Genomic DNA, 144179 nt, shown 5'->3' on the forward strand with positions numbered 1-144179 from the left:
CTGAAACGGCACAGTTGCTGACGATGCTTTTCGGCTATATGTCAGAGAGCCGTGAACTTCTACAATCAGCTGTATGCCGGCGAATATGAGGATGCTGCAACCTCTCTAAACTCCCCAGAAGAGGTAATGCGGAAGCTGAAGGTCCTCTGTGTCTAGCTGAGGTGTGTGCAGCTTTGCAGAGTATGGATGGGGGGAAGATCAGATCGATGGACTTCCAGTGGACTTCTACAAAGCCTTTTGGACAGAGCTGTGTGAGGACATTTTAAGTGTGTTAAATGACAGATTTAAGGACGTGTCATTACCACAGAGAGAAGAGCGATTCCTACTCTACTACCAAAACAAAAAGTGACCTTCAGGACATCAAACACTGGCGTCCTGTATCTCTCATCTGTGCCGATTTACAATTGTGGTCTAAAATCCTGGCCAAGGCTGATGACATATATCCTCCAACAAGAATAGACTTTGTGTGCCTGGTAGGTCGATTTGTGATAATATTTCAGTAATTAGAGATATTTTGGAAGTCTGGTTCTTTGGGAATAGAAACTGGTCTTTTGGCGTTGGACCAGCAAAAGGCATTTGAACAAGTTGAGCACCAATATGGAAGCTAATGGAAAGGTTTAGCCTGAACCCTGGTTTTATTGTCATGATCAAAGTATTGTACGAGGACATTGAAGGTCTTATAAAAATGCAAAGGGGAAGTGCGCAGAGGTATATTGTTTTCATTAATACATTTTTTTATTTGTCCTTTATGATCTTCATTGAAAAATGTCTTCCATCTTCAAACAGCTGACAGTCAACCTTAGCTACGAGGAGCCAGTGATCACAGTGGAGTATTTAGCAGCTAAACACACAGATGTGTTGTGGGTGGAGCCCGAAACAAAGCCAAAAGGAAAGTGAATAATGGTCTCTAAGAAAGTGAATACTAAAGCTGTATCTGCTGGATGCCTTTCAACTCTTTCACATTAGAGGAAGTCATTTACTTCTGTTAGATACAACAGTTTCCTTAATGGAGTTTTACATGTGTCAATCCATTTAGATTGTATAGCTACAAGTATTAGCATGCAATCACTGCCTTAAACAGCGTGACATGAAGGGAAGATATGATTCCCAGCTATGTAACCCAGACAGGACCAGATAGGGGCTGAGCTGAATACAACAACACAAAAGCCATCTATCAAAACCTGGAATTGCTGTCACAAAGCCTATAATGAAGTGCTCCATGACCAATGGATCAAGAGAAATCCATATAATATAGTCCCTGATGAGCCAGCAGGCTATTTGCACCTCGTGTTGGGACTGTTTCATTCATCACACAGACTCATACACACATACTTCCTTTGTGCCGTGGAGCTACTGGGAGCTCTTCATTTCACAACAGTGAGAAACGTTCATGCTCTAGAAAGACTGCGTGTTTGTGTTACCTTGATGGGAATCCATTATATTATGCATATAGGTGCAGATAAGGGTTGCTCCATCCATGCTGAGCACAGTCACTCACATTAAAGTGGAGAGGTTAATCTGTGTGTACCTGACATGTGCGCCTGTTTGACATCGACATTCACAGTTCACAAAGATGCATCAATTCTCTCTGCAAGTAACTTGGTTTGATTTGACCCCAAGTTTGATACATAAAATCTACACTGGTCAATGAGAAAGGCATCCCTCACATGACTAACCCACAGAGCATTTTCACAATATCTGCATTTCCCCTTCAGCTCTACGAAATCTTTAGTATTCAGCAGCTAAACGGCCAGATATTTTTTCTGGGTGGAGCCCAAAACAAAGCAAAATCAAGGGAGAATTTAGGACTCTCAGAAACACCATCCATGTTAGATGTTCAACATTACAAGGGGTGTTTCACAATTTCAAGAAAGGATCCTTCAACAGCTCAATTTTCAAGGACGTGACATTATTCGGATCCCACGGATGGAATGTCCAAATCCTTTAAATTCCAATGAGGAGTGATTCCAGAAGGTTTTCAAGGATGTATGTGTGTATCCTCCACAAAACATCCATGATGTGCATGATGTTTTTCCTGTACAGCCCCCGCTGCTAAAAAAATGAGAGGAAACACTGCACTAGCATTGAAAGTTGGTTCGTTTGAGCTGCATTACGTGTGCTTGCTTTCCATATTTAACTCGGAAACAATGACGCAGATTTGGGACGGTGAAGCAAATCGGCAAATAAATAAGTCAACAGACAGACAAGCTGCTTGAGCGAAGTCTGAACAGGCTTTTGAAGACGATGCGCTGTTGAGAGTGAGCGAGGGTGAAAAGGGGGAAGAGAAGAGAAAAGTGTAGTGGCGGCATGGCTGACGCTACAGAGGGACATACCTCAACAATAGCTGATGTGCCACCATGGAGGGAGAAGAGGGGAGCAGTGACCTCTAGATGGAGGGATGATGGAGAGAGTAGGACAGAGGAGGGAGGTATGGATGGATAGAGAAAGGAGAGGGGTTGTCTGTTTCACATTGTGGGGAGTGTGGCTCTCTGTTCACACCGGCTGACCCAGATGCAGCTGAATTAGACACAGTCTAAGTGTGTGGGAATGCGTGTGCATGAGTCGATGTGTGTTTGTGGATGACGATGGAGGTATGACAGCTACGCAGCTTGAGAAAGACGAGGAGTGACGGTGTGTTCCAAGCAGAGTTTCTGTTTGAGCGCCACAAACTCAAAAAGCTTTGAGAATCTCAAAATGAAAGGTGTGTATACACAATGACTTTCAGACTTTAATCAAGCTGTATATGGAAGCTGGACACTGTATGGGACTAGTGTTGTGTGGTATTCAGATAATAGAAAGTTATGCTTGGTAAACTGTATTTTAAGAACCGTATTTATGAGTCTGTCAATGTGACAGCACAGCAATGTGTCTGTCTGCAGACATACCTGTCTTTCCCTCCGACTCATATGCAAGCTCTCTCTCTCTCTCTCTCTCTCTGGATTTTATTATGTTTATCTATCACATAACTTAACGCTGAATGGACAGAACAGTTTCAAGGGAAAATAAGGGAGAAAAAATAAATCAACATCTACAGCTTTAGACTGACGATGTTAACATGTACACAAATACAGAGTAATCCCATAAATAGTTGGATTGACAGTGTGACGACAGCAGTGCATCAAGCTTCACTCCTTCCGTTCATACCTTTCACAATAAAAGCCCTAGACATGTACACTGCATCACGGCTTACCAGCGGGAACTTAAATTAACTAAACACAATTGCTTCCAGTACTGCTCACACTTATCCCTGTAAGGATTGAACCTTTGTGATGTGTCCCTCCCATATATATTATATAATTCTATAATATAAAATGGCCTTGGAAGAAGGCTAAAAGACAATAAAATGCTTCCTAAAGCAGAGGGGAAGTGCAGCATAGAATCATAATTCCCAGGGGTCGACCATATTTAATGGGAAACATAGTTGTTTGACCCCCTTGCTCATGTCAAAATTATAGTTTGTGCAGCTTTAACATTTGAGAAGTTTTGCTTCATTTACTAGAAAGAAGTTTGAAGAAAAATATGTAATATTGGTTCCTCAAAATAAGGTATGACTCTTTATGATGGTTTATGGGAAAGAAAGGGGGAAATATAAACTTCTCTAAACATAAACAGCTGGGGTCAATTAACCATTAAACACAATTTACACATTTAAAAAGATGCTGATTTCACATATCAACCAAATTCACTTCCTGTTAACATCCTCGAATGTTACACACACACACACACACACACACATACATATTCATGCAAAGATGCATGCTGTGTATTCTATAAATATGTTTTTTCACTATTATTAAAGGCTTCAAATTGGGTTTGGCTGAAAATTCAACCACTGTTTACAATCAGCCATCACAATGTGTGTGTGTGTGTGTGTGTGTGTGTGTGTGTGTGTGTGTGTGTGTGTGTGTGTGTGTGTGTGTGTGTGTGCCTTCACAGCTCTGTCAGCGTTATGTCGTTGAACTCGTTAATTAATGAACCTGTCAATCACACATTAAAAGGTTCCAACCAGGGAGGAGCGACAGTCCATTTGTCTGCTTCAAACTTACAATTAAAGGAGAAGACTAGGAACCTCTTAGGAGTCTGCCTACTCAAATACTATGTAGAATATTGTAGATTGAAGATATTGAGTTCCCTGTAAAATAGCAGCTCTGGATATCTGATGGCTGCCTGGTTATTCAGTTGAGCTGATATTGCTTTTACTTTGTTTCTTTTCATACAGACATCAGACCCTGACGGAGTTCTGCAGTAACCACACAAAACGTTGTGACATTTCTACGGCTATGAAAATGTTCGAGTGTAGAATTCATTTAATTCTCCTACAACAAAGAACATGTGTACATTAGCAAGATTAATTTATTCATTGGGCATTTTGGAGCTATATTTTGTTCCTTTTCAGCCACAGATGTGCTAAATGTAAGAGTGCAGAATTTGAGTAGAGACAATGCTGCCTAGCGGGGGGTTCAGAGCTTTTACATAACAGACCTCTGAACGTCTGTTTGCAGGTATGCCACTTTATGCAAAGGCAGTTTTTTTTCTCTACTACTGCAGTCATGTCATGCTGAAGCCGAAGGTTGGCAGTTAGACCCACACCGTACCAGTGTCAGAGATGCCTCCTGACAAACTAGAACAACTTGCTCACCTCATCAATGAACCCGTGATTTTGGTTTCTTCTATTTCATGTTGATTCAAGAAAAAGGGTTTTCTCTGCTGCTGCACTCATGAGACGTTGTTCTGCATAAAAGCTAAACGCCTCAAAGGTCAATTCATTATTCGTTTTGGACTTTTTGAGAAAACGTCTTAGACAGCTGATATTTAGAGGAGAGAGTAATACGATGCGAGTGATCACATAACTTGACATCTCTCAATCCTCCCTCAGCCAGCTCCCTTTACTCCCCATCCTCTCCTTCTGCCCCCCCCCCTCATCATCTCACTCTCCCCCTCTGTCCGGTCTACTCCAGCTGCATCTCCCTCCACCTCCTTCCATAACTGCCACTGTTGTCCTTGTTTGCTCCCACTTTTCTTCCTCACCTCCCTCCTCCTCCTCCTCCTTTCCCTCCACTCATGTCTCTTTTACTTTTAGTCTAATTTGAGTCTCGGGGCGTTCTCGGCACAAAGTGCTCCTTCCTCGCTCCTCCGCCCGCTCGTCCTCCCGTTCTCCACTCGCGTGCAAAGAGAGGAGGAGCCACCTACGAGAGCTTTAGATTATGTAATGAGATCATCTGGAGACTAATGCTCCATACCAGCTATACCAAGCAGCCATTAGTGGCTTCTCTATAGCATGACCATTTGTCTGGCTGGTACACACATCTATTAGGTTTGTCACAGTTGGATGATGGAGGGACTTTGGCTTGAGAATTAAGGCTCAATGCTATTAAAACCTTGGGATACACGTGTTTGCTCATATGGGTAATCCTTCTTCCTATAATGCTTCTGCCCTGCTTCTGGCTTTTTTCCTTGTATTTTCAGAAGGTGAGATGTGGATGGATAGATGGATGGATGGATGGATGGATGGATGAGCTTTGAGGGATGGTGGTGGAAATAAGGGCAGATGGAGGAGAAGAGGATATGAGGTGAGTGCGTGTGCACATCCACGTGTCGGTCTGCAGGGCTGGGGGGGGGCAAAGACGCGAGGGAACCGACACACACCCTAACACGTGTGTGTGTGTGTGTGTGTGTGTGTGTGTGTGTGTGTGTGTGTGTGTGTGTGTGTGTGTGTGCGTGTGTGTCTGGCCAAGACCTTGAAAACCTGAAAAAGAGGTCCAGGTCCCCCATGTTCTAGTCCATGTGAAAAAGACTGTCAGTAAGTTGGAACACATACTCTCCATAAGGCCAGGTCACTCTTGATGGTATGGATGATTTTTTTGATTATCAAACTGAAGAAACTCCCATCGCGCCTCCCTACAAAACCCCAAACACGCAGCATGACTACTCCTGGAGGAGGTTGTGAGGTCCACAAGAAAGCTCCACGTCGCTGTCATCGCTAACCATCCAACAACCTTGATGAGGGCAGAACGCATGCAGGTAGGTAAGTAGGTCAAAACACACGTGAAGATGGAAGACATGACAACCAGGGCTGCAAGATAATGGAAATAACTGAGATTGCAATATTTTTTTCTGCCATATATTACAAATTTTTTTATTTAAATGTGTCAACCCGATGCAAAGACTAGATGTAAAAACAATGATGTTTTCTAGTAAAGAAATTATTCAGAACCTCACAGGTTGTATCGACATAAAAGGATTAAGTCACACCCATAACGCAGGTTAACGTGCGTCTGGATGGGTCAGGTGGCTTCAGGCCCCTCCCACTCTGGTCTTTACGGTCAGTCAACCTAAGACCAAGACCACCTTACATAACCGGCCTGTGGGTAAATGACCTGCAGGGGAGAGGCTCCTCCCACAAAGTCAAACTCTATCGAGGTCATTGATCACTAATGTGCTGGTGAACATGAGCTCCATGGGAGTTACTTCTGTATCAACCTGAACATATCACCTTGTTCACTTAAGGAACCCAAAACCAAGAGGAGCTCCACAACGGGGACATGAAAATACTACACGGCTGATGTGTTGACTTCCTGTGGAGTAAATATTCACTAACATGAACTTGACCATTTATAGGACCTACTTGGCAGAAAAACACTGAGACATTGGCTGAGCTCAGAGGTGGTGATGGCATCACGCTGTGGAGGTCTGCAAACTAGACTGTCTAAATGTTCCACCTGACACCCAGAACCATCGATCAGGACTAGATGGCGGACCAAGTCCAGATTCAAATCCTAGTCCTGTTTACATGATACGTCAAGTCAAAGAATGCTGCCGTTCAGCTCGTCATTGAGTCAATGTTACACACCTCATATGCAGCTCACCGCTTCCATCGGGGAGATTAGTACCAGATGTGGATGTCATCGTTTCATCGCTACACTGATACACAACACCTTCACTGCTTCATCAACATAGCATGTGTTTACATCGAGGTCTTTCCATGTGAGTGTTCGCGTCGGTCACTCCGCGTACTTACGCTAACATGCTGTTTTATTATTTCACATATCGTTACATTTCTCCGTTCCTCTGTCTGAAATCACTCACACAGACACGTCGGGACTTGTTCTGCTGTTTTATCATGTAAAAGAAAGCACATGAAGATGATACATACGACCGTGACGCCGTGTTTCTCGTCTAAAACCAGCTGTTGTTCCTGCTCGCCACAAACTTGCACGGACGCTGTTTGATGAAACGTTGTGTCGGCTGACAGCGGAGCATTGGAGCCGCCTTACCTGCTTTCTGTGCCGCAGACTTGAGCCCCACGACGAGAGCCAGCAGGACCCCCGCAAAGTAAACCTGGATGGCGAATAACTCCTTTCGCTTTCTCCGCCTCGCTTTGCTCCTCCGTCGGTTCAGCATCACTCCTCCGGCGGCCGTCTCCGGCATCCCTTCAACCACCACGCGGGCCATGGCGCTCTTCTCTCGGCGAGCGTTCCGGCAGAACCCCGGTGGTGGTGCAGCGGTGGAGATGTTGGAGCGAGGAGGAGAAGACGGAGAGGTGCGCTGGATGGACACTTGTGTTACTCGACGAGAGCACATATGACTGGCTAGTCGATGGATGTGTGAAGTTAACCGGAGTGAAAAACGTAAACGTCCGCTCTCAAATTTCAAAATAAAATGCATGAAATGTTATCTGACAAGCATTTGGCTAGCTTACACACTTATTTTAAGATGGCATTATTTATGTCGAAGGTGTTTTTATATTTTTACATTTACCCAACACTTATTTTAAGATCGCATTATTTATGTTGAAGGTATTTTTTTATTGTATTTACCCAGTAGTCCACAGTAGTAAAGGGAAATGTCTGGGTATTCTTAAATAGAATGCTGCACCAGATATTACACATTTTACTTTTGACAGACAGTAAAAAACACACCAACCGGCCTAATAAACAGAGTGGGCCTACAAATAATTAAAGTCAAAACGAATCATCTAATCAATTTAACCAGTTATTATTATAATAGTCTACATTGATTTTTACAGTTTTGATGCAAAAAAAAATATGAAAAACAATAAATGAAACTAATTTCATCAAACTCAAACTGATAGAATCAGAATAATGCAGTCATAGTATTATACCATCATCAATATTTCCTGGAGGCCTGAAGTCCTGAAATACAAAGATATAAGATATATATTTGATAGACATGTATGTTTTAAAAACGTAAAGAAACCTTGTGTCACTCACGCAGGTTGACCAAAGGATCATTTGTGTTTATTCGTGGCAATCAGGCTTGATGTACCAGAGGAGGCGGGGCTTACCTCCATGTAGACACCAACATTTCATCCATCGTGGCTGAAATCACCACTGTTGCTGCTTTGTACATGTAGAAGTCTTAGATCCACCAGGAAACTAAACACCAACCTGTCTGAGTTCATGACATCATCCAGAGGTGCTCGGTGGATTTCACCAAGCTGGATTCACTGCGAATTGATTGCAATAAATAGATAAACGGATGTCGAAGTAACGACATAATGCCAACTATTTGTAAGAAGTCTGAAGTCATGGTTCGATCGGCCTTCAAGACGATACGCAAATGCTTGAATCCTGAATGCTCCATAAACACTTACAATAAGGTTGTCTTGGCATAGATATGACCTTGTTGTTTGTACCATAAATATATCTCTGGTTTATACTTATAATTTCCTTTGGTCTCTGTACTTATGTGAGGTTCTATATTAGAGCTCTGGGTGAACTGAGACTGCTACGACAGGTTTGGTCTCCATTTCTCATCACAGAAAATTTGCTTCGCGTATGGTATGAACATACCGAAATAGCATACCAGTATGCTTTTATTTTGAAGTTCCCATTTCCTGATATAGGCTAACTCTGACGCATTGACGGTGAAGTGGTTGGCGAGAACTGTCCTCCTCCTCCGTGCTTCCTGCTGGACCAGTCCGGGACAGCAGTGTGGTTTCTCTGTGGAGAAGCTCCGTGTTCACTTCAGGCTGGTCCGTGGAGAGAGAGAGCGAGGTAGAGAGAGCAATACGTATCATTGAACTGAATTGCCTATTGAAAATGTGTGTATCGTATGATATTATCTCTATTTAAAATCCGTGTAACATTTCAATATTTCGATTTAATTTCAAACTGTTGACACAAAACTGTTGACATAATTGCTTGAGAAGTGTTTTTATTGTTTCCTAATGCATCACAATCATATAATGTCAATTTGACTTGAATGTATTTCTTTCCTGGGGCTTTACAAATGTATCTAACATGCAGAGTAATTATGAAGGGTTGTCGATTTTCTTTCAGTAAAACTAAAAAAGTCTGACTTTATGTACTAGAAAATGAGTCTCTTGGGAAATAATAATGCAACTATAAGTAGAAATGATGGATCGGTCACAGTTGGTCTGAAGGGGGCATCACTATTATAAATAATGATCTTTCACCCTCGAAACATGCCGGCCCCCAGAGGCCAAAGTTAACGCCCTCTGACCTCTCTATAATTGAACAGTACATGCTTTTATTTTGGAAGCAGAGCAGAGAAATATCATCTAGAATTAAAGGGAAGGAGAAAGTAAATAAACAGTATTCGTGAGTGTTACATTACATCATCGTCATGTGTCACATGTTTCAGTGCTGTTCACTTCTCGCCATCCCATCAAGGTGTGTAATGATGTCATGGCGGGGAGGACGGACCCTGGAGAGCCATAATGCCATGTGTGGCACAGCTCCCAGATTACATCCCACAGCACACACTTCCTTCATGATGGATTTGGCATAATCCTCATCCTGAGCAATAACGTCTGACAGCCGTGATTCGAGACAATGACATGGAGGGTGCCGGATTAGGAGGCAGCGAGGGATTTTTACCCTTCATCCTTTGAGTCAAATCTCTAAACAGAGTTCATGCTGTGTTTTACATCTATTCTTTAAAAAAAAAAGACTAATTTGTTTTGTTTCAGTGCAGAATTAAACCACTGATCTCATGGATCCTTCTGTACGACATCAACATGCTGCATGTCATATTGTATTTGTTGCTAGAACGGGGAATTAAACGTGTGCATGAGATGATCTCACGATGACAAAATGACCAGAAATATCAGGATTAAAACAACCCATGTATGAATCTTGTGTGCTTTTGTTATCTCTCTCTTTCAAGGAATGAATACAGAGGCCTGCAGGTGTCACTCACACGGATATCGTGTCTTGGTACGTTTTCTGGTTGATTGTGGACAGCTACTAAGAGAACACAATGTGATACAATCGTTGACCTTTTAGTGCAGTTGCCTGATGGATGGACCCGGGAAGTGCTGCTTGAGGCGTTGTTGAGGACCGCTCGTCGTGGTTGAAGCAGGATTGAACTGCGGTCAATAAAGACGACACGCTTTCTTTTTTCTGGTTCAACAGCTGAGAAACATCTGATCAAAAGTCAGGAACAAATGCACTGAAGGCCATCTGATGATCCAACCCGCTGCCTGACACCAACGCTTATTCAGAGAGTCATTTGTAAGTTTGCATGTGATCAACCCTGACATGGAAACTCTTGAGTTTTCAGTTCCAGAAGAGCTGTTCTCAATTTGTTCAAACAACTGTGATTTTCTGTCAATTCTGAGTCTGTAAACTCTTTAGTATGTAAACTCTCAGCGTCCCATCCTGACCTGAGACATCCAGACCTGAGACATCCAGACCTGAGCATCACCTAAACCTGCATCATCCACATCTGTGACCACTCCAGTCTCGGAAAAAAAAAAAACCTGAGCAGTTGCAGATAAACCATTCACAAAAGAACACAAAAACAGAATTGTTCCAGTCTGATTATTTCTTTTCTCCATTTTATTTTCAATCAATTTCAACAATGTTTTATTGCATGGCTGCTTAATCTGTAACGCTGGATGATTTCTGGTTTGCATATTTTAAAAAGTATGATTTGTGTGGTATAAATCCAGTCTGCTCGTCGCCTGTGTCTTCGGCTTGTTCTGATGTCTGCTGCCGTTGAACAAAGTCGATTTTCACACACAAGGAAATACGCTTCCTGGTTTAGACCTGCTTTTAAGAGGCAGAACAGAGGCGCGCTCTCACTGGCAGTTTTTAAATACCAGGAACATATAGAGTGGTGAAGTCCCACCCCTTCCGCTAGACTCCCATGGGACCTCTGAGATCGTAAAAAATGTATGGGTCTCAATGCAGATGATATGTTGTTTGTGGATTTAAATTATAATTTTTCATGTCAAGAGTTTGACCGTTTATTGTGCGATTGTTGTTTAAGGCTGTAGAGAAAACACAATGAGAAAGACTACATGTCGTGTATGTGACGTCACGTCATCACCCTTTCTCACAGCGATTTAGTGCCATCAAACGAAGATGCCGGTGTGTTTTGTTCCTGAATGTTCCACGGCTGTTCATGCTTTCGGTTCCCGTCCGATGAGAAGACGAGGAATCGCTGGCTCAAACTGACGGATATCATTCACGTCGAGAGCAGCGAAGAGCTGTACTTCACAAAGCAGCCTCACACAAAACCTGCCTTTATCAAACTTTTTTGAGTTTTTTTTGCATCATTAATTATCTTTAAAAACCACAAACAACATGTGAAATTCATGGCAATATTCAAACGGGACCAGAAAATAATTTTGATCTCGCCATAGGAATACATGCATCAGAAATTCATATTGAGGTCCCATGTACCGGAAATAGAAAGGCGGGACTCCACCACTCTTCACAATCTTATTCATGCAGAAAATGATGAAGTTTACACAATCTTATCAATGCATATGATGTCAGAGAATCCACACTATTATCAATACCACATGGAACTATTCAGGTCTTCAACTTTGAAAATGATCTTTATTAAATAATGGAACTTTAATGAGCAAAACTGCCTTCTGAAGCTTTCAACATGCTTTTTAAATAATAAAATGCTGCTGTTTGAAACACCAGCTGAGAACGGCTGAGTGTCAAAAGTACAAAAGTTCAAACTGTCCAAATGTCAGACATCTCAGCACTCGATCTCAGCTTGTGCGATTTCATAATTGACCAACTGAAAATATATGCTGTCAAAATTTGATTTCTGATTTCATTCAGTAAATGACAACATGTATCCTTAGAGGTTTTACAACATTAAAGAACATTGGATAACAAGTGTGATTTCTCACTCTCACTCTCCTTCCTGCCTCAAACACTTACATCATACCTGTCCTCTCGCTGTGAACTCTCCACACACACACACACACACACACACACACACACACACACACACACACACACACACACACACAGCGTGGAGTGTGATGTTCCTCCTGCCTCTGATGTGTTAGTCCTGGCATTGTCCTGTAAATCATTCCAGGATTCCATGTTTGTTCCTTTCTGTGTGGACCCTTGAAGCTGCTCCCCGTCTCTTTTGATCAGCAGGGATTTGGTTGGAAGTAACTGTTAAAAGGATTTTTTTCTTCTCTTACATTGATTAGGTGTGTTTGCAATTCATTATGCGAGACACTGACCGAGACGCCGTTGGTTCGGTCTGTCCATAATCAACACAAATATTCAGGGACTATAAAACATGCCTTCCTCCCCAACTCCCCACAGAACATCTGCTGCTTCAACAGTAAAAAGTAACAATGGCTGAACTGTCGAGTACCAAACGTAGTGAAAAGACTATTTCCCTCAGGTAGATCAGCTCAGGTGTACAAAATACAGTAATTACATTCTTTTAAAAGAAGGTATTATAACACTTCATTCAAGAGAATTCATTAACACATTTGAGATCAAACTGGTCATTACAGCAGTTCCCAAGGTGGATTGTGGGAATTTGTGAAGGGTCAGATTATTGAGAATAACATTTAGCTCAATTTAGTTAACTAAAGGATATAAACTAAACAGTCATTATTAGTATTTTATAGAATACAAGATAGCTGACAATTATTAGGTAACATCTTTTATAATTTTAAACTTTCTAAATATATATATTACAAATAGCATAATCTCCTCTACTGAAAATATCCCTCCCAACAGAGAAAATGGCAGAATCATCACATTTACTCATTTTTGAAGACGTGTTATGTGGGTGACCCGCGACCGGGGGCTTTAACAAGCTCAGAACATTGATCCGAAGAACAGAGAAAGCCGGTAGATGCTCGTGCAAGGCCGCCATTGTATCATGTTGCATATGATGCACATGTACTCCGCTTGTGCTTGAAGAGTCGTGTAAATATGCCCGACAAGCAAAAGACACTCAACACTCAGTTCCCCTTCCATCGTTGTTCTGGTGAGCCAGGGGGAATCGTATTTTAACATGTCACTATACCGCCAACGCCGTTGTGTTACACGTCACGCCCACTCTGGTTCCACAAAGCCGGGATGCTCCTGTTAAAGGAGCTAAATTATGCAAATTCAAATCTTTTTCATGGTTTTCAAACCTAAATTTGGTCCCTAAGGTGTCAATAGGCCCATACAGTATTAGAAAAGACCATCGTCTTCTTTTTCTCTTTCTCCATTTAAAGAAATTGAAAAACACAACGGTTTGCCAAAATTACTACATATTGATGCTACATATGAACCTGCGGTCAGAAATGTGACAGCCTCAACTCACATTTCAAATATTTATATATTTATAAGCCACATTCATTCTCCCAAGGGGATAGTTTCTTATGGACTTAATGAGCTCATGACCTTTAATCTAAATTAGTGTGGAACAAATGAAAGATCCAGGAGGATTTATCAGCTGCTCTGTTGAATACTTGAAAGTGGTGATGTCATTCCAACATGTGGAACTATGTGAGTGTGAAACTGTTTATAACCGCAGCCTGACCGGACAGGAAAGGTTGCATTAAAGAAATCCTTGCTGCCCTCTGGAGGAATAATCCCGTCCTCTAAGAAGATTATAGAGGGTTTTGTTCATGTTTCTTGTTTATAGTCACACAGATGTTCACACACATTACATACAGATGTGCCGCTCAGAGCGCTTACACACAGATGCATGGATGAAGGTACACCTGAGTGTACTGAATGATGTACTTGGATGATTTTCTCATGTGAACAAGCATCCACAGAGATGCTCACACACACACGCACAGACACACACACACACAGTGCCACAACAGGCTCCCCACAATGATGACACTCAATCCGGTGTCCTCCATTTAAATACTAAACAAATAAACAACTACACTTCTTTTAATTGAGTTAGTGGTTTATGAAAGAGCTTGAAACCAGATCGTAGGACTGAAACCGATGTGATCAGAGAGGTAAAGAATCAGTCATAGACTGTATCTAAAAGCAGCAACCTTACCGGATCTGGATCCATCTGGATTCTGGTGTGAAGCTGCCAACACTCTTAGCTTCATACTAATAAGGTCAACTTTACAGCTGAGTGTTAAAGTAATTTTCACCAGGTAGCCCCGCCCCTAAATCATCCCCTGCTTTCTGGTCTGTTGGAACATCATGCTGAATTGAAGAAGAATTTAAACTAGAGATTGAGACCATAAACTCATGTTTACAATGTTTACTGAGATAATAAATCAAGAGAAAAGTAGGACTATTTCTCCTAGACTTCTATACAACCAGAGAGTAGTCGCCGCAGTTTTAGGCACTTTAAAATTGGCTTCACTTTAAAATTGGCTTCACTTCTCAGGCGGTTGCTGCCTGATTACTGTAAAAGTTACTACCAGGATCTTTTAACTGGTCTCGTGTTATACTGAAGCCTCTGTATGACCTACGTATAAGCAAAGAATAACATTGACAAGAAGATTGGCAGGAGGAATGTCATGATATTATTGGTTGAAATTGGTTGGTACCAACTGAGCATGCGTCAAAGGTTCCATTCTAGGAAAAAGAAGATCTTGGATTTTATATAAAACAAAAGAAAAAAGAGATGTATTTCTTTGTAATTATTTCGGCTTATACAGTTAAATAGGTGAACAATATGATGGGATGGGATCTAAAAGGGTTGAAAAGACATTTTTAATTTCAGCTCAACAAAATCCAACACTTAAAAATCGGATCTACCAACAATGACTTAAAGGGGGTCAATGCTTTTTGCAGTTTTATTTTTAATACATTTCATAACCTCTCACAGTTATCAGTTGTTATGATACTGTTATAGCGGCAGGAAAATATTTTACATGATATAAAATAAAAACTAAACTGCCGTCCATCACTTTCCCCCTTGTTTACTTCATTTTCTTTACCTCTTCATTTCATCTCCTTATATTTCATTTGCTTTCTTACTTTCCTTTTTCCTGTCATGTTTCCTTAACGTTAGCGGCTACTGATGCGGGTCAGGGTTTTCAATACCCAGTCAACCTGTTATGGGAGCTGACCTGAAACTGCCAGCGGTATGCATTATAGTAACACAGTTGTCAGGACGACAGATAACTGAGTCTACTGATTCAAGCAATGTTGTTGTTGCATAGTGACATGATGCCATTCAGTCACGTGTCCACCACAAAAAAAGGATCCCAATTCATGTTCCTGTACACAAAACCAATAGATTACATTGCATTTTATTTCACAACCTGTGGGCATGTGTGTGTGTGTGTGTGTGTGTGTGTGCATGTGTGTACATGTTTGCATGTGTGAGTGTTTGCATGTGTGTGTGTGTGTGTGTGTGTGTTTGCATGTACGGGAGAAACACGTAGAAGTTCATTGATTTCCATTAATAAGCCAGCAGAATGGATTTGATAATGAAGCGGTGGATTGACACGGTGAAACTCCCACCCTCATATAATACTTATAATTGAATGTTCTTGACTTCCCTGGTGCCTCGCCTGTCAGGATCCGAAGGTAGTGGGTGTATTCCTATCATGGGTTCCTGGATGGGTTTGGTTCCCAGGACCAGGATTCAAAACCAACACAAAGACATATAAACTATTAATAATGTTACCGTTCTAGTCATCTATCGAATGTGCTCTGCTTCTTTAAAACTGTGTCTGTGGTTAACCACCCCCATCCAGCTGGTCCTGGAGCTGTCTGTGGTCTGTTCTGCTCCCATTGACCAATAGTTGCCTTATTGTTTCTGTAGTTCCTACCTCTACTGTACGTACTGTCTTCTGTTCTCCTGTCTGCTGCTTTCCTGATAAAGGTTTCCCTTCAGTGGTCACTCACACTTTTTTTTTCACACACTGACTGCCCTATCTTGTTGTGTGTTGTGCTTTGCTGCTGAGTATATACTCAGAGTATACTGTATATACGTTGTTACAACATTTATGTGATTGTACTTGATAATAGAAGATGAGAGAACCTGTTCACCAGAAGGGCCAGGTTACCCCAAATACAAGATAGCTCATTTTGTCAGGTACTTTTAGTGCTACAGTATGCAGCAGTGTTGTGGTTTTATTTGTCCAGGTTTGTCTGCCCCCAGGAGATGGATTACATTTGTGGGAACGAACATTTTTTCATTAAAAAAATGGACACAGCAACATCTCTGTCCTGCGACCTTATCGACGGAGCTGTGATCACATTTCACTGGAACGGCGTTTCACTGCAGAAATAGTTAACGCTGTTGACAGTGTGATACCACTGGGGGTAAGTGAGAAAATGTATTTTCTTTTCTTTGTGTGTGTGTGTGTGTGTGTGTGTGTATGTGTGTGTGTGGCTTCCAAAAGCTCTACAACAAATAAGTAAGCTGCCTGGACAATATGTTGTCCACTGTCGACCTCCAGACTTGTCTAGACTTGAGGTGAATTTGTAGGTCGATGCTTCTTCTTTATGATTTGTCTGCATCAGAAGCACACTTGCAAGTGTGAGATTGTTTTTGCAGTTTGTATGTGAGCTACAACTGGATACATGAAACTTGAATTATAGGGCACAAGTTGTGTTGTGTGTGATTGTAAAAGGATGTTTTAATACAGTTTGCACTTGTTAAACCTGGCTTCCATTTACTTAATCAAGACTGTGACCGTTTGTGATTCTTCGTTCCCAGTGGAGGCATGAGAGAAAAACAATGTTTTCTTGAAGAATTCAAGATAACAAAGGGTGAGTAATTGATATACAAATTGCCATTTTGGGGGTGAAGTGCTGTAAAAGTAGAAAGCTGCTCGCTGTTTCAACATTTAACCGTTCTGGACTGTCAGTGTATACGGTAGTAAGTGAGGTGTACTTTTCATAGGTTAAGCAACAGACAATGTACAGACAACACTCTTCTCATGCTGCACAGCACATATGAGAGTACTGTATTGCACATGATGTCATGATCTGTGTTTTTGTCATGTTCTGTGTTTCCCTGGTTTTGATTTCCTGTTTTATTTTGTAATTTTGTCCTCAGTGTGATTTCCTGTCTTGTACTTCCTGGTCCTTGTTGTTTCCGCTGTCTTGACTCCCCCACCCTCTCGTGTTGATTACCATGCCTACCCTAATGTGTTTCACCTGTTCCGCGTCAGCTCCCTGCCTCCCTGTGTTCTGTGTGTTTCCCCTGTCTCGTTGTCGGTTCATTGTCGCTGTTTTGTCACTCCTTGCATGCTGCACCACGTCTTGTCTCTGGATTTTTGTACCACGTCTTGTCTCTGGATATTTTTGTGCCTCGTCCTGCCTCCCATGTCCCTTCGTGTTTTGGTTCCTTTTTTGTAAGTGTTTCTTTGATGGTCGTTTTTGCCCTTGTGGTTTTTTTGGTTGATACTTTGTTCTTGTCTTGGTTCTTGTTTTGTATTTAGTTTATTATTTAAATAAATCTTTCTTTTTTAACTGCATTTTGGTCCTCACCTCCCCTTTTTTCGAGTCCACGTCTTGCCCGGAACGTGACACATGAAGCAGACATGTGCTATCTGTCCCTGTGTGCATGTGATCACATCGATCGTGTCAGCCTCTCCCAGCTCGGTTCAGCAGCAAGGCTTCTCCTGTGGGGGTTCTCCACAGCACTTATATGTCTCTACTCTCTGGGCTCCTCCAGTAGTGATGCTGAGATGCCTTTCTCTATATGTGGGGGAGCTGTTTGCAAAGTCACTTCAGGGACAAAGAGCAGGAGGGGATGGAAAAAGGGGGTGTGGTCGAGGAAGATATGGGGGAGAGATAAAGTACAGAGAATAGAAAGAAAAGAACGTTTTTTTTCCAGTTTGACCTAAATTAAATTCCAGCTTTTATAAAATAATAAGAAGCCATGGTGCATTCTTGGTGAAAAAAAAAACAAAAGCAGGAATTTATTCAGCTCATATTGTATCTTACTAACGTGGATCATAACATATCAGACGTGGAATTAATCTGCAGATGCTGCAGTTGAAAACAAGACCAGACTTTTCCATGAAAGTCCATTTTTGAGACGATGCAAAAGCCAAAATGTGGCCTGCTCAGACTAGACTCGTTTTTACTCAACTCAACGCAACGCAACGCAACTCAACTTTATTTATATAGCACTTTACAACAACCGTAGTTGAAACAAAGTGCTGTACAGAGACATAAAACAATTTAAAAACACTAAAATGAATAAAACAGACAGGAAAACAGGTGTTACATTGTTTTAAAAGCAATTAGAAACGATAAAACAATAAATCAAAGCAGGGCAATAAAAAAAACAACAACAAAAAAAAACACTAAAACAGGAGTAAAGTCTCATGTGGAGTTGAAAGCCAGGGAGTAAAGATGGGTTTTAAGACTGGTTTTAAAAATGGACAATGAGGAGGCTTGTCTAATGTAAAATGGTAGTTCGTTCCAAAGTTTTGGGGCAGCAGTGGAGAAAGCTCTGTCCACTCTGAGCTTCCTCAGCTCAGAGGAAGCCTTAGCAGATGTCGATCACTTGCGTCCCCTACTGGCTGGTTAAGAGTCAATGGCGGTATCAAACACTTACACAATGAAACCACCCCTGCTGGTTCCAGGCCAACACTGCGCCCAGCGTCCACGTTGTGTAAGTAACAAATCAACTGGTGCTCATCTATTGCACCACTGGTCTTAAAATGAGGTGTGGTTAGTGGCATTGTTGGCACATCTGTTTTGACACAGCAGAAAAGATTATGCCATTGATCAACAAAAAACAAATTGAAGATCAATGTGCCATATTTTCCTAGTAGTTAAAGAGCAAATTATTCAGAATGTAAAGATGCAATGCAATGACACAACGAGAATGAGGTGAATGAAACACTTGTTTTATTTGTGGAAGTTGAAATATTTCACTGCTGTAACGTGAAAGCCTGTCAGCATTGAGATTCTCCTCCTGTCATTACTGAATCAGAAATGGAGATAAAAACATGTTATAATGGTCTGTGTTCACCCAGAGATTTATAACAAGGTCTCTGCTCTCTGGGAAGTAGTGTGCCATCCTTTTAGCACTACAAAAACTCTGAGGAGGAGAATCCACTACTACTTGTATCTTGTGTCCTGACATCAGTCTACCTTGGTTTCTCTCAACCATTCACATATGTTATGCACATTTTAAAGTATTGCATTAGAAAAGCAGTATGGAAATGGAAACCTTCAATGTCTGCAGGAAGTAAGTTATGTTGAATTGACTTATTAGGCTTCAATGTCTATTCCAAACCACAATGGTGGAAAGGCTGTCCGTAAATCTAGAATCCATGAAAGTCCTTTCATAGGTTTGAATGAAGGCTTCTAGTCTGCTCATTAAAATACTAATAAAATGCTATATATTACATTGTGCAAAAATGTTGATGAAAAAGGCAAGTCAAACCTACAGGTGCTTAGTTTTTCGCACATTCACAAAGACTCAAGTCAATGTTCTTGTGCTCAAGTTCAGTCTTGGACTCGGCCTTGTCTGGTCTCAGTCAAAGAGGACTCTGGATTTTATATCAAAACTGGTCAAGTCAAATCCTCATATGCATTATCTGATTCATTTGCTAACATCATTAATGTGGAATCATGGAAACAGAGGAAAATCCCCACATATAATATTCACCTCTGTGTGGCACACCTACATTGATTTGAGTTATTTAATAAAGATTCGGCATGGAATTCAAATATAAATCATTTGAATTGTTAAATGTATTTTTTTGTATTTTCATTTAAATTTAATGAGGGGACAGGTAACAGGATGATCAGAGCAGAGCATAATGTGTGACAGTGGGGCGGAACGTTTGTGTCACTCCCCCCCGTCTCGTCAGACGCAATCTGGAGACGAACGAGACGCACCGTGTCCTCATTTGCTGTCGCACCTGCTTTCCTTAACAGGACATATATCTGCCTTACGGTGCCCTATCCTGGGACCCGTAACATCTGCAATGGCTTTTGATTGCTTTATCAACACATTCCTCATAGTACACTTATACATACACATATGTACAGTATATATGGCCATGACAAATGTGGATCTTTCACATCAATCGGAGGAGTGCCTCTAAGTTTCTCATCTTATCAATCAATCAATCAATCAAATTTTATTTGTATAGCACTTTACAATAGCCAGACGGTACCCAAAGTGCTTTACATCAAAGCAAAAATAATACATTAAAACAATACATAAGCATACATAAGTGCCACAGTGCTGCAAGAAGACACAGGAAAAGTGCTACTAGTGCTGCAGGGTGTTTGAGGCCCTCTAAAGTGCATTTAAGTAAAAACAGGCAAAATACGTATGCCTAAGAGCAGGACTACCCTAGTCACAGTTAAATGCCAATCTAAAAAAGTGTGTCTTCAGCTTTGATTTAAAAAGGCTGAGGTCAGTAATGGTGCGAATGTCAGGGGGCAATCTGTTCCACAGCCTGGGAGCTGTGACAGCAAAAGAACGATCGCCCCACTGTTTGAGTCTTGACCTTGGGACTTCTAACAGGAGCTGGCCGGAAGAACGGAGGGCCCTGCCATGGTCACGGACAGTTAAAATCTCAGACAGGTAGGAGGGAGCCAGGCCATTAATGGCGTAAAAAACAAACAATAACAGTTTAAAATCAATTCTAAAACGAACTGGAAGCCAGTGGAGTGACGACAGTACAGGGGTAATGTGTTCACGCCTGGACGTGCCTGTTAAAAAGCGAGCAGCAGCGTTCTGAACAAGTTGAAGACGGGAGATTAAAGACTGGCTGATGCCGACATAAAGTGCATTACAATAGTCCAGTCTTGAACTAATAAAAGCGTGGATCGTCTTCTCGAGGTCCTGCCGACTTAAAAAAGGCTTCACTTTGGCCAGGAGACGCAGCTGAAAAAAGCTTGTGCTAACTACAGACCGAATCTGTTTATCGAATCTGAGCCCACTGTCGAATGTTACCCCAAGATTCTTTACATGAGGTTTAAAAAAGGGTGCCAGAGTCCCAGAGTTTGTGGTTAAAACAATTGACATAGATGGTGTGCCAAACAGAATACATTCAGTTTTGCTGTCGTTCAGGTGCAAAAAGTTCAGAGCCAGCCACTGTTTTATATCAGAGATACAGTCCAGTAACTGAGTAAGTGCAGTGTTTTCATTGGGTCTCATGGGCAAATATAACTGTTAATCATCAGCATAAAAATGAAAAGACAGATTGTGTTTTCTTATAATTGATCCCAGCGGTAGCATATACAAAGAAAACAGAATAGGGCCAAGAATAGAGCCCTGTGGCACCCCACAAGAGAGAGATGTCTGTGAGGAGCAGAGGTTACCAATTATTACAGAAAAGCTCCTATTTGCCAGGTACGACCTAAACCATTGCCACGGATGCCTACATAGTGCTCTAGGCGAGATACAAGGATTGCATGGTCAACTGTATCAAAAGCCGCAGTGAGGTCCAGCAGAACCAGCACAGCGGGGTTCCCAGCATCCACAGACAAGGCAATATCATTATGCACCTTCAAAAGTGCTGACTCGGTGCTATGTCTGGATCTGAAACCAGACTGAAATTTATCAAGAATGGAATGAATTTCTAAAAATGTTTGTAATTGAATAAAAACAACTTTTTCCAATACCTTAGAAAGAAAAGGCAAGTGGGAGACAGGCCTAAAATTGGACAGTACAGAGGGGTCAAGATGTGTTTTTTTGAGGAGGGGCCTAACCACAGCGTGCTTGAAGGCAGCCGGGACAGACCCTGAGCTAAGACAGGTGTTTATAAAAACCAGCAAACTTGATCCAATAGAACTAAAAACCTCCTTCAGAAACTTGGCTGGAATAATTTCTAGGGGACAGTTAGTGGGTTTTAAGCCACTAACCACCTTAATGAGAGATGGCAAGGAAATATTTTCAAATTTCTCGAAAAAGGCAGATTGTGCAGGAGGAGCACACACATCATCAGGGGACATAAACATACTATTCTGCCTGACTGATGCCACTTTGTTTATAAAAAAAGAGAGAAACTCTTCGCAGGTTGTGGTGGAGGCATCAGACAGGACAGTAGAGGGTGGATTAATAACAGAGTCAATAGTTTTAAATAGCACTCTTGGATGATTGGAGCTGTTAGCTATCACAGAGGACAAGTATTTGGACTTGGCCTCCTTCACAGCTCTCTGATAAGCGGCCAAACTGTCCCTTAACCAGCCCAGTGATACATGCAGTTTGTCCTTTTTCCACCGCTGCTCCGCCTGTCTGCATTGTTGTCTGAGCAGACGGGTGTGGTCATTCAACCAGGGATCGGCTTTGGTTTTAGTGCTTTTTTGTCGAAAAGGGGCAACAGCATCCAGAATCGCAGAACATGTAGTGTGGAAAGTGGAGAGTAAGGTGTCTGGACAAAGGGGGGGAACCAGTCCACTGTCAGCATGCAGCTGAGAGTCCCCAAAGGCGACAGCAAACTCTCTGGCCGTTGATGGAGTGAAGATACAACGTCTGCGGGCTGGGGAAACAGGCTTATTGGCAGGAGGGGGGGCAACAAAATCAAAAACAATGGGGAGGTGATCCGAGATAGCAGTGTCCACTATTTCTATAACGGAAACTAAAAGTCCATGAGAAATGACAAGATCAAGAGTGTGCCCATGTTCGTGTGTTGGTGCATTAACAGATTGAGTGAGGCCAAACGAATCCAAAAGGCCCTTAAACTCATTTGCCAGTTGATTTGCTGCACAACAAACATGAATATTAAAGTCCCCACAAATCAATAGTTTATCAAACTTTGGAATAAAATCAGACAAAAACTCAGAGAACTCTTGGAGAAAGTTCTTGTTAAAATTGGGTGGGCGATAAACTGTGGCACACAGCACAGGACAAGAGAGGTTGATCACAAATAACTGTAGCTCAAAGCTTGAATAATTATTAGCAGTTATTATTTTGCATCTGAAGCTGTCTTTAAATATAGCAGCCAGACCGCCGCCACGACCGGCAGCTCGGGGGGTGCTGAAGAAGGAACAGCTGGGTGGGAGGAGCTCCGAGAAGGCGCTGATCTCACCTGGTTTCAACCAGGTCTCTGTCAACAGGAGGAAATGCAGATCACGTGTTGTGAAAAAGTCATTCAAAATAAACGTCTTATTTGTGAGAGATCTAGTGTTTAACAGCGCCATATGAACTGAGAAACGACCAGACAGGTTAGAAAAGCAGCTGAGCGGGCGGAGATTCCCCGGCACACAGTCCCGCTGGGAGATCCGTACCGGCCGACAACACGGGAGCAGCACCCCGGTGTCCCGGAGAACTGGCCGGAGCCATCGATATCTGTACTCCGTGGAACTCCGCAGATCATAGCCGCTGTAGTCTGCGGGGGATCCGGCAGGCAAACGACAGGGATCGTTGAAGGAAGCCAGATAAGTTTTCACTTTGATTAAGATCCCTCCTCGCTTTCCGCGTCTTCTGCGGCGACTTTTGCGAGGTAACCAGCAGGAGAGACGCCGTAGATGTGGCGGTATGGACGCCAGGAGAGGCGGCGGCGTCTTTGAGTGTCCATCAAAGCCACAAATTGGTAACTTTTCGAAAGAGTCACGAATATTAAGAAGTGTCAGGCGATCATACACCCGCAGCGGTGACACAATCCTCGCAACAAACAGCAGGCACAAGAAAAACAGCAACACACTCAGCAGAGGGAGACGGCCAGCCAAACACAGGGGCGCCATCTTTTTCCTAAAACATCAGCTGTGTCATTGTCACGGTTTGCAGGTAGTAGGCGAAGGACCCAAATGCAAATGACAGGAACAGCCAGAAATCAGGGAACTCCAAAAGACTGGTAGCAGGGAATGAACTAGAAATGCAAAGCACTGGAAAACTGGGAAATCCCGGCTGGAACACTACTTGCAGATCAATGGTGACGACCTGACACTTAGAGAAGGAAAACACTCGGAGGGAAGGAGCGTGAAAACAAGGGACACTGAAACGTTATCAGGACTGACGGTCAAAAAGGCAGGAGGTTATTATATTAAACTATTAAAAAACCCAAGATTATGATGTCATGGAGTGTGGAGCTCTGGTCTGGGCTTGGTCTTGACTCTATCTCATCCTGCCTTGGTCATGGACTGAGTTTCAACCTCTTGCAGTCTCGTTCCAGATTCTGCAGTAATAAACCTCAGATGGATATGAGAGGACCGTTATGAGCTACACACACACATGCACACACACACCCCCATGCACACACACGTGCACACACACACACACACACACAACTAGCACACATGCAAATACACGCACACACACATATGCACAGACACACACACAAATATGCACACACACTTGCACACACACACAAACACGCACAAATACACAAATACGCACAAACACACGAATGACACATGAACACACACGCAGACCACGTACCCACACAAACATGTACATAAACACACACCCGCACACACATACACACACACACACACACACACACACACACACACACACACACAGCTGAATACATAAACATTACATTCTTAGAGCACTATCCTCCACAGAGCAAACTCTATTAGCTGGCATCTTCCCTCAGGGCTGACACTGACTTCTATCAGACTCCACTTTCCTCAAGAGGACGCACACACACACACACACACACACACACACACACACACACACACACACACACACACACCTATGGGCATAACAAACACATGGTTCAAGCAGGACTGTGTATGTACGTCAGAGAGAGAGAGAAAAGAAAAGGGATTTTTTTCAAGGTAAAATGTCTTTAGAATTATTATACTCCACTACACACTTACGTAATAAGGTAATGCAGAATTACAACCATATTATACACTAGAAGGTCTCTAACAGGTTTGTGCAACTAGAGTTTCTCAAATTTCTCAAATCCAGGGGAAGGTAACATGTTCGACACAAACACGTCACAATCGGTTGACGAGGATATAAACTCTAACCATCATTTGAGCTAAAGAAGTACTAATTGAACTACTTTACTAGTCAGCACTCCTGACAACTTTGGAGACATTCTTCTTAAGTACATATATATACAAACTTCTCATACCAATATTACAGAGGCGTTTTCCCAGTTGAGCAATATATGAGATGACCCATATATCTCATATATAGGTCATCCTCCAGGATATGGCTCCCCTGACCATCACTGGCCCACCACCAAACCGGTCATGCTGGATGATTACAGGCAGCATTACGTTCACCACAGCGTTTCCAGACCCTTTCAGCCTGTCACATGGTCTCAGTGTGAACCTGCTCTCATCTGGGAAGAGAGCGGTGCGGTGTGAGTGCAGACTAGCGGGGGACTGGGGAGGCGGGACAGTCGTGCCGAGGTACGGTATGGATCAACTGGGCCTAGTGTGAATGAACCCTTAGATACTTTTACAATACATTTATTGGGAAATCAGCCAGAGAAGGTAACAGTACAAATATCCGGCAGTCGAAAACACAAAGGAGGTCAAGGCAAGAGCAACCTCACTGAGAACACAAGGCAAAGCTGATCTGGAAGAGGAGGAAGGAAACACACATCTCAAATACACAAGAGGGGAGGAGACAATAGGACACAGGTGAGACCCATTAGGGCAGGACAGGCAATCACACGGGAAACTTGACACGACGCGAGGCTCTAGAACGAGATGAGACCAAAGTTAACAAAATAAAACAGGAAGTAAACTACTCGCCCTCCTGTCACCTGCAATAGTTCTCTGACGACGCATTTGTCGGCCACATCTAAGATGAGAACACAGAGAATACAGAGAACTGACCGAGGACTTTGTGGACTGGTGCCTGCAGAACCACGTCCTGATCAACACGGGGAAACCAAGACGGCCACACCTCCCCCAACACCGGTGAACATCCAGGGAACGGACATAGAGATGGAGACATCTCATAAGTACCTGGGTGTTCACCTAAACTATTTACTGGACTGGACTCACCACACAGATGCTCTTTGCAGGAAGGGTCAGAGCAGGATTTGCTCAAGAGACTGAGGTCTTTTTGAGTGCAGGGGCCGCTCCTTCAGACCATATGACATTGTGGTGGCATCAGCCATCTCTTTAGGAGTGGTCTGCTGGGGTAGCAGAATCTGGACTGCTGGACAGGAAGAGGCTGGACAGACTGATGAGGAAGACCAGCTCAGTCCTGGGTCCTTGACTCAGTGGAGGTGGGAAGAGAGGAGTAGGATGGCCAAACTGTTGTCTCTGATGGAGGCCCCGGCCCCTGAAGGACCCCATCAGAGCCCTGGGAGGCATCGCAGGTCTTTCCTTCCTGCTGCAGTGAGACTCTCAGTAGACCACATACTGCACTCTATTGGGCACCTTATCTGTACATGATTGACACTCTTTATATTGTTTGTTTAGTGTATATATTTCTTGCATGTTTATATTGTTTCTACTGCTTGCATGTTTATTTAGTTATTATTTTCTCTTTCCCTGCTGCTGTAAAACATCACTAATACCCCGGCTGTGGGACTCAAACAGGTTTATCTTATCTTTTAAAACAACAAACAAAAATATCATCTTGACAAAACGGGGCTTCGGAACAAAGCAAGGCATGGCACCATGCCATATAGTATATGTTGTACTCAGCACAGCATAATTGTGGTGGCACTAATGAGTAAAATACGTGCTGTAATCAGATTATAATCCTTTCCACTGTTTTCTTGTTCAGTGTTGTTTGTGTTGTGAGAATGAACCAAGAAATGCTGTCATATTTCATGAAATTCAACAATATAACCGTCCATGTTAACGGCCACAATGCTTAGTGCATAATGGCACTGTAGGTGGCAACTTTTAAGACTATGAGTTCAAAAATGAGTTGAAGTCATGTTAGTTCTGAATGATCTGAAGACATAATATAAGATATCAGATTCCAAAATACTTCCTTACATCCAATTAGAGGCTGGAGAGGTATGTGACAGAGCAGATGGGTGAGTAAGTCATGATTAAGTATGAGTCATACAGTCACACTCTCCAACCTTTACTGAAGCTTTCCATCAAAGTGTGATTACATACCTTGGAATGGCTTCCCACTATAGAAACGGTTGCTGTGGTGACTGAGTTAGTGGGACCACATGTGCATGAACATGTGCTTATATGTACTTATGAACACACCATAGATGTTTTCATCAGCACATCGCACACCTACTGAATGCATATTTCAACACAACACCTCAGTGGACAAAATATGTTGTTTTTTTTCAAAATCACAAAAATGTGTGGCCATTTTAATGTCTGGTGGAGAGACGGGGAGAAGCAAGAGGGAGATGATTTGGTAGGATTTCATTCAACTCATCTCAGGATTCACAAACAGCATGCGCTTAAACGGATGTGCAATATTAATTGAAATATTATCTTCAGTAAAATACTTTTCAACATAGTAAAGAAATACATGGATGGATGGATGGATGGATGGATGGATGGAAAATCAAATCCATCCTTTTTGGGCTTCACCAGGTTAACTATGGAAGCGAATCTGTTCCATAATTCAAATTAAAATGGATTAACAGAAATGCTTTTTCATTTTCAGAATATAGCTGCATTTTTTGACTCATAAATAAAATGAGTAATAAATAATCCAAACTGGATTTTCATTTTCTTCTTCAAGACTGCTCATTGTGTAACTTAATCGAAATGAAAAAGAAAAGGACATTTAAGATTTCATTTTTAAAAGATGCCCCAGCAAATAGGTACCAAAATTAAATTTTAAATGTCAAATTTGAAAATTAAAATGCATTAGCAGAAAGGCTTTTGCATTTCAAGGTCATAGCTGCGTTATTTGACTCAGAAATAAAATTAGTAATAAATAATCCAAACTGCATTTTCATTTTCTTCTTCAAGACTGCTCATTGTGTAACATAATTAAAATGAAAAAGAAAAGGACATTTAAGATTTAATTTTCAAAAGATGCCCCAGCAAATAGGTACCAAAATTCAATTTGAAATGTCAAATTTGAAAATTAAAATGCATTAGCAGAAAGGCTTTTGCATTTCAAGGTCATAGCTGCGTTATTTGACTCATAAATAAAATTAGTAATAAATAATCCAAACTGCATTTTCATTTTCTTATCAAGACTGCTCATTCTGTGACACAACTTAAAGGAAAACAAAGAGGACATTGCTTTTTCGTTTTCATGCCCGCCCCCCGCAAAAAAGGTAACATAATTCAATTTGGATTCGCAATCCCAAGCGGCGCAGGAGAGTGACGTCAGTGGCAGTTCTTCTCCTTCAGCCCCCAGTCTGACACCGCTGTTCAACCAACAATGGCGGCCAAAGACGGCAGCAGCAGCGGCACCGGCAGCAGTGCCGAATACACATTTAAATGTAAGTAACAGGTTTTTGCTTAACGTCGGACGTTCAAGGGGCCTTAAAACACATTTGAGTGTTAAAATGCGTGAAGTTAAAAATGCTAATACGTGTAGCCACCGGAGTGTAGGGCCAGCTACGTGATGTAGCTTTAGGCTGTTGATACGAGGAGCTCAGTTAACGTTAGCCTTTAAACGTAACGTAAGCCTAAAACCCTTCACTTTCAAATGTTACAAGCTCTGATGGTAACTTATGTCTTATTGTAACCGTGGAGCTGTTCAGTTAATTTGTTCTCGTCGTAAGTTGTGTAGGCTACAGTTCGCTCCTCTCGCAGCTGAATATATGACGTTAACGCTGGGTTGTGAGCCCCGCTGTATTTCTAGGTTGTAAAACTGTAAACGTTTGGATTGAATACAGAGCTAACCTTAGGATCATTATTACTGTTGATATCGTTATTATATCGTACAATCATTTTGCATGTTGACATAACAGGAAATGTGCTTTACATGTCGTTTTGTTGTAGAGAGCAAGGAGCAGACTGAAGCCCTGATTATGCCTCGACGCGCGTCTAGGATTTTTGGGAGGCACACGTCAGGCCCTTGCGTTGGACGTAAAGGCTGAATTATGCTTCCGCTTCGACACAACGCAAGGGGGCTTGCGGACCCCTTACGTCCTTGCGGACCCCTTACGTCCTTGCGGACCCCCTTACGTCCAACGCAAGGGCCTGACGTGTACCTCCCAAAAATCCCAGACGCGCGTCGAGGCGACGCAACACCAACGCAGCGGCTTTGGCTGTGATTGGTCCGCTAACTACATCCGCTGGAGACCGCTATCCGGTTTCCACTCATAAACACCGCCATTTAAACTTTTAAAAGGCTACTTTTATTGTTTTCACCTCGTTTTATTGTTTGCACCTTCTCGCTTTTGCACAAAGAAATAAAACACCAAGTTCTGAAAAATTGTGGACGTTTAAAGCCGGAAAGTAAACAAATAGGCTATAACGAAGCTTACGATGATATACGCCAAGAGTCTCGGTCGGTCGGTCAGTCTTTACAAAAACCATAGCGCCCTTTACCGGTGTGGCTTTGAATTGCATTTCAACACGTAAACCCAACGCAGAACCATCACGGTCTCCAAGCAACTGCGTGGCCGTTGCCGTTGCGTTATCACTACGCGGAAGCATAATCAGCCCTTGACTCAGCTTTGAGGATTTGATCAAACTCCGGGTCCGGGATGAAAACGACCACCTGTTGAGGCCAAGAACACAGGGCCACCGACAGCAGCAAGAACGAGGAAAACGGATGACTTGCAGGATTTGATCAGGGAGGACATGAAGTTACAGAGGGAGAGCGAGGAAACGAGAGAAAAAGAGAGCAGAGAGAGGATGGAGAGACTTTTTAGTTTATTGGAGAGAATGGTTGGGAGGCGTTGAATTTTTTGGGGGTGGTGGATGTGTTGATTTGTAATTTAAATTGTTAATTAAAAATATTGTATTGTTCCATTTTCTTTTCCAAATATTGTATATAGTTAAATTAAAATCTTATAACCTTGTAACATTATCTGTTCCATTTCTTATTTACAACTAAAGTCAACTTTTGAACTGCTTTTCAGTGACAAGAAAATAATTTATTTTTTGTGTAATTAACAAATATTTACAAAGTTACAATAACTATTGACAAGTGGGTGTTCTTAACATGTAGAACTATTTACAAAAGATCAGCAGAAATAACTATTTACAGAGACCATATATACAGTATTGACTGAGCAGGAGTCCCTGGTGGTGCTGCTGGACTGGATGGGATGCCACAATAAGGACCCTGGACTCTTCTGGCTCTGAGTGGGACATCATCTGGAAGGTGGGGGTTGTGGGATGCATGTCTCCACTGTCCACCACATCGTCCATCATCGGGGTTTGCAGGGCTGATGCAATCGACGGATGCCATGTCACTAAAATGTTTAAAAGAGAGGCAAGAATAAAATATTGAATTAAGTCAGGGTTATTTACAGGGTTCGTACACATTTTACTATTCAATTCAATCACTTTATAAGCCAAGCATTTAAACTAAAATTCAAGCACTTTTCGGACCTTGAAAAACAGCATTAAAATTACAGCATTTTCAAAGATTTTACATTTTAAGCACCGGTACGAACCCTGTATTAAGTCTTATGGTTAAATGACATTATCCATGTCAATCTATACTTAATATGGGTCGTCACTTAGCGGTATCATTTATTAACGGGTATATTAATTACCACGTACTACGCTAGCTATGTATGAACATTAATATGGGTTAAAAAAAAACAGCTTTAACGTTTCCTCCCCACGGCTCTCCCAGCCGGAGATAAACAAGCCGCCGGTGTCGCCGCAGCCGCCTCTCCTTTTGCGAGGAAGGTGTTGCCTCCGTAGACCGCGAAGGCTGGGTCCTCCAAAGGCTGCAGACCCTGTGCAGGTGAGCCCAACCAACACGGAAGGAGAAGAACTGCCACTGACGTCACTCTCCTGCGCCGCTTGGGATTGCAAATCCACATTGAATTATGTTACCTTTTTTGCGGGGGGCGGGCATGAAAACGAAAAAGCAATGTTCTTTTTAGTTGTGTCACAGAATGAGCAGCCTTGATAAGAAAATGAAAATGCAGTTTGGATTATTTATTACTAATTTTATTTATGAGTCAAATAACGCAGCTATGACCTTGAAATGCAAAAGCCTTTCTGCTAATGCATTTTAATTTTCAAATTTGACATTTCAAATTGAATTTTGGTACCTATTTGCTGGGGCATCTTTTGGAAAATGAAATCTTAAATGTCCTTTTCTTTTTCATTTTAATTAAGTTACACAATGAGCAGTCTTGAAGAAGAAAATGAAAATGCAGTTTGGATTATTTATTACTCATTTTATTTATGAGTCAAAAAATGCAGCTATATTCTGAAAATGAAAAAGCATTTCTGTTAATCCATTTTAATTTGAATTATGGAACAGATTTGCTTCCATAGATAACCACACGTAGATCACCATCTAGTGTTTAATATGAGGTATCGCACTCTGAGCCTCATCTTCCATAGTAAAGATCATTAGGTTGATGTGTGGGGACAGGGGACCTTTAGGGGGACATAGCAGGTCAACTGTATACAGAATCACATCATTGTGGAAAATATTTTGTTGCATAATATTTGTGTTCTGTGTTTAAGTACTCATGAAAAATCATATCCAGAACCCTGGTCCTCAGTGGTGGAACAAACTCCCGACCAATGTCAGGACAGCAGAGTCCATCTTCCGAAAAAGGCTCAAGACTCACCTGTTCAGACTTCACCTCGACTCTACATAGCATGACCCACTAATATTCCACTTCTATGTCCTTACCTATACTAGCACTTTGATCATAGCACTGTTGCTCTTAAGGTATGTTTTGCTGAACAGCTACTACTTTACTCAGATGAGGACCTAACACTTGTTTATATTTTTTAGCTCTTACTTTATCGGCAATGATATGTTGTGGTTTCTTTCTTTCGACAAATGTACTTATTGTAAGTCACTTTGGACAAAAAAACGTCTGCTAAATACCCTCAAGGAGTTGAGCTGCAAACCAAAGTTCTTTAGAAACAGTCCATCACAGCCGTGATTACGACGGAAAAATTACATTGTGGGTTGAATGTTGCTCAGGTAAGTGGAGTGTTGCATTCAAGATCTGTACTACTGTAGGAATTTCTGAAAGCTTGCAAAACATTTTTCAATTGCTCTGTGTTTCTTGCGGGCTGCACTACCGTGGTGGTCTGGAGAATAATCCTATACTTTGCCTATTTACTTTTGAGATCATATTAACAATCCCCTTCCACAAACAATAGATAACAGACTGCTTTAAACTGCAGGAAATAGGACGTCGATACCTTATGACATTATCAACACGTGCACACAAATGTCTGCCAGCTGTTTATTGTTTGTCTATGCGTGGAAGAATGATCAGATATATCAAATATCTCATAAGCAAAAGCAAATCCCACAACATTCCTGAAACCAGTTTTCAGCGTGCAAGAGAAACTTCGAGAGTCTGTCTGCTTCATTTAACAGGTTACAGAATATGTTGCTAACTTAAACGTGTAACATTGAAGATCTGGATTTAGAGGATTACATGATGTACGGTTTACTGGGTTTTCCTGATCCAGATCTCATTGTTGAAAGGCAGATCAAGGTAGGAGTTATAGCCAGCCCAAGTGAAGGCGTGTGCATCTGCATCAGTTTTCTCAGCTTCAGGCAAAGCATCACGGAGTAACTGTGCGTTCCGTTGAGCCCGCTCGATGCTTGGAGTGCCTTTGTAGCTCCTTTCATGGAAACAATGACATTTTAATCATGATGTTTCAGATATAAAATACTTTGACAACAGTATCATTCACTGAGCTTTAGGCTGGTGTGTTTTTTCTGCATCAACCTTCTCTTCCAGCTTTTTAAAAAAAATGTATACATTGCTGATATCACTTAGCCCAGGCATAATAGCATGAAGCGTGTGGATTCTTAGTTGCAGTAAATCAAATCAAATCGAATTTCAATCTTTAAATCTGTTTTGATTCATTATTATTTGGAAGCTTGTGAACTGTTTATGTGCTACCTCATTAAAGTGTTGTATAATTGATAAGATAAGGTGCACAGTTGGCGGAGTGGTTAGAGTGCATGCCATGTACAAACGTACATATGCAGCCGAACCCGGTTTGAATCTCAGATGGAGGTCCTTTACTGCATGTCACCCCCCCCCCCCCCCCCCCCCCCCCCTCTCTCCTACGTTTCCTATCTGTCCACTGCAAATAAAGGCGTCTATGCCTAAAAAAAAAATCTTAATCTTATTTAAAAAATAATACCAGATAACTATGAAGTGAGAGATAAAAGTAGGTATTGTTCACCTGACATAGACAGTGACTCCAGGTGTTTCTTCCAGTGTGACTGATGCATCCTGGATTTTACATGCTGTGCCCTCAGGGACATACCAGGATAGGAAGAATTCATTGCCATTTATGACGTTGATCAGCACTGGCCAGGCGTCGAGCTTGGGCTTGCAAGTGCCTGTGTTACAAACCACACAGTGCTTTGTCATATTGTTGGCAATTATAAAACACGGAACAATCCTGGAGGCAAAACTGATTTAAAAAAAACAAAACACTTTTGTATGATCCTGTAAACCACGGACATGTTGAATGTTGATGTTTCTGAACCAAATATACATTTCATATAGATTTCCTGTCAGCCTCGTATTACTCAAATGGACTTTCTCACAACAACAAGATGCGTTTATTTTTGGTTTCACACAGGAAAAATCTAGTGTTTGTTTGAACTGTGGTTAACAAGAAAGAGCATCAAAGAGTAATTTATTCTTTTTATTTTATATTATGGTGGAGGATTTACTTCATGATATATTCAGCCTGAGAGAGTGTATTCTGTGACATGTTTATTAAAATCCAATTGTCAGCGGTGTGCAATGCACTTCTTGTCTGAGCCGTTGTGACGTATTTGATCTTCAAATGCAGCCTCCAAAGGACGGATGCTGACTTGCAACACAGCTAATAAATCCGTGGTTTGCAGAAACATATACAACGTACATTATTTATGTGTTGATTCAAGACAAAACTACACATTTCACATTTGCTGAAAGCAAAACAGCTACAAATACAAACATGTCTTGGAGACAATTCTATTTTCAAAATTTCTGAGAGGTCAAAGTTCATTGACTTTGTTGTGCTGTACATCGATCCATCACGATGACTTCATTTCACTGCCCAGCAATTCTCAGCCATTTTGTTCTTCCCTGCTGATTAAATCTCACCCTTGGCAGGTACAAGTGAAAGCAAACATAATAGTTTGGTTCAGACGGTAATCCAGTAGTTAGTCAATCACTATGCTGGGAAATGTCTCACCTGATACTTTGATCTTCAGTAAAATAAACTTCTTTATTAACGACCATTAAAAAACTGCTATTCTCTGCTATATCAAATGAGATAGTCACATAGCAAAACCAAACTGTATTGTTGTAAGTTGTGGTTTCACCCTGACGTACCTGCTTCTTTCTTCAGCCTTGAATTGCCACTTATTAATTCACTGGACACCGGGCTCTTCATCTGGGTAGTCAGCCATTTAGCGTCTCCGTATTCACGCACTTCATAGTCCTGCAGACAACAGAAACTGTTTTTCTATATACTCTTAAAATGCATCCCAATGCTGTGTGCATATCTACCTCATGCTTCTCGACCAGTTTGTATCGAAGGCATTGTTTGTCATGGCAAAAGTCAGGACTTTGCTCAGGCTGTCCCCCACAGAGCAGCACCGGGACCAGAACCAGACGCAGCAGTAGCAGCTCCATCGTCCAGACTCTTCTCAAAGTAACTCCTGCAGACGCTCTCCTGCTCATTTCACCTGAATGACGCGTCTCACGACTCACCTGACCGGTTCATCAGGTCACACAGGCATTCCCATGTTGTTCACCTCATCGTGTCGCGGTCACACATGCTTTCAGAGACTGCATTTCTTTTCAGGACAGATACTTGATGTCCTTGATAAACAGAGCCTTACGTGACACAAATGACGAAGGGCTGAATTTTTCATCAACTTAAATAGCTACAACTTATGAACACACAAAGAAGAGTTACATTAGAGTCCTTCCATGGTTTGAGACTAAGCCAGCCATGCCTCTTTTATATGTCACAGAGATATAGCAGTAATGCCTCATAGCACAGCAAGCGAGACTGCTTCTAAATAGAGCGTTGAGATCTCGGGGTCACAAGCCGGAGAGTAGCGAGGCGATGACGAGGATCGGAATGGAGAAATGAGGAGAGCAGTATGTTTCTGCAACTTACAGATCACTGATGGGACTAAAACAAACAATTAACGTATTGTGGTGACATGGTGATAATAAGGACAAATGTTGTCTGCAACCTTTTCACATTAATAAGCAGAAATGTAGCGCTAAAAATAAATTGCAGTTCATTTCGTCTCATTTCGACACATTCACTTCAGCTGGACTGTACAAGACATTTATGAGACTGTGGATTTTGTTCACCATCACTAACATTGTAATTGTTGTGGAAAGTAATTTAGGCATAGATAGGTGTGAACCTATCTAATCTAACAAATGATTAATAATGTGTTTTTTGGTTACTATTATACCATTATTATGTCTATTTGCCCGTGTGTCCACCATGTGTATTGATAGGACAATTGATGATGATTAATTGGTGACTTTAAACAAAAAAAAGATTCATTTGTGGAATTGTCGCATACATTTTGTTTTATCACATTAACGCTGTTGGCTCTCTGGATGGGACGTCCGAGTTTGAAAAAACAAAGATGGAACCATCAATAATCACACAGCCTCATAAACCTACTAAGATACAATGGCACCGACACCACTGCAGCAGTGCAACGTTAACTTCTCACCATGGAGCCAAATTCAGTCAGGACCACTTTGTCAAAAATAATCTTTATTTATTTGCACAAGTTTCATTTGGCGGTATGGTACTGTTCTGGGACTCCCTGCTCTTCCACGCGCTTGCGTGGAAAGCCTGAGGCAGGAAGAGCACCTTCCTGCCCTTCATGAGCCATCATTAACGGCATAAGCAGGGAGCATAGCAGCAAAGAAAAACCCCAGACAGAGCAGAGCAACCAACAAGAACAATGGTAAGGTACATAACAGATGACGGGAGGAGCTGGGGTGGAGGTGGGTTGGAAACGCCGGCAGAGGAAGCAACGAGGGAGGTCAGGCTAGAGCAGTTTAAATAGCGCGCTCTGAATGCAATTTCCCAATAGGAAGCGAGCACGGGGAGTCAGCTGAGCCGTCAGCTGATCTCCTCGGTTTTGACAGCTACGCTGTTGCTGCTGATTTAGAGCTTGACGTCGTGGCCTGCCAGAACTAACGCTACACTTGATTAATCCACCCAGCTGCAACAATAACCTGATGAACAAACATGTTAAATCATCATTTATCAGCAGCTGCAGTATGAAGCTGAACAGACGAGTTAGTCTCCATCACATCACTTCATTTAGCTGGGAAGTCGTCAGCTGTGTGTGCTGATAGAACCTGTCAGGCTCGTCTGGGGCTTGATAGGCAAAGTGTTTTTTGTGCTTCTTAGTTTCTTCACTTTCAGCACAGCCTCCACGTTCGTTTCCTCACACATGTCTTCTTAAGCAGTATCCTGAGCTGCAGCAAAGTAAGTGTCTCTATAACTTGTAAGTGATGTGTTGCCTTTGTGAGGAGGTCAACTGCCAAGCAGCATTGTGGCAGACTGCAGGAGCTTGCTAACATGTTTAACTTGGTGTAGGACGTCATACTATACCACTGTGCAAATGAGGACACGCTATGACCCAATCTCTTCTACCGCTATACCACTATCATGACATCATGTGCATCTATCAGTCTTCCCGTCATACCTGTTGGCAGAAGGATGCAGCTTGGGGGACCCCTAGTGGCTGCAGGGGCCCTATGCACCCACATAGTCCGCTTCGAGCAAGAAACGGCTCTGTGTAACAGTGATCCTACACTGTAACGAATTGCTGTATATTTACGGTGGATTTACAACAGTATCCTACTGTATTTTATAATAATTATAAAATATTGTTAAATATCCATCCCTCAGGGCTGCATGGTGGTGTAGTGGGTAGCACTGTTGCCTCACAGCGAGAGGGTCCCGGGTTCGATTCCCGGGTCGGCCCGGGTTCCTTCTGTGTGGAGTTTGCATGTTCTCCCCGTGTAAGCGTGGGTTCTCTCCGGGTTCTCCGGCTTCCTCCCACAGTCCAAAGACATGCAGGATGGAGATAGGTTAATTGATGGCTCTAAATGTCCCGTAGGTGTGAATGTGAGAGTGAATGGTTGTCTGTCTCTACATGTCAGCCCTGTGATAGACTGGTTACCTGTCCAGAGTGTACCCTGCCTTCACCCAATGACAGCTGGGATCAGCTCCAGCCCCCCCCCCCCCCCCCCGCGACCCTGAATACAGGATAAGCGGTAGATGATGGATGGATCGATTCATCATCCCTCACATGTATATTAACAGTTAAATCAGTCATTTAACAATAACAGTAGATAACTGAAATTTAACAGCATAAAACAGTATTCATAATGAATTGCTGCAAATTTACGGTGGATTACAACAGTATCAGAGAATGTTTCTATGAGTTTAGTAGAAAAGGTAAAAGGTCATCGGCATAAAGACTAATTTTGTGGTGAACGTTACGTGTCCGTGTTACAAGTCCACATTAAACCTTATGACAACAAACAACATAAGAAGTCACGGGAAATCGGTTTTCGGGAAAAAAAGTAATTGTTTATTTCTCTTTTACGTTTCTGAGATGGCGACTACAATCAGTCAAAAAGGTGACAGGAAAGGAAAACAAAAAGGAACAGCTCAAACTTTCTAACTAATATTAAACTAAAGTGTGCCAGCCAGCGTCTACCAAAGTGAGGGCGAGAGAGAGAAGGGCCATCTTGGAAATGGCCAGCCCCAGTCAATCAGTCACTCCCAGTCAGGACCATTGTAACGTCCAGTCTCCACCTACTGGGAACATGCAGAGACAGAGCAGGCAAAACAGAGCATAGAAAAAATACCCAAAATTCATAACCCGGAAAAGTCATTGGATGAGTGTGTGCCTTTGATGAAGGTGGTTTGATCAGGATGGATTATGGATGAGATGACTTTTTCCAATCTGTGAGCGGGAGTTTTAGTCAGGATTTTAACATCCACATTAAGGAGAGAAACGGTAGCTTGATGGGTCTAACGGATCTTTGTTGGGTTTAAAGAGCCGTGAAATTGTGGCTGCGTTCACGTATTTTGAAAACCTTGCTTTCTGTTTTATTTCAGTTATGAGTCTGTTGCATGGACCAGACATGTGTATAGAACTCAGCAGGAAAGCCATCAGGTCCTGGTGATTTGTTAGTGGGCATGAGTTTGAGGGCAGTGGATAGGTCATTCCCTGTTATTGATGTATTAAGTGTGGCTATTTGGTCAGGAGTGAGCTGCGTCAGGAGTGAGCTGCAATATTATTGAGTAGTTAATATTGTGATGGTTTGGATTTATTTTGGCGAGTACAATTTGGTAGCAGGTAACAGTTGGCTTCCTAATAGATAGATAGATAGATAGATAGATAGATAGATAGATAGATAGATAGATAGATAGATAGATAGATAGATAGATAGATAGATAGATAGATAGAGCTGTTACCTTACAGATACAGCAGATGGCGCAACAAGACAAAGAGGCGCGAGGAGAGAGAGAGCACGGGTGAAGCAGTGAGAGAAATGAGATTGTGCTCCACACTAACGCACTTTATCATCCCGGCTCTCCGGCTATGCACCTGCAACCTCCCCTTGTGGTGCTCCTCCTCCTCCCCCTCCTGCCCTCCTCCCCGGCAGTCGGACAGTGATAGTGCACACTGGGCAGCGGGAGTGCGCAAAGGCGGCCGGCATGCACCTGGAGAGGAACCGCCCCGCCGCAAAGGGCTCAGCCGTAGCCGCAGCAGCATGCGGACTGATGCTCTAACAGCAGGGTATAGCCGCAGCAAAGCACCGGCTGATCTCGGAGCTGCAGCATGAGCGTGGGAGAGAGGAACAGGCACAACCATCGCGATGTAATTCCACGGACATAAGAAGGATGGGTGGGGGGAAACCGAAGTAGGGTGTGGATCGAGGTGTATTTGGGGTTTTGGTTTGGTGTTCTGAAATTCACCAAACACGGTAGGCTACTTTTTTTTTTTTTTACCGCCAGCCTCCACTGTAGTTTGAAAAGGATGGAGAAAGGTGCGCAGCAGCCGCCCACAAGCGCGGAGAGTCCGGCGGAGGACATCTCCCAAATAACCGACGAGGAACTGTTGAAGCGGGGCAGAGAGGAGCTGGTGCGCCAGCTCCGGAGGGCAGAGGCGGGGAAGAGGAGCGCCATCCTGGAGCACGGCAATCTGATGCGGGAGGTGAACCGGCGACTCCAGCAGCACCTCAACGAGATACGGAGTTTAAAGGTGAGAGGGGATACAGGTTTTAACCGGCTCTCTGGTGTTTTAATGGTGGCTCCTTTAAAAGTAAGAATAAGTCAGTGAGAGAGGAAACCTGGTAGGATATGGCACATTTACAGCTTGTCCGCTAGAAAATTATCACTAAATATTTAAGGTTATAAAATCCATAAAACCTGTTGCATATGCGACATGGATGCGAATTGATTTCCAATATATTCATTTTAAAATTTAACATTGGTCAATGCATTTGTCTTAGCATATACAAAATGAAGACATTTTCCCCATGTTGGTAAAAAAAAAATAGGGAAATATGTTTGCTGGAGTAGCAAAGATCATGTTAGGAATGTTCCCAGTTTTATAGTCAAGAAAAAAGCAACAATAATCATTTAATTCAGAGCTGAAATCATTCATCAACTACTACAATTGAATTAAGGAAAAATCTATTGGCAAATACTTCACAGATTAACCATCTCAGTCATATTTTATGCAAACATGGCAACTATTCTCTGCTTCTCTAATGGGAGGGGTTTCTGTTTTATATCATAGTCAACTGAATATTTTTTCAGTTTTTGACCGTTTTTATACAAGAATAAATTGATTGTTGATTAATTTTCTGTCGATGGACTTCATTATTTTAGCTGAAGGAACACCTCACACAGACAATTGCATGATGGTGAGGTGACAATGTTCTAACTCATCAAATGCTCAATCCCAGCAGGAATGTGCATGTAATCCCTCACTGTGCTTCTGTGTGTGTGTGTGTGTGTGTGTGTGTGTGTGTGTGTGTGTGTAAACCAGGACGTGAACCAGAAACTGCAGGAGGACAATCAGGAGCTGCGGGACCTGTGCTGTTTCCTGGATGACGACCGGCAGAAGGGGAAGCGGGTATCGCGGGAGTGGCAGCGTCTGGGCCGCTATAGCGCAGGCCTCATGAGGAAGGAGGTGGCAATCTACCTGCAGAAGCTGAAGGAGCTGGAGCAGCGGCAGGCGGAGGTCATCCTGGAAAACCTGGAGCTCAAGGAGGTGTGCCTCATGCTGGAGGAGGAGAGGGCTGCAGCTGTTGCTGGAGGGGGAGGAGGTGGAGGTGTGGGTGGGCATGGAGGCCCTGGCCGAAGGAGCTCCACTGACAGTCAGAGCAGCATGTCTCAGCTGGGTGGAGGTGTCCCAGCGCCTGGCCTGCTGCGGGACGTCGGTGATGGCAGCAGCACCTCCAGCACGGGGAGTACAGATAGTCCAGATAACCCCCACCTTAAACCCCCTCCCCTTGGTTCCAACGCCAACCCTGGATCCAGATGTGTCTCCTCAGAGCACAAACCGAGAGATGTATGTGAATCCACAGGCAGGAGACACAGCTCCACCCCAGAATACCACACCTTCCCCCAGTCCTGCCGCCCCCGCGGGGGGTCCCTTACCAATGTGGACCCTTGTGGTCTTCAGGGACACAGCACAGTGAAACACGGCAAGTCTCCCACCAGGCTGCCATGTGACCCCCATCCCAAACCCTGCAGTTCTGACCTACTAGCCCACAAACAACTAGTGATGACAGGGCAGGCATCACCAGGCTCTGGGAAGGGCACTGCTAAGTCCAGTCCAGAGCTGAGTCAGAGACTCCGGTCAGTTAATATGGCGGGGGCAGGCTGCGGGAGTCCTGAGGCCAAGCTGGCATCAATGGGGACGCCTGAGCACCTGAGGCAAGGGCGGGTGATTGTAGGTAGTCCAGAGTCTATACGGCACCACTATCACTATCAGCACAGTCCCGGGGTGGAGCATGTCAAGGTGAAGTATAGCAGTGGCTCCCCCGGCAGGGACAGGAGTCAGAGGAGGACAGCTGGAGATGAGATGGCCCCCCACCACCAGAGTCTCTACAACGGTAGGCAGAGGGTAACTCTTTTCTTCTATTTCAATTCACAACTCATTCATGACCCATGAAGAAGTACATCATTACACTTACAGGAAGTTATACCAGAATGTAATCTGGCTTTAAAATGATGGAAAAGAGAATGATAATTACAGTGTTTTTTATAGTTACACATCTCTAGCTTCTAGCAAACTACATCATTTGAGACCCATAACATACAGTTCTGCCCTGGCCTAAAACCAAGACCTGAACCTGGATAAAATCAGCACCTAACTGACCCAACAGAACTCTCTGGTACTGTTGAATTAGAGACCCAAACCATTTCAGAGTTATATTTTTGTTATTTCTTCTTTACAGATAAAGTTATATGTTGCTTTTGCAAAGCTTTGGAAAGGAGGCAAGCCAACTCTGAAGTGCCTTAAAGCTGCATTCTTTCTGCTGGCCATCAGGGGGTGAATCTGGTTGCAAAAAGAAGATTGCGAGATAATCTATGAGAAAATCTATAGTTTCATGTCTTCTTCAATACAGCATGATGTTAATTTAGTAAATTATGGTCCATTTAGAGTCGAATAGACCATAAAGCACGGTATGCTTTACGGCGGGGCTACCTTGTGATTGACAGGTCTCTACCATGGCATTGTCCAGTCTGGGAGTTGTCTGTTTTTTCTTATTAGAATTTAAACCCTTTCATAATGTGTTTTCAGTTCAAGAATTCTAACATTGTGGTCACCTATTTATTTATTTGTTTATTTCGGGCATGTACATTTAGTCATCATCACACATCTTGCTCACACAGTAAACATGAATACACATGGCCGAAAGGGAAAGCGGGAGAAGCCGAGGCTTATCTAGTCCCGCCCCCACTACCCACAGGGGGGAAAAGAAAGAAAATAAAAAAATAATAATAATAAAATTCAAAAATATAAAAATAAAATAAAAAATAGAAAGTAAAAAGAACAAAGAATAATAATTAAAAAAAATATATATAATAAAATAAAAAATAAAAGAATGAACATCATAGTCTTTTCTTGTCAATTGCATTTTAACATTTTCTTACACTTGTGACATTTGACATACTATGTTGCAGCAGTAGGTGGTACAGAGAGCTGAAGTCCATACAAGTTTCTCAGGTCCAGCTTATTGTTTGGGTACAGAATGTTCATTTGTTATGCTCCCATCCCGTCACAGCACCCTGCCTGCTGATTTGTGCTCCAGACCCTTATCAACTCACATGCAATAATCTGTACCGGTCAAGTGTTGAATATACATACTTTTTCTTAAAGCCCCTCAGTGTTGGTGTTTTTTTTACTTTGTCTTCTAACACATTCCATTGTCTAACACCTGTGACCGATAAGGAAAAGGATTTTAACGTAGTTCGTACCTTCCTTTGCCTGAAAATCAAGTCCTAAAATGTCTTCTGGAATTTGGATGTTCTTAGCTCCACCTACCCATGTCACTTCTGGTTCCAAAAAAAAACAAGAAAAGATGGCAAGGCTTTTAAGAAATGTGTAAAGATGAAGAGACAGCTCAGGGCTCCAGACTAACTTTTTGCATTGGTTGCACTAGTGCGCCTAACTTTTTTTTTTAGGTGCACCAACACAAAATTTAGGTGCACCCACATTTTTCATTGCGTCGCCTTTAACGCCAAAAAGTCACCTTTTTATCGCTCTCCTTTTACATAATGACACCCCCTTATGGCCTAGGTTAACTGCAGCACCATCAGCACCCAGAGCACCCGTTTTCTCCAGCCAATCTGCACACTGATGCCCAAACGCAGCAAATGCTTGCTTTGTGGCACAATAAAAAGATCATACAGGTCACTAGCCTATAGATTGCAAATGGAAAACTGTTTATGTGATCTTAGCCTAGCCTAATTATATTTTTACTTAGGCTATTCATTTTTAATAATAATATTAGGAATAGGCTACTATACAATTTCCTATTCATGATCTCTCATGCTGTAATGTGGGCCTTCAAACACTGTGCGTGTCCATGCTCCGCCTCGACATGTTCAATTAACATGTTGACCGGACTCCCTTTATGCAAAACGCGACAGTAGACAATAACGCACTCCTTCGTAGAGACGTCTGTGTCGCCGTCAGTCATGAATGACGTGTACGTGGCGTTTCCAACCTCAGCTGTCTTGTTCTTTAGTGTCTGCATTTTTTTTCATCAGAATAATTTCTGACTTAAATTTGGTGAACGGCAACTCCTCCTTTGCAATATTGTATGCGACGTTGAATTTTATAATAATTTCAGATTCCTCAGCGGACGTGATTAATACAGCCTGCCGCTGAAATGCAGCTGGATGAGGGGCCACTTTATTAACACACTTATCACGGCATGTAGTATGCTTTTTGGACAACAACAACAACGGCGGCCTCCGTGCTCGTAGCAGATATTCTGCTCGTCTGTACGTCGGCGTATCAGGGCCGCTGTATGAAAAAAAAAAACGGAGCCGAGAGAGGGCGGCGATATTCCGGGGAAAAAGCTACTTTATTATGATGCTAACAAACAACCGCTAGCTAACTTTCCATGAATGTAAGCATTTATTTGTCTAATTAATCCATCCCAACGTGTGACAACGCCTCGTCAAGGTCCTTAGGGTGACGGCTGTTGGTGCTTATTGTTGGTTTTATTTATACGGGCCAAATTGTCATCTTATCGGTGTTTATTGATCGGGTGGTCGGGCGGAGATTAGCCGTAACTCTCACGTGTTGCCATAGCAACGGCAAACATCCGGTCACGCTCCGTCTCTTCTTCTGCATTTTTGTAGCAGAAACAGCGCCGCATAAGGGCCTGGAATATGTACTACAGCGCGCTGAGTCGTTTTCAGTGGATTCATGTGGACGCAGATTTTCTTGAAACGACGCCAAGGCAAAACGCAGAAAAAAAGTTTGTCCCCGTGTGTACGGGGCCTTAGTCTCGGGCGAGGCTTTCTGCCTCTCTTCATTTTCAAAGAAAATCGAAGCGCGCAAGAGTACCTGCTCAGCTCGCTCGCATTTTTCGAACTGACACAATTTACAGCAGTGAAAAGGACCACAGCCAATCAGAGGCAAGGACCCGCCCGAGCTCTGTCTCTTATTGGTTTAGACCACGATGCCATCAGGAGAACACAAAGAGATGCTGCGCTTATGATTATCATATGCGACCAAAATGGTCGCACTCTGGAGCCCTGCAGCTAGTGTAGTTAGCTAACTCAGGAAGTGGCTCAGGAAGTAGCTTTGTAGTTGGGCTACAATAGCTTATCTTAAATTTCCGTCTTAATTTTAGGTGTGTGAAAATTAATTTAGTTAAATTGATGTGAGGCTTTCACGGCTTTCACTTTGTTGTTGGCTGGGTGGCGTTTTAGGCCATATTGCATGGTGGCCACAAGTATTCTCTTCTCACACTCTTTTCTCAGTTGCACAGATGGCTTAAGAAAATCCAATAATCATCAAAATATGCATACAACTTTTCAAATGGTAGTTGAACATACTGGAATCATTTGTTTTTTCACAACATTTTGTTAAACATATACATTCAAATAATCTTCGATAAAATTATCATGAATCATAAGGTCTCTGCCAACTTTCTGCAGTCAATCGCTACAAACTTTATGTGGCCTTCAGATTAGCTCAAGAACAGTGTAGAGAGCTTCATGGAATGGGTTTCCATGGCGATCAGCTATATCCAAGCCATACAGCAGCAAGTGCAATGCAAAGCGTTGGATGCAGTGGTGTAAAGCACGCCGCCACTGGACTCTAGAGCAGTGGAGACAATCTCTGGAGGGACGAATCACACTTCTCCATCTGGCAATCTGATGGACGAGTCTGGGTTTGGCGGTTGCCAGGACAACGGTACTTGTCTGACTGCATTGTGCCACGTGTAAAGTTTGGTGGAGGGGGATTATGGTGTGGGGGTGTTTTTCAGGAGCTGGGCTTGGCCCCTTAGTTCCAGTGAAAGGAACTCTGAATGCTTCAGCAAACCAAGAGATGTTGGACAATTCCATGCTCCCAACTTTGTGGAACAGTTTGGGGATGACCCCTTCCTGTTCAACAAGACTGTGCACCAGTGCACAAAGCAAGGTCCATAAAGACATGGATGAGAGAGTTTGGTGTGGATGAACTTGACTGGCCTGCACAGAGTCCTGACCTCAACCCGATAGAACACCTTTGGGAGGAATTAGAGTGGAGACTGAGAGCCAGGCCTTCCCTCCAACATCAGTGACCTCACAAATACACTTCTGGAAGAATGGTCAAAAATTCCCATAAAAACACTCCTAAACCTTGTGGAAAGCCTTCCCAGAAGAGTTGAAGCTGTTTTAGCTGCAAAGGGTGGACCGACGTCTTATTAAACACTATGGATTAAGAATGGGATGTCACTTAAATTCATATGGGAGTCAAGGCTTTGGCAATATAGTGTACATGGTATTTCTCCAGATGTAATGGACTTTGTAGAAGGTGAACACATTAGCCACTTGCTTCCCAGTGACTAAACAGCAACAATTTAGTTACAAAGGCCAATGTCCAAATTTGGAGTGACAAACCTTTCAATCAAGGCGTTTTCTTGCTAAAATGTAAATCATTTTCATAGTCAAAGACACTGAGATAATATCCCCATAAACTAACCTTTTTCTGACCCACACATGTTGTCAAATGTTTGCATTGCAATATTAGATTGCAATATTTTGTCCCATCTCTAGATATAATAGATGCTTTCTGTTGAATTCTGAGAGATGAAAATAGGTCTTTCACAGGTAGGATTTTGTTTGAAAATTGGCCAGTTTGGTTGCAGAGCCTCTCATCTCCTCAGATTTATTTAAAGTTTTCATTTAAACAGCCTATTAAAATCTTAAACAAAACAAGAATATTCGTGTTTGAAATGGCTTTCTGTGTGCTTGACTTCAACTCTTCGACTGGGTATGCGGCTGGGGGTGGTGGCGATGGTGCCTGATCCAGCCTGAGCTCCCAAAACAAGGCTGATGGCCCAAGGTGTCAAGAGGGAGGCGTTGCCTGCGAGCCTGTGAGGCGATCATGCTCTTTGCTCTCTCTCTGTTAAGTGCTGAGCAGAAGCACGTTTTCCCCCACTTTGGTATAAGACCAGGGTGCGAGTCGGGCTAAATGCTAGGCTGGAGGAGAGGGCCTCTCTCCCCTGTACCACTAGGAGGTGAGGAGAAGCTCTGGGTGGCTTTTATGCATGGTACCCACCATGGAGATCTTCCTCTGCAGCAGGTCCTCGTCCAGGAGGAGAAAAAATTGTTGCATGTGACAGTCACCCCTCTCAGGCCCTCTGTCATTTCTAACATGACCCTCGGTCCTTGCTGTTTTTCTACCGGCACACCAGCTGATCGGCTGGTATAAAGAGCATGTAGACATTTGTTAATCCATGCAAATATCCATAGCTGGGTTATACATCAGTTGGAGCTGGGCAGTCTACATATCCCACCTTTCCCGGACCGCATTTTTTGGGGTTATTCCAGTGCCTGGAGGGTTGAAGTGGAGAACCACAGAATTTTAATTTTCCAACCCTGTGGAAGAACAGTGTTGTCAACAAAGATAATTACTCAGATACTAACATAATAAAAATTAATATTCGGATTAGAAACACATTTACAACAGTACCGATACCAACGGTGCTGGCTTTGCCTCCTCCAGTTGACACATAACTTCACCCAGCAGCGCTGCAGACAGACAGCTGTTTCTCTCACAAGCAGCTGAGCACATGAGCGCTGTCTCCATTCACCCGGGTCACTTGCTGCTATCACCAGGCAATGTATACAAATTAAATCCATTGTTTGCATCACTTGCTAATCTCTTTATAACCTGAAAATTCTCATTTTAACATACTACAGCCCATCAGCTGACCCCTAGCTGATGACCTATTTAAATCATAGACAAGAGAAGTTGGTTCAGGGTTTGCTGCTGAGTAAATCACTCAGTGTCTGTGAAACTTCTGCAGTAGTTCGAAACTTCTGTGGATCATTCAGATTCACAAACACTGTCTTTATTAACAGCTGACATGAGCTGAACAGTTTGTCATGACATAAAACAGTCTTCATCCACCCACCTCTCCGGAGCTGTACTATGGTCTTACGAGCTTACGTATATAAAAGTCATTAAACATGTTGTCAGACAGTGTAAGTGTGGTGATGATGGTGTCTTCATTGGGCTGTAATGTGGGACGACAGATTGCACGTCCATGTAGACACCAGCTGACCTGAGTTGCAGGCTGTAATGCTATGGTGATATTATCATTTGAGTGAAAGCTTTTACAACTAACATCGGCAAATGGAGCTGACCTTTGTCAGTTTCACTTTAATTGATCATTTTAGTGGCCTAACCAGAGCTAGTCACTAGTTACTCTGCCAGCTGGTGGTCCAGTGACATAAATGACTGAGGGTATCTGTCTTCTGTCTTATAATCATGAGTTAGTACCACAAATGCAATGCATGATAAACAGTAAAGATTCAAGGTTTTGCTGAAAAAAATCATGGGTGTTACATTGTTTGTCCTGGGAGCATGAATACATCTGAATTTTGCATGTCGTTAAGTTCTTCTATCTCAGTGATAGTGTCTCTGTATGTGTTATAATGAACGTTGAACTGGACACAAGAGCAGACAGAATAGAGACCAGAGGAGTCTGGCAGGGAAGCTGAGGCTGGTGTGTGGGCTGGCTGGCTGATGAGAGCTGAGTCTGAATGAGGCGATATTACAGGTGAGCCAGGCAGAGATCCTGAGAGGCAGACAAAGGCTTCTCCTGAGCCATGAGCAGCAGCATCTTTGTCCAAATCAGCACGGATGGATTCATCATCCCAGGGTATCTGGTTCAGATCTTGTTGGCCAGCATTACTATGAGGCACTGACGTCATTGGATTGGATTGGAATGTATTCAAGTTAAGGTTGTTTTAGTATCTTTTAATTAAACAATTTATAAAAAAAAAATCCAATCAAAAAATTGATAGGAAACAATCATCTGGTGCATCTGCACATTTGCTTCTTTGATCTATTCTGCAAAGCTGGATGTTTTCGACCACACATTCTCAATCATTTTTATTCTCAGTGTTTCTCTCTGCAGCCTATAGATTTCTACTGCTTGTCCCAGGCCCCAGCCCCATCTTCTTCCTCAGCTACATCTATCTCCTCCACCGTTTATTCCTTCCAATTTCCATTTTCTATTGGATATTTGTCTGTCCCACGCGTCAGCACCATTCTGTCCCACCAGCATGTAATACCATATCCTTGCAGCTCTTGTTTCTACCCCACACACAGTCAGCGTAAATCTTCATTAAGCTGCCTCCATCAACAGCCAGCACTTTTACAAAATGAGGTTATTAACTTCAGTGGTCTCTCACTACACTGCTGCCTTAGCGCACTAAATAACTGAAAAGGCCCTCTGTGATTTCCCCCTTTTATCCACTGGTAGTACCAATACATGCTGTTTGTAAAACTAATCTGACCCACAGGCTGGCTGTCTGGGTTTGAGTTGCATCAGATATGATTAAGGATGGCTATGCAGAGCATAAAGAAGAGGAGTTACAGTAGGCTACTGAGTTTTCTACAGTGGCCCATGCAATATGCCTTATGAGTTTTACTTTTTCACAGAAGTCCATGTTATGCAGTCAACATTTTTCCAGAAGTGCTGTGACTGCTGTCTTTTCATGCCGGTTGGGATCCATCGAATAATCAAAAGTACTGTGATCAGCAAGTGAAGAGCAGCACTGGGCTGCTCTGGAGGTTTGAGGTGGTGGTGACAGAACTGAGGCTGGTAATACTGTATATCCAATTAGTGCTGCATGACATTGGAAAAAAACTGGCACTGCAGTTTTCTTATGCATCATATATATATAAAAAATACTGCTAAAATTAACAAATTAAGGTGGGATTACTTGTGGATTAAGGCATTCATGTTTTTAACGGTTCTGTGCAGTATCTGCCAACTACTTTCTGTGCCCCGTTCATAGAATATCTTTAATTGTCATTGCACAGGTACAACGAAATTGAGGTAGAAACTCTCACATCAGTGCTCATAAAGTACAAAAAGTTTGGTTGCTTTTGTAGTAGCATTCCAACAGTTCCAAACCAAGAAAAGTTTTTCTAGAATTTGACTAGTTAATTACTAGTTTAATTCTAATTCATGCTATAGTGCATTTTTGGCACAATACTGTCCCAAAATAAAATAACTTTTTTTTTTCAATCATTTTTTCTGATATGTGAAGCACAAATGATGAGGCATAAATCCTACATTATCCCTTTGAACATCAGGATGGGTGCATTGTGGGCCATCTTTTTCACAGTGGGTCGTTGTGCTCTTGCCTCATCCATGAATGGTCTGCCTCTTCAGGGTATTGATTTGGACAGGTTGCCAGCTGTGCCTGGAAGTGCATTTTCAGGGATCTTCAGGGTTCTACAGTCATGCTTGTATTGCAGCCAAGCATTAACCACTCCAAGGGGGATGTTACGCCAAAAAATTACAAATACTGTAAAGGAACCAAGCATATTGATGATACCCATGAATCGGCTTAACATCTAGCTGCAGATTTAGACAGAGCCAAAGTAATAACTAATGCAACTGTGTTTAATAAATTAATGACAGTTATTTTTTGCACTTTTTTCCTATCATACTAAAAAAATACCAAACCGTGACCCAAAGAACGAGGTATGTAGCAAAGCGTCACTATTGCACCATTATACCCTTAGCATGGTCTGCTCACTTCAAAGTAGGAATTGGTGGATTTGTCCCACCAGGCAACATTGTCAACTGGGTGTGGACCATCAAAATTGGACAGGAGAGTCTCTGACTGGTTCTCATACCACGCAGAGTGCAGACGTTGGGACTTTGCTCCGCTCTGAAGTCAAAGCTCCCTCTTGTTTCTCAGTTTGGCAAACGAACAGGGCTTAAAGTCACAGAAAATGCCTGAGATTTCTGTTCATGACCAAAACATAACACCCCAGGGATGGGGCTTCCCATGCATATATTGCTTTCCCTTTGAAAGGAATCATCATGTCTTCCACAAATGTATACCCGCCTGTGCCCCCCTATGCACCATCTAGTTCATCTGGCACTATCTGTAGGCTCTCTCTGAATGCACTCAACCTAGGCCTAATACTCCAAAGTGTGTCCTTCCGTTGACAAAGTGGATGAACGAAAGCAAGGAATGGAAATGGTTACAAGGCATTACATCTACAGATCTATAGCGTGTGTCACCTTCCCGGTAATCCCTGACACCAGACATTTGTACAAATCCCACTTGCCGTAAGTTACCGTAAATACATAGTTTGTTTTAGCTCTTGATATGTCAGTGACTGTCTCATGTTTCTTCAATAATACACTGTTTAAACTGTTATGTAAAAACACTGTCTCCGGAGGTTTCACTGACATTGTTAGAGAAAATTATGCAACATACATTTCATACAAATTCTCAGGATGTAAATTCACTGGGGTGAAAAGGCCATTCTAAGGACCAAACGTTTTATGGCATGGCAAAGTTTCAACCCAATTGGATAGCCTTTTAACCTGCTTTCCACAGACAAAATGACAACAAAATGAAGAAGTTGTCAATTTGGAAATCCTGCAAACCCCAATTCGTTGATTTCCAGCATGGGAAGATCCTGTGTTTGTGACACCTTAACCAGATCAACTGCCAGACTGGGGTCGTTAATGATGCATGTGGTTCCTCTGAAGTCAAGCCACAAAGACCAGATGTGGAGTCATAAAACTTAGGATGAGTCTTGGAAATCTGATCACTTTCACCAAACTGAAAAATAATTATTTAATCAAAGTTTGAAGACCTTAGCATTATGTAATTCTCACTGTTCTCACTATACACCAGATCACTAGGTTCTGTTATCACATCGCATAGATTCTCCTACCATTGCTACGCAGATGACACCCAGCTGTTCCTCTCTTTTCCCCCAACCTCTGACACTCACATTGCAACTCGCATCTCGGACTGTCTGGCTGACATCTCTGTCTGGACAACTGCACATCACCTCAAGCTTAACCTGAATAAAACTGAACTCCTCTTCATCCCAGGGAAAGACTGCCCTCGCATGGACCTGTCGGTCACTGTCGAGGGCATCACAGTATTACCTTCCTCAACTGCGAGGAACCTGGGTGTAATCCTCGATGACCAACTATCCTGCACCCCTAACATCACTGCTGTGGCCCGATCCTGCAGATTTGCCCTCTACAATATCCGCAGGATTCGGACCTTCCTCACAAAGGATTCAATGCAACTCCTGGTCCAAGCACTGGTCATCTCCCGCCTTGACTACTGCAACTCTCTCCTGGCCGGACTCCCGGCCTCTGCGATTAAACCATTGCAGCGTATCCAGAACGCTGCAGCATGCCTTATCTTCAATCTACCCAAATTCTCCCATGTGACCCCCCTCCTCCATGACCTCCACTGACTCCCTGTTGCAGCACGCATCCAATTCAAGACGATGGCACTGGCCTTCAGGGCCATCAATGGAACGGCACCCATCTACCTTCAAACACTGGTCAAATCTCATGCCCCGAAGCGAGCACTTCGCTCCTCTACTTCAGCTGGCCGGCTGGTACCACCATCGCTGAAATCAAACAAATGTCGCTCAGCAAAGTCCAGACTCTTCTCTGTTCTGGCGCCTCAGTGGTGGAACGAACTCCCGACTAATGTCAGGACAGCTGAGTCATTTGCCATCTTCCGAAAAAGGCTCAAGATTTACCTGTTCAGACTTCACCTCGACTCTACATAGCATGACCCACTAACACAAAAAACCCTTCCCTATAGCACTCTGATCATAGCACTGTTGCTCTTAAGGTACTACTTTACTCAGATGAGGACCTAACACTTGTTCTATTTTTAGCTCTTACTTTATTGGCAATGATACGTTGTGGTTTCTGGACAAAAGCGTCTGCTAAATGACCTAAATGTAAATGTAAATGTAATTCACATTTTCTGTTTGACTTATGTAAATCCCATTCTGTAGGTGGTAGTACCAGAAGGATATCATTTTCAAAAGATAAAGAGAATAATATGGAAGACCAACGAGGTTGTTTTCAACTTCATCATAAGCAGGTATAGCTAGATAGCTTCTAACTTTGTAGAAAGCTGCCAAAGCCATACTTACTGCACTGATTTGTTTGCCAAGCAAAAGACTGTGCATTCCACAATAGTGGACGCATGAAAGACCACCTGAAGAACATCACTTAGGCTCGATCATTCCCCAGAAAAGACTAAGTTTTAACTTTAGTGTACATTATATGATCTGCTCCAAACTTCACGTTTTATCATAGTCCCACTCTGAACACTCCTACATGGCAATATTGACTCACGGTCAGAGCGGTGTACAGCTCCTCATGATGCAAGGGGACCATTGCTTGAGACGCAGTAAGCGACCAGACATTGAGCCATGGGAAGCGGCCACAGCCCCTTAAACGCTGCTTGTTCATGCATTTTATTTGGTTTTGTGGTACTTCATATCACCTTCATTTATTACCCATTTACTCACTTGTTAAACAGCTAGTTAAACATAAATGTTAAATTATCACCAAGTCTTTGTGGACATTCTTCTGAGCAGATACTAAGATGAATCTATCAAGGATTCACAGCTCAGTGAAGGAGATTGATTCATAAATTATTAATAATTAATTGTTGACTGATTCATAATTGTCTACAAAGTTATTAAATGTATCTCTGTTATTTCCTCATTTCCTCTGAAGGTGGTGCCCCAGAACTTGTAACAAGTGTAAATACTTTATCCACGGACGTCGAGGTATGTTCCTCATGATTTGTGACACTTCCAAGCAGGTTCCATAGGTGTAATTTATGGAGCTAGAACAGTCTCATAATTCATAAATGCACACAGAAATTCATAAATGCACAAAAAAGATTTACAAATGTATTTGGGGATTTGTATATACATGTGACTCAAAACACAAATACATTTTCAATGCACAAACAAATATGTTTAATTTCATATGTAAGTAAAAAATATTCACATATAAAAAACAAGATTCATAAACATATTTCCAATGCACACACAAACCTAAAAAAAAATCACAAATACATGAATGTTAAAGTATTTGCAATCTTCATCAAATACGCATTTGGGGCTTGTTACATTCATATATGAACTGTTGGACCTGTATTTACAAAGTGCTTTTAATTTGTAAACCTCCCTGCATTTGTGTGTGAAACTTTTGAGACTCCCCTGACGTGACTCTGATCCACAAATGCGTTTTTTCTAAGAGGAGGTTGTCTGTAGCTAATCAGATGTCTCCCTCCTTTACAGCCAATCACGTGAGTGCGTTGCATTGGAGGGATATGGGTGCTAGAGCCAGAATCGACCTTATTTCTGGAGATAATTTCCCTTCTTCCTGTGCTCCCTGTCTTTATGCTGTATAGATTAGGTGTACAGTTATATAAATATCTATTTTTCTTTTATAAAGAAGCATTTTATGGAAGTAATTTATTCCCTCATTCTGGGGAAGATGAACCGGTGCGGGCGGAGTTGTGTTTTAGACTTTTGGGGGAGACACTCACGTGATTGGCTGTAAAGGAGGGAGACATCTGATTGGCTACAGACAACCTCCTCTTAGAAAAAACACATTTGTGGATCAGAGTCACGTCAGGGGAGTCTCAAAAGTTTCACACACAAATGCAGGGAGGTTTACAAATTAAAAGCACTTTGTAAATACAGGTCCAACAGTTCATATATGAATGTAACAAGCCCCAAATGCGTATTTGATGAAGACTGCAAATACTTTAACATTCATGTATTTGTGATTTTTTTTTAGGTTTGTGTGTGCATTGGAAATATGTTTATGAATCTTGTTTTTTATATGTGAATATTTTTTACTTACATATGAAATGAAACATATTTGTGTGTGCATTGAAAATGTATTTGTGTTTTGAGTCACATGCATATACAAATCCCCAAATACATTTGTAAATCTTTTTTGTGCATTTATGAATTTCTGTGTGCATTTATGAATTATGAGACTGTTCTAGCTCCATAGTAATTGGCCTTGATCATGTCTAGCTGCATCTTAAGGGACTGGCACTGCAGCTCTGGATACAGGTTAACCACTTCATCAACTTGTCCAGAGAAAAGGACTTTCTCCAGCTTAAGAAGTTGTTGCAGCGCTTCCTGTTCAAACAACTTTGTGAGTGTCAAGGACTTGGAAAACTGTATACGGCATAGCCCTACTCCCAATCTGTAGATGGAACCTAGGCCTCTTGATCTGCCGCCTTTTTCAAGCCACATAAAAGCCTCAAAATGTACTAGTGGGGTATTTTACTAATGTACTTAATGTTGAAGAAGAACAATTAATAAGCTCTTGAGCTTCTGTTTATCACAGAACTTCTTTCAGGCATCTAACAAAAAACCCAATGCAAAAACCCAAAGGTAAAAAAAAGGCGTGTCTACTACGAGACAGTTTCACCGAGACAGAATTTTACAACCGTGGATCTGAGGTGGACTTGTGTAACATACTTAACTTACCAATGTAACCTTTGTTACTAAACAAGCATACTTATTTTAATGCAAAACAGGATCTTTTTCTTAACCTAAGTAAGAAGCTTTGTTTGCTGCCAGTCAGTCAGCTGTGATGTGTAAACAGACAGAATCATTCTCCTGTTAGCGTTGGAGGCACACACAACATTATTCTCATATCCTCATGCAAGTTCAGCTTTTGTGGTTTTTAAACATCTCTGTCTCCTTCTTACTCAATCTCTCTCTCACACACACACGCGCACACACACACACACAGACACACACACACACACTTGAGGCTTTGGGGCTCTACGTAACAAGCTTGCACTGTTCAGATAAACCCATTAAGTCAGTGCTGGTCTAATTGAATTTCTCTGCTCTGGACTGAAATGAGTGTGATTTGGGTGGTGTGTGTGTGTGTGTGGCAGTGCATAACGTGAACCCCTGCTGCTTTGGTGTCAAGCTGGAATGTAATGTGTGCCCTCCAGAGATGCTGACTGTCAGAGCGAGGGACAGCAGTGACTCTGTGTTGGTCCATCTCTCCATCCTCTATTCACTGATCATTTCATCTCCTTTTCTTTGAAGGAATATTTATCAATGTGCATCTCATGTGGTGCCGTATTTCATCACTGTGCATATTTAGATTTCAATTCATTATTGTGTTGTTTTAATTATTATTTCCTTTTTAAAAACATTATTTTGAGGGCAATGGCTAATGCTGATATTTTTGACAAATTGAATTCAAGATTTTAAGATTGTTGCCTTTTTTGTTTAAAAAAAAGGAGAAAAAAAGAGTTTACCGTTGTATGTACAAACAAATTGATACATGCACGGTCAGCTGCTCTTACATAAACAAAAACAAGGAATCATGTTTTTGTAAAGCTCTTATACTTTAATGTATTATTATTACTAATATAATATTCTGGGACCTCCTCCACGTTGAGATTACTGACAATTATTCAAGTCTTAAACCTGTTTTTTTTAGACCTGGGGTTACCTGGGGGGTTTATTATTATTATTATTATTATTATTATTATAGTGATTTTGTCATAATTCTGAAAGTTTTTCAATTCATTACATTTTCAATTCAATTGGATTTGTTTATTTATAATGTCATGTCACAACAAAAGTTATCTCAGGGCTCTTTCCACATAGAGCAGGACAAGAACACGCTCATCATTTTCAGGGTACCAAAATCACCAGGAGTAAAAGTTTCTCACCTCTATTTCCATATCTGTCCATCTGTTATATTGCCATCATTACGTCCAGAAGGTTGCACTTTTGAAAGCCCACCACTAGCAAGCATTACATTCATTTATGTCCTAATCTCCCTTCTGCCGATTTTATATTCTGACTGCTGCATGCATAAATTCACCAAAATGTACTGATTTAAAAAGAAAATGTGATTATTTCATTACATCTTTTCTTATCTAAAATTCCAGCAAATGGCTTAGAGGATTAGTGACTCTTACATCACAGCTGCGCAGTATCAGTCTGACAGGCGATTTAGGAAATGAGAGGCCTCTTCTGTCATCAGTCATGGAGCCAGCATTAAACAGGCTGAGTCCTCTGCAATCACCTATATTCATTACCTTCACTGCTGAGTGGAAAGTCCAGAGAAACACAGTTACAGTGGTTCACTGATGTAGCACCACTCCCGTTTGAGTAACACAAGACATAAGACACTCAACCTTCATGTTGTGCAAAATTACCTCTTTAATTCATTCTTGCCTGTCTGTGTGTGTAGAGTGCATGGATTGTTGGCGTACTGCCGTTTGTGGGTAAGGCATTGGCTGCAACAGATGGTCTGCATGCATGTTTCTGTGTATGTTAGTTTCTGTGTGTCTTCCTGTGTGTGTGTGTGTGCGCGTGTGTGTGTGTGTAACATCAGAATCAGAGGAGCAACTGAAAACACAGCAGTTTTTTTTTAGCTCAGCTGGCCTGATCTCACATTACTGAGTATCAGCAGAAAGTATCTTCATAGTGAGGTGAAAGTACACACACACACAAATCCCTGTACATTTCTCTTTGTCAGGACCCTCATTGACAAAATAAGATCTCCAGCCCCTTACCATATTCCTAAACATGACAGCTAAATGCCTAACCCCAAACATAACCATTGCCAATCTTCATTCTAACCTGAACCTTAAAACCAAGTCCTAACTCTCAGAACAGACCTCTGATGAAGTGAGAACCGGCAGAATGTCCTGACTTCACTCTGTTGGTAGCAAGTACAGGGAACGCACACACACACACACACACGTTATATATTACACTGCTGCTGCTATTAATAAACATAAGCCACATAGTTTCGGATACCTGCAGCTTTTGGCTGTCACTGTATCAACCTGAGCACCAACTTATTTGTGACCATTTGAACTACTTGGGTGGAAACTTGCAATACTTTCAGTCTCAGAAAGGCACATGTAGCATTTTGACATAGAGTCATTTCCATATTCAGGTGGAGATTACTGTTATTACCACAGTCAGTTGGACAGCCATCACGTAAAGGTTGGCAGCCTGTACACAAGGTTTTTCTGTAGACAGAGCGCCGTTTTCAGTGAATTGTAGTTTTATATGAAGGGCTAATGGGGTATTATGCATATTGGTCTGCTGTTCTCTGGGATTTTGTTTTAGTCTGGACGGAAAACGATGATGCACACGCCCACATTTGCTACCCGAATGGGTGTTATCAGTCACGATGTGTCCTTCCTTCGCCGCGAACAGACCGGCACACTGACACGCACACACATGACTGAATAGCAGAGATAATTAAGCGTGTTTTAGTCCAGGGGAAGAATCCCTAAAATAGATTTTAAAAAAAAAGAAGAATTGCCAATATAATGATCTTCCCTCATAATGCATTGCTGCCTTGTGAACTCTGGTTTTATCTGTATGATGAACGTCTATCTATAAGGCTTTGGCCTTATAAGTGGATGGTCACAATGATTTACATGCTAAATCCCTCAATGATCCTAACTCAGCAGCAATGGGAGATTTCTTTAAGTGCTCTTAAGATAGAAGGTTCCCCTGCCATCATATAAATCCATTGCTCATAATTGTGTTATAATTACAGACAATGATTGTGTCATTGGTAGACAGAAAGATAAGACGATATCTATGGATTTTGCAATCACAGCCTTACATAAAACCATATCCCTGTGTCTCATTCACAGGCTGGACCCTATGAGGGGCCGTCAGGGACATAATTCAGAATTACCTCTCACACACACATGTGAAATGCTCTCATATACACTACTGAAACACTCTCACATAAACAACTGAAAAAGTATTTGCTCACACACACTACTGAAACTCTCACGCACACTACTAAAACGCTCTCACACTCACTACTAAAATGCTCTCATACATACAAGTAAAACTCTCTCACACATACAAGTAAAATTCTCTCACACACACTACTAAAATGCTCTCATACATACAAATAAAACTCTCTCACACACACTACTGAAACGCTCACACACAGTACTGAAACGCTCTTGCACACACTACTGAAACGCTCTCGCACACACTACTAAAATGCTCTCATACATACAAGTAAAACGCTCTCACACACTACTGAAACACCCTCGCACACACTACTGAAATGCTCTCATATACAAACAGTCTCTCTTACATGCACATTTTGCATAAACTACCAAAAAGCTTTACCACATACTAGTAAAATGTGCTCATATATACAGCTGAAATGCTCTGATATAGAATTTTAAACTATAACAGTTCAGTAGTGAATATGAAAATTACAGTTAAACAGGAAGGCCTTCCTGTCATCCAGACTCCACACAGGGAAGTGCATCTGCTTTTGCAGTTTGAAGTATTTCAACCCTTGCTTCAACCACAATGTATGTTCATCTGATATTCTTCGTTTTTCAAGTCCAAGCGTTATTTTTTGAACTGAGAGGCAATGAAGAGGATGTTGTTTCTGTTTTTACTAGTGCTCTGCAATGCATTGAGAGGCTGCAAAGAGAGGAGTCTGACGATTTCCACCAGGAGAGGCTTTATAGAGAGCTTAATGAGCATACTCAAACTATCTGCATTTCTTGCTTTGTGTGATGATAGGGATGTCAGTAACCTTCCAGGATCATTGTATAGATGCTTTCGCAACTTGCTGCATGAACTTGAGGCCAGACAGAGACCCACTGAAGTGACCACAAATTTGACACCTCCAACAACCTTGACTGGACATCCAGGACGGCCCAGATACAGCATAGCCACTGAACAGATTTCTCACTGTGTGTCCATCGGTATGTCATGGCAGACAATTGCTACATGCTTTGGAATTAGTCAAAGAACCCTATACAGACACAGGCAAAGACTGGGACTTGAGCCATTAAGGTATTCTGTATTGTCAAATCAAGACCTGGACAGAGTTGTAACGATACAGTTGTATACTACAGAACACTCCGAATGCAGGTGAAGCATACATACTTGGAAGCCTGAGATCACGTGGCTTGAGGATTCAGCGCTGGCGGGTCAGACAGAGCCTACATCAAGTGGATCCTATTGGGCGATCATTTAGACGTCGTCTTGCTATACATCGAAGAGTCTATAGTGTTCAGGCCCCTAACCAATTATGGTAAGTAAAGGTTATGTATAAGGACAACAAGGACATATGTGTGTGTGGTGCGCATCACACATATACCTTATACACACACACATATACGTATATATATATATATATATATATACTATATATATATATATATAGTTTTAAGTATTTTCATCCCAACAGGCATTTTGACGGCAACCACAAGCTGGTCAGGTGGCGGATGGTCTTTCATGGCTGTGTGGATGGCTTCAGCCGGACTATTATATACTAACGGTGCTTGTCCAACAACAGAGCCTCAACCGTCTTGTCATTATTTCTTGGAGGAGTACAGAACTTTGGCTTGCCCTTAAGGGTCAGATGTGATCATGGTATGGAGAATATAAATGTTGCCCGTTTTATGTTGGAAAGAAGAGGAACAGTGTCATTACAGGTGTATCAGTACACAACCAAAGGATTGAGAGACTATGGGCAGAACTAAATAGAGTTGTATCTAGACACTTTATAAACATCTTCAACTTCATGGAGGAACAGGATGTAGTTGATTCATTGAATGAACTACATTTATGGGTTTAGCTCAGGAGGTGGAGTAGATGGCTGGCAACCCCAAGATTGCCGGTTCGATCCCCGATACCCTAATTGCTCCCGACGAGCTGGCTGTCGCCCTGCATGGTTGACTCCGCCTTGTGTGTGAATGTCAGTCATTGTTGTAAAGGGCTTTGGAGAAAAGTGCTATATAAAATGAGGCCATTTACCATTATGTTTATTTTCCAAGGATTGAAAGAGCAGTAACAGAATTCATCAATCAATGGAACAACCATGGCCTCTCCACACAAGGGGGGCAGACACCTCTTCAGCTGTGGCATTCAGGTGCCATTAATAATGCAGGAATCCATCCAGCTATAAGCAGCATTTTTGATGCCGATAACTACTATGGCATTGATGAAGAAGGGCCATTCCCTGAACTTCAAACCAATAATAATGTTGTTATTCCAGACATAGATGTAACCATTAATGAGGCCACAATGAACATTATTCAACAAGTGAACCCACTTGAAAATGATGGGAACCATGAAATAGATGTTTTTTCTTCACTTCTGCACATTCTTCAGTGAATAACATTTTTTGTTAGCCGTGTTCAGGTTTATGAATATATTTTCTTCACTTGTGCAGTGTATTCTGTGAAATAAAGTTTTGTTAAAACATTGTAAAACATTTTAAGAAAAATAAATGAACATGATAAACATTTGCTCAAAGGAACAAACATTCAGGGACAGGACAAGAGAGACAGAGACTTAAACAGCAGAGGGAGAAACAGACAGACACATCAGACAGGCAAACAGATTGATAGACAAATAGGAGACAGAAAGTGAGGCACAGAATTAATTGACTTTATTGATCCCCCCAGGGAGGAAATTTGTTTGTCCCAGTACCACATAACAATAAAAGCAGAAAGGGATACAGATCATTATGTGCAGCTTAATTGTTTAAATTTGAACTGTCTAAACAATTATATGTTAAAAGAAAGTTTGGTAAGAATATGAAAACGTGCTGTTTAAAATAAATGCAGTATGTTTTAAAACATAGGCCGACTGAGTCAACTGAATTGTGGTAAAATCGGTTATATTTCATACGGCATTCAGAAATGAAACTAATAACTGTCTTGTTTTAAACTTTTTTCAGAAAACAGACTGACACAAGCAGAAAGGTAGAGATAAACGGAGAAAGTGAGTTTCTAGTTTTCAGAGCATGACATGTTCATGCCCTGCCAAACCCATATGTGTTTCCTAATGCAAAGTCAAACTTCTCCTTGAACATTTGGTAAGACACATGTAATGGCAACTTGATGCAGTTAACACATGTGTTGGCAAGAGGGAACATTGACGTAGAGAAGCCATCATCTCCTTTGTGAATGAACTGGACAGAAGGAGTTGGGGAAAAGCCGATAGGCGGTACCACAGATGCTCCAGTTGTAAAGGCCAATATCTTCTCTAGTTTGGATGACCCTTCTTCTTCTGTAAAAACAAATATATTATCAGTGGTAGGTGATCCAATTAATGTGTATGTGAATCATCTCTAAAGGATTTAACATCAGCTAATACTGAATAAACTGTCCAGTAACAGTATTTCACTTCTCAAACCAAAGCATCTAAAATCTGAATGCCTCTTGCAATAAACTTATAACAGGTCTTTCATCTTTCAACATTTGTAGGTTGCTTTGTGATAATGTTACGACTACCAAGAGAATACATTTAATCTGTAATGTTTGTTGTACAGGAATGTATTGCAAAAGATAAGATAAATGAAATAAAAAAGAATGATACTTTGATAGATCCATCAGTTTATTTGACAATTATACTATTAATTACCTTCTGCATCTTGGAGATAGTCCCTCCAGAAAGTAACGACCATCTCCTCAGCAGCTCTCTTGTTGCTCCCTTCTGGATAAAGAGACAAATGCTGAAAAGATCATCCATCTGGTCAGCAGTCAGTGTGTTCGGCTCATAGCAGAACAAGGCTCGAAAGCTTTCTGGATGTCGTCGTATTTGGTCCAGAACCCCAAGAGTTTTCAGTCCTTCACAGAATCTGTACAAACAACATGGAATAATTGTACAATCCATAATTCACTTGTACACTGTCAAATTGTCACTTGGTTTCATACAAACATAATAGATATTGTGAAACACCTTGTTGGTGAATGGTTAAAATTATTACTCCTTTTTAGATTGATCTGACTGTACAACTAACACTGAATACCTTTGAAATGGACCTTGAACCCTGTGGATGACCTGAAACATGACAATGTCTTGTACCAGCAGATCCCTGTCTCTTATCGACCGCATAGGCCTCAGACATCCTGCATTGGCCAAGTAGTCAAGCAAAGATTCATTTGACTTCTCAAGGTCCTCAAGGGTTGCACTTTCTGATACCTAGCATCACAAGAAGCAGCAAGATGGCTTATTATGGACGTTTCTCATTAGTTTTTTAATTTATTAGTAAGAACCCAGACACTATTGGTCTGCATACTACAGAATGCCTTTAGGTCCCCTAACAGTTAATGGCAGTGCAGTTTTTCCCCACACATTGCCACAATGTGATAAATAACAAGGAAAATATGCTTCGCTGTCGTCCGTTGAATAGTGGTGGCATTCAGACTACAGCATATGGAAAAAGTGGGCTGATACTCCTTGAGGGCTCCTTTTCAAAATGAAAAGTAGATTTTAATGTAAACTATAACATTTAAAAGCTATCAACTGAACTTCTTGACTTTTTCCAAGAGTTCGGTGTCAGCTATGTCTTCTAATTTTGGATTTGCTGAACCATTGACCAGAAGACAAAATACTGTTGGTGAGAGGAAGTTTGGTGGTGGACCGCCATGTATCAAGCTCACTGGAATGGCTTTGCCAGCAATGTAGTACCAGTCCTCTCTTAGAGCTGCAAAACAATGACATGAAACGAAAAATAATATTGATAAATACCACATTTCATCAAACAAAAGCTGGCTGTCAATGAGAGGCCAGGTCTCGAATGATGACATGGTTCACACAAACAAATAAAAGCTAGGTCTAAAACATGAGTGGAGAAGTGAGCTGCCATATAATATGCATGCCAAGGATGATGTACATTTCCAATAACTTAATCTAATAAATTCAGTAATATAATTTTTCTAGGTCCAGGGTGAAATATACAAACTTTTCCTATTCAGTGAGTATCCGAATTCAGTCACTGTGGATGCATTTCTTAGCAAAACTGGATTGTGTAGCACCATACACGTGCCACAAGATGACAGTAGCCAGATTTCAAGGGCCATATGGGTACATTGCAAGACAAAGTTTACCACAACACTCCTGCTTCACAATAAAAGATGTATTAAGAGAAGGGTTTCAATCTGATGAAACTATAGAGGGGTTTTAATTGAAAACATACAGAAAGTGCTGAGTTTGAATTTACCACATAATGCAGTAACTGTAACAGGGCAAAAAGGAGCAGATTAAAACAATGCTTCATACTAAAATATGACCAATTATGCTTAAAGACCTGCCTCTAAAACAAGCCCACTTTATAAAAGCCTGCTACCTTCTGCAGTTGAGGTAAGTAAAGGCCCCCATCACTATTTGAGGAAATACATTAAGACATGCCACTACATGAAACATGGGATTTCCAGTATATTACATAAATTGTAAATCAGTTCAAAGGCTACAAGTTGCATGTCAAAAATGGCTTACATTATGAATTTTTAGAAAAGCCAGGCATTACCAGTACTGTCAAGAGCCAAGTTCTTGCCATTTTCTTTTCCCTCAAACATGGTTGACCTGGCAATAGTCTCCATCAGCAGCCTTAAGAGTTCCCTTCTTGGTCCTCCTAAATCAACTCCTTCTTCATGTCTCCCAGTGTCATCTGAGAATTTTACACAGATCCTCAAGTTGGGGTCGTGGGATACCCTTCAGAAGCCCCGCATTGCTCCCTCCCAGACAGCAGAGCGATTTATATTAAATTTGCACTGCCGTTTTGTGCTAATTTTGCTTGACAGTTCCAGCAGTGTCTCTTTGACCGGGACCTTTTCTGCACTATAAACACAAAATCAAAAATGAATGATCAGACACACATTGATGTGACATTATTTACAACAACTTGTATTTTGTGAAATTGTTGGTTGTAAGCAACCATTTAATCCAAAACATGGATGTGATAAGGGATAAAGGATTCAGATTCATATCAATTATGAGATCACATCATTCTTGAGTTATCCTGATCTCTCAAACTCAAATACTGTGTGTGCGCGCTACTCACATTTGACTCTCCATACTGGAAATTATAGCTTCCTCATCATCTGAAGAGTCAGGTGGAAGAGTAGCCACGAGTGTCAAATATGAAGCGTAGTCACCATCATGATCAGTTGTGCCAGGGTTCCCATCACCTCTTGAGAGGCAGCCTCCATCATCACCACTGGTGCCAGGGTTCCCATCACCTCTTGAGAGGCAGCCTCCATCATCACCACTGGTGCCAGGGTTCCCATCACCTCTTGCGAGCCAGCCTCCATCATGACCACTACTGCTGGCAGTATGATTGGAGCCATAGCTGTCTTCATGACCAGTGCTAGTGCCAGGTTTGCCATCTCCATCATGACTGCTTGTACTGGGATACTCATTACTCCTCATTACTCTAAACCTGGTAGCAGCCCTGGTGGTGCCAATACTGCTCATGTCTGTACGCATCTGAGGACCATCAACTTCCACACAATCATCATCGCTGCCCTTAGTTGCACGCATGCGTAATGTTGATCTGGTAGTTATGGGAGAACAGTCATTTTCTTCTTCGGAGTCAATCTTAAACAGAGAAAGAAAAAAACATATATTTATTTAATTATTATATTTAGCACAATTTTATTAAGTGGTTTAAAACAAACAAAATCGCAAACATACTAAAAGCGTCCTTGATGGCCTCACATACAGGGCTTTGGTTTTAAAGACCTTGTGAATTAGCATCCCATTCAGCTCCTGACCACCTGTCTCGCGGTGTGAGAAGGCAGAATCACGACACAAGTTCCAGCTATCAAGTTACGTGTCCACAGGCAGCGGTGTTTCCCCGCGTCCCATTCATTGTCTATGTGAAAAGCCGTGCAATGCATTCTGGTAGCGTCGCGGCGAATGTCGAGAGACGGCGCGGGAGTTGGCCGCTCCTCATTTGCATAAAGTTGAAGTGAATCTACTTTATGCTAATCAGAGGCGCCGGGCTCGACTCGCTGCCTCGGGAACTCTCGCGAACAGTCGCGAAAATCTTCTAAACTGAATGTTGTCGATCTAAAATAAAGACAGATTCAGCAACTGCATAGCTTATTTCTCGCTTAAAATGTTTTCAGAAACACCTTTCGGTGAACTATTTTCGTAAAATAAGAGAACGTTTCCAAATGAGCCGCCATGTTGGTCTGCGTGAACTCCGGAGCAGACAGGATAGCTGTGAAAGCGATTGTCCAATCAGGTGCAGCCATGAACTGTGCACGTGATTGTTTGAAGGAGAGCGCCTGTCAATCAGGGCTCAAAAGATTACACTGGCAATTGCAACATTCATGGCTCTGGACATGCGCCCCTTTTCGGTGGTGGAAAATGATTGGTTCAAGTTTTTTTGCTCATGTTATTGAGACCTTACTTGAGACCATAATACTGTTCTTAATCTTAAGTTTTCAAATCTGTCCAGTTTATAAAGATTTTAAAATGTTCTATTTTTATAGTATTTTATTTGTATGTTATATTTTATATTTATAACCATACTTCAACTGTTCTATTCTTCTAGTGAGCCAAGTTATTGAAATGTTACATAAATAAAATGTTTAATTTAAAAAAAAAAATCTCTCTTCTTATCACACCCCCCCACTAACAAAAAAAAAATCGAGGTTTGTATCTAACCGTGGGTCAAAAATCGTGATACGAACCGAATCGTGAGTTTGGTGTATCGTTACAGCCCTACCAGCTTATTACCACAAGCCATGAGAAACTGGAGGCTAGAAAGAAAATGGGGATATTACAACAACAAAAGCTTTAGGCTATGTAGCACAGCAGTGTGTTGTACACTCGTTAGTCATTGTCGTTGTTACTGTGTGTGTGTAGGGGCGCCACTTTGGCTTCTTATTCTAATTAAATGTTTGGCTGAATCAAGTAGATTTTAAAACAAATGCTGAGCAAATGTTTGTTATAATCATGATTGCACTTTGTAAATCTGTGTTTACCATTTTAAAGTTTTTTTAAGTGTTCTATAATAAAATAATAATGTATAAAATACATTATTAATATATGTTACAAAGTAAGAGGAAAAAAGAGGGATTTACCTGACATCGCCTGGAAGTTGCTCACCAAAGCCATTCCTGATGCGTTCCAGAACAGTGTGGTGGTCCCAGTCCTTCTGGAATTCAAAGGCACTGAGGATGTGTCCATGTTTGTGTAACCATGATTTTGGACCTTGTTTGCACACTACTTCCCATGTTTGATTAGGGAGTAGTATTACGTCCTTATTAAAATGGTCATGCTGCTGTGTCCTGACTCTGAAATAAGAATGTAACAATCAGACCACATCAAAACAACCAGTACAATATAAGTCATACTGCTATAGGAAATAAAATACAAAATGCTAACCATCAATACTTTATCAATAATGGGTAATGGTTATTAATATCAGTTATATTTAATCCATTAATATTCATTATTTAGGTCAAATATATTCATTTTAACCCATTTTATCACTTCAATACGACGGTGTATTAGGTCCACTGTTATAAATAAAACGGAGCCGAGAGAGGTGGGCAATATTCTGAGATTAAAAATCGCAAATTTGCTAGTTTGCCGGCATTTATGCTAGCCAACGTCCCAGGAATGTCACTTTTATCTTTGTAATTAATACATCACAACGTTCCAAACAATGCCAAATTGTCATCTTATGTGTGTTTATTGATCCGGTGTATTGGCTAAGCTAGCAGTAGCTTTCACTTGTTGTCATAGCAACGGCAAACATCCGGGTCAAGCTACGTGTTTACTTCCTCTATGATCTACCGCTAGCTTAGCCAAACCACCCGACCAACAAACAATCTCAGAATATTGCCCACCTCTCTTGGCTCCGTTTTTTCCCCCCCGACAGTGGCCCTAATACGCCGTTGTACTTCAAGCCCTGAACACTCTTATTTACGTGATTTCTCTCCGAGCCATAAATCTAGGTTGTGGCATTTTGACACATATTGGGCAGCAAGGTATGCCCTGTCTCCTCCCAGAAGTATATTTTAATTTTGGGATGTCGCTTATCTCTTTATACTGTGCTACTACAATACTAGCTGGCACCTACCTAGGGTGGTAGTAAGGGCTCAATCCCCCGCATGTTTGTAGTGGAGGCAAAAAAACGCTAACTGTTTAGCTCACTACCATGCCATGTTACGTTGCATTACGTTACGTTGGATTAAACAATAATTTGGAAAGATGAACTATAATTACCTTTTCCTCCTTGATGTCCAGGAGCTAAAGCATTGCGCGTGATAACGCGGCGCACACTCTCTCCGGACTGGCGCTGCAGTTGGCAGCGTCATGCTGCTGTGCTGTCGGGAGTGGAAAAGCGACGCGAGGTGGCTGTCTAGCGTGTCGCAGCTTGGATTTGCAACGGTCGGTTGCTGCCCGACTGTTGTCGCATTTGACAGGTTCCTGATGGTCTCCGCTGAGGCTAGTACAGACTGAAGCAACGCTGCTGCCTCGGTTAGGCTACTTGCAGGCTGTTGGGCAGACATGACATGTAGCGAACAACGTGGCTGACGATCAATACGCGCTGTGAATTGCGCAATTTTGTTGAACCGAAGACCTTCCGGTTTTACTGAAACACCTTCCGCTTTGACTGAAATGCCTTCCGTTTTAACTGAAAATCCTCTCACACTATACTGAAATGCTCTCATATAACCAAGTAAAATCCTCTCACAAATTATAGTGAAGTAATGTGTATGAGAGCATTTTAGTAGTGTGTATGAGAGTGTTTTAGTAGTGTGTGTGAGAGTGTTTTAGTAGTGTGTATGAGTGTGTTTTAGTAGTATGTGTGAGAGTGTTTTAGTAGTGTGTATGAGAGTGTTTTAGTAGTGTGTGTGAGAGTGTTTTAGTAGTGTGTGTGAGAGTGTTTTAGTAGTGTGTGAGTGTTTTAGTAGTGTGCGTGAGAGAGTTTTACTTGTATGTATGAGAGCATTTTAGTAGTGTGTGTGAGAGAGTTTTACTTGTATGTATGAGAGCATTTTAGTAGTGTGTGAGAGCGTTTTAGTAGTGTGTGTGAGAGTGTTTTAGTAGTGTGTGTGAGAGCATTTTAGTAGTGTGTGTGAGAGCGCTTTACTTGTATGTATGAGAGCGCTTTACTTGTATGTATGAGAGCGTTTCAGTAGTGTGTGTGAGAGTGTTTTAGTAGTGTGTGTGAGAGCGCTTTACTTGTATGTATGAGAGCGTTTCAGTAGTGTGTGTGAGAGCGATTCAGTAGTGTGCGTGAGTAAATACTTTTTCAGTTGTTTATGTGAGAGTGTTTCAGTGTACATGAGAGCATTTCACTCGCCCCTCATACCCTCTGAAGTCTGAATATGTTGTAATTTCATCTTAATTCAATTTTAGTCTTGGGTCTTGTTTTGACTGTAGGAGACAAGGCGTGGAGTGGGATTAACACAGCCGATTCAGATCTTCACCAACCAAATGAGCTCCTCTCCTCACCTTTAATTCGCCGAGGCGAGGTGCAGTGAAGTTTCGTCACTTGACAACCCAATGACAGAAGCAGCGCCGCCGCTCCCACCACGCGCATCCCGGGCTGTGCGTAGGGCACCAAGTGCTGAGGGGCACCAAAAATATCATAGTCATAATAATTATCATGCCGATATTATATCACTATAGAAATTGTAGGCACATTTTAGGCATGTCTATCACAAAACAGGGTCAGGGCACACAGCAGTAGACATAATGGTGGCGAGAACCCGGTGCCTGCACGAGCCGGCCGGGCCATTTATTATCATCATCACCGTCTTCATCATCTGTGCTCCACAGCTGCACCGGATTCCCCGTCCAACACCAGAACGGCAGGACCTCGCGCACCACTCAGACCAGCTGCAGCCCCAACTCCGGTTCCAGCTTGCGGCAAAGTTGCGCGTTTCTCCATCATAAAGGAATTCTGCTTAGGGCACCAAAATGGCTAGCAGCGGCGCTGGACAGAAGACAGCAGCAGCAGCGCCAGACGGCCAACATTTTCCCAGGATTAAACTGATGTTTTGGTCCGAGAGGTCCAAGTTTAGCTGTGTTAATTCAGTCAGGCTGAGTTTCCGTTACGCGTGCCATCCGCCTTTGATCTGACATCAGATGTGACGGGACAATCTATATAGATATACATTCACGTGTTGATTCAATTAGTTGCATTAAATAGTGTTTGTTGTGATTATTTATTGCATTTAAATTTGCCTGGAACTGTGGAAACCTGCCTGTGAGGTCTTGGTGACGTGTTCGCACTGCGCGCCGGTGAGCCAAACTGCCACTCTGCCAGCTGTAATTCATCTTGCGCCAAGAGTAGACCAGATTGGAGCTGGCGGGCTTTCGGCGCAGTCTCTGTGAGGTTTTTTGCCACGAAACTTCCACTGCACCAAGCTGAATCTGTGACGCCTCCCCCTGCTGCGCCGCCACACCCATCTTGGCACAGGTGATCCACCAAACTGCCAAGCTGACCGTGTGCAAGGCTGCGTTGGTCGAGACTTGCATTGCGCCGGCTCCGCAACCCTGTGCCACCCTGCACTGCGCCGCAAAACTAGGGCCCATAATGTCACCATGGAGAGAGTTCATTGAAACATTAATTGTCAGAATTTAAAGCCATCATGAACTTTCCCATTTTTCCATTGGTGTTTACACTTAGTAGTGCCTTTCAAATAAAATGTTTAAATGTTTGAATTTATAGAGCAATTGGGTTTAGTCATTGTAAGGCTCATTTGCTTCTTTTGGTGAGGAGCTTAACCTGACCCTTAAGTTCACCACTCAGCTCCTCTTTTTGCTGACTTTTTGGGGGATTTTTTGAGAGAAAAATAGTTATGATTTTTGCTATTGTTGTATAATTGATGAAATGTCAGAGGCAACTCATTCCAGTGAGAATAAAACTGCACTATTCAGAGAGTTTAGAGAGAAATACCAAATAGTATTTATTTGTAAATGATGCAGATTACCTGGGAGGTCGTTCCATTAAGTCATGTAAACAACATGTAGTTGTCAGCTGTGATCCAGATCAGACTGGAGACAAACACTTCACAGATGGGAGACTAGTACTTGCTATCATCTGACAGTTGAACTTTTTATATTTTTCCATATCTTTTTATGTTGTAATAATCTGATGATCTGCACGCTGCTCCACCTTATTTAGGACATTTGCAGATCATTTGCAGAGATTGGACAAATTTGCGCGCTTGCACACTGGGTGTATTTTGCATTAATTGTTGCATCATCGTGACTTCCTGGAAGGGCTGATTAGACACATATATACTGTATAGTAAATGATATATTTATAATCAGTATAGATTCCTTTGATATATATACTTTTTTTTATTAGTATTAGTGTTCACTGTTACAAAGGAAAGGGATTTTGTCTTTTGAACTAGGTGATTTCTTTTAATATACATTACACTGAATTTACAGTAGGACAATACGAAGGAGTCCACATCAACAGCCAAATTAGACCAGGCAGATCAGAAAACAGGAGGAGGCTGCTTACTCACTGCAGTTGTGGTCAATATGAGCCCGATATTGGACAATTTATTAATGTATTTATATGTATACATACCTTTAGCTGTCTCATGAAAGTGTATGAGGACAAGTATTTGTATGTGTCCCAGCAATTTATAATTGGACGAACTGGCATGGATTTGTGTTAATTTTGTACCAATAAGCAGCAGCAAAAAAAAAAAAGGCTTGATGTTGTCGAGCTCAAAAAACAGAACTTCACATCCTAGCTATTTTTAACAATTTGCTTCTTCATTGCTTCATAAATGGCTCACTGGCAATATGAATAGCCAAGATCGTGATGTACTTTTGTCAGACCAAATTAAAAGCAGACACTTGGTCTTTCTTTCTTTCTTTCTTTCTTTCTTTCTTTCTTTCTGTATTTTCCTTTCATTATACAGGAACGTTTAAAAGTAACTTACAGTTAAGCTGAACATGAAACAAACCACAGTCATATCACATCAAGACACATTTACCGGAGGTGGTTTGGCTGATCAGACTGCAATCCATCTTCAGTGCCTTTGGGTGCATTTACACCCGTATTTTTATGTGGTCAAGGACTATCTGATTGCACAACTATTGGAAGGTGTCAAGGGGGTCTTAGTGACTCTGGTTCTACAGTACTGAGATAGAGTCTATCAAGTTTGTTGGTTTCATAATTTGACTGAAAATCAGCTGCTGCGACAATGAAAATTCCCCATGGGCATCATTAAACGTACAACTCATCCAGCAGTGGTCTGTCAGGATGAAGGTCCAGCTGGGCAGAAGGAAGGGAGTTCACTGGCGGTTCACAGGGGGATGATTTGGACTGTGACAGTTAAGCCCAACACAGTCTGTCCCTCCAGCTACTGACAGTGTGTGTTTTAACCAGAAATCAGATATGGTGTGTGTGTATCCATATCGTCTGGTCGGGTGAATGAAGGTCCTCACAAAGACAAACGTACAGGGATGTATGTGTGTGCGTGTGTTTGTGTATGTGTATGTGTGTGCGTGCGTGCGTGCGTGCGTGTGTGTGTGTGTGTTACGGGGCACCGTAAGATGAATAAATAACCCGTATGGAAAGCAGGTAAGAGACCGCAAATGAGGACACGGTACAACTTCTTCATCTCCAGATTGCTTCTCCTGGTTGTTGATTCAAATTAAATAATCATGTTTACATAAAACATTATACTCTGATAATCATTCCAGTCATCTATTTTGTCTGTTATCATCAAATTCAATCATCTTATTACAATTTAACAGTTTCACTCACAGACAGTACCTTTCTAGGTTTCGCTTGTGCTTAGTACACCCTTTATTTGTGATTTACACAATGGCCTTTTATTGTGAGCAGCCTAAGGCACACCTGTGCAATAATCATGCTGTCTGATCAGCATCTGGATATGAACACATGTCAAGTGGATGGATTATCTCAGCAAAGGAGAAGTAGATTTAAACACATTTGTGAACAAAAATTGAGTGTGTAGAAAAAGTCTCAGATCTTTGAACTCAGCTCATGAAAAATTGGAGCAAGGACTACTGTTGGCCTGGCCTGTGGATTGATCAGGAGCTCCCCTTTGGATACCAATGTAAAGGAACATTTTCTTCTCTTTGAAGGTTAAACACACCTGCATCTGCTCCCTGCAGCCAGCAGACTCCTCACAAACAGAGTGTGTCAAAGTGACAGGCAGGCTGTGTGAGTGTACTTTATTCTCTGGGGGTTCAGACACTGCAGTGTCAGGATATCTTGCAGCCGGACTAAAGTGGCACGCTCTAAAAACAGTGATGAGTGTGGAGCTCTCCTGTTGTGGGTGTGTCACACTGAGCCTGTTTAACACAAATGCACGTCAATTTAGTATTTCTTTCATAAAGGCAGATCTAGATACAAAGATACACACTGCAAGGCATTTTCCTAAGGTGAGCTTGCAAAGTCCTTTTACCATTGGGACCAATTAACACATTAAGGGCCCAATTATGCAAAGCATTGTGTATTCTTGGAAATTGGAGCCCAAGTATGGAATTGTGCTTTTGTTCAATTACATTTTATTTATAGTGCCATATCACAACAGAATATCAGGACACTTAACACATTGAGCAGGACTGGAATACGCTCATGATTTTCAGGGTTAATACATTTTCCAAAGTCCCAACATCACCCAGGGCCAAGCGTTACAGCGAAAGGGCGAGAAAAACTACCTATTTTGTTGTTGCTAGGTAACTGCAAAACGAGCAGTCACGTAATTACAGGTCCCAGGTTAGTAACGTGTTCTTCATAGTGTCATGATCTCGTGTTAATCTCAATTGTGTTGTTTTACTAACTTCAAATGGTTTGTTCCTAAATGCAACATCGCAATGACCAAAAGGCACATGAAGCTTGTGATATTTAACAGGGGATTAGAGAAAAGATAACCAAAAGCAGGCCAAAACTACATGCAAGACATTTGGGATGAGAGAGATCCCAACACTGCAAAAGCACCTGCTTTTGTAGGTATTGGCTCCACCCTACAATCAAGATTCACACCTGAAACACATTAGGAATTTGCAGAGAGCCAAAAGAAAATACAAACAGGGACAACTACACCACCCAGAGGTGGAAGAGGACGTAACACGGTTCTGTTTAGTCTCAGCTCTCTCATCAAACTTGGCAGAGAAAGTTAGCAACTAGCTGGTGAACTTGTCTCAGGGGTTGGTAGAGATCCAACCTAAAATACAGACAATAAATATTGGACTTCTATTCCCGAGTTGCCACAAACACAACTGCAAATCAAAAGTAATGTTGCTGTGTCTGCTGGTCGGTAAATTACCAATTGCTTGTTAAGTATATGTGCTTGGAATTAGAACTATTTTGAGCAATACTATTACTCCGATTATTAAGAAATATTACATAAGCATGCGACGATATGACTGCACAGCGAAGCCTATTAAATAATGAATGCAGATGAAGTGGTACGAGCTGGGGGTGGGAGGTGTGGTATCAGGATCCACAACATGGTCTAGAAGTGTGGCCCTCAACCCATTCTGTCAATTAGAGACCAGGATCCACAACATGGTCTAGAAGTGTGGCCCTTATTTCATTGGAGGTTACAGCTCTTTGTCTTCTTCTATGTCTTCCTAGAGTTTTGCATATGTGACTTCAGTTGTGTCTGCTGTCGTTTACCATTTGGAACAAACTGTAATACAGGCGCATATAGGTTTACATTTTGAGTTCCAGATGGTAAACGGCAGGATCCACAACATGGTCTAGAAGTGTGGCCCTTATTTCATTGGAGGTTACAGCTCTTTGTCTTCTTCTATGTCAGTTATGCCAAGTTCAGCCAGGGTGGAGAGGAGGATTTGGTGGTTGACTTTGTCGAATGCAGCAGATAGGTCGAGGAGAATGAGAACGGAGGAGTGTGATGAGGCTCTGGCGTCTCGCAGGGACTTGGTCACTGTGAGGAGGGCCGTCTCAGTGGAGTGAGCACTGAATCCTGATTGATTAGGGTCAAGGAGGTTGTTCTGCGAGAGATAGGATGACAGTTGGTTGTAGGCGGCACGTTCCAAGGTTTTAGAGAGGAATGAAAGAAGAGATACAGAGGTCTGTAGCTTTGGATGTCAGTAGCGCCTAGGGTGGGTTTTTTAAGGAGAGGCTTCACTGTAGCAGTCTTAAAAGCCGCTGGAATGACACCTGAGGTGAGGGAGGAATTGATCAGGGTGGTGAGGAATGGCAAGATGTCGTGTGAGATGTCTTGGAGAAGAGAGGAGGGAATTGGGTCAAGGGAGCAGGTGGTGGCACGGTTAGATGTAACAAGTGCGTGAACGTGTTCAGAGGTGAGGGGGCTAAAGCTGGTAAGGCCATCAGAGTTGAGAGTTGGGGGAGATGTTTTCTGGGAGGGAATAGGCGTGAATGAGGAGCTGATGTCATTTCATTTCTTGGTAAAGTAAGTTGCAAAGTCATCAGCAGTAAGGAAGGAGGGGGGGGGGGTAGGAGGGGTGAGGAGGGAGGAGAACATGGAGAAGAGTTTCCTGGGGTTGGAGGCAGGAGAGTTGATCGTTGTCAGGTAGAAGGCAGATTTAGCTGCCGAAACAGTTGAGGTGAAGTCAGAGAGGAGGTGATGGTAGTGAGCAAGGTCCTCATCTTGGCCCGATTTCTTCCATTTTCTCTCTGACGCTCGCAACAATGATCTGTTGGTTCGCAGAGGTTCAGACAGCCAGGGAGGGGAGGGAGATGATCGCGCAGGTCGTGAGATTGGGGGACAGAGAGTGTCCAAAGAAGAGGAGAGTGAGGACATCAGGATGGAGGAGGCTTTCTCAGTAGGCATTAAGGAGAACTGTTCTGTGGATGGTAGTGAGGAAATAACAGTTGAGGAGAGAGCGGAGGGAGTGAGGTATTTCAGGTTGCGGCGTCTGGTGACAGTTTGAGGCGTAGAGGGGAGGGATGTGGTGGACTTCATGGGGAGGGAGAAAGTCGCAAAGTGGTGGTCGGACACGGTGAGAGGGGTAACAGAGAGTGCCAAGATGCCACAGGATCTTGTGAAGACAAGGTCAAGTTGGTTCCCGGCCCGGTGAGTGGGTGGAGAGGGGGAGAGTGTAAGGTCAGAGAAGAAGTCAATGAATTCAGATGAGTGCAGCTTTCCCGGGTGGATGTTGAAGTCACCGAGGACGACGAGTGGTGTGCCATCATCACTGCATGAAAAGTGGGATTTTCGTCAGTTAGCGGCCCTGTAAATTGACGTGGAAGTTCAGGTTTACGACTGCAAACGGCAATTTGCAGGAAACACCGAAAACTGACGTAAATTGCCGGGAATTGACGTGGGCCTTGCTTGGCAGTTGTCCCCCCATGACCCCCCTCCCCGTAATCCTAGGGGAGGCTTTAACATGTAAATGAAAATGCTGTGAGCTATACAAATGCAAATCAGTTATTACTTTTAATCAGGCTTTGCCACAAAGGTAAAATGTACATTCATGCAAACAACATCACAGTCTCCTAGAGCTCAACCACTGTGCATAGTGGCATGGCTACAGTGACCCTTTCTTTGGTCTTGCTTAAATGCACAGTGGATGTGTTAACCACACATCTCCCAGCAATGCGCTCAACAGGCAGAAATGATGCTGGGTATGACGTGTCTGTTCCCTGCAAGCTCCAAACTTCTATTGGCTTTCCATAAAAATGTCTGTCCGGATGGGGATGAAGCCAGGAAACTTGCGCAGTAACATGTTTAAATGCAGTAGGGGAGACTGGGGTAAGTTGAGCCAAAGGGTAAGTTGAGCCACCCCTTGTTGCTAGGAAACGGTAAAAAACTTTGATCATGTGACCAAATATTTAGGAGGGAGGCATCATTTCATGGAGTCTGTGAAGGTAAGAACCACATGGGTAAAGTGGTTAGACATTTATTCCCAGAAACACATTTTTCACTCTTGAAAGTGAATTGAGTCTATCATAAGTTTCATCAGAATTGTGTTTAGCCTGTCTACTTTCACCGGCCCCACGTCGGGTCGTTTTTCACTCGTTTGGCATTCATTCCGTTTAATCGCATATTATTTTGAATGCATCTGCGTCATATTATACATCATTTGAAAGCTGCGAGTCTCGTGAATCGAACAAAGCCAGCCGTTTTAGGCTCACGGAGACACATCAAAAGCAAACACAGCGTGTGTGTAAGGAGTGCACAGAAAAAAAACAATAACAAGACCGGCGTTTCCTACCTTTGGAGCTGTCTCGAAGTCTAAAAAAAACATGTAGCTTGATAATCCTCATATCCACAGAAAGGTAAGAGTCCAACGAACAAAAGTATCCACTTCATTTAGTCCCACAAGCACGCGATCTCCGGTAATCATCCATAACACGCCATGTGTTGACATTGTGAGTCTCTGAACAAGATGTTGTTTTTATTTGTTTATCGCTTTTTACCGCTGTTCGACGAAGGGCTAACAATGGATGTTTGCTATTGCCATGTTCGTCTTCGTCTTCTGGACAAAACAAGCCCCCTTCCATGATTCTGCGATCCGAATTGGCTGAACAAACTGTCCATCAAGCGAGCCAGTGCTTCACTGGCTCGCGTCAAATGACGCTGACCAACCACGCGTAATCTCCAGATACAGAGAGCCAATAGCAGAGGAGTAAAAAAGTCCCCGGCTTTTGACTGACAGGTCTTATAGCCAATGAGCTTACGATTCCAACGGTATATTGCATGGGGGTAGAAGGCTTGAGTGTGAGAGGCACAGCGAACGCGTAAACTACACTTGTCATCTGAGACTTTACGCACGGAGTCTCGTGCGCGCATTACAGAAGGCTGCCGTTTACTATTCCTTTTGATTGTTTTGAGCATTTTACAATGGAAGGAAAGACTCGGTATTCCCTTGGAGACGCCTTAGACTTTGTCACCCGGGACAGTGACAAAGAAATATCAGAAGATGAATCTGCCGGGAGCGTCTGCAGCATTGATTCGACAGAGGAGGACGTGTTTGTCCAAGGACTTGATGCGTTGCTAGATCGGTAAGTGTCTAAATACATTTTCAAAATGTTATTATATTATTATTCAATGCGTTTATGAATAAGGAGTAGGCTCGATTTTCCAAAATAAAAGTGCTATGTGAATTTGTGGGATATGTACAGGGCCGGAGTGGGACTCATTTTCAGCCCTGGAGTTTCATACCTCAGACCGGCCCACTTTAGATCACGACCTATTATATTAAAATAATGTAATTATAACTTTACATGTTAAGCATACAATAGCGCACTGTTCTCTAAAGCCTTGTAATTCCGTGTATTTTCACACAGCCTTGTGGGCACAAGTGCCCATAGTTCGGCCGTGTTCAGCTGTCTGTTTCCCGGCTGGTTTGCGTGCGGCGCGTCTTGGCGTTTCGCGTTCGACGGAGAGTCCGCCTGTGTGGACTCTTGTGGACCTGGGCGGGCCGGTGTTTGACCGATGTCCGCGGGCTTTTCAGCCAGCTCTGAGTGTGATAGTCCCGACAGTTCGGCCGGGTTCTTGTGTCTATTTACCTGCGGGAATCCCCGCAACGCGTCCGAGTGTTTTACGTGTGTACGGACGGAGCAGAAGTCCGGCTTCGCTGTGCGTAATTGTGGCGTGGCGCGGACCTGGACCGGCCGGAGCTGCACGGGCTTTTCACACAGCCTTGGGGGCACAAGTGCCCATAGTTCGGCCGTGTTCAGCTGTCTGTTTCCCGGCTGGTTTGCGTGCGGCGCGTCTTGGCGTTTCGCGTTCGACGGAGAGTCCGCCTGTGTGGACTCTTGTGGACCTGGGCGGGCCTGTGTTTTAGTGAGGACCGCGGGCTTTTCACCATGGTCTGGGGGCATCAGGGCCGAGAGTTCGGCTGGGTTCTTGTGTCTATTTACCTGCGGGAATCCCCGCGAAGCATACACGTGATACCCACTCCACTCAGTGCCATGACTGAACACCAGCACAAAAATAAATAAAAATAATAATTGAACACCGGCCCTCGCGGCCCAAAAGTCAAACCGGCCCACCGGGAATTGTCCCGGTCCTCCCGATTAGCCACTCCGGGCCTGGATATGTATCATGTACATATCCCACAAATGTGATGAATACAAAGGTGATGTTATTCAACTGTCATAGCTTTGTACTTACTCTCATGATGTCGATTTATAAAAATAAATAATATGATTTATATATTACTATAAACTATCGATTTTCCAGCCAGCCAATATATTCCTAGGTATTTATGAATGTACACAGTGTCTATACTTGGGAATACAGAGGTGTTTACTGGAGTAGAGGCCTGAAACTTGTGGGTGGGGGTCACAGAAAATATGTGTTCATTTACAATACTATGGTTACCTGGAACTTGGGGGGATCACAGACAATATGTGCTAATTTAGACAATATGTGCTCATTTACATTACTATGGTTACCTGGAACTTGGGGGGATCAGAGACAATATGTGCTAATTTAGACAATATGTGCTAATTTACATTACTATGGTTACCTGGAACTTGGGGGGATCACAGACAATATGTGCTAATTTAGACAATATGTGTTCATTTACAATACTATGGTTACCTGGAACTTGGGGGGATCACAGACAATGTGTGCTAATTTAGACAATATGTGCTCATTTACAATACTATGGTTACCTGGAACTTGGGGGGATCACAGACAATATGTGCTAATTTAGACAATATGTGCTCATTTACATTACTACAGTCACTGCACCTCAATCAGAGGGTCAGTTATATAATGGTCATATAGCTAATGGTTGTTTATAACGATATTTTACAGCCCTTCATCAGATGAGTCATCCGATGATGATGACACACCACTGAGGAAGCGTAGCCGTTCTTCACGGGCCACCACCTCCCCCTCTGAAGAGCCCTCCACCTCCACAATACCACCAATCCCCGCTGCTGCTACTGTCTCCAAGGCCCCCTCAACTGCTGCCAGGGGTGCGAAGGGGAGGTCAAGAGAGGAAGGGGGGGCAGGGGAAGAGGAAGCAGACAACACACTGCTTCCACCAGCACCACCACCTCTGAGGACAGATGGCATGATGGCAGTGAGGAAGATGTTGAGCCACCACAGCCAGTCTTCAGGCCTGCCAGAGCACCAGGACCACAGGTGTCTTCGACTGCATCCTACAGTCCACTGGATTTGTTTCGGCTTTTCATGTCCACCACAATACTGCAAACAATTCTGACCCACTCCAATGCCTATGGTTCGAAGAAACAGGAGGGGAAAGCAAGGCCATGGCATCAGATCACGTTACAAGACATGTACTCTTTTCTGGCACTGGTTATTTACATGGGATTTACCAAATGCCACTCGTTTACTGATTACTGGAGGAGGTCCAAGCTGTACAGCCTGCCATTTCCCATGAAGGTCATGTCATGCAGGAGATTCATGGACATCACTTACGCTCTCCGTCTCAGTGATCCAAAGGTGGATGCTGAGAATGAAAAGAAGAGAGGAACAGCAGCCTTTGACCGGTTATGTAAAATCAAGCCAATGTACGACAGCATTAGGGAAGCCTGCTTGAGTCATTTTCAGCCATTTCAGAACATTTCAATAGATGAGAGAATGGTGGCATCAAAGGCCAGAATTGGAATCAAACAGTACATGAAGGACAAACCGACTAAATGGGGATACAAACTCTTTGTCCTGGCTGACTCCCTGTGCGGTTACACCTGGAACTTTTTTGTGTACGAAGGAAAATCCTCTGCCCGGGAGGGCAAGGGTCTTAGTCATGACTCTGTTATGACCCTTCAGGGAGATAAGTTATTGGGCACAGGCTACAGGCTATTTGTGGATAACTTTTACACAAGCCCCACACTTTTTAGGAACCTCCTCCTAAAAAAGATACAGGCCTGTGGCACCATCCGGACTAACATAATTGGCTTTCCAAGAACAACGCTGAACGCCTTGTCCAAAAAAGCTCCCAGAGGAAGTCTGCGCTGGATCAGGGATGGTGACCTGCTGTTTGTACAATGGAAGGACACACGGGAAGTGTTCATGTGCACTACCATGCACAGAGCCTTCGCAGGAGACACTGTCCAAAGGAAGGTGAAGGGACGTGATGGACAGTGGACAGTCATGAATATCCCTGTTCCTGCAGCAGTGAAGGATTACAATAAGAACATGGGGGGAGTGGATCTCTCGGATGCCCTTATTGGGTACTACAATGTCCTCCACAAAACAAAAAAATGGTACAGGACTTTTTTTTACCACTTTGTTGACATTGCAGTTGTGAATGCCTACATCATTCACAAGGAGTTGGCCAAGGTGAAAAGAGAAAAAGCTCTTACCCAGAAAGCATTCCGGGAGACACTTGTGTTGGAGCTCTTCGAGAGTGGATCAGCATCCACCGCTGTCCCTCCACCACCTCCCCCTGCTCCTCCTGGTGCTTTGCACAAACCAATGTACATTTCAGGGGACAGCACGTCAGGAAGGCGCAAATGCAAGTACTGCCATCAGAAGACGCCCCTGATATGTGTGACCTGTGATGTACCATTGTGCATATTGCCGAAGCATAATTGCTTCAATGCCTGGCACGATTTGAACCTGTGAAGCAATGACCTCTGAAACAACTGTAAACAGTTGTATGTAAATATATTTGGGTGCAATACTTTTTGTTTCTTTTTTTTGGCAATTATTGCAAAGTATTTGTGTTTACTTCTTTTGCACTGTTCTTACACACATTTTTGGTGCAATACTTTATTATATTGTACAAGTTATAGTGTAAATTGAAATGTGTTACTTGTTCACTTGTTTTCACTTTTTACCAAATATAGCATTTCAAGAAGTAAAGAAGTTATTGTTTGACTATTCTTCTACCTAAATGGTTATGTTTGGTATGTTTTTCAGTCACATAACATTCATTTGGATAATGATAAGCTCATTTGGCCACTTTTGGAGATGTTTTGGGTAACTGAGAAATACCAAAAAAATAAATAAATAAATAAAAAAAAACATAAAAAAATATTTTTTTTATTAGTTTTATTAGTAGTTGTATTAGTAGTAGTTGCAGAACTGGTGGAATAAACAAAAAAAGTAGAATTATGAACCTAAAAATACCCATAATCTCATTTGGCACAATCTGGCACAATTTGGCACACTTTGTGCCAAATGCAACTCCGTCTGACATTGCTCTACAAAAACGACTGCCAAACGCTCATTTTTGGGTGTATTTTTATCCACTTTCTACCAGTTGTTGGTAAGGCTTGTGGCTGTGGCTTCATTCAGTTTTTAGGCCTAAATACCAGAGCCACAGCTATCTTTTTTCACTCAAAAATTTAAAAAAAATTAGGCAAGGCAAAAAATTTAAAATTTCCACAATGTTTGAGCTGTAGTAACTCAGTGTCAGTAACACTTAGAGTAAATCTGACACTTGGAGAAGAAACTTCAAAGGGTTAGCTTTCAGGAATGCTCAGCTTTGTGTCTGTAGTCATAGGGGTTCAAGAACAGTAACCATTTTACTTTGGGTATGTCGTTTTCAGCCTTTTCTTCAAAAATAGGACCGCCATGGAACAGGCTTAGACCAAAATAGATAATTTTAAATTTGTTTTATACATCAATTGTGGTATCTATGAGCTACAACATGAGGTCATAAACCTAGCATAACAGTGCACCATTTTAGCTGTGGGGACTAATAAAGTCAAAATGGTAGCTCTGGGGTATGTTGAGCCATTTGGCCAGGGGTAAGTTGAGCCAGTGGCTCAACTTACCCCTTACACTTAAGAAGTGTATTTTGGCTGTAGCCTACTAGCCTATATGTCTTAAATATTAAATCAAGATTCTGCATTTATATGATTACAGAGTGGACATCATGCCTCGTGTATATAAGCGCAAAACTAGCAGGGGAGCCACCACTGATGTTCTTGAAAGAGCCACCAGTGAAGTGAGAGAAGGGAAGTCTATTCGAGCAGCAGCAAAGGATGCCAAAATAGACAGAATGACACTGAAGAGATACATTGACAAAAAAGAAAATGTACCTTTGAAAAAGACAGGCTATGATGGAGTAGCAGAGGCTAAAAGGATTCTCTCAGATGGCATGGAGTCTGAACTTGCCAAACATATTAAGAATCTTGCAGACCAGTTTCATGGGCTTACTACTCTCAAATGCAGAGAACTTGCCTATGAGTTTGCAAAGCGAAACAACATCCCTGTGCCAGACAGCTGGTCAAGAGAAGAACGAGCAGGTAGGTAACCTAACAGATATTGAACATAGAGATCTATCTAAATATGCAAGGTTATCTCCCAGAATTACTGCCAACCAGCCAGCTAGCTAAGAAAATTCAAGCAAACTCAATTATAGAATAGAATAGAATAGAATAGAATAGAATAGAATAGATATACCTTATTGATCCCAAGCTGGGAAATTAAGGAATTGATATGTTAGTAGAAAAATATTATTGGAGTCATTAAGATAACTTTTTTCCAGGAGTGGATTGGCTTGAGTTGTTCAAAAACCGACAACATCTATCATGTCGGACACCAGAGGCCACATCCTTGGCAAGGGCCACTGCCTTCAATGAACACAATGTCACCCTGTTCTTTGATAAGCTGGCATCAGTGATGGACAGGTATTTGATGCTTGATGTGAGAAATAATTTTTGTAGTCTAATCAGAAATGAATTTGTCCTCTAAAATGTAAAATGTAAAATTTGTCCTCTTTTCAGACACAAGTTCCCTCCGAACATGATTTATAATATGGATGAGACAGGCGTAACAACTGTACAGAAGCCAAAGCAAATTGTGACACAGATGGGGAAAAAGCAAGTTGGCTCAGTAACATCTGGTGAAAGAGGAGAGCTTGTAACGGTAGTGTGTGCTGTCAATGCTACAGGGAACACAATCCCCCCCATGTTCATTTTCCCGCGTGTCAAATACCATGAGCACTTTATCAGAGGATCACCGACTGGATCAATCGGGACCGCAACAAAATCTGGTTGGATAAATGAGGAGGTGTTTTGCATGTACCTGGAGCATGTTATCCAACAAACAAACTGCTCCAAGGATCATCCACTACTACTGATCCTTGACAACCATTCGGCACACGTCTCACTGAAGTCTGTGCAGATGGCAAGGGAGAATGGGATCGTGATGCTCACTTTGCCACCTCATACATCCCATAAAATGCAGCCCTTGGATGTATCGGTCTATGGGCCATTCAAGACATATTACAACAAGGCCATGGACAGTTGGATGCGAACCCACCCTGGACAAACTGCTTCCATTTATGCCATCCCAGAGATTGTGCATGAGACCTTCCTGTCAGCAATGACACCAAGAAACATCCTGTCAGGATTCAGGTCCACTGGTATCTTTCCTTTCAATCGGGATATCTTCCCACAGGAAGCCTATGCACCATCCATGGTCACAGACAGACCCAACCCTGACGAGCAATCTGACCAGCCATCTACCTCAACTGACCTACCAGCACCAGCACCTAGTGGCACAGGAACTGAGTCATCATCACTTTCTGATAGTGCTGTCTCTCTCAGCCATCCAGGATACGTATCTCCAGTAGAAATAATGCCATTCCCAAAGGTGACGGCAACAAAGCCTAAAAGAAAACATACAAAGGTGAAGACACGAATCTTGACTGACACACCTGAGAAGTTGTTGTTGGAAACAAGTCACAAAGAAAAAGAAAAGAAGAAGGCTGGAGAACTTCTCAAGAAGAAGACATCAAGCATCAAGAAACAGGGCGCAAAAAAACAAAAAAAACAACAGCCCATCATGGAAAGCAGCTCAGAGAGTGACACCATGATTCCACTCGACACAGACTGTGAGAGTTCCGAGTCCGACACGAGTGCTGAAGAAAATACTGAGCTTGCGGTGGGCGACTTTGTGGTTGTAAACTTTAAGGGCAAATCAAGAAATTACCGCTACATTGGCTTGCTGGAGAAGATTGAAGGCAATGATCTAGAGTGTAAGTTCTTGAGAAGAGGCAAAGCTGGCTATGGTAAACCCACCCTTACTTTCAAAGAGAAAGATGAAGGATTCTTCCCAAGATGCGATGTAATCGCAAAACTCCCCAAACCTCACAGGGCTGGTGGCACAGCAAGGAGGTCCCAGCAGTTTGTATTCCCCTGCAACCTCGACAGGTGGAATATTGAGTAAAAGCGGAGGTGGGAGATGGATGGATCGAGGGAGGGATGGGGATAGATGGAACGAGAGGAAGATGGAGGGAGGAGTTTAACGAAGATGGAGAAGAGAGGATAGATAGAGGAATGAAGGAGGGATGATGAGAGGATGAGAGTTTAAGTTCAGATTGTTAAAATGTGTTACTAGTCCATAATTGATGTTACTGTCAGCAAGGACACCAAGAAACTATGATTCTGGACCAAGGATTCAGTTCTAGTGTTTTCTTTCCAAAAACACAGCTGTTAATGTTCTCTTCCCAAGCGCACTTTAAGGCATTCTCACTTGTTCTCTTCCTAAGCGCACTTTAAGGCATTCTCGTGTTAAAATGTTTTTGTTACAAAACAGCTGTTTAGCAGTAATATGCAAAAAAAGTTATTGTGCCTGTTGAATTGTGTATAATAAATAAAAATACACATGAATGTGAAGAAGTGACTGTTATTTAGGGATGGAGTAGGTGAGGGAGGGGCTGGGTGGAGGTGGGGAGGAGGGTGGGGGGAGTAGGGATATGGCTCAACTTACCCCGCTTCTATGCTCAACTTACCCCATACACGGGGTAAGTTGTGCCACAAGACCACTTTTTTTGGACATGCTATATTATCGAAACAGTTATGTTTACACTCATTCTGTTTGTTTCCACAACATCCTGAAATATATGCAGATATATTAGTTAGCAACAAAACTATGATTGCCTTGATGTAGTGATCCTAAATATGAAAAATGGCTCATCTTACCCCAGTCTCCTTTTAACACAACATTAACAACTATAAACTGCTTTATAATGGCTGGTCGTAGTTCTGCTAGAGGGTCAAGGATGGGTTCATAGATCATAGATCTCGGCTGTGTTCGAAATGCCATACTAACGTCCTACTCGTACTTAATTGTGACGTAAATTTGAGTACGTAGTGCGTTCACATACAATAGGCGAATTCGACTTGATGTAGCCGCCTGCAGCGCGCTACCTAACGTGATGTATTGTGGGTTGAAAGCGATGCATGATGGCTAGAATTGTGTCCGACTTAGCAAGCCGACTGCAAAGACGTCACAGGGTCGCGACCATATCACGTGACCCAAAACATCGCAGGAACAAGTTTTTAAGAGGCGCTTCTTGCAGCGCTTGGCAGCGCGGTCCACGGTGGCTGCAACTGGCTTGTCCACACCTCCGCTACAGTGGAATGGTTCTCATTGGTTAAAAGTTCAATGACGTGTGTTCAGGTCCGCACTCGGCGGCCACCTTGAGGTGAAATTATACTTTTTATTTTGGTCGCATTGATCTCATGGCTTGATCTAAAGTTCCGTGCATTGTGTTGTGAGTAGGCCTATTATATGTGAGGTCTGGTTAATACAAACATAGAATGATAATACAAATATACTGGAAAAAATAATGCCTTCCACATGTTGCCTTGCGTGTGTGTGTATGTGTGTGTGTGTATTAATGTATATATATATATATATATATATATATATATATATATATATATATATAACATATCCTCTTTGGTTTGCTGCTGTGTTCTATCGCTTGAGCACCATAGTCACGTTGATTTTGTTGTCCGACTTGACGGCGTTTGGCTACGGTCTCTTTTATAGCCCGCCCCTCAGACACCTGCAGCTCTCGTCGGCGTGATAAGTCAAGTCAAGCCAAGCCAAGACCATCCCGAACGAGCCTAATAGTATGTGAATTTGTGCACGCGAGAAATGCCCGGATGTATACTGCATTGGCAAGAATTTCTGAGTACAGCGGACCTTGCTAAATCTACTCAACTTCCCAAAATGCATTGCTGCTCGTCTGACTTCACAAGTTTTGGATAATGGCGGACGACTGCGGTGATTCTGGCGAGGAGCCCGACACAAACCGCGTACACATGTAAGTATACTGTAACATGACTTTTATGTTTCCAGCTGACTTTTAAATCGTATTGATAATGAACGTTACTTTATTGTTGTTGGCATTGTACGTTAACGTTACGAATCGAAGGTCCTGCTAGCCGGCTAGCCTACTGACGGTAATTTACTATAGAGGTTAGCGAGCGCAAGCGAAGCGGAAAATGTGCCGTTTTTACCGACGTTAACTAATAATATAGTGCTTATGTTAAACCGTGGTTATATATTTACTAACGGTGATTAATAACGCCGTGCACCGTTGTCCGTTAAAGGGACGGATGCAGACACCGGGCGCCTCATTCAGTGGGGGGAATGATGAGGAGACGTTCACGTTCACCGGCAGCAGGGATGCTGCTCTGAGAGGCTTCACTTAAGAAAATGTGGTTTAAATGTTATAATTCTTATATCCAGGACTGCTGGAGACTCTCAGGATGATTGCGGTAAGAATATGTTCGGTGACTGCTAGCTAAGCTAAAATTAGCAAAGCAAGCCCAAGCTAAAAGTAGCTTAAAAGCTAATAGTCCAAGCTAAAAGTAGCATAGTAGCCTTGTAAAAGAACAAGAGAGAGGAACCAGTGTAACGTTAAGTTGCTTTGTTAAGTGTATGTTGTTGGTCTTTTACAGGAAGCAGTACGCCGTCTTCACAACTCGGAGACGAATTGTAGGCGCTACGAACCGGAGCAAAGGTAAGATTTAAAGAATATGCTTTCATTCTGCTGTATAAGGAAATAGATGCGTTAACAGTAGATACCGATCTTAACTGTTCATTTTGTTTTCACGGACGAACCTCGCCTCATAACGAAGCTGTGACCTCTTACTTGCTCGGAGCTTTGTCCGCAAGTCCGGATTTCTATGACGCTGATAGTGACGCCATTGTGTGTAAGTAACTTTTACTGTTTTCTTCTTCCTTGTTTTAATTTTACTGTGGCTTAAGTTTTCTTATTCATACCACTCATTTAATTGTTTTCCAGCTGCCTGTAAGACATACTATGAAACGGTACGCAGGAGCTTCAGACACACACAGCCTGATCTCGCATCGCAGGCGGAAGCTGTGAAGACGTCAGCTGTGAAGACGTCAGCTCGGAGTCGTTCCAGGAGAAAGAGGGTAAGACTTATTAGATCCGTTTTTGGTCAATGTGACCAAACCTACCTAAACCTATTTTCAGGTGCATTAATAGATGTGTTGTGTCCATGCGCAGTGCATCGCGCAGTACTGATTGTCTTTATTGATTGTTTTACAGCTGCTGGAAGCGAGACGGAGTGTGCTTGCTGGCGATGAGGTGGACCGTTGGAAGTGCGCCACCACAGACATGTCTGATGAGGAGGACGGCGTCGTTGGCGGGGTGTCTGGATGGATTGTGCGACCTCCATCCTCTCGTAGCCAGGAGCTCACCGAGCTCTGTGCGACTCTACAGTCGCGATTAGAGAAGACTCCCAAGTACAGGGCCACGCACCGCAGGCGGCTGTAAAATTGACCAAATTCGGACAGAATGTCGCCAGTTCATTTGTTTGTTGTGTGGGCAAATTTGTACAGTTGTGTGTTGTGTTGTCAATAAAGCTCTTTCTTTGAATACTTCCTCCTGGCAATTCAATAAATTCATTCATATTTATATTTATAAATATATAAATAAATAAAAATAAATATATGTGTGTATGTATAAATATACATATATATATATAAACATATATGTATATATATATATATGTGTATATATATATATGTATATATATGTACATATATATATATATATATATATGTATATATATATATAGTGATAGATCTGCCAACCAATCACTAGTGATTATTCTTGTTTAAAACTAGTGGTTTCATCCAATCCTGAGTGAGGATATTCAAGCCATCTCTGGCCAGGCGGGGTTTCGCCGCTATTCATATGCTAATTAGAGCCTTCGCTGTGGTTCATTTCCGACAATTTTCGGCACAGACGAACGCGGCGTTCGCAGCCTGTAAATTGTCGTTAACTCCCGAAAATTAGGGAGATTTTCGGGCGTTTACAGGGACGAAAATCCGACTTTTCATGCAGTGCATCATCCGGGACTTTCTCTCTCACCCCGACTGCAGATCCCCGATCCCAAACTGCTCGGCGATCGCTCGCCCCAATCCCCCTCTCTCTATCTGTTGCTGGTCTGTGAACATGGGACCCCTTCCCTCTTGTTGTTGCCCACCCTCAATCATGTGTAGAAAAATTTCACATAAAGTATCTAACTATCTTTCTCTATCTACATGTTAAATACTACAGTACTATAAGCAGTTGATTACTGAAACACAGATATTTTTAATATGATGATAGTTTTACCTGTTTTGTAGTCGAAATGTCCTTATCATGCTTGCTACAGTGAATTTGCTGAGATTTCCTATAAGGTGGTAAAAGAAGGGGAAATTTGGTCCCCTTCTTTGACCACCTCATAAATCTCTGGCGTGGCCTCTTCCTCTTCCCCCTCTGACTCTATCCATTGTGGTTGAAGACAGGTGAACTCACCTGCTGCTTTTGATAGTGTTTATAAGCCTGATTCATGTGAATATAATTAAAAACAAGTGTTTGCACACCTGATTGGCTGTTCGGAACCAATAGCTTGGTTCCAGTCACGTGATTGTGATGACGCGTTAAGGGGCGCAATTTCCAAATGGCTGTCCGGAAGTAAAAATGCCGACTCCAAACCGTTCCAGAGAGTCCGTATTGTAGGGATTTAGAGCCAGTTTCTAGAATACGATACAAACAATTAGTAAGTAAATATGTTGGGCGTGACCCGTACCTCATGAAGATGAGTGAGTTTTCTGGAGCGAGGGACGTGGCTCCAGGAGGAGTCTCACGGACCTTGGCATCGGGTACCCCGAGGCGGAGGAGGAGGGTCCACCGACGCGACCCGCCGAACCCCGATGCTGCCCTTGTTTCCCCCGCTAGAGCGGCACCGTCGGACTTGCGTACGTGTAACGCGGTCAACACAGAGACGGGTAGTCCACCGGCAGCCGCGTACGGGGAAGGAGGGGGGAGCCCGCCGAACAGAGAGGCAGGCGAGCCCAAGACGGGCCCAAGCACCGCAACGGGCATCCCGAAGTCTGAACTTAGGGGGACGAAGGCAACTGGTGACGTAGGTTTAAAATCCACTTTTTACGGCGTTATTCTGTGAGCTTTTTACAATTCTCACCTCAATGGATGACAACCTTTGGTACTCTAAAAAAAACATTTCCTTTTCAAGGGTAGAACGATTGTAGCAGTCGTAAACTACACAAAACATGGGCATCTTGACTTTTTCACATGGTAGTTCTATGGGCAGACTTCACTTCCTGCCATCCATCTGGATTTAGCGCGTTCGCGATGCAGCACTGTGACGTCACGTGAAACCAACCTATTGGTTGGAGGGTGTGGTCATTTCAGTCAATGCGTTGGTATTGAAAGGAGTGACATCATGATAGATTTCTGTGTATAATGTTTACAAGTGTGTTTAGTGTTTTGCAAATCACTGTGTGTATTGCTTTGCAAAAAGGTTGATGTTGATAATGTGTGTATAGTTGCTGATTTGAGCTAGTGGTTTGCTCCTCGTGTTAACAGTTTTGCTAACTGTGTAATACTTTTGAATTTAGTGTGTAAGCAGCTGAAAAAAATGGTAAGGACAGGGCTGCTAACTAGGCCAACAGCTGCTTCCCTGTCAATTCACCTCCACTCAGCTTTGAAGCCCTTGTCCCCCAACCTTTTATTTCAACATTTTACATATTAATGGACTCTTATATTCGAGTACACTGACCATCACACATCTGCGCTTATTTAAAACGCCTTTGTGTCCAGGTGTCGGCTCCAAACGTGCTTTTATGTGTTACATATTCAAATAGATGCAGCTTGTGTGTGTGTGTGTGTGTGTGTGTGTGTGTGTGTGTGTGTGTGTGTGTGTGCATGTGTGTGTAGCAGTGTGGGTGGTTATGATTGTGTAGCACAGAAACTAGACCATGTCTGCTCTATCTATTGTGTGTGTGTGTGTGTGCCCTTTGATGGTGGACAGAAGGCCAGTCCTCTCCTTCAAAGAGATCCTCAGTAACAGTTATCTGGATTCCGTCTTCTTCAACAAAGAAAATATATAGTTTCAGAACAAAAAGCTGGGAAACACACACACACACACACACACACACACACACACACACACACACACACACCTTGTCTTTCTTCCCCCTGACATCTTTTTTCCCTTCATCCCTTCCATCCTCCGTCCATCACTCTCTCTGACACAGTGCAATGAAGCGAAGCAGAGCACGCAGCTGTGAACCAACCTAGAGGCTTTTGAGTGTGTGTGCGTGTGTGTGTGTGTGTGTGTGACAGCACGGACCACTGAGATACAACCAGAGGCGTAAGCAGGTCAATATGAGAACGAGGGCAGTATGAATGTATGGAACAGAGAGAGAGAGAGAGAGAGGTGGAGTAACACAGGTTGATCCAAGGAACTGTCAGTGGTTCTGTCCTAATTAGAATATTTATTACCCTCAAGCCCCACACACACACACACACACACACACACACACACACACACACACACACACACACTCACACAGTGGTTAAGCTGTATTTGATGGTTGATAAATGACCACAGTGGTCAGCTTCTCCTCCTCTCTACAGCTGCTCTGCCACATGCTCACTTGGAGCTGTACAACATGTACAGCAGGCCTCCAGTTAGTCGGCGTGTAGTGCAGCAGCAGCTGTGTGTTCACCTCCCAGATTCCTCCCTTTGCACACCGCCACGCTGGGTTTGGTGATGCAGAAGTGGATGTGTTGAATAGGAATATTCTCAGTCCAGGAGATGCAGACTGACAGTCTCTATAATATTATTCTGATACCACATGAGATCAGCACATGTAACAGCAGAACATACTGAATGAGATGATGCATAGAAACCTTTTTGCCCCAGGAACCTCTATGCTGGTGATGTAGAATACTGTTGAATTAACTCATCACAAGTTTGCTATGTGCCATGTTGGCTGTGAAGGAAACCTTGTATAATATTACAGGTAGCCTCCATTTATAGTTCACTATATTATTAATCTGCATGACATTTACCTGTATATAATCCCATCAAATGATGGAAAAAATGACCCCTGACCACTACTATGTTATTTTAGTCCTGATTTTAGTCCATGTTCACTGCTGGTATTGCAGCTTCGAGACCACCAATTAGAAAATCAGTCTATGGTTTATTTAACAGAACAGATCTCCAATTTAGCTAAAAGCCGAGGTGATTTTCATGTAGAGTAACTTCATTCACTCTGGGTCAGTTTTGGACCTAAATGCAACTTTAATGCTGAATAAAGTTTAAAGCATAAGAGCTCTACAATGTGCATTGAGAATGCATTGACTGGTAAAATCTGTCAAAACATAGGTTTTGGCAACGTTTTTAGTTTTTTAGTTTTTTCATTGAAAATCTGAAAATCGTAAGCGATCTCTGAAAGAAGTTGCAGCTACCAGTGGTGTGATCGTAAATCATGCCATCTGTATAAACCTCTGCCATAGCTGGTTCTGATCATTCAGTGTGTGAGATACAGAAAGTGGAGAACTGAAGGAAAACCAGCATCCATTTGTCCTTGACAACATAGAAGATAATCAAATAATCAATAAAAAACTGTGCAGCTCCTCTCACGTGAATGCGCAATCATTTAAGAAAGACCGTGTAGTCAGAACAGATTCAGACATTCTGACACATCTCCGGTAACTGTCACAAAAACTAAGGACAGGAGAGGATGATGGGTAATGGGAAATGCTGCCAGTGGCTGCCCGTCCATGACGCGTTTCTCAACAGATTGACAGAAAAAGAAATGTTTCAGAGTGAGGAGCTACACCTTTCACTGTGAGTGTGTTTGGAATAACGTGTAGGGCCATCGTCAACCACAGAAAAGCTCTTCAACCAATCCATTGGTATATGGAGGGGAAACCAATTCAACAAATTAAGTATGCGACGATTGTAATTAATGAATAATAATTGCAAGTTGAAGCTCATCAAGTAATGATGAGTTTGTACCCATTAGCTCACGTATCTGCAAAACTACATCAATCAACCATCCGGACCCAACCCAGACAGAGACAAACAAAGACTTAACAAGCCTATGCCTATGCCTAGCGAGCTGTCCAGAGTTCTCTCTTTGTCCCCCGCCCAAAGCAGAGAGAAGGTCTGGGCTAAATAAACAGTGGTCTTCATTGTTGTAAAGGAGCAAGTTCTTCTAATGGAAGTAACACCAGCATTTATCCAGCTTATCCTCCAGCCAATCACACTAGTTTAAAGGATGAGCCAGCAGCCAGGGGTGATTTCACACACAAACACTGATGCACATGTTTGACAGAGTACTGCAATTGATTTGATTATTAATCATTTCTTTTCATTTCTTTTGTAGCTCTGATATCTGCTGGTTGCTGCACTAACTCCTGTAGGAGTGTAAAGCTTTGGGACAGGTGAGTCACAGATACACTTTGAGCTCTGTTTTGGGCTCCACCTACTCGTGAGTAAAATATTTGGCTCTTTGGCTGCTCAATGCTGCAGCGGCTTTATTGCTGAAAGCAGTGTTTGTGAGCTGGAAAAAACAAAGCAAAACACTAAAACACTGTCTATCTGAGAGGAACTACGGAGTTGATCATTATTCACACTGGGCTCCTCCCATGAGATGCTTCTTAGTCATTTGATCCATAATTAATGAACTAGACCGGAAAAAGGTGGCTTGATCCCTCCAGGTCGGGGGGGAGTTCCTGCCTCAAGTGGAGGAGTTTAAGTATCTTGGGGTCTTGTTCACGAGTGAGGGAAGGATGGAACGTGAGATTGACAGGCGGATCGGTGCAGCGGCTGCAGTAATGCGGTCGTTGTATCGGTCCGTCGTGGTGAAGAGACAGCTGAGCCGAAAGGCGAAGCTCTCGATTTACCGGTCAATCTACGTTCCTTCCCTCACCTATGGTCATGAACTTTGGGTCGTGACCGAAAGAATAAGATCCCGGATACAAGCGGCCGAAATTAGCTTCCTCCGCAGGGTGGCGGGGCGCTCCCTTAGAGATAGGGTGAGGAGCTCCGTCACGCGGGAGGAGCTCGGAGTAGAGGCGCTGCTCCTCCACATCAAGAGGAGCCAGTTGAGGTGGCTCGGGCATCTGTATCGGATGCCCCCTGGACGCCTCCCTCGGGAGGTGTTCCAGGCATGCCCCACCGGGAGGAGACCCCGAGGAAGACCCAGGACACGCTGGAGTGACTATGTCACCCGGCTGGCCTGGGAACGCCTTGGGGTCCTCCCGGAGGAGCTAGGGGAAGTGTCCGGGGAGAGGGAAGTCTGGGCGTCCCTGCTCAGGCAGCTGCCCCCGCGACCCGGTCCCGGATAAGCGGAAGACAATGGATGGATGGATGGATTAATGGAATAATATTGATTAGTGCAGCTCAACTTTGTATTAATGTATATCTGACTTAATGTTACTCATGGCCATATTTCACATTTTCTATCATCATTTAGGCTGTTAAAATATATTTTGTACCAATTTTATTTTACAGTAATCACTATTATCCACTGTGCTTTCATACATTATTATATAGTATTGAAGCCTTGCCCACGGTGCCAGACATATAAATCTGCTCGCTAATATGAAGAAGAATATTGACCTTGGAACTAGCAGAATCCACCTTAAAGTCCCCAATATAGTTTAAAATCGTGTGAGTATTAATCTTTAATAATGAATATTTGTGTATAATAAAGCACTACTAAAAGTTGAATGTAGGATAAAACATCTTAAAGTATTCTGTTATATATTACGGATGTCACGATAGCAGAAAATTAGAAGTCAATACCAACATCAGTGAAATCTCATAAGAACAAAACAAATCATCACAGTTTATATACTGCACATTCATTATCAATCACAGATGATCACATTTTCAAGACTATATTTGAACACATCAGTTAAAGAGTGAACTTACCGTAAATCCTCTAATACTGGCCTGTATTCTATTACCGGCCGGCCGGTCTCGCTGTCGGCGGAGGTAAATAACAGCCGGTCTCTAATGGAGTCCGGGGCAAGTGTCCACAGGCAGCGTTATTTCAATGCTTCCCATTTGTCTATATTAGAGGATTTACAGTATGTAAGAAGCCGTGCAATGCCTTCGCGTCGCGGGGAGTGTCGAGAGACGGGGCGCCGCCGCCTCTCACAAGCTCTCGAAAATCTTTTAAACTGACCGTTGTCGATCTAAAATAAAGACAGATTCAGCAACTGCATAGCTTATTTCTCGCATAAAATGTTTTCAGAAACACATTTCGGTGAACTTTTTTCATAAAAAAAAGAGAACGGGAGCAGACAGGACAGCTGTGAAAGCGATCATCCAATCAGGTGCAGCCATGAAGTGTGCGTGTGATTGTATGATGGAGAGCGCCTGTCAATCATTCTCCTAGTGGCAGCCCACCAAGCGCGCAATACTAGCCTTGTTCAGGATGGTCTTGGCTTGACATGACTTGACTTATCACGCCGACGAGAGCTGCAGGTGTCTGAGGGGGCGGGCTCTAAAAGAGACTGTAGCCAACGCCGTCAAGTCGGACAACTAAGTCAACGTGACTATGGTGCTCAAGCGATAGAACACAGCAGCAAACCAAAGAGGATATGTTAAAAATAATAAATAGGCCTACTCACAGCACAATGCACAGAACTTTAGATCAAGCCATGAGATCAAAGCGACCAAAATAAAAAGTCAAGTCATTTCACCACAAGGTGGCAGCCGATTGCGGACCTGAACACACGTCATTGAACTTTTAACCAAGAACCATTCCACTGTAGCGGAGGTGTGGGCAAGTCGTTTGCAGCCGCCGTAGACCGCGCTGCCAAGCGCTGCAAGAAACGGCTCTTAAAAACTTGTTCCCGCGATGTTTTGGGTCACGTGATATGGTCGCGACCCTGTGACGTCTTTGCAGTTGGCTGCCAAGTCGGACACAAATTCTAGCCATCATGCATCGCTTTCAACCCACAATACATCACGTAAGGTAGCGCGCTGCAGGCGGCTACTTCAAGTCAAATTCCCCTATTGGCAAGGGGTAAACGTTGTTTACTGTAATATGGCAGCTGCGGAGCACCTAGTATTTTATAGGTTCAAATAGACACAAAATCTCGTTTTTATTCATTTTACTGGTAGTCCGTTTTGCTCAAATAGAAATAGGGGCCTGTCTCTACTTCTGGCCTCCTTCCAATAAAGGCCTGGGCCGCGATGCGCTTGAGTAAATAAAAGCCTGGGCCTATATTAGAGGATTTACGGTAGCCCAATTACTGACTAGAGCTTCAGTGCATCAGAATGTAGCTCGATGCCCAGCAGGACGGCTTACGTTGCTCTGCTGCTCCTCCATTTTAACAGAGATTTGCTCTAAATTTGTATTGTTTGTGGCAGCTCACCACTGTTGGCTGGCAGATTGGCTAACGGCATGCTGAGAAAATAGAATGGATGCCAAAACTATTGCTGAGGATTGAATTTGTTTTTTAAATACCTGAGGAGGATGTTGCATTCCACAATTGAACATAAATTACATCCTTAAAACCCATATTGTATGTTGTCAATCAGAAGCTACGACCCTGACTCATGCAGCAATTGGTGAAGGTGCCTTAGATTAGGAAAAGTCTAATTGAATGTGTGTGTGTGTGTGTGTGTGTGTGTGTGTGTGTGTGTGTGTGTGTGTGTGTGTATGTGTGTGTGTGTGTGTGTGTGTGTGTGTGTGTGTATGAGAGGTCACCCTGGTGTGACCCCTGCTGTAATGCACAGGCCGCAGGGTGAGTGATGGCGCGGGGTTAATATTTAATGATGAAGCAGTTCTTAATGGGTGAATAAATCAGCCCCCATCTTTACCTGCATTCTGCTGAGCACAGGACACACACACACACACACACACCCTCTAACTGCATGGTTTCCTTCTTGTCTTTCAGCTTTGATGCCTCCTGACCACGACATGCCTCTTGATCAAATGCTGCTGTGACAACAAATGCCAGACACAGAAGAAGGTTATTCGTCGGATGGAAGTGTATCAAAGCGTAACTGAATAGAGATGTGATCATGAAATTTAAAATCAAGCAGTGGGGGCAAAGGAGCAAAGGAGTGAAACAACTACCTAAACACTCTCTCAGGCCCGTCTGCTGCTGATGCAATACATTTCACTGGGACCAGCGGAAGAGATGGACAGTTGGGACGGGCAGAGGTCGTCGCTGCATCGCTAAGGAAGAGAAGAACATAAATAAGACAGCTGAGAATCTTTGTGTGCCAACAAACTAGTCCTACCTCTTTGGAAAGCCAGAGACCTGTACATGGAAGGTTACAGCCCCTTCTCTTCACAATCACATTAAACATGTGGTGGTGATGATGATGATGATGATGATGATGATGATGATGATGGTAACTACTTTTACAAAGTCATTGTGGAGCTGGAATAAGAAGCACAAAGGAAGTTACCTGAGTCATTTTCAATTCAAATAGTTAGATAGAAGAGTTATTTAAAAGATCATTCTGTTGGTTTTATTACAACTATGGTCTTGTTTTTATAGCCTCATTGCTAGAACTCTAGTAGTCACGATAGTCATTGGATACATGGCAACATGGTTACAACGGTCCAACAGGGTGAGAAACACAAGAGGTCGTTAACAAGCAGCCAGCTTAGCTAACCTCTTGGTTAATGGTTGACAGGTGATGAAATTGACCGACTTTTATCTACGAAATATCAGTTAACTGATGACTCACACCACACATTCTCAGTGAAACCACTGGAAGGCTTTTATTGTGAAACATTTCCATAAAGGCAATGTATTTGTGACCAACGTTAGCAAAGCTCTGTTGGGGTGCCGTTGTTACAATGAGGATTAGCACAAGCAGATATAGCATGTCAGCAGATGTTCACAGATAAAAGGCAGTGCAGATGTTCACCAGCCACATGGACATACAGCAGCAACAGGATGAACTCTGATGGATGAAGCTGCTTTGGCTAACCTGGAGGTTTCTATAAAGCCTGTGTTTCATTCCCCAGCAGGTGGTTTAGCCGTGCTACTGTACCCGACCCTAGAATATAGATAAGAGTCTGAATTAACAAAATCATTCATCATCATATATAATAGTAAACTGAATACCTAATACATATAAACATGACATCTGAAGATGTCACCTTGGGCTCCATCAATCTTTTCAACTTTTCTTTTCATGTATCAAATGATGACTCAGTAACCATAGGTACATTAATGATTGGGAGAATAAACAATAATGAAAATAATAATCAGTTGGAGCCCTAAAGTTAATGAGTACAATGTTATTATTATTTCTAATAGAAGTTGTGATGAAAACGATGGCACTTAAAGCCAGGTTGTAATAAAGACTACAGAATTAGACTTTAAAGACCTTCATCAAACAAACTGTTCTCATTGTTTGGAATAATTGTAACAGTAACCAGCACAGATTTACCTCCATTCAGTGGAAATAAGCTAACAGTCAAGTTGCCATATTTGGACGTATTCATAGCTTCTGTGTGAAGTTTTGTCCCTGTGTAATTAAGAGACATTCACCAGGAAAAGTTAAGGGTTTCAGAGAGGAACATGGTTTTCGAGTGTTCTACTTTCGTGTCAGAGTATTTTAACCTTGTGTCATATATACAGGAATTGATCGCAAAGATGTTCCCAACTGCAATGATTCACCTTTCCTCCATGTTTTGTTTACATCCGTCTTTTAAATGTGCTTTCCCCGGTCGTATAAAAACGGCGATCTATCTCTTGAGTTGATGACAGAACTAAAGCTCTGTTTACTGTGGGTGGGTTAGTGGAGACTTCTTGGATTTGATGAATAAATTCTCCCACATACAGACACCTTCTATACTCTTTATAGATTTCACTGAAAGCACAGTTGCTCCAAATCCAAGGTTGAGATTTGGCACAACACAGCTTCAGGTTCGTGTCAAAAAAGTGTTTAAAAACCATCCAATAGCGATCCACCAGGGTTGGGATGTTTCTTGACAGAAACCTTGACTTCAGCAGGATGAGCATTAGGGGACACGACAAATACCAAAATGTCCTCACCAACTACAGGAGGTGATTTCATTCCAGAACTGGCATTTTCAGGATTCCAGCCCCTGGATTAATTGATCAAGATGTGTTGTCCAAAACTGGATGTGTGGAAAATGACGACTTGGTGCACACACAGGAGCTCATAATAATATACACATAGACCTACAGACATACAATCATACACATGTATCCTGAATCCATACCGTATAACCTTTTTAAGCTTTGGTGACAAGAACTATAATATATTATCAAAGACCTTTATGTTTTTAACAGTCAAGAGTCATATATCTGCTTAGTTTTATAAATATATAACTGCAGTAATTATTATTTTTGATTTCTTGGTATTATATAACTAATTATTATAACCAGAGATGTATGTATATGCTAATAAAATGTCTTTATGTAAATCCACTCATCTGCGGGGTCCACTGTATCTATGTGCCTTTATTAAATACATACATACAGGTGTGTAGACTGTATAGTGAAGATTGTGAAGAGCATTCTTAAAGAAATAGTTCAACATTTTGTAAATACATCTCATGTGCATAAAACATGGTCAGGATATGATTAGCAGAACACAGCATAAAGACTGGTAGGAGAGGACCAATGAGCCTGGCTCTGTAGGAGCTCTGTCAAGGTGTCATCATGTGAGCTAACAACAGAACCCTAACCGTAACCCTGTCTCATTCAAAATGAAGTTCCCATAAAAGTAAACTTCACCCTCTATTACATTTACAGGGAAACATTGTTTTTTTTTTTTCTTTGGACAAAACAGTTTAAACAGTTTGAAACATATGGTTCACAGACAAAACAAAACACAATACAGAACTACAAACGTTGGTTAGACAACTAAACTACTTGGTTTACTTCAGTAAAAAAAATGACTATGAAATTGAAAGAAAAGAAAAACATGAAAAGGACTTGGTTCTAACTGGACACTAACATCAGTCTCCTGGTGAAAGTCCTGTGTTTTTGGACATGTCCACCACCAGGACCTACTCCCAGACTTGTTTAAAATGTATTTGTGTTACTTCAAGAAGTAAAAAATGAAACCCCCAGTGCAACTTACTTGTATTTAAACACATTTTTTAGTTTTGAGTAGTTGGTATCTGGGTGCACTTTCTGCAGGTTTAAGTTATATGGGAGCTTATGAATATTTACTATGAATACTGTGTGAAAAACGACTCAGATATCGGCCATTTGTACTCTTAAATCAGTTGCGCTTGGCTCCAATGTAGCGTGGAAGTTTTTTGTCAGCTCTGTTAGAACGCGATCAATTAAAGACCCAACTGCTGCCATTTATGTGGGCTATAAACGGATGCTCTCACTGCTCTGGCAGAACGTGTTGCTTATGCTGCAACATCAATAACATACACATACTTGGTGTGTATGTGTGTGTGTGTGTGTGTAGTACACAGATCACTTCTTTCTTTATTTTATTCAATTACAGCAGTAGTGTGTGTATTTCCCAGTATGAGAGTGTGCTCTGTGCAGTGAACAGATGGCTGGCTGCCTGCCAGAGGAAATAGTCCCCTATTATTTATTAGCTATGATGGCAAAGGATCAAACAAATTTGAATATGAGCCACCCACACAGCATTGGTTCACACACGCCAAGCATAATATACAAACCTGCTTCCTGTTTACCCATCACACTCTCACACACTCACTCACTCTCTCTCTCTCTCTCTCTCTCTATCTCTATCTCTCACACACACACACACACACACACACACAGACACACACAGACACACACACACACACACACACACACACACACACATTAACAGTAGAGGAGGTGACTGTGCCACTGTGAGCAGATACACACTCTCACTTTCTCCCTCTCACATCCACACCCACAGTATTCTACAACACCTGTAGCTTCCCTCTGCAATGCAGCAATGCTGGGCTCTTGGTGTCTTTGTCTTTCCCACTTCCTCCATGCTCGTGAGTAATGTTGTCTCCTCCTCTTGTCTGTCACAGAGATCACAGATTTCATGATTTCTGGTAACTGTGCTAAAACATAATTTTAACTATGCTGGTTTCATCAAAATACTTTGAACACAATTCACAAAACCACACCCCAAAACTGCACAATACCTCATCTATCCTGCAAAATGAAGCACTGCAACCAAAACGACATATAGCATTATCAAAATCAAACCTTTGCACCAAATGGCACACACTTCATTTATATGACATATTATTGGGCATAATGAAAATCACTCTCATCTTTAGTATGCTTTGTCATAAGACTAAAATAGTTACAATTGTAGAGAATTCTTCATATTGTTCACATGCACAGAAATATTTGCAGATACACATGCTGTTGAAACATTTATTTTTTTAAATTTTTCACCAAACAAATCAGTGCAACATATGCACATATGGTTGATGACATGATCAACTAACATTGCTCTGATTTCATTTGAAAGTTGTCTTCTTTGGCCATGACCTCCTCTACAGCTGTACCCTACCTCTCACTCTTCATCACCCTCCCATTCTCACCCTCCCTCTTCCTCTCTCTGCAACGTCTTCCATTGCTGTTGTAAAAAGAAATCCCCCCTACATCGTCTCTATACAGTCCTCTACATCGTCTCTATATACTCCTCTACATAGTCCTCTATACAGTCCTCTATATAGTCTACATTGTCCTCTATATAGTCTTCTACATAGTCCTCTATACAGTCCTCTATATAGTCTACATAGTCCTCTATATAGTCTTCTACATAGTCCTCTATATAGTCCTCTACATCGTCTCTATATACTCCTCTACAGAGTCCTCTATACAGTCCTCTATATAATCTTCTACATAGTCCTCTATACAGTCCTCTATATACTCCTCTACAGAGTCCTCTATACAGTCCTCTATATAGTCTTCTACATAGTCCTCTATACATCCTCTCTATAAACTACTCTACATAGTCCCTATATGGTGCTGTGAGTGAGTGAGTGAGTGAGTTCACTTGGGGTGGTGTAAAGCAATGCGATAACTCTGCTAAAGTGCATTGTGATACCTTAAAATAAAGCTCCTCCCCAATGTTTGGGAAGCACTTCACCACAGAAAATTGATGTCTAGAATTGAAACACAGCATCACAAAAATACATAATGAGCCATATGTCATCACATACATGAACCTTAGATCTGTACCTGCAATGGCCTGAAATAAATATACAAACAGATAAAATACAGTATATCATGTTTTGTTGTGTTTAACATAACATACTATTGGATGCTTTATAAAATACAGAATGCCAGATATTTGACTTAGATACAAATCAACTTTATTCGACAGGCCAAGTATGTAAGTCATGAGTTTGCCTGGCCCTCCTACTGTCAGCCCTGAGGCTGAGGGCCTATTTTGGGTTTTGGCATGCAGAACTGATGAAGTGGGCAGTTTGATGTCATTTAGAATTATAGAAAAATATCATCCTTTGTTCTGAATGGGCAGTCAGAAGTGAACAATGGGCAGTGAGGCAGATAGTCGAGCTAAATGTAGGCATATATCCTGTGCATATGAGTCTCTTACATCATTGGCCCATACGCACACACACACACACACACACACACACATACACACACACACACACACTTCATTCTGCCTCATTGACCCTGCTTGTTCTTACATAATTGTCTGCTGAGCCGTGAACAACTGCTGACTATCGTGACCTCGTGTTTCCACTGGTTTAGTCTCCGTTACTAGGCTCCACTAATCCTGGATTGTAAAAACTCATTTTCCCAGGAGTCACTACAGGCAGTCTGCTCCAAGTAATTTGTCAACAAAGAAACCATTTTGACTGACAAACGATGTGAATCCTTTGTCAGGAGAATCTTCAAAAATAAAACTCAATGAAACTGATTTAAAGTGCCAGTTCATTTTGCATCCCAGAAAAGTTAATGACAGGATGCCAAATTGTGACATCATTTTGCACTATGCAATATGAGACATGGCGTGCTCCTTTCCCTCATCCTGTCTTCAGGGAGAGCAGTGACTTGTGATGCAGGACAGCTTCTCGGCTTAGGGCTTTAGTGTGTTTGATGTGTGCGCTGGTTGTTGAGTGTGTGAGAGACAACTTGGAAGTTTCTATCAGAAATGTACACTGACAAGCTGCAGTCTCTGCTACTGAACCAAAACTCATTTCATATGTTGCAATTTCCTCAAAGGATTAATACAAATAATCCACCTGCATTTACATTTACAGTAATATTAAGAATACAAACCTGAAAACCATCTATTTTAATTGCTACTAGGGTATATAGCAATTCAATTCAATTACATTTTATTTACAGTGTCATACCACAACAGAAGTTATCTCAGAACCCTTTACACATTGAGCAAGACTAAAACACACATGATTTTCAGAGTTAATACATTTTCAAAGTCCCAGCATCACCCAGGAGCAAGTGTTACAGCGACAGTGGTGAGAAAAAAAATGCCTTAATAGGCTTTTAGGCAGACCAGGATCTTGGGTTCCATCTGCATTTGATGTTGATAATAGTATAGTAGCAGTAGTAGTATTACAGTCGTAGTAGTATTAACAGTAGTCCATGGTGGCAGGCGCAGCCACACTGAGATGGATCCATCCCAACCATGTTGCAGTAGACCAAAAAGCAGGAGTAGTTGAGCAGTCACACAGCGGGCAGGTTTCCAACATCAGGCCAGTTAGCAGTCTGCATCGGTCAGGACAGCCAGACTCCCAGAGTAATCCCAGGAGGAGTTGAGTTAGTAACGGTAGACAGTCAAGACTTAATGACAGTTTTAGCGCAATATATTTAGGTAGTACAAGCACCTTGGTGTTACGACTGTGGGTTTTTGTAGTGTTGGTTTCCTGAAAGAAAAATCACACACCTAGCCGACCGCTAGTTTAGAGCAGCACACCACTTGGACCAAACAAATTACAGCTGGTCGTTAAAACAAAGCAATATTACTGACGTCCGACGCCACAAACGATTATTATCTGCCCAGCCATGCGAGAACCAACTCCTCAGATCCTACCTATGATAACTTTACCTGTTTATCTTCTGGAGCATGCCGGGCTCGAGGTGACTTGAAAGGCTACCATCAGCGACTGAAGCCCTGAAACGCCTGCCTCCGACAGGGAATATTATCCCCGCCCAGGATTACCCTAAAAATAAAAAAGGCAAAATAACAAAAGAGTGCCCGATGGAAAGGCTGGTTAATGATCAAACTGGACATTCCCCTACCCTTGCCTAAGGAGCAGTTACCCGCACAGTTGCAACGGCAAACCAATGGCCCACCGGACGACCAGTACGGTGGGCCAGTACATGGACCAGTACCACCACAGCCACTACCGTGGATGGAAAAAACGTTCAAGTTCAGTTTCTCCGGCTCCTTAATTATCCTGGACGAGCCCCCAAATATGTTACGTCCTCATATGGCTAGGGGATGAAGGAAGTAACATAGTTAAATTAAATAAACCAGGTGTAAAGGAGGGGGAAAACACAAAGTGTAACGGTAACTCAAAATTGTTTTATTCAGCCAGAAAGTGTGTTTTTGCCCTTGTGGCCTCCCTGAGTTTGTTCTAAACAAGAACTTTATGAGGTAATGTACAAACTCCAGTGCCTCCAAGCCAAATGCAAATACACGGAGATGAAGCAGGAGAGAGTTGGCCCTGAAGGAGGCTAAGGAGTTGGCTTCCTCCAGACGGTGGCTCAGGGGCTCCCTGCCTGCCTGGGTTATGGACTTCGTTTACACCGCTGATCCCCGGCTATCCTCTCCAGTTCAGCAGCCTTCCAGTTCCAGTTTTTTGGGTACTCGCCTGGCCCTGGGTGGGCCAAGAAGCATCCAGCTGGCTAAACAGCACTTGGCTAGGTGGCCAGTGGCCTCGAGGAGAGGGTGCGGCTCAAAGAAGCGAGCCTCCCTGTTGCTGCTGGCAGACGCCCAGCCTGTTCCTGTCCCGGTGGAGGTCCGTCCATTGCCAGTCCTGACGGGGGTCCCTCCGTCACCAGTCCCGACGAGGGTCCATCCGACACCAGTCCTGACGGGGGTCCATCAGTCACCAGTCCCGACAGAGGTCTGTCCGTCAACAGTCCCGACAGAGGCTCCATCTGGACCACTATGGACTACCTATGTACGACACTCATTAGACATGATCAACATCTCAAAGAGTAGATGAGCTAAGAGTGTACTAAGTACTCTGTGTTTAACAGTTATGTCTGTCTGTCTAAACGTCCACTTTATACATGCAATATAAAAGTACTGCAATGGGGAGCAAGATGTCTCCCAATTTTAGTTCCTTATATGTAGACTGTTATGAAAATGACTGTCTTCTCCTTCCAGGAAAACATCATTCCTGGAATATGGATATTCTTGTGAAAGGGGAAGGTAGGTGTTCTTTCTTGAATGGGCAAACCTTCCATTCTCCACACCAGAAAAAAGCCTCCCCAACAGCCAGTATAGTCATATCAGGAGAATCACAAAACTAAGTGGCTATGACAAATACACAGATGAATTAGATTAAAATGTGGAGGTGGGCGTGGTGCAACATCTGTCTGTAGGAGAGAGAGAGAGGTGTATGGAGACGGCCCACGGGAGCAGCGTCAACTGATTAATGCAGCGGCAATTGATCTGGAGGATTGACTGAACAATTAACAACACTATATATGCTCCACAGTAGGCGGCTGTGGGGAGAGAGAGAGAGAGAGAGAGAGAGAGCATCAAGCTGGACGATGAACTGTGGGAATGCAGAAGAAGCAAAATAACTGCATTGTATCTTCTCCAATGAAAGCAATGTAGTCACTCAAAACCAAAAAATAGCTGCTAACAAAAATTAATATGGCAAACGGCAAAAGTAAATGTATTCCTGACTTAGCTATGTAAATATGAATCGATTCCCTCATTTGAGCATTGTTTGTTTATTTAAAGCCAAGATGGATGAGCTAACATCCCTCCTGCTCCACTCCCAATATTGGCAAAACAACAGCCCCCTGATTGCGAGCACTGTTCATTTGCATTGGACACATGGTGGAAATGAGATTCCCATGGTGATGGATGGGTCCAGTCTCCCTGCTATTTAAATAGACTGACTGAATAGCGCTGGGGGCCGTTCACAGCTCCACACTTTCCCAGTTCCTTCATCCAGCATACCCTCACAATCCCATCTCAGGAGAATGGACTTGAATGGAAATCGTCACTCACTTAATGCTGTTTTCACACACTGGTTCATGTTGCAAAATAACTTCAGAATATAGAAGATGGACAACGATGACTTTTATTGATCATCTCCCTTTTAAATGCAACAACCTGTTTATCTGGATGCGTGTAGAAGACTCATATCATTGCATCACTAGACTCAAACATCAATATGTTTCTTTGGAAACCATCCACCACATATACATTTAAAAACTATACAAATAGCAAAAGAATATGGTGGTCTAGAACACCCAAACTTCTACCATTATTTCCATGCAAACAGACTGCAGTATATTTTTAAAGTGGAACAATTCTAGTCCACTGGATCACTCATGGACATCGAATAGAATATATAACTGCTAGCATTAATATAAGCTGCTCTCTGCAGCCTGGTGGGAATCTCTGAAAATAACCAGGTCTTCACCTCCTTGCAGTCTCACACCCAACTGGAACAATCCTGACATCCTGCTTAATAAAACAGTTTTAGATTGTTGATATGATAAGGGAGTAAAATTCCTTGAGCATATCTTCAAAGTCAATAATTGCCAAAGTGTCCTTGGGCAATGGTCCTTGGGCAAGATACTGAACCAGGTTGCACAGCCTTGAAGGCTGCCACATTCACAATGGGAATGCCATTGTTGTGTGAATGTCTGTGAATGTCTTGCTCTGTAGATGTGGGTGGGCCCTGCATCGGGGTATGCTTTGGATGCGGGGGGGGGGGGGGGGGGGGCTTGGGGGCCCTGGTTTTGGGTCTGGATCTTGTCCCACTATTGGCCGTGCCCTGGGTCCTGCATCCCTGTGGCCCACTGCTGGTTTTCTTCAGGAGATGGGTGGTATTGTTGTGTATTGGCTCAGTCCTTTTTTTTTTCCAGTGCTGTGGGACTGCTGCTGCTCTGGTGGTGTGGGTCCTTGCCTTATTACACTTTTGTTATAAGCACTGTATCACTGCATTGGCTAAGAGACAATGTTAGACACATGCTTTAAACACACACACACACACACACACACACACACACACACACACACACACACACACACACACACTAATCTTGCAATGTCATGAATTTAAAAAAAAGCACACACACCCAGTGGAAATAAAAACCCTTTGTCAGTGTGTGACTAGCAACGGGTGGTAGTAGGTGGAGTGGTAATGACTACAGAGTAACTTCACCCCCGGGCCTGGGACTCAGTCCAACCACTGCATCATTTTGAAAACAGTAGTCAAAGGGCTGAGAGATGAAACCATGCTCATTTCTGTCTGATAAAAATAAGACAGCTACAGTAGCTTGGAAGGTGGTGATGGAATTACACCCTGCGGATCCTCCGTCTCAGCCCTCACCACCGGGAGACACCCAGCTTTGCAGAAGAACCGTCATAGCAGCTCAAATTCAGACACCGTGAACCTTCCAAATGATTGTTCAGTCAAACAAGTTCTCTCTCCTGATAAATCTAAAGCTAATTGAAAAAAAATACAAAACCAAAAGGAAACACAAATGAGGGAGCAGGCTGAGAAACACAAAAGGAAAAAAAAACGGGACTGGACTAAAAACCAAACCAGTATTCAACAAGGAACATAGGAATCAAATGTAGACACCAGGAAAGACGGGGATGAAATACACAAGAAACTCGTGAGACAAGACTCAGGTGACTCGACAGGCAGACATGAGGGTGGGCCGGAAACTGATTTCAGTCAGGACCACTTTGTCAAAAATAATCTTTATTTATTTGCACAAGTTTCATTTGGCGGTATGGTACTGTTCTGGGACTCCCTGCTCTTCCACACGCTTGCGTGGAAAGCCTGAGGCAGGAAGAGCACCTTCCTGCCCTTCATGAGCCATCATGAACGGCATAGGCAGGGAGCGTAGCAGCAAAGAAAAACCCAGACAGAGCAGAGCAACCAACAAGAACAATGGTAAGGTACATAACAGATGACGGGAGGAGCTGGGGTGGAGGTGGGTTGAAAACGCCGGCAGAGGAAGCAACGAGGGAGGTCAGGCTAGAGCAGTTTAAATAGCGCGCTCTGAATGCAATTTCCCAATAGGAAGCGAGCTCGGGGAGTCAGCTGAGCCGTCAGCTGATCTCCTCGGTTTTGACAGCTACGCTGTTGCTGCTGATTTAGAGCTTGACGTCGTGGCCTGCCAGAACTAAAGCTACGCTTGATTTCAGTCAGGACCACTTTGTCGAAAAGAATCTTTATTTATTTGCACAAGTTTCATTTGGCGGTATGGTACTATTCTGGGACTCCCTGCTCTTCCACGCGCTTGCGTGGAAAGCCTGAGGCAGGAAGAGCACCTTCCTGCCCTTCATGAGCCATCATGAACGGCATAAGCAGGGAGCGTAGCAGCAAAGAAAAAAACCCAAAACGACCACACCGGCAATTTCCCTGACCCTCTTGCTACAAGAGATGTCAGGGGGCTATCTGACTTAAAATAAATGTAGCCTATTTAGGTAGGAGATAAGCAGATCCGTTGCCCCTCAGCTTGATGAATAAAGAGGAGACAGACGTATCCTATCTGCTCTTCCACACGCTTGCGTGGAAAGCCTAAGGCAGGAAGAGCACCTTCCTGCCCATCATGAGTTATCATGAACGGCATGATATATTAATAATAATAATAATAATAATAATAATAATAATAATTATATACGAGAAAAAACTGCCTTAATAGGCTTTTAGGCAGAAATCTCGTGCAGCCCAGGCCCTTGGGTTCCAACTGCATTTGGTGTTGGTAGTATAGTAGTAGTAGCATTAACAGTAGTGGTGGCATTAACAGAAGCATGTATCAAGTAGTAGTCCATGGCAGCAGGCACAGCCAGGCCGGGAGCGCAGCAGCAAAGAAAAGACCCCCAAAACGACCACACCTGCAATTCCCTGACCCTCTTGCTACAAGAGATGTCAGGAGGCTGAGTTAAAAATAAATGTAGCCTATTTAAATACTTATGTACTTCCAATATTCGGCTCATGGCTTGAGCATCTACGATGGCGCGGATAACGTTCATAAGCAGGTGAGGACCATGTGCCCATGGCTTTTAGGTTGGACACATTGCTGCTGTGGTTGCTGCTCCAAAGCGGAACGAATGAGCCATACGGCGTTCTGGAGGGAGGCCGCAGAATTTGCAGAGGAGGCGGAGGCAAGAGGTGAACCAGGCTCGTGACAGGGGTTTTCCTCCCTCCGTGATGAACAGCGGCTCCTGTGGGCTGGCTGGAGCACGGCTCCCAGATAGCGGGCCATGGAAGACAATGGACAAAAATCAGAGTTAGTTTGGGAAATAGGAACAGATATTCCGCTTCTGTCTCTATCAGTTTTGGAATGTTTCAGGAACACAAAGGTAATGACTGTGGAGAGTTACATGGCCTATGGTGAGGTCTTGGGAGGGGTTGAAGATCGTGAGCGTGTGGTGAATTCTCCACACCTTAGAGACTAGAGATGCACCAATCCAGTTTCCATCATGTGGCATTGCCACAGATATAAATGTACTTATTATTTATTAACGAATAAGTGTACATTAGCAGCAAAAAGAAATAAATAACACTTGTACCATGTAAAGTGCACTGTAAACAGATATTTTAAAATGTAATATGAAATGTAGTAGCTGCCTGAAACCCGACGGACAAAGGCTTAATGAACCGGTGCTTGCTCCGTATTGCTCTGTGTACTCATCACTGGCTGCCAGCGTGCTCTGCGTGATGACATAACCAGCATAGCAAACAGAATTGAAGCGACTAGATCGCTGTCACTGTATAGCTGTGTAGGATGTTAATAAAAATGAAATGGCTGGATCGGAATGCTGGATCAGCCTCATTCATCTGATATGTGCTTAATATGCCAGGAGACTATCTGTGATGAAGATTTCCAATTTGAAACGGCATTATGAGACGAAAGCATACACATTTTGAAGAAACATATCCTCAAAATTCAGAGGTAAGAACAACAAAAAGAAATGCACTAAATACAGTATATCACATGTGGCCTGACCGACCTCAATAAATGGACCTTTGAGTCATTGAAAAACATCTTTGTGGCCCTTGAGGATTTGTATTTGAGTACCCCTGCTATATGGCTATATATACACATATATACACACACACACATGTACACGCACACACAAGGCGACGTGTGTTTTTTTTTTTTTTTTCTTCTTCAGTATATTTGTATTATCATCCTATGTTTGAATTAACCGGACCTCGCATAATATAAATAGGCCTACTCACAACACAATGCACAGAACTTTGGATCAAGCCATGAGATTAGCGACCAAAATAAAGGCAAAGCATTTCACCACAAGGTGGCCGCCAAGTGCGGACCTGAATACACGTCATTGAACTTTTAACCAATACGAACCATTCCGCTGTAGCGGAGGTGTGGGCAAGCCGGTTGTAGCCGTCGCAGACCGCGCTGCTTAAGGCCCCCACACACCGCCCAGACGTCCAACTGCCTTATCCGACCACTCTCCGCCCACTCTGTTGCCTCTCGTCTGACCCGTTCGGCAGAAAAGTTGCGTTGTACACACCGCTTCGACGTGCTTCCGATGACACAGCAGCGTGTACGTTCTGCGCTTGCGCGAGATGCAATAAGCCTCCTTAACAGTGGGTGGCGCTAGTCTCGTGCCAGTACTCCAAAACAGGAAAACAGGAAATGACGGAACGGAGTGCAGATAAAAACAATGCACACACGTCTTGGTTCAGTATTCGTTCGACTCGAGAAGACCTTTGTGGACTAAATACTTGGCATTTCTGGAAAGATGACTCTGGCTAGGGTGACACTCGCGTTGTGTGCTCTCGGGCTCATTATTGTACGAAGACGTCGTCTCAGTAGGGAACGAGTAATACGGAGTTTACCATCGTCACTTCCGCCCCGCCCACACACCGCCATTGGATACTCTGATTCGCTAGCACACCGCCAATCAGAGTATCCAATGGCTCAGACGTCCAACAGCCCACCTCCTCAGACTTCGCATGCTCAGTCTGATCAGACAACGTACGCGCGGCTCCGAAAGCTTCTGACGCAGCTGTACACACCAAACATATGTGTTCCCGACCTCGTCCGAGCCTCTCCAAACGCTTCAGACGTCCAACGGTTGGGCCGGTGTGTTCCTGCCTTTAGCGCTGCGAGAAGCGGCTCTACCGCGATGTTTTAGGTCACGTGATATGGTCGCGACCCTGTGACGTATTTGTAGTCGGCTGCTAAGCAAAAACAAATTCTAGCCATCATGCATCGCTTCAACCCACATACAATGCGTTAGGTACATCGGGTCGAATTCGCCTACTGAAATCAGAGCGCAGCAGGATTTGACTAGATTGACATCATTACCTGCGACTGCGGGGATCTGGCTTCTCAGGTTGCCAGAGATGGCAGCAGCGGGAGGGTAGAATGGGATGCCGGTGGAGGTTGGGACTGCACTTCCCAGAGTTCTGCGCGGGATAGAGACGCCGTCGGGGGGTGTCGGAGTGACGTCTTCGGCCCGCGTCGAGGAGGAAGCGGCAGGTTCCCGGGATGTAAACACGGCGGCCTGGAGAGAAGAGCTGGAAGGTGAAGCGGTAGCGGCCTCTAAGCTTTGGATCCTGGAATTCATGCTGGAAATGGATGACTGGGTGGAAGACAGCGCTGCCATGATGGCGTCGTTTCCCGGAGCTGCAGAGGCGACTGCTGAAGTCGGGGCTCTAGCTCTTTTGGCCAGCGGGGCAGCAGCTGGAGTCGGAGCGAATGCTGAGTTCCGGGAGCTGTGTTTGCGTTTGCTGAAGCTTTCCGAGGAGCGGAGACAGGAGCTGATCAGCGGGTGGAGATTGAAACCCAGCGAAATTTAAAATAAAGCTAACAGTCCCTGGTGTGACGCTCCGACCGGAGCGGCAACATCGTTGGCAAACAGAAACTCCAGCGGCTTGGAATCGGCCAGTCATCGAGCAATGGGACATCTGTGGCGTTACCTTTGCCTGCCGGGCGAGAGCTTCGACGGAGAGATGGAGCCCTCTCATCGTCGTAGATTCGCCGGCTTCCTCTGTTTCAGGGTTTTGCTGAGGCTCCGTACCGTCATATTGGTCCTTATCATGGACGGAGAGCGACGACATCAGCAGCAGCAGGGTGAGTACGAACGTGAATAGCGAATCATCTTCGAACGGGAGCTCGTCTTGAAAACGCCGGCAGAGGAAGCAACGAGGGAGGTCAGGCTAGAGCAGTTTAAATAGAGCGCTCTGAATGCAATTTCCCAATAGGAAGCGAGCACGAGGAGTCAGCTGAGCCGTCAGCTGATCTCCTCGGTTTTGACAGCTACGCTGTTGCTGTTGATTTAGAGCTTGACGTCGTGGCCTGCCAGAACTAACGCTACGCTTGATTTGAGACAGGAAGTCAAATGAACTCAGGCCACAAGGGGCAGTTAACTGCAAAATTAAACAGGAAATGAATTAAACAAAATAAATTCAAAATTAAACAGGAAATGAATTAAACAAAAATAAATTCAAAGGAAATTCAAAGGAAATTAATTAAATCGTAACCTAAGGCCATGGCAATTAACATTGTAATGCGTGTATTGCTTAATTTCCACAGGTTTGTGCTGTGATTGTAAGAGGTTAGAGAAGTTAAGAAGTAAAAACGCTGTGAGTAAGAAGGGTGGTCTGGTTGGTTTGGCTCCTATTCAGCATTCAGCTCTTGTGCAGTAGTCTCTACAATCAATGCAGTTAATCTCACACAAATAAATCAGCACACAGTGGATATGTGATTGGACCGCCAGTGAGTGTGTGTGCATGTATGTCTGAGGTTTTGATGGCATGATGAAATATGGCCTCTGCGCATTTGGTGATTTTCACAGATTTATTGGGCAACCCAAATGAAGTCACATAATTCCTCAACAACACAAAACTGACAGTCTTCAAAATCACCTTATATATATTTTTGCCACATTATCTATTAGAGATGTAAAGGAGAAATTTAGGTAGCACGGATTAAGTGAGCATGAGTCAGCAGTTTCCTTCCTAATTAGAAGTTCTGTGTGTGTACAGATTTGTTAAGATGTTTAGGAATCTTCTCCAAGCTGGGGCTCCCTCTCACCTTGGCCAAGTTCATCTTCTAACAGTAAGGGAGAGACACAGAGATGTGTTCGAGGACATTAAATTACTACTCGGTCATAGCTAAAACATTTTTTGGATGCAAATTAATTTATCTTTAGTGAAATCTCCACCAAAGGTTTCTCCACCAAATACATGTAGGCCTATATATCTGGCCATTATGTATTGCCCACTTGCAAATAGCACAAAGATATGGATCTATTTGCTTTGGTTGTACTTGTGATCTTTGGTGGTTAAAGCCTGCATAGTTTGATACCTCCATTGCTAAACTGCATGTGCACACTAACTCAAAGGTTGAGAAGGTCATTTGGAAAAACCACAGAGACTCAGAACACCAACCGAACGCTCGAGATTGGTGCAGCAATCCGGAAGTAAGCATTGACACACAGGCAGGGTGTCCAATTATTTTCTCTGGACCTACATTTTTGATTTGACAGGGTTTTTGCAGTCCTGCCACGGCCTTTTTTAAATGTTTTTATGTCAGAGCATTTCATTTATTTATTGCCATCGGTATGTTACAAGGATTTCAAGTAATATAACAGAAAGTGTTTCGAAATAGAATAACCTACTCAACCTTTAAGTCAACATTGATCACAAACTACAACCCCTGGCAAAAATTATGGAATCACCAGTCTAGGAGGATGTTCATTCAGTTGTTTAATTATGTAGAAAAAAAGCAGATCACAGACATGACACAAAATTAAAGTCATTTCAAATGGCAACTTTCTGGCTTTAAGAAACACTAAAAGAAATCAAGAAAAAAAATTGTGGTAGTCAGTAACAATTACTTTTTTAGACCAAGCAGAAGGAAAAAATTATGGAATCACTAAATTCCGAGGAAAAAATTATGGAATCATGAAAAACAAACAAACAAAAGAACACTTCAACACACCACTAGTACTTTGTTGCACCACCTCTGGCTTTTATAACAGCTTGCAGTCTCTGAGGCATGGACTTAATGAGTGACAAACAGTACTCTTCATCAATCTGACTCCAACTTTCTTTGATTGCTGTTGCCAGATCAGCTTTGCAGGTTGGAGCCTTGTCATGGACCATTTTCTTCAACTTCCACCACAGATTTTCAATTGGATTGAGATCCAGACTATTTGCAGGCCATGACATTGATCTTATGTGTCTTTCTTCAAGGAATGTTTTCACAGTTTTTGCTCTATGAAGATGCATTATCATCTTGAAAAATGATTTCATCATCCCCAAACATCCTTTCAATTGATGGGATAAGAAAAGTGACTTTCATCCAGTCATCCACAGTCCATGATTGCTTTTCCTTGGCCCATTGTAACCTTGTTTTTTTCTGTTTAGGTTTTAATGATGGCTTTGGTTTAGCTTTTCTGTATGTAAATCCCATTTCCTTTAGGCGATTTCTTACAGTTCAGTCACAGACATTGACTCCAGTTTCCTCCCATTTGTTCCTCATTTGTTTTGCTGTGCATTTTCTGTTTTCAAGACATATTGCCTTAAGTTTTCTGTCTTGACGCTTTGATGTCTTCCTTGGTCTACCAGTATGCTTGCCTTTAACAACCTTCCCATGTTGTTTGTACTTGCTCCAGATTTTAGACACAGCTGACTGTGAACAACCAACATCTTTGGCAACATTGCGTGATAATTTACCCTCTTTAAGGAGTTTGATAATCCTCTCCTTTGTTTCAATTGACATCTCTCGTGTTGGAGCCATGATTCATGTCAATCCACTTGGTGCAACCACTCTCCAAGGTGTGATCACTCCTTTTTAACTGCAGACTAATGAACAGATCTAATCTGATGCAGGTGTTAGTTTTGGGAAATAAAATTGACAGGGTGATTCCATAATTTTTTCCTCGGAATTTAGTGATTCCATAATTTGTTCCTTCTGCTTGGTCTGAAAAAGTAACTGTTACTGTTTTAGTGTTTCTTAAAGCCAGAAAGTTGCCATTTGAAATGACTTTAGTTTTGTGTCATGTCTGTGATCTGCTTTTTTTCTACAAAATTAAACAACTGAATGAACATCCTCCTAGACTGGTGATTCCATAATTTTTGCCAGGGGTTGTATAAGCGGTTCTACACAAATAATGTCTGGTGTTTTGGGACTTTTTTTATAAATGGTAGGCTAATGTTAATTATTATCTTTCTTTTTTAAAATATACTTCACTCTCAACCCATCTGCTTTCCGACTGGTGCAGCGTGTACGTTGAAATCATCAAGCGGCTCTGCACCACCACAGCACAGAACAAGCACATGCAGAAGAAGCAGAAGAATTTGCCAGCTTGTCTCCATGCTGCTCACTGGCTGAGTAGAGTCCTGGAGTTACACCGCATTCTGTGACACAGATTCTCTGTGTCAGCAGTTGTAAGCATCCATTTCCTCCCCCCCACATGACCAGTACATTTCTGTAACGGTGTACTTTTCAAGTATATTAATATTACTGTCAACACTGCATTTTTACTGCATTCATTTTCAAATTAAAATATGTGTATGTCACATAGACCCTTGCCACCCAGGTCCGTGTAGCTCCAGAGATCAGGACAAGACAGATCAGTTCGGTAATGGCGTTTATTTTAACAATGTCCAGTACACACATCCACACACGTGCCCACTACTCCGGCATCCGGTGTGCTGCGCTCTCTCCTCCCCGCGGCCGCCTAGAGTGGAGCATATAAAGCACACTCGTCAAGACCCAGATCACCTGCAGCTGCGTTAATCAGCTGACGTTGCTCTCTCTCTCCTGCAGCCAGATGCTGCACCACACCCACCTCCACAGTGTACTTTAAATAATGACACTATTCTGAAATATCTTTTTAGAAGGTTTTAGTCCAAATCATTAGTGTTCTATAGTTAAGTAAGTAAGTATCCAATCAGCAATGTTGCAGGATGGAAGATACGATTAAAAAGATGGAATGGACTTTATTTGTCACTATATGAGTACATACAGCGAAATTGCACTGTCACCTCATCCGTACATGCATACAGTACATAGTAGACAGACATAACGGGATAACCAGTCAGTAAAAAGTAGGTAGAAAGGAGGGAGGACAGGAGGGAAGGGGAGGAGAAAAAAAGGGCTGCTCTCAGACTGTGTTCCTGTGAGGGAGCACAGTATGGGACCGGGAAAAAAACCTCAGCAACAATGCAACATATAAGCATACTTAACAACATGAGAACTCAAAACAACAACACCTGCACCAGGGGAGGGGGAAAGGGGGAGGGAGGTGTACCAACAGTAGAGCCATGCAAATCTATAGCATTACGATGAATGGATTCACAGCGTTGAATTAAGATTATTATGTATTCAATGCAATGTTTTTAGAACGTGAATACAACATATTTACAATGTTTTGTGACATCCCAGCAAAGAGGCCTGGTCTTATGTTCTTATGTTAATACTTTAGTCATTTCACAAGATTGGTTGAATATGTTGCTTCAACTGGGCTGCACGGTGGTGTAGTGGGTAGCACTCTCGCCTCACAGCAAGAGGGTCCTGGGTTCGATTCCCGGGTCGGCCTGGGTTCCTTCTGTGTTGAGTTTGCATGTTCTCCCCGTGTAAGCGTGGGTTCTCTCCGGGTTCTCCGGCTTCCTCCCACAGTCCAAAGACATGCAGGATGGGAATAAGTTGATTGATGATTCTAAATTGCCCGTAGGTGTGAATATACATGTACATGTACATGTTGGCCCTGCGATAGATTGGCGTCCTGTCCAGGGTGTAACCTGCCTTTGCCCAATGACAGCTGGGATTGGCTCCAGCCCCCCCGTGACCCTAAATACAGGATAAGCGGTAGAAGATGGATGGATGTTGCTTCAACCACAACACAGTTTGTAGGGTACAGGGATGAGACAATGCAGGGGTCACCATGGTAACAAGCAACATGTGCCAAACTCTGAGCCCTGTTTAATTTTACAAAAATAAAATCCAACTTGGTTTGTAAATGTAAATTGATGAAGAAAAATATGTTGAGCTGGTACACTGTAAAATGTTTCACTGTAAATTTACAGTAAATTACTGGCTACTGGTTGCATTACTTTTACTGTAATTTCACAGTAAGTTATTATAAATATTTCACAATATATTTAATGTACTGCACATGTTTCACAATAATGTACTGTAAATATTTCACAGTAAAATACAATATATACTGTAACTTCAGTTGCCATGCCCATGGAATTACTGTGATAAAGCAGTATGTAGCTGTATGCAAATTACAGTAATTGTCTGTATTTTTTAATTGTAAAAGTAAATGCAACTCAGTACACTCTTAGAAATAAGGGTTCCAATAGGGTTCTTCTACAAGGGCTGAGGTTCTACCTGGAACCATTTGCTTCTGAAAAACCCTTTCCCGAAGAAAGGGTTTTTCAAGGGTTCTTGGTAACACTAATGGTTCCAATAAGAACCATTTTGATCCATAGAACCCTTTAAAACCCCTTTCCTGAATAAAGGGTTTTAAAAGGGTTCTTGGTAACACTAAGGGTTCCAGTAAGAACTATTTTGATCCAGAGAACCGTTTTTGGAAGAAAGAGGTCTTCAGGGATTGTTGAAAGCATGGGTATAAGATCCTGTGTCACCAGGGAATACTTCCTGATAACACTTACCAATAATGGTGCAAAATACAATTCCTTGTGACTACTGATACCTTTCATATACATATTTTTGTTTATTTGTTTTTTTCTTCTTCTCCAGATCCTGTTGATCAAACTGCAACATAATTGCCCATCTTGGGATTTGAACACCTGCCACCCAATCTAAAGTCACTGGCAGTAGTGACTGAGCTAACCAGCTAGCTGCATTGAGTCATCAGGTCCACCATACTAGTCTATCACCTTACACATTCTGATCAGACATACAAATAATGAAACTGAAATGTTCTTTTACCAATTTATTTTCACAACCATTAATTATAAGAAAGCAAGACCTTCATCAGCAAATCTTGTTGATCCAGGCAAAGATTAGCTGTGACTGGGATTTTAACCCCCACCCTCCAAATCTAAGTCTGTACCATTACCCACTGAGCTATCCAGCAGAATGTGTAGATCATGGCCTCCTCTGACTCGCCACAGTCACTCACACAGCCAGGTTGACAGCTCCTTCATGTCAGTGGTCAGACAGAGAGCGCTGATCATGTGTCTGTTTAGCTCTGGCTGTACAACATGTGACTTCTGCTTTTAGGTCACAGTATCAATTCCCATGTTGACAGATATCATACCTTGCTGATTGCACTTCCAGACAATTAGCTCAGTTGGCTAGGAGCTGGTTGTTGGTGCCAGACGATGTGGGTTCAAGCCCCAGCAAGGGTGATAATGGTAATACATCAAAATACGTTGTAGTCTTTGTGAAACAAATGTACAACATTTTAGAGTCATGGTAGATGATGTTTGACAAAAACATATCAGAATTTTACCTCAAACATTGATTTTTGACTGTGGATGGCTTAGTCAATTTGTGAAGCCACAGTTGAGTTGCCACTTGTCAATTAGCTCAGTGCGAAAGACAATGGTCTTTGGTTCCAGAAACTGTGGATTTTAGCCTCAATTGGTGCAAAATGAACATTATAATGTCAACTGTCTTGCCTTCTTATTCTCCTGTTTCTTGCAGAATTGCCTACATTTGTCAAAAACAGCCCGGACCCGACCCATCGCTGCCCAGCAGCTATAATTGTGTTTATTTTTTAAAGTTTAGTTACACTAACCCCAGTCCTGAAGAGCCCCTGTCCTGCATGTTTTAGGATTATCCCTGCTCTAAACACACCGGATTCGAACGATTTTCAAACCTGTGACAAGCTTCAGTTGCTTGATAACGAGCACATCATTAGAATCAGGTGTGTAAGAGCAGGGAGAAACCTAAAACATGCAAGACAGTGGCTCTGCAGGACCGGAGTTGGGCACCCCTGGTACAGTGGAATCAGCAACATGACAGGCCAGGCACATCATGCTGTCCTCAGTAGGTGAATTTGTGTAATCTCCAGCAACGGTCACATGGCAGAAAGGGGAGACAAAAAAGTGTTAGTTCCATCAATCCAAGGTGCACTTACTGCATTTACTGCGCCTTATTGTAAGCTATCTACAAACAATAAAATAATGCATGGTCCAATGAAAGGAATCAGTGTACATAATGTACATAGTAACTGTGACAGTGGAACAGAATCATGAGAAAGTGAGGGAACCCCACAAAGTTTTCACATTAATTTAAATAATGTTAAAATACTTTTCAATGTTATGTAACAAGTACTCAAAATGTTACGTATTATAACAATAATGGAAATCTCAGCAAAACCCTCTTTTTCAAGCCAATGGCACACTTCGGCTTTTCGTCCAAGCTGTAAAAGTTCCAACTAAACTTTTACTGCTGCGCAGCGATGGGTCAGGTCCGGGCTATTTTTGGCAAATGTAGGCAATTCTGAGCAACAAACAGGAGAATAAGAAGGCAAGACAGTTGACATTATAATGTTCATTTTGCACCAGTTGAGGCTGAAATCCACAATTTCCAGAACCAAACACCATTGTCTATCGATCTGAGCTAATTGGCCATTGGCAACTCAACTGTGGATTCACAAATTGAGTAAGCTGTCGCACAGGCAGATTTGAAACCACTGTAAAAAAGTTTTTGAGGTAAAATTCTGATGTTTTTGTCAAACGTAATCTACCACGACTCGATTTTGTACATTTGTTTCACAAAACCTAACAGGCATTTTGATGTATTACAATTATCATCCTTGCTGGGGCTTGCACCCATATTATATGGCACCAAGAACTAGCTCCTAGCCAACTGAGCTAATTGTCTGGAAGTGCAATCAGTAACATATGATATTTGTCAACATGGGAATTGAACCTGTGACCTAAAAGCAGAAGTCACACATTATACAGACATAGCTAAACAGACACATGATCAGTTTTCTCTGTCCGACCACTGACATGAAGGAGCTGTCAACCTGGCTGTGAGTGAGTGTAATAGAGTAATAGACTAGTATGGTGGACCTGATGACTTAACGCAGCTAGCTGGTTAGCTCAGTCACTACTGCCAGTGACTTTAGACTGGGAGGCAGGTGTTCAAATCCCAAGGTGGGCAATTATGTTACAGTTTGATCAACAGGATCTGGAGAAGAAGAAAAAAACAAATAAACAAAAATGGATATGAAAAGTATTTGTATCAGTAGTCACAAGGAATTGTATTTTGTGCCATTATTGGTAAGTGTTATCAGGAAGTATGTCCCTGGTGACACAGGATCCATGCTTTCAACAATCCCTGAAGAACTCTTTCTTCCAAAAACAGTTCTCTGGATCAAAATAGTTCTTACTGGAACCCTTAGTGTTACCAAGAACCCTTTTAAAACCCTTTATTCAGGAAAGGGGTTTTAAAGGGTTCTATGGATCAAAATGGTTCTTATTGGAACCATTAGTGTTACCAAGAACCCTTGAAAAACCCTTTCTTCGGGAAAGGGTTTTTCAGAAGCAAATGGTTCCAGGTAGAACCTCAGCCCTTGTAGAAGAACCCTATTGGAACCCTTATTTCTAAGAGTGTACTCATTTTAACTTTTTAATAATTATAAAAACTATTTTACAACATAAACATGAACATTTTGCCGATATATTCATTCCCTGTCTATAAATCAACCATTTTTTAACTATCAATATTCAATAAACCACCAAAGATTTTAATCCCCACTGTCAGCCTTGACAGTCTTGTTTGACATGAATCAATCAACATTAAATCGCTATCGAATTTACAAACGTCAATTTACAAAAACGTCTAAACATATACAGTATAAAAATACAGTATAAACAATCAACAACTTGTGAACATATACAATATGAACATTCTGACATAAACTACGAAACAATTTCACATTTAAACTGACCACTCGAAGTCAACAAGCTTTCTTTGTAGAGTGCTCACATTTGGATTGATGGCTCCATGCTTCTTCTTCGACGTGGACCCCATCTCTGGGTTAATGCCCAAGAAGCACCTGTAAACAATAATCAAAGACAACCATGGATATAAATTACTTCTCTGTGAGGCAAAGCTTCGCAGAGAAAAACAGCTTTGAAATGAGTTAGTTGCTGCAGCTGGACGCTAACGTTAGCTTGCTTTGACTTTCATGCTAATTTGCGGCAAAAACACAGCATATTCTTAGTTGAATAACTCACACACTATGCCTCCTAACGACATGTGAATAGATGTCTAAATGAATAGACATGATTTGAGCTTTCCAAAGATATAAGTTACTTCTCTGTGAGGCAAAGCTTCGTGAAGAAAAACGGCTTTGAAATGACGTAACAGCCAAAAAAGTGGAGCATAAAGTGAGTTACCTTGATCCAAAAGATCGTTCATTTACTAACTCACACAACTAATAGACAGTTGTGACAAGCTGTCTAATATTTTAGGCTAATGATGTTAACCTTACCTTTGAGTTCTTCTATGGTATGTGTGTCGGGTCCAAACAGTATCCACCATGGAAGAGAACGGCATCGATCCACCAGTTTGCCTCTTCTTGATCCCACAATGCAGCACGGTTAAAGCGCAATTAAAGTTTAACAGTAATTTGTTGTGTTATTACAGAGGATGCTTTGAATATAGTATTTTACTGTGAAATAATACAGTAAAATGTTGCGTAATCCTGGTATCAGTTTTTCACAGTAATTTACTGTGTCTGCATCGATTTCACAGTAAATTCTAAATTACAGTATCATATTGTGATTATTACGGTTAAAGCCTGTAAAGTGCTAATACAATAATTTATTGTGAAATATTACAGTTAAATATTGTTAAATCCTGGTAAAATTTTACAGTGTAGGACTTGCGATTACAATCCTGTGATTAGCGATCATCCCTTGACCTTGACTGGTGTGGAAAAGGGTAATGCTTTACTGGGGTCATAAGGTGGGCACTCTCCCCAGAGGGCTCAACAGTAACACGTCCCAGGTGCACCCCCCTCCGCTTGTACCACTCCTGCTGGTTGACAGTCATCTTGCAGCCCACTTCTGCTCCTTTCTCTTCAGCCAGAGCCAGTTGCTGCTTTGCTCAGCAGCCGTTTCGGGTGCCTTGATAGCCAGGCGGGGAGGGCCTAATTCTAATAAAAGCTATTAAAATTCACACATTGACATCAAATCATGTCTGCGTCTAAAGCTAGAAGCAAGTTCTGGGTTCACTTGTCGTTAATGTCGGGCTTCTTCCAGTTTACATAAGTGGCCCGGATGGAGCTTGCCGATATCATGATCCACAATTCCACGTAGAGAAGAAGATACTGGTCAGAGAACAACTTCTCAATAAGTCCCAGTATGAATATGAGGAGGACATAGGCCTACTGGGGAAAGTTGGACATCACTCATTTATGGTGACTGCTGAGTCGTACCAATATGAGCCTGAAACTCACACAAGCCCGAGGTATAACTTTCAGCCAATCGTTGACCTCCTTTATACTTTGGTTCCACCCTTTGAGCTGTCAATCCCAACAGAGCCGAGACAGCTGTTGGGCTGAATGTTATTACGCCAGAAAAAATAGTTCCTTACAAGAACTGAATTTGATCTAGAAGGAGGATTTTAACGACGAGGTGAGTTTTAAAGAACCTAGACAAACATTTTCTGGAACATTCTGGAACGTATTGAATATCGACAAAACTTGAACAAACAAACAATCTCAAAAACCATGCAATTTTGTGAAATATGGTAGAGGTGTATGTAAGCTAGGTGGCTGATGTTGTCGAGGGACAATGATGTGGTAACACTGGTATGGTCCTTTAACAAAGAAACGACTAGAGTTACTCTGAGGTAAAGCTGTGCAGCCAGAGAAACAGAAGGTTTAAACAACAAGGCTCTGGGTCCATCTCCCAACCAAACAGAGATTTTAAACCCTGACAAATGCCATTTGCTCATGTATGAAGGCAGCAATGTGCAAGTGTGTCTGCTAAATACAGGCAGAAACTGTTTCTTTGAATTGTTTCTGTCAACCATCTGGTGCATCAGGCAACATTATTTAATTTAAATCTCTATTTTAAGGCTCTGCGTTGACATTTTCTATTATATTTGAATGGCAACACTCCAACATGTACTTCTAGCATTGATTTATAGTAGAATTGACGAGCACTTTTGAGTCATGCACTATGGGATGAGAATATATCTCATTGATTTTTCATGTTTCAAAAGGACAAATGAAGATGTATTGCTTTGCTTTTGCCATGACAAGCCAAGCCTTGAGGGAATACTTCCATGCATCTTTTTTTCTCTTTTTTCTTAGGTCCACCTAAAGGCCTGGTCTGGCTGGTCGCCTGTCGGTTACCATGGCAACCCCATCCCCTGTCCCTTCCTAACACGAATGCATGTTTTCTTTTAATTTTCTGTGTATGTGTGTTTTATGTTTGTGCAGTCTTTTATCGTGGTGTAACCAAGAAGGGAGGATACCAATTTATACATGCAGAAAACAACCATTATAACACAAATCATATCATACAACTTCTTTGTTTCCATAACCCTTTCCATCCTCATCTTACTGTTGCATGTAAGACACAGCAAGAGTGTGAAAAATCCACCATCAATGACCAGATTCCCCATGGAGACAAATAAAATGGAACTCTGCATTTCTGATCATCCTCAATAGGATCCTCATTGTTTGTCTGCAGTAGGGCACATTCTCTCTCTCTCTCTCTCTCTCTCTCTCTCTCTCTCTCTCTCTCTCTCTCTTCTCTCCCTGTGTCTCCGTGCTTTAGGCCATCACAGCGAGGTGTCGACAGAAGTGTCTGACTATGAGAGGACAGTCCCGCCAGATAAACTTTTGTCAGTTTCAGAGACAAGAGTACCCTTACTTAAAATAACTGACAGCAGACAAATATGGCGATACACACAAATTTAGATAGATGCGATAGCAGTGTGAGGCACTGACTCAGTAGGTGTTATCACACTTCCATCACAGCCCTCCAAACAAACTCAGAGCGAATAGTCAGCAGTTATTGGTGCATTTTTCTGTAAACACTTCTGTAAACAAACTCGGTCCCTCTATACTCAGACTCCTCAGGAGGTGGTCTACATTAAAAGGCAGGGTGCTCAGAGAGCTCATCTGGTAGAGTATACCATGGCGGAGAGTGAACGCTGGTGCGATTAGCTGGTGCGATTAGCTGCCGCTGCTCTCCGACCATTTTTATAATTGTAGGATTCTGCAATTGCAATTTACACCTGTCAGCCAAGTCTCATTGGGAGAGGAGGAGGTAGACCTTGAAGGTCTCTTCTATTACAGTGCCAGCATACCTGCCCTTTGAAACGCTTGCCCTCCAACTGAACTGTTTTAGTCACTGTATATCGCCCACCCAAAGTAATCAAGGATTCTATTAATGACTTCTCTGCTTTCCTCACTCACATCTGCTCACTCTCTTCAAATATAATTGGTGATTTCTATATCCACATGGACAACTTCAATCAGTTATTATTACTGATTACTAACTTAAACATTATTATCGATATGCCACTTCGGGGCAGAAAAACAGAAGCATTACACAAAAAGGTCTTCACACTGTCCATTTGGCACTCTGGAGACCAAACAAATTTGATCTAAGCCTCCAAGAACTCTGTAAGGGGCACAAAGATAGAAACATTTCACAGAAACACCGGTAATAACCGACCAGCCCCAAATTATTGTAGTAGTGGGTGTAGCATAGCTACTTTGTACCGGTCCCAAGGCTGGTACCACAGTAACAAAGTACAATTTGTAGAATACAGAAAGAAATAAAGCAACAATGAAAACATGAACGTTCGCTTTGTCCTCCACATCTTTATTTAAATTCACAATAACAGTCAATATTAAACATGTCTTATAGTGTGAGTCTATTTCATTTTATAACTGGAGCTTGAGTGCAATTAACCATAGACATAAATCTAAAAAAATAAACGTAACTTTCACTCCGAGACAAAAAATGCTTTCAACATGAAACCATTTGGGTTATCTCAGGCAATTTACACATTGAGCAGTTGAGTTACATCCCACAAACCAAAGAGCCTACAAGTATCTATTTAAGAGATTACATTTACCGACAAATTTAGCAGGCCCCACACGGTCAATGCAGTCTTCCATGCATGGAAGTGGTTTTGAGTTAGCTTTTGTGACATTGTCGACATTACAAAACCTGGGTGTGTTCATGGACTTCGGCACAAGTAAGCAAGGGCAAGCTTAATGAGCATATAGTTAAGCATCCAGGAACTTGTGTTTGTCAGGATGAACACTATAAAGCCGATCCGACCACTTCTTCACAACTGAATACAGACCAGTGGCCTCATTTATAAAGCTTGCGTACGCACAAAATGGGACTGGAAACATGCGTACGCCACTTTCCACGCAAAGGTTGTGATCTATAAATAAAAAACTTGATGGGAAAGTGTGCGTACCTGTAAGCAAGGCATGCGTACGCACTATCTGGAGACTGGAGGGGAACCAGCGGCACAGATGGAGCTGTGGTGATGTCATGCTGCATTTGTTAGGTAAGAAAGACAACAATCAATGTTTATTTTTTAACTGAATCTTTAATTAATTTAGCAACTTCTTTAATTACTTCTCTTGTTTGCCTTAGCTCATCTGCAACGTTGTTTATTGCACTGTTGGTGTCTCGCTGGAGTCGCAGGACGGCATCTGTGAGCACCGGCCGCTTCCTGGTGTGCCATGCGCGGCACTGCCATGACGCCGTTGACTGCAGCAGCAATATGTTGCCACTCGCACTGCTTTGTTTTGTTGGTTCTCCCGCTGCTGTGGCCTGTCACCATGATTCACTGCACTGAGAACAATTGCATGCCGGCTCATATGGATCAGCATGCATGAGGTGCTTTGCATTGGCCGTTAGGGTAAAACTGGGCATGTAAAAGGCAGAATAAGATGCGGATTCAGGTACGCACACTTGTAGGGAACATTGCTTACAGTTGTAAAGATCTGACAGTTACAGTTTTATAAAAAACATTTTGGGCGTACGTACACTTTTAGTAAGTATACTACGTACAATTTTATAAATGAGGCCCCTGGAAAATGCCCAAATGGCCACACTACAAATCCTGGAACGACAAACAACAACCTGGTACATAGGTTCATCAACAATATTCTCCCCATGAGGCACCCACTTCTTCAATAACACTGCATGTTTTTCACCTCACGAGTCATCTCCAGCAGAACCTTCAGGGAACAGTCAGCACGCTGCTCCGTCAACACATCTCGAGAATCAGGACCTGTTCATGCTGCTGTGGAGGCTCATCATTTTCAGTTGAATTTGCTTTATCCAACTGTGCACCTTTCAAACACCAAAGACCTGATTGGTGGCTGACTGGGAGTGACAGTACATATAAAAACAGTCTGAACGTAACTGTGATGGGAATTTTTCATTTAGTAGTTCATTATAGTATAATTAGTAGTTTGAGTTGTTTTAACTCATACTATTCCATGTGTGTCATGAGGTAACCTGTATTCTGCACTTATGTCATGTCATGTGTTACATGAGTTGTGAAATGCATCTTATGACACCAGCACAGCTGGCAAGTCAATATGGATCTTTAGACGCTGATGAGTGGTTCAAACACCACATTCTGGACAAAGTTCTCCGTTTACACAAACAACGGAACAATGCTTTTCTGATGACACATCACAAACAACTGTATAAAAAGCCCTTCTCAAGACTGAAGACTTGGTCAGACTCTTAAGGAGTCTGCCCCTATCTGGCCAGATAGTTTGCTCTGAAGCTGTATGTCGGTGATGCGGTCCGCTTGGACACCCTGTTTGCGAGGGCTTTGACTTATTAGACTTTGTCTGTTTACAGTCTGTCTGTAGCGACTGCTAGCCTGTTTTTGGACTCTTTATAGAATAAATTACTAAAAGCGCTGTTAGGAGTTGTATTCTTATTTCTCATCAGGTGATCATAAACTGATTTCCACCACAGTAACCTTAGAGACTCTAACTTCATGATTATTATATGTTAAAAGATCTGAAATAAAACAGTGAAGTGCAGGCGAATGACTACTGCCGTAACCAGCTTATGAAGAAAGTGATGTCATTATACTCATGTGGTTCATTATGGGCTCTCACAGTTATGCCATTATGCCTTCTGGTGTGTAGTAGCGTCGAGGAATGTCATCAGTACAGGCGTTTGAAACCTGCCTATATGTTGTCTGCGTATGGTAAAACAACCCTTTTCACATACTTTTCCATCCCGGTCTGAGTGGTAAAAGCAGGGACGGACTAGGACTAAAAAACGGCCCTGGATTTTGACTAGGCCCGGCCCAAAGCAATCGGCACGCGGAAACTCAACAACAACAACAATAACGCCTGGCATGAGTGTCACAATACTTTCACTGTGGCTCATGACACTATACCATCCAAATTATAGCAATAGCACTGATGTTGACAAGATGTGTGTGTTAAGAGCATAGTATTCCTCTAGTTTAACTTGAATACTTGAATAAATTAAGGTTTCAACACACTGCAGTCCCTCTGGCTGAACCAATACAAAACAGGTATCTGAAACACACAACACATAGTACTGCATGAGTTATGATAAACCACAATGTAAAGAGGCTGCACATATACAGTTTAACTTGATTACTCACATAGAAATGAAGATTGAATACTAACCTAAAAAAAACAAACCAGCAATGGCATTTTACTCAATGTTGGGGGATAAGGAGTTTCTTCAACAAGTCGCTTTTTTCTGCAACTCTGTCTATGACCAAGTCATTGTCAAGGGACATAAGGATGTCTTTCTCTGTGGTCATAAGCATGAATGCTTCCAGGTGTTCTTGTGACTGTGTGCTCCTTATTCGACTTTTGATGTGTTTGAGAACAGAGAAACTTCTCTCACAGGCTACCTGAGTAAGGAGGAACCTGTATCCCCAGCCAAGGATATGATAGGCATCTGTGAAGAGGTTGTAGCGTTTCAGAATTTGATAGCAACAGACTGGGCATTCCTACAAGATTTGCTTGTTTGTTTAGTACATCTGTTTCGTCTTTGTCATCATCACAGCCACCACTTACCATCCTGACCTTGTACTCTTCAAGAACTGCGCACAGTTGTATCACTGATCAGCTGATCACCTGCGATCAAAAACCCATTCAGAGTGGTAGGTCACCTCCGGGGTCTAGTAAATCCCTCTGGGGCTAACGGAAACATGGCGAGTGAACGGCCATTTGATTGGGCGTGCCCTGAAACTTTCTGAGTGGCCACATTTAACCGAAAGTCTTGATTCTTTGCTACTGCTACTACTTCTTCTTCTTTGGGGCAGCTGGCATCCAACTTAAAGGTGCATTGCTGCCACCTACCGTACTGGAGTGTGAAACAGTAGATTAGCAGGGGGAAAAAAAGAGGTGCTGCGTGGCGGGTGGTGCGACCCGCCGGCCGTCCTGGAGTACCGGCCGTTCTGTGATTCTCCAGATCACACAGATGGCCAGTCCGCCCCTTTGGTATTTTTTCAGCCTCTTCAAATCATATCCCGTCATTCCACCACATATATTGTGTGGACAGACCAGTGAAACTGGCCCCTTTCCCACTTTATTACAACACTCCCTGTAGCTCATTGAGATTACAGCAGAGCTCCTGACCCTGAACCTCTCATCTGTGGATCTCACTACCCCTCTCAGCTTCTGTCTCTGTCTCACAGCACCACAGACTCTACTGACTTGATGATGTGGTGTTAACCCCTGAACCCTGACATGTGAAAGGTCATGCTAGCGGGTGAATAATCCCTCTTGGGAAATACAGTGGAATTCAGCATTAGGCTGTCAGTCTGAAACCAAAAGAGTACTTTATGGGGCAATTCACATGTCACAAACGTTACTAAATCAAACACATTTACAACCTCTAATGTGTCGAAGTTAGCATTTGAGTCTCACCTCTCTCATTGCTGTGACGTGAAGGAGTCCCTCATGGCTGGATATTCTTTTTAGATGCATAAATACATTTATTTAATGTACAAAAACAACACCAGATGGGCTCCCCAAAGTATGAATGAATACTCAGTGGAATGCAACTGTGCCAAGTTTCCCCCTCTATCCCAGTCTTGTTGAGATACAGTTGCTTAGCTATGGCTACGTTCACACCGCAGGTCTTAATGCACAATTCCGATTTATGGCTCAAATCCGATTTTTTGTTTGGCTGTTCACATTACCTCTTTAAATGCGGCCTGTCTACGGATTGCTGTGTGAACAGCTCACGCTCCTGAAGTGACCCGCATGCGCAGTTGATCATTGATGACATCACGCCACAGCGGTGTTTACGGAAGCGAACATGGCAACGGCAACCGGTAACGTGGGACTGTATGGCTTCATGCTAAAAACAGTGTGTGGCGGCAGCCGGCAAATTTGTGAGCGGGTGATTGCACGAAGGAGGAAGAGGAGAAAGAAAATTCACATTTTAATGATGGCTCTATGCGGAGCAATAGCGGCAACATCCGTACAGAGGAGTATTTGGATGCGACGTCGGAGCCAGGAGTGGTGGGATCGGGATGTGGCTGGTTACACCAAGCAGGATTTCTTCGAGAACTTTAGAATGTCAAGGAATACCTTTCACCACATTTGTCAGCGCCTCTCCCCGAGACTTTCGAGACAAGACACAAGGATTTAGGAGACTTTTCTGACAACAATCTGAGTACAGTATTTATTATTGGGTCTATAATTAGGTGAGTCAGTGTCAGATTGTTAGCTTACCTGTGTCGACGTCTGTGTCATGACTGCCAGCTGAACTTGTTTCACTCTCCGGAGTTTGAGGCTCTTCTTCAGCTACAGCCACAGAGCTATCCAGCAGCTCTAATAGCTGAACGCTTGGCCTGTCGCCTAATATACGGTCCAGCTCTTCATAAAACGGACACGTAATCCGACCACGACCGCTACGTTGGTTCGAGTCTTTAGCCTCTTTGAATTTAGCCTTCAGGCTTTTCACTTTACGCTGGCATTGCAACCAAGACCTTCTATGGCCCCGTTGGGACATTTCGATCGAAATGCTGTCAAAAACGGATCGATTCCGATAGGACCCTTCAAGTTTAGCTTGGACAGAAGCGTCCCCCCAAAATACTTAAAAGGTCTAAAACCTCACTGTCCCTCCACTGGCCGCCTGCTTCGCTGCTGTCCTCCATGTTTGTTTTGGTTCCCGCCCGCTTTTCAATCAACTTTATTTGTCATTCATTTACAAAACAGTGCAGCGCGGGTCAGAATGACGTCAAAGTCGCATTAAATGCGACCTGGCTGTTCAGACTGCGGTCGCATTCAAAAAAATCCGATACGTATCCGATTCAGTACCACATTTAAATGTGGCCTGAATCTGATTAGAAAATGTCAGATTCAATGCGACTTGTGCTGTTCACATTGTCAAAAGCAAATCAGATATGGGTCACATATGAGCGAAAAAATCAGATTCAGGTCACTTGTAACTGCGGTGTGAACGTAGCCTATGATTGGACAATAGATGTCTGGTGGAAAGGGACAATATGTGACAAGACAAACCTTTCACAAGTTGTAGGTACAATAGAGAAAATACACTGAAAGGCAAACTTTTTGTTTTTAGAAGTTTTAAAGATTATCTGAGGTCATATGTAGATTAAAAAAAATTATTCAGGACATCTCATGATGAATCGCTAATCACAAAATGTCTATTTTATTATTAATAAAAGCCTGATAATTTGTAACTGCTGGGATTTAGCATTCTTTCTTCTCCCTCTCTTCTTTCTCCACTTTTCAGGGCACAACTGCCAGCTCCTAAAACAACTCTCCTCTCCTCCTTGCTGTGAAAACAAATAGCTTGTAAACAACCTCGTCACAATGCAAACATCATCAAATCAATTCTCTACAGCCTTCAACTCCTACTTTGTAAGCGCTCGACTGCTGTTTCGTGTTATTTCCCTATTGAGGAGAGGGGAAATTGCAGTAACTAAGGAGGAAAAACTGATTTTCCACAGAAATCTCCACAGAAAGCACGTAGAAAATACTTATGGCTCCTTAATGCCTTGAATGCTTCATTAAATAGAGCCCACTAATGAAAGCACAGATGGGCATTGTATTTACAAGTAATTGAGAACACTCTTATTGATCTGGTGCCTTTTGCCCCCTCGCCTCATTGTTTTATATTGATCATCATTAAGGTTTGAAGAGTTGTTCTTAAAGCATTGTCAATAGAAAGGTTTCTACTGTATGCATAAAAACAATGTGGGTCCATCACACATGGAACATCAATAAAAATAACGGTGAACTGGCATTGCTAAGCATTCCTTTGTGATCCATTGTGTAGTCTATAGATATCTTGCAAGCGGAGCCTGAAAAAAAAACTAAGATAAGCTTTCCCCTTTTCCCCAACAATAATATTCTATTCTACTCTACTGTTTCATGTTCAGCCCACACAAGTCAGTCAGTCATCAGTAATGTACGAGGCCTTCTTGAATGATAAGTTGTTAAAAGTATTATTCAATTTGGTTTAATATTACAAATATTACAAAAAGCCTAGCTAGTAGCCATCTGGTGTGGCATCGTGCTGGACAGTCTTCCATGTTAAGGGTCACTGCAGTGGATTGTGGTCTATTGATCATCAGTCGGCAATGTTCATCTATCTTCATAAAGATTTATAGGTTTAGATAATGAGGTCAAGACAGAGTCTAGGTAGACGTTGCTAAATGAAGAATGACTCTACACAGTGATTCAAATGTTAATGGAAATAGACAGTGGCGAACTTAGCCCTTTGGGGGCTCCAGGCGAACAGTCATTTGGGGGCCCCTGCATCTACCGGTCTAATGTACCTTATATCGCATAATGAGATACTCCATACAAGGGATGAACAAAAGTCACTATCCTTCTTTCATGCAAATGTTAATTATCTATTTACAAATTGAGAATAACATACAAAACAATAAGATTAGTTATGTTGACACATTACACTGACTGTTAACCTTATGTCATCATTTACCTGAGGGTTTCCAGTAGGTCACAGCAGGGGGTTGGACAGGGCATTGGGGTCTATTTTTTGTCATCTGCAAAAGTAAAATAGCATACAAAACAATAAGATCAATTATGGGGACACATATTGACTGCAAGGTTTTTCCAGTCTTTAAATCCTTCCTCACTCAGTTGTTGTTTTTGTTTTCCAAAAAGGCAACAACAAAAGCAAAAAACACGGTCTGCACTTTCACTGTAGACTAACCAAGTCCTGTTCACCCTCTCACCATTTTTCATTACTATGTAATAGTATGCTTTTGTGAATCTGTGGCCCTTTTCATTTTGTGGAAAATCTTTATCTTTGACCTGGACTGGACCCAATTTGACTATCGAGCAGCGCTCTCTATCAGTGAGCAGCTTGGGCCAGAGTGCTGGGTCATCCACAAGAATGTGTCTCGCAGTCATTGTTATCGTCATCATTTTCAATAACCGAAGTGGAAGAAGGACAGTGAGAAATATTCACTACCAGTTGTGCATCATTTCCGTCAGTTTGTTGACACACGTCATTAGCATCGCTGCTGGCTGAGCCAGAGCCACTTGGAACGAAAGGAGCAGTAACGTTACCAGTGACAGCAAACGACGATGACGGCTGCTCTTGATCCGCCGACGGTCCCGCTGCCACTGCGGTGGCTGTAAAAAAGCTGGATAGCTTTGGCAGCTTTGAAAGAAAGTCCTTCCTTTGGTCTTTCTTTTTCTTTTTATGTGACCCGCTTTCATACGATCGCTTCATGTTTCACTCAATTTATGTCTCACTCGATTTCTCTCTGTCTCTTACTCTTACCGCTTACTGGTTTGAATTTGACATCATTTCCGCATACGCGTGATGAGCGTGATGCGTGTAACATGGAATAGTCCATGTAGTGCAGACTGAAGGGGGGTGCACACAGAAAGATCGTCAAAACATGAGTAATTAGACATCCGGATGCTACTATTGTGAAGAGATTTTTATAAAAAGAATAAATATGGGGACAAAATATATGCATTGGGGCATTTTGGGGGCCCCAAAAACCTTCTATGGGGCCCGGGGCTCCAGGCAAATGCCTGGTTTGCCTAATAGTACGGCCCGCCTCTGGAAATAGAATATTTAGGGTGTGAATGTAGAGTAAAAAAAATATACAAATATACTATTCAGTCTAATGGAATATTTGTTCACACAGGAAAATATTTCATATGATAGGAAACATAGGACCCTGGGAACATAAGACCTTGGAAACCAGGGGGGCCAGTCGAGCTGCTAGTTTTTTTATCTGACTCTATCCCAGCAATAGGCAACATTTTAGATCCTCTAACCACCAGTTTAACAGAAAGACACGTCGTCTAATCTCCATCCTATTAAATATTCCATGTTGTGCACTAAGAGAAAGAAAATTGGACATGGGACTTCTCAATGTTTGATTGCTAAGCAATAAGACTTGTTATTAACAAACTCATATCTGAACATAAACTTGACTGCATGTTTTTAATAGAAACCTGGTTGAATAGCGTTGTTCTTCTTGAGATGTCCCCTCCTTATTATAGTTTTGAGCAATATACAAGGCATGATAAAAAAGGCGGTGGGACTGCCTTTATATTCTCTGATGCCCTAAAGTGTAAAAATAAGAAAAAATTCAATCAACTCACAACCGTGGTCACACACTGGATCTAGTTATCACTCATGATTTTAGGATTGATGTATCCTCTGTAATTGACTTAGTTATTTCAGACCACTACTGTATTTTTCTCTCTGCTAAGCGTTGCGTTGCTACTGAGCGGGTTGTTAGGAAACGTCATCTTACTTCTGAATTTGCCGAAAAGTTCATAAATCATATTTATTAATAATTAATTAATTTAATAACGGCGTTATAAGTAGCGGCGTTAGTAACACCGTTACTTTTTTCAGTAACGAGTAATCTAATTGATTACTCATCTCATTATTATAACGCCGTTACCGTTACTGCCCAAAAATGTATCGCGTTACTACACCGAAGGCAGATGTTTTACATCGGACCTCTGAGCCGAGTGACAGAGAAATGTCTTGTTCCTCCTTGTCCTTGGTGAGGGCGGGAGCACGAGACAACTGCAAAAGTGATGACAATTGGCTGGGGTTGAGTAAAATTCTATGGTAAGCCAATCATTACACTGTGCGCAGCAAAGTTGAGCAGTACGAGCGAATAGTCGACTAGATCAGACACACACAAGACGTTCATGTGAATCAGCTAGAAACAGGAATGGCGAGCCCAAGTAGTCCAAAAGCAGCTTTCTTTAAATGGAAATATAGCCATTATTTTTCCTTCCAACAAGTGTAAGCGTGAAATGCAAATTATGCCCTGGAGTCAAGTACCAATCCACGTCGGTGTCGAGTAATTCCAATTTAATGAAGCATCTTTCAACTGTACATCCACGAAATTAGTGGCCAAGATTCCTGAAGGAGAAAGAGAAGGAGACAGTGGAACAACAGCCAAGCACCAAAAGCTTGATTTTATGGCCCGGGCCCAGGCACACAGTATACCTTTGACACAGACCGAGCTAAACACACTGGTAGCCAGGTATGTTGTGGAGGACATGCTGCCATTATCGACGGTCGAGTCTGAGTCATTCAAAGCATTAGTTGCGAAAATACCGGTGAGGGGAGGGGTAAGCTTGCCATGTAGGAAAACGTTCTCAAATTATATTGATGCCCAATATGCCGAAATGAATGTCAAGTTCAAACAAACATTTGAGAGATTGGAATATCTGTCCACCACAGCAGATATCTGGACTGCATGCAATAAGAGCTATTTAGGCGTAACGGCACATTGGTTAAATCCTCAGAACATGGAGCGATGTAAGGCAGCACTGGCATGTAGGAGGTTCAAGGGATGCCATACCCACGAAAATATAGCAACGGAGCTTGACCAAATCCACTCCTCTTATGGCATCACCCACAAAATGACAACGACAGTAAGAGACAACGGCTCAAACTTTGTAAAGGCCTTTAAAAGATACCAGCCAGTCGACCAGGAGGATAAGGGTGAGGATGAGGACGAGAATGAGGTGATGTTTACAGATGTCAATGAGGCCTTGCAAACCACTGTGGATGATGATGATGATGATCACTTTGCCTCCACACATGAGATGTGCGTCACATGCCCTGAACCTTGTGTCATGCACTGATATAGACAGTGGTTGTTGTCAACAACAGCAACAAAAACACTGTACAGAAACGTAACCACAAAATGCAAAGGGCTATGGAATAAGGCCAGTTGATCAACTGCGGCCGGCGAGACTGTGCATGACATTATTGCAAAGAAGCTTTTAGTCCCATGCACCACAAGATGGAATTTATTTTATGATGCTCTTGCTCGTATTTGTGGGATTCCTATTGCGTCCAAGTTCGGATTGACAGCCGTCACAGAACGTGATAACCAGTTCATTCGGGAGTACTGTACGGTCATGAAGCCACTTACAGTGGCCTTAGACATTCTTCAAGGAGAAGATCATTGTTACCATGGCACACTCCTACCCACCCTGGAGATGTTGATTTTCAAGACCCTGCAACTGTGGCCTGCACATCCTAATCGACCTAATCGTAACTTTCATTTATTCTTCATCAAATTACACAATTATTTAATTAGCCTATATTACTCTCTATTATATTCTATCCTGACCTTAACAGTTATGATGGGCCTATACTGTATGATATGATGTATGAAATGATATAGTTAGGCTATATGATATATCATGTCTACAGATGATGGACCTTCAAAGCCTTGGTGTAAAGCTTTCTGTAAAGCAGCTCTCTGTATCACCTACTGCTGTAACATAGTATGTCAAATGTCACAAGTGTAAGAAAATGTTAAAATGCAATTGACAAGAAAAGACTATGATGTTGATTTTTTATTTTTTTTTATTTTTTATTCTTTGTTCTTTTTTACTTTCTATTTTTTATTTTATTTTATTTTATTTTTTATTTTATTTTATTATTATTATTATTTTTTTCTTTCTTTTCCCCCCTGGGTAATGGGGGCGGGACTAGATAAGCCTCGGCTTCTCCCGCTTTCCCTTTCGGCCATGTGTATTCATGTTTACTGTGTGAGCAAGATGTGTGATGATGACCTAATGTACATGCCCGAAATAAACAAATAAATAAATAAAATAAAATAAATAAATAGAATGTATCTGCATCTATACAGTCCCGGCGGCATGGGCGGGCATTGGTGGGCCGTGCCCGCCCACAGAGTCAGCCGTGCCCGCCCTGGGCTGGAAGCTGTTTATTTTATTTGGGTTTTGTTTTTTACCTCGGGGTGGCTAACTCTCTATTATTCCTATCTCGGTTTGTCGATCATACAATTCAACCAATCGAATCAACGAACAAACGTGCTGGCCAATTACAGGTGTTGGGGGTGCGGGTCACTGAGTCATACTCATGAGAGGGACGCTGTTAGTACTTGACGTTCATGGTCGCAGTTGCTCATAGAGTCGCTAGTTAGCTGTGGTGTTCGGTATGGATATCCGTATTTTTTTCCCCAAAAATACGCGGACAAGAAGTGACGACGAGAACGGGAGCAAGCAGGAAGCAGCGATATCACTTCTACTGGAAACGTCAGCACTGAAGTCAACAGTAACACTAGAGTAAACATTCATGCTAGGAGAGGTAGCTCCCTAGCTACTGTACCCCTCCCAGTATGAATGTTAACTTCAGTGTTCAGATTGACATCAGTGCTTCTTTTTCCAGTAGAAGTGAAGCTGTATGGTGCTATCTGCATAACAACCCTTGTTGCTGGTCTTCTTGAATAAATGCTTCAGTTGAATAAATGGGCACAGCACTACACTATTTTGTTTGTTTGTTTTTTAGATTTTGGGATGAACTGCCCCTTTTTAGTAAGAGGAAAATGATTTCTCCGCACTGTAGGAGTGGTCACAGAGCCATTGTTCAGCCTGAAGCAAATAAATGTATGTTGAAAAAGTTTACCCCCCTGAAAAAATGTAAAGCCCCCCCTTAATTTTTTTTCTGCAGCCGGGTCTGCATCTATATAAATATGCTCATCATAATCTACAATGCATTCTCTCTGTCTTTGCCTCTCTCTCTCTCTCTCTAGAGTAAGACACAGATAATATAATATGGACTTTGCTTCCTTATGTTTCATTTCAGGCAATCAAAACAAGATTTGCAGAGGTGCTGGAAAGCGAGGATGCTGTCTTGGCTGCTGTGACTCTGCCCAAGTTCAAGCTACTCTGGCTACGAACACAGGACAGGAAAGACAAGGCCAAGGCAAGCCTGCGAGCAGAGTGTCGGAAACTTGCCCCGCACCAAGACCAGCAAGCAGGTACCATCCCACCAACACGTCATCTCAGCACAGACTCTGCCATAGAGGATGAGTTATTTTCCTTTGAGGAAGAGGATGACACCACTTCTACTGCTGAAAGTCAAGTCGCAGATTATTTCAAATCGGGAGAACAGGGATAGATTCTCTTAATGGATTTGCACTGATTAAAAAAAATTCACTCCAGCATAATGCAGCCACTCCATCCAGTGCCCCAGTGGAGAGACTTTTTAGCCTGGGGAAGCTAGTCTTGACTCCACTGAGGAACAGGCTCTCTGACCAGAGGTGTGAGAAGCTTTTGGTTTTAAGATACAACCACTGGTTCAGTGGCAAGAATGGATGGATGTATAAGTAGATAGGTTGGCTTGGATGGATGGGGAGAATGGAATGCAGGTTGGATTACTTGGTTGAATGGATGGATTGATTGATGAATTGATAGAAGAGTGAATGAATGCATGGATGGATAGATGAATGAGTGAATGTTCAGGAGCTCAAGTTGGATACAGTATGTCTACCTGTTGTCTGAAGTTGTGCTGCATCTTATTAGAGAAATAGAGATTTATTTTTGTATTTTTTTTATTATTACTTTTAATGTATTACGTGTTCATATTTGGATGTTTTTCTATACATTGCACTTTTCAGTTATATTGAAAGCACTTCACATTGTTACACTGTTGACTGTTCTATTTCTTCGAGGAAGAAATCACTTACGTTACGTTAAAACATACGTACAGTATGTCTACTGTTTTTTCCCCCTAATTTACACTACAAAGAGTAAATATATTTATTACTTATTTTTGGTACATTGCGTAACAAGCATAATTTAATTTTGCTTAGTTGTGACCTGTTGAGGTGCAATACATTTTAAAAGTTCCAAAAGATATATAGGGCCCTAGTTTCGTAGACCAGGCGCAGTCAGCTCTCAGCGCACCTGCGCCACGCTGACGGGGTGTGTCTGCCTGGACTTTGCAAGTTTCGTGCACCGCACAGGCTCGCGCAGGCACACCTCCTGTCTCGCCCACCCGCGCAAGTGGGAAAGAGGGAGGAGAAGAAGGCGTGAGTGGGAGACGAGGAGGAGACAAGGCGTGGACTGGGATTAATACAGCCGATTCAGATCTTCACCAATCAAATGAGCTCCTCTCCTCTCCTTTAATGCGTTAGGGGAGGTTCAGTGCAAGTTCCGTCACTTGACAACCCGATGACAGAAGCAGCGCCACCGCTCCCACCACACGCATCACGGGCTGTTTGTGCGTATCATAATAATAACAATGCCGATATTATAAAAAACAGGAGAGAGAGAGAGGGAGATGTTTTGGTCCGAGAGGCTGAGTTTCCGTTATGCGTGCCATCCGCCTTTGAGCTGACGTCAGATGTGACGGGACAATCTATATAGATATACATTCACGTGTTGATTCAATTAGTTGCATTAAATAGTGTTTGTTGTGATTATGTATCGCATTTAAATGTGCCTGGAACTGTGGAAACCTCCCTGTGAGGTCTCGGTGACGTGTACGCACTGCGCACCGTCAGCCAAACTTATACTCCGCCAGCTGTGATTCGCCTTGAATGAATGGACTTTATTTACGCCTTGCGCCTTGCGCCGAGTGTAGACCAGGTTGGAGCTGGCGAGCTTTCAGCGCAGTCTCGGCGAGGCTTTTTGCCACGAAACTTCCACTACGCCAAGCTGAATCTGTGACGCCTCCCCCTGCTGCGCCGCCACACCCATCTTGGCGCAGGCGATCCACCAAACTGCCAAACTGACCGTGCGCAAGGCTGCGCGTGTCGAAACTTGCATTACGCCGGCTCCGCCACCCTGCGCCACCCTGCGCTGCGCCACGAAACTAGGGCCCATTGTGTTAATTTTATCAATCCACTCTATAAGCATAGTTATTATAATATCTACAATAGTCCATCACATTTTATTGGATGCCAGTCTCACATTCCCACAGCAACGTTAAAATTGTTTAGATTTGTGCACTGTGGATTTCTGTTTGTAATGTATTGAGTATCCATTTCATTCAGATTTATCATAAATAACTGAACACGCGCACATGTATTTTAAGTTCCGTCAAAGAGGGATGGAGATGGGGTCCAAATTATTTGACACATCAGTATTTAAAAATTATTTGAAAGTAATGCAATAGTTACTTTCCAAAGTAACTAGTTACTTTTAGAATTTGTAACTCAGTAACTACTTTACTTACTTTCTGGGAGAAGTAACTAGTACTTTATCTAGTTAATTTTTTAGAGTTACTTGCCCAACACTGTTAATTACATACCCCCAAAAATCCTGCCTTCCTCCTTTGACGATTTAGTCCACATTGTAATAAGCCAGCAAAATTCAAGAAGGTTAAATCTAAATAGAAACCGCCTTGGAGAACTGGAGATATTATTAATTTAAAGAACCACTCTAGAAAAGCTGAGCGTAAATGGAGAAAAACTTTGAAGTCCTTTACGGCCTTTTTAAAGAACACATTACACAACGCAATTAAAAACGCAAGACAAGCTCATTTCTCAAAGCTGATTTAAACAAATTATAATAATCCTAGAATTATTTGTTCAACTATTGACAGCCTCATAAATCCAGTTCCACATTGCCACTCCTTCATCACCCAAACAACAAAATGTGAAGTTTTCAACATTTTTCAAAGAAACAATAACAAAAATCAGGTTAGACCCTAAGCTTGTTATACAGAATGTCCTTGAGCACCTGTCTTTGGAAGCTTTCCCTCTGGCTAAGACTGCTATGAATGGGTTTGCTACTGTTGATAAAGAAATCCTCAGGAATGTAGTAATGCAACTAAGACCCTCCACCTGCTCACTTGACCCTATCCTGACCACCTTTTTCAAAACTGTGTTTAATTATCTAGAGGATAAGGTGCTACCAATATCACTCCCTGCTGACTGGCTTCCCCCCCTCCCCCTGGCACTAAAAACTGCTCTTGTGAAATATCTCCTAAAGAAAAGTAACCTGGATCCTTTAGTGCTAAATCATTTTTGGCCAATCGCAAATTGTTACTTTTTAAGTAAAATCCTTGAGAAATTCGTTTTTAAACTGTTTAAGGATTATCTAAATTTTAGCTGTGTATCTAACAAGTTTCAATCTAGCTTCAGCCCTCACCATAGCACTGAGACAGAAAGTTGTAAATTACCTCAGAATGAACAAGGATGAAAAGAAACTTTCCATATTAGTACTTTTCTTTGGTAGACTATTTTATCTCCCTTGGTGACCACTCATCGGCTAACACTAACATTTGGGGTTCCTCAAGGTTCCATTCTTGGACCTATGTTTAGTCTTTATATGTTGCCTCTGGGGAATATCATCAGAGAACATGGGATTCATTTTCATAACTATGCCGATGACACACAACTGTACATTTCACCCAATGACATCTGCCCTTTTGATAAACTGGTTCAATGCATTAATCACATAAACTTTTGGATGTCACATCATTTTTTGCATTTGAAAAAAGAAAACACAAAGGTTTTAATTATTGGATCAAAGGCCTAGGGAGAGATACTGTGCAGTAACTTAAAATCATTGACACAATATGCCAAGCCCCAAGCAAAAAATCTTGGCTGCGAGACCCTGATTTGAATTTTGAATCTCACATCAGAAATCTCACAAAAAATGGCCTTTTATCACCATAGAAATATTGTTAAAGTGCAGCCATATCTCTCCCAGGCAGACACTGAGAGACTCATGCATGCTTTTATCACCAGCAGGCCTGATTACTGCAATGCTCTTCTTTCTGGTCTTCCAAAAAAAGTTATAAGCAAACTACAGATCATTCAAAATGCAGCAGCACGTGAACTGACCAAGACCAGATGGAGAGCACACATCTCACCCATCCTAAAGTCCCTTCATTGGCTCCTGTTAGTTTAGGAATAGACTTTAAGATAATTGTATTGGTGTTTAAATCACTCAATGGACTACAGCCTGAATACCTGTCAGACATGCTCTTAACTTATGCTCCCCAAATATCGCTTAGGTCCTTGGACACTAGCCTCTTAGTTGTTCCCTGGGTGAGGACAAAGAATTACGCATCTCCCTGTATTGTTGTATTTTAATTGCATTGTTAAGCACCTTGTATTGCAATTTGGTATGAAAGGTGCTATATAAATAAAAAAAGTTTAAGTTTTAATTTTAAGAGGACCTTGGAAACATAAGACTCTATAACCAAAAGACCTTAGAGACATTAGACACTGGGGAACAGGATCCCGGCAAGATATTGGGAACATAGGAGGCTGGGAACATAAGACACTAGAAACATAGGACCCTAGGAACATAAGACCCCGAACATAGGACCCTGGGCACATAGGACCCTGTAAACATAGGAGGCTGAACATAGGACCCTGTAAACATAGGACCCCGAACACAGGACCCTGTAAACATAGGACCCTGAACATACACTCTTAGAAATAAGGGTTCCAATAGGGTTCTTTCACAAAGGCTGAGGTTCTACCTGGAACCATTTGCTTCTGAAAAACCCTTTCCCGAAGAAAGGGTTTTTCAAGGGTTCTTGGTAACACTAATGGTTCCAGTAAGAACCATTTTGATCGAGAGAACCCTTTAAAACCCCTTTCCTGAATAAAAGGTTTTAAATGGGTTCTTGGTAACGCTAAGGGTTCCAGTAAGAACTATTTTGATCCAGAGAACCGTTTTTGGAAGAAAGAGTTCTTCAGGGATTGTTGGAAGCATGGATCCTGTGTCACCAGGGACATACTTCCTGATAACACTTACCAATAATGGTGCAAAATACAATTCCTTGTGACTACTGATACAAATACTTTTCATATCTATTTTTTTTCTTCTTCTCCAGATCCTGTTGATTAAACTGTAACATAATTGCCCATCTTGGGATTTGAACACCTGCCACCCAGTCTAAAGTCACTGGCAGTAGTGACTGAGCTAACCTGCTAGCTGGGTGGAGTCATCAGGTCCACCATACTAGTCTATTACCTTACACCTTCTGATCAGACATACAAATAATGGCAGTCCTGAAACTGAAATGTTCTGTTACCAATTTATTTTCACAACCATTAATTATAAGAAAGCAAGACCTTCATCAGCCAATCTTGTTGACCCAGGCAAAGATTAGCTGTGACTGGGATTTTAACCCCCACTCTCCAAATCTAAAGTCTGTACCATTACCCACTGAGCTATCCAGCAGAACGTGTAGAGCAGGGACTCCTCTGACTCGCCACACTCACTCGCACAGCCAGGTTGACAGCTCCTTCATGTCAGTGGTCAGACAGAGAGCGCTGATCATGTGTCTGTTTAGCTCTGTCTGTACAAACTGTGACTTCTGCTTTTAGGTCACAGGTTCAATTCCCATGTTGACAGATATCATACCTTGCTGATTGCACTTCCAGACAATTAGCTCAGTTGTCTAGGAGCTGGTTCTTGGTGCCAGACGTGGGTTCAAGCCCCAGCAAGGGTGATAATGTTAATACATCAAAATACCTGGTAGTCTTTGTGAAACAAATGTACAACATTTTAGAGTCATGGTAGATGATGTTTGACAAAAACATATCAGAATTTTTATCCCAAAAATGGATTTTTTTTTTTTTACAGTGGTTTCAAATCTGTCTGCGCGACAGTGAATGGCTTACTCAATTTGTGAAGCCACAGTTGAGTTGCCATTTGCCAATTAGCTCAGTGTGATAGACAATGGTCTTTGGTTCCAGAAATTGTGGATTTCAGCCTCAACTGGTGCAAAATGTGCAACATTACAATGTCAACTGTCTTGCCTTCCTATTCTCCTGTTTGTTGCTCAGAATTGCCTAAAGTTGCCAAAGATAGTCTGGACCCGACCCATTGCTGCGCAGCAGCTATAATTGTGTTCATTTTTTAAAGTTTAGTTACACTACTCCCTTCTTCAGGAGGAAATTGACACACAGCAAAGAAGCAGCCAGGGGAATTGAACCCTGGGTCCCTACAGCAAGGATATAACCCCTCTTTCTGGGGCATCTAAGTGAGCTATACTACTCACTGGACAAAGGCTTTTGAAAGTTTGTTACAAGTCACGTGATCTAGAGATACAGTTTGAGGCCTGGTTGATGCAGAGTGACCATGTTAATGCCTACTGAGATGATGTGTGGATTAGTGACAGACAATTTGAAAAATATTAAACACTTATTTTACATACAATTTTACTCATGTATTTGTCTCCTTCTCATACTTTTCCATGATCTGCCTCATCCCATGGCTGCTGTACCCTGCTTACTGGCTTAGTCAAGTTGTGAAGCTGCACAAAAGTTCAGTGATAAAGAAAGGTCTTTGATGTCAGAGGCCAAGCCTTAACTGATGAAAAAATCATAGTGTAACACTGACTTTGGGGCTACTACATCAGGGTTTGTTGATGCCGGGATGCCGGATTGTTGATCTCCCGGGGGAAAGGGCAAGGTTTGGTGTGTTGGGCCTGCGAGCTGGCACAATGGCTGCTGTCATGTGTGAGTTAAGAGCTGGTTGCCCCATGGATTGCACCATATAGTCTGGTCTTCACCCTCTACAAGCCAGGTGTGACATACCAATAGTGATTACTGTGAACAGAACAGAACAAAGAAGAACAGAAGAGAGAGAGAACAGAAGAAACTTCAGAGAATCAAGGTGAGCTAAATATAATATCTTATTTCAGCATGCTTGACCCTAGCTGAGGACTTTTATGGTGAAAGGTGGACTAAGCATTTGTTTCTTGTTATGTTTTGTTCGTTTGCTTGCTTGTTTGTTTTCTTGTAGAAATGACTTACACAGCTTGGACGAAAGCCGAAGAGTGCCATTAGCTTGAAAAAGAGGGTTTTGCTGAGATTTCCATTATTGTTACAATACATAACATTTTGAGTACTTGTTACATACCACTGAAAAGTATTTTAACGTTATTTAAATCAATGTGAAAAATTTGTGGGGTTCCCTCACTTTCTCATGATTCTGTTCCACTGTCACGATAACTACATACAATATGTACTCTGATTCCTTTCATTGGATCATGCATTATTTTATTGTTCAGTCAGGACCACTTTGTCAAAAAGAATCTTTATTTATTTGCACAAGTTTCATTTGGCGGTATGGTACTGTTCTGGGACTCCCTGCTCTTCCACGCGCTTGCGTGGAAAGCCTGAGGCAGGAAGAGCACCTTCCTGCCCTTCATGAGCCATCATGAACGGCATAAGCAGGGAGCGTAGCAGCAAAGAAAAAACCCAGACAGAGCAGAGCAACCAACAAGAACAATGGTAAGGTACATAACAGATGACGGGAGGAGCTGGGGTGGAGGTGGGTTGAAAACGCCGGCAGAGGAAGCAACGAGGGAGGTCAGGCTAGAGCAGTTTAAATAGCGCGCTCTGAATGCAATTTCCCAATAGGAAGCGAGCACGGGGAGTCAGCTGAGCCGTCAGCTGATCTCCTCGGTTTTGACAGCTACGCTGTTGCTGCTGATTTAGAGCTTGACGTCGTGGCCTGCCAGAACTAACGCTACGCTTGATTTTGTAGATAGCTTACAATAAGGCGAAGTAAGTGCACCTTGGATTGATGGAACTAAAACTCTTTTTTCTCTCCCCTTTCTGCCATGTCACCGTTGCTGGAGATTACACAAATCCATGACTGAGGACAGCATGATGTGTCTGGCCTGTCATGTTGCTGATTCCACTTGACCTATGCTGACTTTTGACCTGTTCTCCCCTGGGACCTACACAGCCTGTTCTGTTGGACTATCTTTAAATAAATGTTTTTCTCATTAAAATGT

At 42.5% G+C, this 144179-nt stretch overlaps 3 protein-coding genes and 1 long non-coding RNA gene across 4 annotated transcripts in view; 2 read left to right on the forward strand and 2 right to left on the reverse strand.

Moving 5' to 3' along the window:
* Nucleotides 1–7557, reverse strand: part of slc24a3 (solute carrier family 24 member 3) — an 88618-nt gene extending 81061 nt beyond the window's left edge. Inside the window, exon 1 of the mRNA XM_084021075.1 lies at nucleotides 7275–7557. Coding sequence (XP_083877201.1) covers nucleotides 7275–7452 — 178 coding nt within the window. The 5' untranslated portion in view covers nucleotides 7453–7557. The remainder of the gene's footprint in view (nucleotides 1–7274) is intronic.
* A 24809-nt stretch (nucleotides 7558–32366) lies between these two features.
* LOC311020852 (heme-binding protein 2-like) lies at nucleotides 32367–34826 on the reverse strand. Its single transcript, XM_084021083.1, has 4 exons — nucleotides 34667–34826; nucleotides 34490–34598; nucleotides 33342–33501; nucleotides 32367–32768 (listed from the first exon to the last, which is right to left on the reverse strand). The coding sequence occupies exons 1-4, from the start codon at nucleotides 34790–34792 to the stop codon at nucleotides 32591–32593; spliced, it is 573 nt and encodes a 190-aa protein (XP_083877209.1). The 5' UTR covers nucleotides 34793–34826; the 3' UTR covers nucleotides 32367–32590.
* A 3950-nt stretch (nucleotides 34827–38776) lies between these two features.
* LOC311020850 (uncharacterized protein) lies at nucleotides 38777–98122 on the forward strand. The gene is made up of 4 exons (XM_084021080.1): nucleotides 38777–39432; nucleotides 40225–41296; nucleotides 92394–92451; nucleotides 95926–98122. The coding sequence occupies exons 1-4, from the start codon at nucleotides 39208–39210 to the stop codon at nucleotides 95939–95941; spliced, it is 1371 nt and encodes a 456-aa protein (XP_083877206.1). The 5' UTR covers nucleotides 38777–39207; the 3' UTR covers nucleotides 95942–98122.
* LOC311020885 lies at nucleotides 75728–84295 on the forward strand. Its single transcript, XR_014597950.1, has 3 exons — nucleotides 75728–75966; nucleotides 81510–81689; nucleotides 84150–84295. It is a non-coding gene; the product is annotated as an uncharacterized lncRNA (long non-coding RNA).
* Nucleotides 98123–144179: the final 46057 nt, after the last annotated feature.

The sequence above is a fragment of the Eutrigla gurnardus genome (genome assembly GCF_963514095.1).
Source record: "Eutrigla gurnardus genome assembly, chromosome: 11".
NCBI classification, from domain to species: domain Eukaryota; kingdom Metazoa; phylum Chordata; class Actinopteri; order Perciformes; family Triglidae; genus Eutrigla; species Eutrigla gurnardus.

Excerpts from the sequence above, each read along its gene's own strand:
- LOC311020852 (XM_084021083.1), bottom strand. The coding sequence starts at position 34,792 with ATGGAGCTGCTACTGCTGCGTCTGGTTCTGGTCCCGGTGCTGCTCTGT. Across the intron at positions 34,599-34,666 it reads AACTGGTCGAGAAGCATGAG|GACTATGAAGTGCGTGAATA; the intron begins GTAGATATGCAC and ends TGTTGTCTGCAG. Across the intron at positions 33,502-34,489 it reads AAGGCTGAAGAAAGAAGCAG|GCACTTGCAAGCCCAAGCTC; the intron begins GTACGTCAGGGT and ends TTTGTAACACAG.
- LOC311020850 (XM_084021080.1), top strand. The coding sequence starts at position 39,208 with ATGGAGAAAGGTGCGCAGCAGCCGCCCACAAGCGCGGAGAGTCCGGCG. Across the intron at positions 39,433-40,224 it reads ACGAGATACGGAGTTTAAAG|GACGTGAACCAGAAACTGCA; the intron begins GTGAGAGGGGAT and ends TGTGTAAACCAG. Across the intron at positions 41,297-92,393 it reads CCACCAGAGTCTCTACAACG|CTCTGATATCTGCTGGTTGC; the intron begins GTAGGCAGAGGG and ends TTTCTTTTGTAG.